This window comes from Camellia sinensis, chromosome 1, assembly GCF_055761805.1.
Source record: "Camellia sinensis isolate YWXY chromosome 1, ASM5576180v1, whole genome shotgun sequence".
Classification (NCBI taxonomy): Eukaryota; Viridiplantae; Streptophyta; class Magnoliopsida; order Ericales; family Theaceae; genus Camellia; species Camellia sinensis.
Window position 1 is genome coordinate 158,937,363 of NC_138961.1, and position 144,179 is coordinate 159,081,541.

The following is a 144,179-nucleotide window of genomic DNA, read 5'->3' on the forward strand; positions in this document are numbered from 1 at the left end:
ACATATTTTTTTTTAGTAATTTTTTGACTTTTTGATTAAAATATGATGTAAAAAAATTAGTATGTTTGGGGTAACTTTTTAACTTTTTACGAAAAGATGTGCAAAAAGTAGAGACAAAAGGGAATCTTTAACTTTTTTATATAGGTTGTTGGCTTTTTGATATTTTTAGTGACTTTTTGACTTTTTGGCTAAAAATGCCACTTGCCAAACGAGGCTTAAGTGCTTGTTTGGCATGCACTAAAAAAATGTACGTTTTTTTGCATATATACACTTATTTGGGTTATATCAATCAACATCTCCTTTTTATTTTCTACTCAATTTCTCTACTTTTCTACACATCTTTTTATAAAATGTCAAAAAGTACGCTTATTTAGAACATTCTAAACCACCGCTAAATTTACATGCACTGGTGTAATAGGATTAATTCTTAATTGATTAATGAAAAATTATATACAAACTACTTCGTAGACCCACTTGGTTAATGATTAGAAAAGATATGAGAGAGTTGTTTTAAATTTTTTAATTAATTGTCACATTAGTGAATTATAAAAGTTAATCTAATTTTTGGACTAGAATAACAATGTTCTTGATTAATTTATAAACAAATCATTTATGAAAAGAAAATGATATGTAAGTCCATTTTTTAGACCGAGTGATGTGTAAAGAAGATGATTGGTTGATAATTAAAAAATATTTAATTATTAACCAATCATTTTCTTAACCTATCATATAGTTTAAAAGTGAATTTAACTTTTGGGTCACAATAGTAATATTCTTTAAGAAATTGGAGTGACTGCTATAAAATGGCATAATAGGCATTGTTGTCTAGTCGATGAAGTTAATTTTGAAGTCTATTTTAATAATTTTAATCGTTCATTTTTTATGATATATTAGGTAGAATATACGTGTAAAAAATCAAATTGAACGGATATTAATAAATCTTTTATCAAATTACATTTGTATTAAATTTTATATTTCAAATTTCATTTATTGTTATTGTTTTTAATACAAATGCATTTCAAGATCATTAGCATAAATTTGAGATTGATCTGACACCATAAAAGTCTTAACATTTTTCATGAAAAAATAGGAGAAATATCATATCTGGGATTTTAAAAAAATAATTATAGATCAGTGAAACTTTTTATAAATATTAATAATTAAAATTGAAAATTTTTTCATGTTTAATACCACTTGGCGTGTAATTACCCAAAAAAATATACTGCATTTTTTTACTTAAAAGTAACTAAACTCCCACTTTAAGTTTGTTGACGGCAGTTGACCCATTTCAACGCGTTCACACAACGAAGTCCCCGCCAAAAAAAAAAAAAAAAAAAAAAAAACTACAGGTACAATGGTTGTAAAATACTTGAGACACTCTTTTAATTTATTATTTTGAATGATGCATCTCATAAATATCAAATTTTAATGAAAAATAGGTGGTAACTCAAAATGGGTGAGGGTCGAATGGTCCGAAATTTAAAAACCACGTCGTTTTGCGATTTTCTTTTTCTTCTTCGTTGAACTTCGTTAAACACAGGAGAACAGAGGGGAAGAGGAGGAGAGAGGGAGAAAGAGAGAGGAGAGGAAGGGCCAGTGCCTCCGCCGCGAGGAGCTCGTCGGCTCCGCCCGCCGTCCTCGTCGCAACTCGTTCGTCGCCTCCGCCCGCCGTCGCAGCTCGCAGCTCGTCGCCTCCGCCCGATCGTGCCTCCGCCTCCAATCTTAATAATTGGGCCCCCTCCAGTCCTTCTCCTCCTTCCTCCTCCTCCTTTCTTCTTCCTCCTCCTCCTCTGATTTTCTACTTCTTCTGACAAAAAAAAAAAAAAATGACACCAAAGGGAGGGGATGAACGGAGCTGTGTGTGTGTGTGTGAGTTTTCCAAAGGGAGGGGATGAACAGAGGGAGGGTGGGTGTACAAAGAAAAGGGGTGGGTGTACAAAACAATTCGGGCCTTTCGACCCACGCCATTTCGAGCTACGAAATGGGGTTGAATTTTAATTTATTAAACATTATGTAGCATCAATGTCACATCATTGGAATTATTTAGGGAGTAATAAATTAAGAGATGATACATTGTTGTAAAATTGTTAAGAGTAAAAGCAATATAATATTTAGATAAGTAAATTTTAATTATATTCTTTTATTATTATTAGATATAAAAGTAGTGGTTATATATTGTATCGATTTTTACATTCTGTTAGTGGTAAAAAAATAAAATAAAAACTATGTAATGAACTCTTTGTTAAAACCATTGACCAAATTAGAAGTTTAATAAAATACTATGTCCGAGGTCCTACTAATAATTGATTCTTGAAATGGAAGCTACTTGGTTGTTGAATCAATCTAAAGCGTTCTTACTCTCCCACCTTTCATTTTCATTTGTACGCTTTCATCAAATAAAATCATATCAAATAATATATATATTATTTTTAAATGCCATCAGGTATAAGTTGCTTCAGTCCATGTAATTGTAACCACCATTAATGACCTATTCCGACAATCATAATTAACGTCACACAACCCCCAAACCCTCTTACAAACGAAAACTACATGCATAGAAACAATACATACAGACAGCCCCACCTTTCGTATATATTTTTATTTTTTCTGCATTTCCTAATTGAGGTATCCAATTCCACTTATAATGACTTGATTAAGATTCATGTCTCATTTCTAACTCTTAATTCCACATCATTGACAATGAAATTGAGGAGAAAAAATTAAGAGGATGAATATATATATTTTTTAATTTTTTGTGCAACAGTTAAATTTAATCATTGCTTAACGCGGTTGATAATTGAATTACAGGCCACAGAGCTCGTGTGCGGAGGACTAGTGGTGGCGTGCACATTTGACCACCGGGTGGCAGACGCCTACACCGCCAACATGTTTCTGGTCTCATGGGCTGAGATGGCTCACTCCAAACCACTCACTCTGTTGCCATCGTTCCGGCGATCATTGATCAGCCCTCGACGTCCCGGGTTTTATAACCCCTCCTTAGACGACATGTACGTTCCTGTCTCAGCCTTGCCACCTCCAAAACCTCAGCATCCCAACGCCGATCACCTGATAAGCCGCATCTATTACGTCCAGGCCGATGAATTGAGTCGTCTCCAGTCATTGGCAGAGAACAGTGGCATTGGACACAAGACGACTAAGCTCGAGGCGTTTAGTGCTTTCTTGTGGAAGATGGTTGCTGCCGGAGTAGTTGAAGGCGACAAGATCTGTCGGATGGGTATCGTGGTGGACGGTAGGGTGAGGATGGGTGGTGGAGAGACTGACAGGTTGAAATTGATGAATACTTACTTTGGGAACGTTCTGTCCATTCCGTATGGTGAGAAGAGAGCTGATGAGCTCAGAGAGAGGCCGTTGAGTTGGGTGGCGGACACGGTCCACGAGTGCCTGGAAAGTGCGGTGACAAAGGATCACTTCCTGGACTTAATAGACTGGGTGGAGGCTCACCGTCCGGAGCCCGCTCTGGCCAAGATATACGCCAGCGGTGGGGAGGAGGATGCTGGACCGGCTTTTGTGGTGTCATCGGGGCAGCGGTTTCCGGGGTCGAAGGTGGACTTTGGGTGGGGGAAGCCAATGTTGGGGTCGTACCATTTCCCATGGGGGGGAGAGGCTGGGTATGTGATGCCAATGCCGAGTCCACTGGGGAATGGTGATTGGGTTGTCTACATGCACCTGTTGAAAAGCCAGATGGAGTTGATTGAAACACATGCGGCTCATGTGTTTAGGCCCTTGACTTTTGATTACCTTCTTAATCTTGTTTGAAATACACAGAAAAGGAAAGGGTATGTAAATGAAACTATATATATATATATATATATCAAGAAGAGCTTGATTGTCACACAGAATGTAACTTTGCTTGTAAAAGTATTGGAAAGTATTATTAGTATGATCACCATATTTTATTCGTCATATGGCTCTTTATGATTTGCTTAACTGTTTAATTAATATGACAATATTCTCGAACAATAATTTTCCCTACATTTATCAACTTTTTATATAATTTTCAATGTACTATCTCATGTGTTAATCCATTATTAGTGTAATGGATCTCACGACTCATGTTTATGTCAAATAATATATCAAGATATGAACTGATACATTAAAAATGTAGTAAATGTAGCATTACACATTTTCAAAAGCTCTTAAATTATGATCTTCAAGTACACGTCAGACACAAAATAATTTTATTTATTTATTTTTATATTGTTAATATTTTAAAAAAATACATTTGTCATCACATTATTGTCTCTCCCAATTTTTTTTTTTTTTTTTCCATTTATCTTGTGAATTAACAAAAAATACTAAAGACACCAAATGAATTACTAAATATTCAATTAAATACTTACATAGACGTGGGATCCACACCACATAAGTTCCAAATCCAAGTGAGTATTTGATACAATATTTAATAATTTATTTAGGATCCTTAGCATTGTTTCTGTATAAATAGCATCCATTAGTCAATTTGACAAGCTTGATGGTCTTATTGAAATTAATTTTTTTTTACAAAATATATGTAAGGTCAAAAAATAGTTTCATTTAGGACAAATTTTACAAATCATTCTTGTAATTTTATTCAAGTTTCAATTTAATCTCTATAGTTTCAGATGCAACATATTTGACAATATTTTTTCCCCTGCATATTGAATTGATCCAATTGTTAAAATTCTTAACAAAAATCAACATGTGTAGAACACATGACGTTATTTTAGGACCAAGACAGACATTTCGTGCCTTCTCTGTGTACCGCCCCCTCACTACACTCACGACCTATATCTACTGCTAGTCACGACCTATATCTACTGCTAGTCACGACCTATATCAACTGCTATTATAAAAACTATTATAAAAAGTGTGAAAAATTATCATATTTTTTACGTTTTACGTATCTCAAAAATATCATTCCAACTTATTATATATATCAGACAACAACCTACATCTACCGAGCAATTAAACCCCTTCTGGAATTCAAACACTTTTAAATATCAAATACTTTCAAACATTATAATATGATTATTTTTTTTTAATAATTTTACTACTGTGGCATGCAGAATATTTGTCTTCTCTACTACCTTCTCAAGAACGGCAAGCATTCAAATAAAAACACATTCAAACATCATAATATGATTATTTTTTTTTTAATAATTCTACTACTGTGGCCGATTCAATATTTGTCTTCTCCATTATTTTCTCATGAACGGTGAGTGAGAAATTTTGTGAGATTCAAATTAAGAAAAATCATGAAAATATATAAAGAAAATAAATATTTTTGCAATTGATCTACTTTGAATGAGTGGTAATGATTAAAAGTGATCTTGCCAGCAAACTAATAGCCCTTGGATTTGTTTTTTTACAATTGAGTTGCGTATTAATAATACACTTTGTTTCGGAGAGTTCGGAATAACCGCGGGTCATAATCCACTACAACATTTTCACAAATAATAATCGACTCTGCTCCAAAGGGTTCAGAACAACATTGTTTCGCAATCTAAAATAGATCAATATGGAATAAAAAAATAGCAATATAACAAATTCTCAAAGTTTAACAGTAAAGAGGATCAAATTACAGAATGAATGAATTTTATAAAAATGCTTTAACTTTTAATTTACTTTACTTATTTTATTTCAAAATAATAATATTACAATATTAGTTGGATATTTAATTTTTTGACCTTTAATAATAATAATAATAATAATAATAATAATAATAATAATAATAATAATAATAATAATAATGCTATGTTAGTTGGGTGTTTTATTTCTTCACATTTTAATTACCAAGTGGTTTTTATATACATACACATAACATAAGTGAAACAATATGGTGAATTATATATTTAATAGCAATAAGTCTAACCGTGTGATATGAACTATAATTATTTTATTTGATTGGTTTCGATCTATTTTCAAAATTTTAATTCTTAAACATTAATAAAAAAATATAGGATAATATGTAAAATATTTATGCTAATTTTTATTCTTTTATCATACATTCAATACCCATTTATACAGTTTGGCCAATGCAACTATTATAAAAAGGTAAAACACAAAAAGTTAAAAACTATTATAAAAGCTAATAACTAAAAAACAAAGAAGAAAAGAAATAAGAAAATTTATCACGTGCAACGAACGTGCTACGTTACTAGTGTGTGTATATATATATATATATATATATTTATTTGTGAGAAATTCTAATATACATCCTTTTAAAAAGGGTGTATCATATGTACTGTTATTTTTTTCTTTAGTTATGATCAAATTTCTTCTATTATTATGATATTATTTTAATTATGATTCATGAGTTCTTTAGTTATGTGTCATATTGTGCTTAGTTAAGACATTCTTTTTTTTGTTATAACTACAAAATTGAAATTATGCCAATTTTCTTTTTAGTTCTAAAGTTTTAGGGTTTACACACCCACCCTGTGCACTGCAGCGTTTCCCTGTATCTATGGCCTTGGTTGGTATGCCAAAGTTTGACTAAAAAAAGCTAATAAAAATAAAATGGTTGAAATAATGAATAAGACAAAATATTATATTTAAATCATAATTTTTTTTTTTCCCCATAGAATCATCAAATCAACTAGGAATATATATATATATATATATATATCATCCTAAATATAAATCTTTTATGCAAGTCAAAATAGTCAAATAGTGAAAAAGTTGACTAAATCAAATTCCCAAACGGAGCCACAAATGTATGTGTATTTATTACTTCAATCTTTGCACTTTATATAACTGATGTATGTAAATGATTTGTGCTCAACATGTTTCTTGCATTTGTGATTGAGTTGACTCTTCAAGTTTTTGATTTGTGATAATGGTTTGTGTTTGATTTCCAAATCGTAATGGAGGTGAGAATTTGGGGCCATGGAAAGATTAAATGTTTTGAGGGTCAAACAAAATGATTTCCCCCTCTCTTTTTCCCAGCAAAGAGAGATAGAAGAAGATAAGAAGAAAACAAGAATAGATAGAAGAAGATAAGAAGAAAACAAGAATAGCAGCAAAAGCAGAAGATGCAGAGGACCTGTTAAACTCCTACTGCACTGAGTTGAAAATCACATGGCCAGTAAGATTCCATCCAGAAAGCACAAAACGCAGCACAACACCAATCTAATTAACAAAGCCGAGTGCACCTCACAAAATAACCCATCAAAAACAATATACCCAAAGGAAAAAACAGAAAAAAAGAAAACAGAAAAACATAAGAGGTTTAACAATGTTTCATCCTGTTTTTTGCATCGCCTGGTTCTTCAACTTTGATTGTTTTACTCCTTCAATATCTTAAGAAAATTATTTTGGTGGGCTGGGCTGTGTTTTGGTGAAGGAAGTGAGTTGAGTGTATGATGGGTTGAATGAAAACAAATTATGATAGTGAGTTGAGTCAATAGTTGGGTTGATTGAGACTGAGTTAATGGGATAACATGGTGCATGCATATTCCTTTTGTATCCTTATAAAAGTATAGAAAAAATTGCAATTCAAGGCATGTTTTCAAAATAAATTACAAATTAGTGATAAAATTTATCAATTTTAATAATTGAAGTGATAAATTTTTTCATAACTTTACAATTTTTTATTATTATTAATTTTTATTTTTAATTTTACCACTGATTTGCAATTTGCCTAAGGGGTGTTTTGAGAGGTATATTTTTTTGGCTTATTTTCGTTTTTAATGAATTTTTTTTAAATTTTTTTTAGAAAGTTTTAGGCTTCTAAATTCAATTCAACAAGACGAACTAGAAAATTATAATTTTTTTTTTTAAAATCCAAAAAAATCAAGGTCAAATTTGTTATTATCAAAATCATAGGGATCAAATTGAATCTCAACTGAAACTATTATAATTGAAATTATAGGGATCGAATTTATTATTTTATCCTTATTGAAAGGAAGGTTAGTATAATTATATAAAAGAAATACAAAAGAAATGGTAGAATTAATTTCAATTTCGTCGTATACCTCATGGAAAGTCAGTATAATTTATCCATTTTCTTTTTTGACTTTTTCTTTTCACCAACTCATTTCAATGCAATAGACAGGATGATAATATCTTGAATGTCTATTACACAACCCACATAAAAGTGGACTACGATCCCAGCAGTACCCACCAACCCAACATTCCACAGAACTCCACTTCTTTTCATTATCAGTGAAAATAAAGACAAGTTTTTCAAGCAAGCTAGGCTTTCAGTGTGTGACTAGTTGAACTCAACTACCCGCTGATCAAGTTGCAACTATCCTCAAAACAAAAGTGGTGGAAGCAAACTATTTGAAGTTAAATGGTGTTAGTCTAAAAGTGTAACACCTTCAAAAATTTAATAGCTAAAAAAATTAGGATGAACAAAAAAATTATTTGGCGATTAGTCGTTGAAAATGTGATATTTAATTTTATGTCAATGTTTTTGGCGACTAAAAAAATAGTTGTCAATTTACTACTTTTGGCGACTAAATTTGTTTTAGTCGCCAAGTTCCTTTCGTGACAAGTCTTTAGCGACTAATTAGGTGATCAAAATTTTAGTCGCTAAAAACCTTAGGAAACTAGAACTTGACTTTTAGCGACTAAAATAGTCAAATAGCTAAAAAGTCAACTAAAATCACTACAAGAAAAATAGGATATTACCACATTTTTTTTCTAGCATTTTTGAAAAACGTCGTTAAATCTCCTATAATTTTTTCCTTTTTGAGCAAATTTAATTATCCCATCTCGTTTTGTACGCTGTTATTAAAAAAATTGTGAAATAAAATTTATTTGTGATTGAAGAGGCAGGACTTCTCTGATCAAAAGAGAGGCGTGACTTTAGAGAACAGAGCGTGACTTTTGAAAGAGAGAGAGAGAGGCAGAGAGAGAAATCACGGCCTTGGATCTTCGATCTCCATCGATTCTTTGGTTGTATGATCTGGAAATTCTTGTTCTACACTTGATTTGAGCATTTGTCTGTAACATCATTTGAATCCCTCTTATCTAAGTCGATCTAGGGCTCAAGGTTAGAGTTTGTTGATATGGATTTGTTATATTCACACAAGATCTGTAAACTTTCATGGTTAAACTAATGATTTATAGTTGATTTCTAGTTTATTTTCTTCTAGGGTTTTGAGTGCCGTGTTAATGTCTCTGATCACGTATAGGATAAGCAAGCAGTGTCAGATCTGGATCGTTAGCAACAGTGAGTAGAAGCAAGCTCAACGACATAGAGATGTAGATCTTATTCTCAGATTTGTTCTCTATCTGATCAGATCTGCTCTCTCTGTCTCTCCGATCTGCTATTATGGTAATATCAAATCTGCTTTCTCAATCTCTCCGATTGAATTTCACGTATTCTCTTCATTGCTCTATGAGATTTGGACCCCTCTCTCTCTCTCTCTCTCTCTCTCTCTCTCTCTCTGTTTTTGATTGAATCTCATTATCTTTGTCACTCTATCACATTTTCCTTATAGAAAATGTCAAAACAGTTTCTAAAATTGGTGCTGGTGACTAGTTCGTTGGTGCTCTCCTATGCATATTGATGATGACCGATTTGTAATTGAGGTTAATATTCCTAATGCTGTGATTCTTGTCTTAGTGACATAAATTTTTTTCATGGATTTTTTTTGTCGTTGTTGGAATAGCTTGTTGGTATTGTGATTCTTATTGTACCATTTTCCTTGTATGTCAAATGTTCGATAAAATGTGTCAATAGAAAAATTTTGTTTTTTTTTTTAATTTTATCTTTTAATTTTTAGCAAAACACTGGAAAATAAAAATGATGATGAAATGTTTACTGTAAAATAAACTTTTATCAGTGTAGTATTTTCTGCCAATCTGAAAGGGGTGTTATCTGTGTCTACCATGGGATCTTGTGCACCTTTAATGATAAGAATGTGAAAAATAGTTGTAGTGAATTATGTAATCATCTATCTCACGATCTTTTTGTTGTCTATAATATTAGCTCCCCTTATCTTTCCTGATATCCTCTTGATATTGTTTTCTATGAGAAATACCAAATGCTTCATTTTTGGAGATAAATGTTTTGGACATTTGAAGATTCACCCACATTTTCAGTTTGGTGTCAAACAAACTTGTCTAAATGGTTATTTTGATACTAAGAATAGTCATTATCAGGTTGGATTGTTATCAAGCATGAAAATGAAGTAACTAGGCAGCTATAGACGAAAGATTTTGATCCATAGCTTCTTATTTGTTAAGTTACTTGTTTGTCATACTATTCAGAAACAGTCCTTTACTTTTGTTTGTAAATCTTACATTTTAATATTGAAATGGTAGAGGACGCACACTTTGCTTGTGATTTTCATTAGAAAGGTCATGATGAAATAATAAAGTTATAAAGTTCTCTATTATATATTTTCTTGAATGTTGGTTTCCTGATATTGAGATGATTTGAAAGAAAAAAATTTCTACATACAATTCTTTTATGAGTTAAATCCATGAAACACTGAAACAAATTTAGGAATCATTATATATTTTGTATTTTGGGTCAGAAAGATCACACTGTAATTATTCCTATTTGGAACTTCAAGTCTATGCTTGATCACATTGTAATTATTCTTATTTGGTCGAATCCATTAGCTAGGAAGGAGTAACATCTCTGAAGTCTTAACATTTTTTTTTTGAAGTTGTTTAACTCAAGTCTTTCTTTAATATGTTCCTTCCAAGATATGATCAGAATTTTTATAACAGAAACTTGAATATGCTGGCGTTACAGCTAAAGAGTCAAATATATTTACTGTTGTTATTGTCTGCAACTAGTGATGGTTATTGAGCCTATTTGTTGTTCATACTTTTTTTTTGGGGTAAATCTCAACCATTTGCTATCAAACCACCACCGTCACTTAAAAATATGGTAAAGACAAGACCCCCCTAACCCACAAGGGAGCCATATGCTAGATTTCAAGAAGAATTCACTTTATATACATTTCAATGTTTGCCAATTTATAAAATCTCTCTTCTTCCAGATTATTGATGAAAAGTCTTTGACTAAAAAGTATCAAAGAGAAATATCAAACCTCAAACTAGAACTTGATCAGCCATGAGGAGATTATTAGCTTAAGACAATAGGCTTTTGATAGAAAACTTAGCGAAACATAAACTAAAAACCATTAAGGATTCAATTTTATACATGAAAACCTCTGTTGAGAAAGAAAAACCTTGAATAGAAGACCTTGATCTTCAAGTTTTTAATTTGTTTAAGATCTTCAAGCCACTTCAAACCACTTCAAACCACTTCTCTCTCTTTAGACGATGGGGGCCTTCTTGTGCTGACAACTTGAGTGTTGTGATGATGTGTGTGGTTTGGGACCTTACATCATTTATACTAGTATTCTTCCTGTTGGAAATTGGGCTGGGTATTTGATCCAGATTTGGGCGCCCATGTGGCATGACCCATGACCAATATCAGATCATCTAAATAATTTGATTTTTGAATTTAAATTATTATCTATCCTTAGTTTTGGATAACCCATTATCTTATATCTATATATATCATATCTTCTCAACAGATATGGATAGATGGTTATATAGCCTTTATATTAGATACGTTATATATGAGATGCGGAATGATTAGAATAACGATTGATATTTTTCCTATACTCTTTCTTTAACTCTCTCCCATTTGTAAAACAATCAAGCCTTTGCACTGTGACTGGTGTGAGTGATACTCATACTGTGGTATCACTCCATTGTTGGGTATTCGTAGTTTGTGGTTTGTGAAGCTCGTGATTTACCCATAAGGTTTATCGTTTCGGATTCCATCACCTAAGGTATGGGTTGAATCTTTTTATCCGCTGCGTTTTTGATATATCTTACATTGGCATCAGAGCTATAAATGTGTATTTTCGTGCTTGTTTTTTGTGTATTAAAATATGTATATAATTATATATATACACACATGATATATGCATGAAAAATTAATATTTTCCTGGACTTTCTTCGATTAACTTGAAATTTACATATGTTATCGTATATTTCATGTAGAATATATCTGCCAAGTTTCATAAAAATCTAACAGTTGGATTTTGAGAAAAATGGAGATTCATATTTAATTTTTCGTAACTTTGACTGCATGCTGGTTTTATATATTTTGTTTTTATGTTATGAAAATTATATATTTGGAATCCTTGTTTCGATACCTTCAAAATGGTATATTATGGGCCTGATTCCGACTTACGGTTGATGAGAACAAGCAAACCCTAATTTGGATTTGTTTTGTATTTTTGGTGGCTTAAGGAAGAAGATGAAGTGCAGAGTTTCTGCACTTCCACTCTCATTAGAGAGAGAGTATGATACACCCCTATTATTTGGCTTTGTTAAATATCATTTTTGATACCAACATTGTTTTTATTTTGGAAAATGGAGTCCGAAAATACCAAAATTAGACCAAAAAACACACCGGAAGGCGGCGTATGAGCCGCACGCGCCAGATGACGCCGTCAGCGGCGGCCACGCATCATCACGCATTAGGCGCCCTTCCCACGCGCTGCCACACGCCATCACGCGCGCATCAGCTGCGCTTTCCACCCGCGCGCTGTCCGCGTCTTCTACGCGATCACCTTGCGTTGCGTCGCGCGCCGAGCCTAGTGCCATTTTTTCGCTCCAGCTTGGATTTTGTTTTTTAAGGCTCTGTTTGTTTGTTTTAAAAATTCAGAATTACTTTAAATGGTCATAAGTAATTCGTTATAACTTTATTTTAAGCGTGGTTGGTACTGTTAGACTCATAATTAAATTTTTTATCTACTGTAAAATTTTCAAAATTTTATGAAAATAAAAAATAATTTTCTTGAAATAATAATTCATTATTTTTGCGTTAAAATGCTTCTAGGGTTGCATGACTAAGTTTCTGAGGTTGAAATTTTTACAGTAGACTACTGGAATGGTTTACTATTTACTGATATGATTGTTGCATTATTTCATATTTTGAAATATTTATTTATGATTTTATGTGCGTTTATTAATTATTTAAAATTCAAAATAATACCAGAAAATACTAGAAAATTTCAGAAAAATTCCAGAAGTGATATACTTTTGATTATGGCATAATCTAACATATTGTTATTTTTTCCCTAGAGTTTCTAATATGTTGTGATTAGAATAACATGATTAATTTTTTTTATTTAAATTTCATTATTAATTGTAACATAGCATGAGTTGATTGTGAATCTACATTATGATGCTATTGTATAGAATTAGAATATTTTATCATGCTTTAGACATGCCATAGTCAGTGGGAGGTTGTTCGGTTGAGAGAAATCTTTATAAATTTACTCTCGAAAACTAATATTTTATGCATGAATTAAATTAAATTTTAGATAATTGTCACCTGTGGCGCAAGAGATGATTATGAGCATAGCGGATTTTTGATTTTGTGACTTGTGTAATATTGTCACTATTTAATTTAGATTTTTGCTACAAAATTATATTATGCTAATCAAATTAATCCCAATGTGAATTTCTCTCTTAATTGACTTAGCTTATGGAAGTTAATTTGGTTGACCTAGACTTAGTAGAGATGTTTAAATGTGAACAATGCAATCATATTCGTTAGATGAGCAAAAAGTCTTGGAGATTTTAGGTCAGACCTTAATTGAGCCAAAGTAAGGAAACATGACTCAAAGTCGTCGTGGTTTTGTTGCTTTGTTTGGCACAATAAAAATTAATGTGTGTACTATGGTTAGCGACGTGCTACTTAGTTTTGATTGGCAAGTTTTGGAGTTGTGACATTAGTAAGCCTTCAATAGATTTCTATCTGATCTTGACAATTGAGGTACGCGGATTGACTTTGTAATTTGACTTGTAATAATGTTGCATCATTGGATAAAGTAACATTCAAGAGTCACGTCATCTAAGAAATGCGAGTTTAAATGAATTAGTCATTAAGTGTAAGATGAGTAGCCAGTATGAGCAGTGTTTTGCTCTCTATCCAACTGCTGGAAGTGGATGGAGCAAAATTTCACACACTATAATAGTGTGCATTAAAGTATCACTTCAAGTTAAAAGATTAACACTTAGTAGCAGCAAAATCTATTAACACTAAGTGAAATGATTAGCGCCAAGTGGCTGCAAAATCTATTAGCATTGCCAATTTGTCTAAGTCTGGACACTTACTGTTTCCACACTTGAGTGTGAGACATAAGGAGGTGCTTCTTTGTATGATTCCTTAGCTAGGCCAACGTTTTTGAATAACGTTTAACACCAAGCGCAAATGTTGCAGCATAGTAATGAAAAGGTCAAGGCCGACAAGGTTGTTATGACTCTAAGAATTTGAAGCATTGCTTGTGAGAGCATTGTGTTGAATTAGACTCTTTAGCCTTATTCGCGCTTAAGTTACTTCAAGAGCTGTCATAGATTGATAGCTTATTTTCTCCTTCTTGTGGATAGTAGAATTAATTGCAAGCAACTATGAAGCAAGAAACAGAGATGGCAAGAGGAGTATTGTCATCTTTTAACTAGATGCAGTAAAGTGTATGGACAATAAAATTGACTTGATGGTGTAAGGGATTAGCACTTACCAGTTAAATTTGCGACTTAGGCGTACTTGATATCTCCATGACATCCTTTTATGATCTAGTGAACATGAATTTGTAATATCCCTGTCCCGTAGTATGATAATTGGTCCTTAATACGAATATGATTATGTGTATGATATGATTTTGTGTGCTATTATGTGAAAATATGTGGTTTTGAATTTCTATCTATTCACTGTAGGAATGTCTGTTTGATTATCTGCTTTGGAAATTAAATTGAAGGCCTTATTGGTCACAGAACCCGAAATTGATTACGCCATTATGATTGGCATAATTTTAGAGCCTACGGTGAAATTTAATTTGGAAATTGATTTAATTAATCATAAAGTGCTCAATTGTCTATTATTAAATTAATGTGACTTAGTGGGGCACTATGTACTCAAACATCCTCTTTGTTATTCTACTTGGCTGATTCTAACTCAAGAAAAAAGAGAGAGGGGTCGGCTAGAGAGAGAGAAAGAAGGAGAGTTGGGTGTTTGGCTTAATTTTGTGAAGATTGGAGGATTAAACTCAAGATTTTGCCATAGATTGGGAGAATTAAGCCTCTAGGTAAGTGAGTGCATGAATTGTAATTAGTAATTTTGTGAATTGAAGGTTGAAAAATGATTAAGAACATGAATTAAATTGTTTATGAGGAGATTGAGTTGTATGTGTTGAATTTAAAGTCAATAGATGCATGCATGTAGGAAATTACTATGAATTTCCATATTTGAACACAATGTGTATAATATATGTTGAATCTTGTTTGAAATCCATGTATTTGATCACCTCTTCACCAATTAAGTTGATATGAATGAATATTTCTCACATGCAAGAGTGGATCATGGAGGTATGAGATTTGCATGTTTGAATTTTATGTGTTGGTGATGAGTTTGGGTTAATTTGAGGCATGCATGTAAGTAATTCAAGAAATTGAGCTTCATTGTGTTGTAATTTGGTGTTGGTATCATGTTAGTATATGTATATGTGAAATTTGAGCCATGGCATGGAAGAAATGTTGGTTAGAGTGTTGAATTCGAGCTCAAGAACCATTCTGGAAAACCCAGAATTTTTTATGCCCGCTCGAGCGGGGATTTCGAGCTCCCAGTATTTTCTTGCAGGCATGGTGTCCGCTCGAGTGGGGAAGTTCACGCTTGAGCGGGGAGCTATGTAGGATGAACTTTCGCTCGAGCGTTTGAGTTCACGCTTGAGTGTAAAAATGATACAACCAGCACTTTTGCAGACCTAATGGGTCCGCTCGAGCGGGGAATCCCACGCTCGAGCGGGGACCCTGTTTTCTGAAATTTTGAAAGTGTATTCTGTGTTTCGTTTTCCGTTCTCTTTCACTTGCAAGCACTCTTAGGCATGCATTAAGCATTGTAATTGAGTTAAAGAGATAAGAATGAAGCCTAAAGAGGAATATGTGAATTAAAGAATGGATTGAATCGTTTGTAACCCATATGTGCTATATGATGTGTAGGGTCAAGCTCCAGGGCAAATCCACAAGCCGATCACTGTGAGCAATATCTTAACAAGATATTTGAAATATGTTGTTGTCCAATTGTTTACTTCTATGTAAGTTTTGTAAGTTCGTTAACTTGAATGGTGGACAACGATTGACATAAATGATTTGGCCGAAGGCCGATTGACATAAATGATTGGGCCGAAGGCCGATTGACATGAATGATTGGGCCAAAGGCCGATTGACATAAATGATTGGGCCGAAGGCCGATTGACATAAATGATTGGGCCGAAGGCCGATTGATACAAGTGATTTGGCCAAAGGCCGTCTGCTGTAACTGTTTCAAAGATTGCTTATGTATCTTCCTTATTGATATTATTCACTAGGCTTTCGCTCACACTCATTCATGTACATGTAGGTGAGCCAAGGGACATCCAGAACCAGCCTCGGTGAAATTGTGAGAAGCAGTCAAAGTTTTGAGGAGTCAGCCCAAACGTCTCACGCATGAGACTGTCTTCGCCTTTGTCCTTTGTTTGTAGTTTTGTTATGTTGGCGAAAGCATTGGACTACTTTTGTATATAAGTCTTGGGTTCGACTGACTTAAAAATGTATGATCCTGTATGTACAGTGTTCTGTGTTAGTACATATTTTGATGTGAGTTATTAACATATAAATGTTTGGAATGTTATGGTGTGCATATAAGCATAGCTCTATGGACAAAGTTTTAAATTTGCTTCCATTTGGCCCCTTTACTCTGATGAATTTTGTCTTATTTGGTTTGAGGCCGTAGGTAATCTCGTGATTACTGGCTGGTCATGGCCTTAACCCATAGGGGCAGGTTCGGGTCGTGACAGAGTGGTTTCAGAGCACGAGTTAATAACTCACACACTTGTCCAAAAGAGCAATAAGCGTCTAGAAAAGATCTAGGATGCATTCATGTGATAAGTATGAATCTGAAAGCATCAAGAATACGCTTAACTGTTAAATGTGAACAACTATGTGTTATAAGTTTGTGAACTGCTTGCATTTCAAATTATTTGATTATATATGCTCTTTAGTATATTCATATATGTGTATCTTTTGTATAAAGTATAATGCAAGTTTAATTAGATGATGAGAACAAGAGGTGACGAGATAGAGGAATCTTCTACTGCCAGACTGGATAGAATGGAAAGACTGATTCAGGAAATGACAGAGACATTGAGGCAACAACAGGAATGGCAACAACAGTGGCAGCAGCCACATCCTCCACCTCCACCTCCACCTCCACCTCCAGCACCTCCACCTCCGGCACCTCCTGTGCCAGATAATCAGAATGATGACCGAATCATAGCTCTCACCAAAGAGTTCAAGAAAATGAAACCACCACAGTTCCATAGTGGATTAGATCCTTTGAAAGTTGAAGCTTGGGTCTTCGGCATCGAAAAATTGTTTGAAGTGTTCCCGTGTTCAGAGACACAGAAAGTGCTTCTAGCCACCTTTATGCTAGAAGACGAAGCAAGAAGATGGTAGATGTTAATGTGTGAGAATTAGGGCAAAATTTCTAAAAATTTTCTATGACAAGTACTTCCCGCAGTGTGTCCGGGATAGGAAGGTGGCAGAATTCATGGAACTGAGGCAAGACAGTGTGACTGTAGCTGAGTATGAGGCCAAATTCACTGAATTGGCCAGGTTTGCGCCACACGTGATTGATATAGACTATAAGAAGGCGAGACATTTTGAAAGCGGGCTTCGAAGCGACATTCTAGAGAGGGTGAATGTCTTGAAGCTGGAAACCTACATTGGGGTACTAGACAGGGCCATAATATCAGAAGCTAATATAGCTAGACAAACTAAACCGACAATTGACTGGAAGGGTAGTAAAAGGCAGGGCTTCTTTTTAAAGAAGAAGTTTTCAAAGAAGCAAAATACGGGCTCCTCGAATACTTTTAATTCTTCCCGAGATATAACCCCATTGTGTACTATTTGTAGTAATAGGCATTGTGGGGTTTGTTATCGTGTGTCAGGAGCTTGTTTTAATTGTGGTAAATAGGGGCATATGGCTAAAGATTGCAAACAGAACAACGAAAAATTTGCTGCTAGTTCGACAACATCAATCCCAAAACCAGGAAATGCTACGAGATCTACTCTCGCTGGAGATACCATGAGACAAGGGAGAGTTTTTGTGCTTGTTCCGGGCGATACCCGGAATGCCAACGCAGTTGTCTCAGGTACCATTTCTATATGTAATCAGGATGCCTTTGTGTTAATTGACTCTGGATCAGCACACTCATTTGTAACATGTGCATTTGCATCTAGACTGAGTAGACCTCTAGAATTATTGCCATATCTACTATGTGTGTCTGCTCCATCTGGGGAATCGGTATTGTGTGAATCTGTCTATCGTTTTTGTGACATGCGAATTGGAAATGCCATTCTATATGTGGACTTGTTACCCTTGAACTTTAGGCACTTTGACATAATTCTGGGCATGGGCTGGTTAACTAAATATTGTGCCACCATTGACTGTGTGACAAAACGGGTTGTGTTTAGACCACCAGAACAAGAAGAAATTGTGTTTGTGGGTAACGGGGTAGTGCCTCCACCTTATTTGATATCTGCAATGAAAGCATGTAAATTGATTAGGAAAGGGTGTCAGGGTTATTTGTACTATGTGTTGTTTGAACAATCTGTAAATGCTGAATTGAATGATATCCCTATTGTTAAAGAATTTCTAGATGTGTTTCCAAATGAACTACCAGGGGAATTGGTGGACAGGGAGATAGAATTCACTATTGAAACTGTATTAGGCACCCAGTCGATTTCTAAAACTCCCTACAGAATGGCTACAGCTGAAATGAAAGAATTGAAAGAACAGTTACAAGACCTGCTTGACAAAGGATTTATCAGACCTAGCACTTCACCATGGGGTGCATCGGCGTTGTTTGTGAAAAAGAAAGATGGAACCCTACGCTTGTGTATCGACTATCGGGAATTGAACAAGGTAACAATAAAGAATAAATATCCCTTACCCCGTATTGATGACCTGTTTGACCAGTTGCAGGGATCACAAGTGTTTTCCAAGATTGATTTGAGATCCGGGTATCATCAGTTGAATGTAAAAGCGGAAGATGTTGAGAAAACTGCATTCAGAACGAGGTATGGACATTTTGAGTTTCTTGTTATGCCATTTGGAGTGACTAATGCTCCAACAGCATTTATGGACCTAATGAACCAAATTTTTAAAACCTACCTCGACGAATTTGTTGTGGTTTTTATTGATGACATTTTGATATACTCTAAAGATAGACTTGAACATAAACAACATTTGAGAACTGTCCTGCAAATACTTAGGGAAAGGAAATTGTTTGCTAAACTAAAGAAATGTGAGTTTTGGTTAGATGAAGTTGTTTTCTTAGGGCATGTGATCAATAAGGAAGGGATTTCAGTGGACCCACAGAAAATAGAGGCAATTGTGAATTGGCCTATTCCGACCAATGTAACAGAAGTTCACAGTTTTATGGGTTTAGCTGGGTACTACAGGAGGTTTGTGAAAGATTTTTCGAAAATAGCTGTGCCTCTTACTCAACTGACACGGAAGGGGCAACCTTTTGAGTGGAACGATGAAAGAGAATCAGCCTTTCATGAATTGAAAACAAGATTGACCACTGCACCGATTTTGACACTACCATCAGGTACGGAAAATTTTGTAATTTTCAGTGATGCATCTCATAAAGGTTTGGGTTGTGTGTTAATGCAGAACGGAAGGGTTATCGCATACGCCTCTTGGCAGTTGAGGCCACATGAGAAAAATTACCCAACACATGATCTAGAATTGGCCGCAGTTGTTTTTGCTTTGAAAATCTGGCAGCATTATTTGTATGGGGCAAAGTGTGAAGTCTACACAGATCACAAGAGCCTGAAATACTTCTTTACATAGAAGGAAATGAATATGCGACAAAGGAGATGGCTTGAACTGATAAAAGACTATGATCTTGAGATTCAGTACCACCCTGGGAAAGCCAATACAGTTGCTGATGCCTTGAGCAGAAAATCAACATGGAGTATGGCTTGTTTGCTTACCGAGCAGAAAGAGATCTTGCAAGATTTTGAGAAGTCTGAAATTGAAGTGGTATTGTGTGAATAGGGCGGATTGATAGTCGCTATTACAGCCGAACCGGCAATCATTGAAGAAATTAAATAGAAACAGAAAGAGGATGGATTCCTCAAGAAAGTGATTGATGAGCTTGAGACAAGTCTGAAAGCAGAGTTTGACATTGTAAATGAAGTGTTGAGGTTTCGGAACCGAACGTGTATTCAGAATATTCCGAAACTAAAGAAGAGGGTTTTAGATGAAGCCCACAAATCAGTGTTTGCTATACATCCGGGCAATAATAAAATGTATCGGGATTTGAAACAAACCTATTCGTGGCCTAAAATGAAGAAGGAGATTGCAGAATATGTGTCCAAATGTCTTCAGTGTCAGCAAGTTAAAGCTGAACATCAAAAACCAGGCGGTCTATTACAACCTCTCCCTATTCCTGAATAGAAGTGGGAACATGTGACTATGGATTTTGTTGTTGGCCTACCTCGGACTCCTCGAGGTATGGATTCTATTTGGGTTGTAGTTGATAGACTGACTAAATCTGCACATTTTCTAGCTGTTAGAACTACGTTTAAAGCTTATAGATTAGCTACCATATATGTTGACGAGATTGTCCGTTTACACGGAGTTCCCGTATCTATTGTGTCGGATAGAGATTCGAAATTTGTATCTAGATTGTGAAAAATTTTGCAGGAAGCTATGGGGACAGAACTAAGGTTCAGTACTGCATTCCACCCACAGACAGATGGACAATCAGAACGAACAATACAGACTTTGGAAGATATGCTTCGAATATGTGCTTTAGATTTTCAGGGGAGTTGAGAAGACTATTTGCCACTTGTAGAATTTGCATACAATAACAGCTTCCACTCCAGCATCGGTATGGCACCGTACGAGGCACTCCAGCATCGGTATGGCACCGTACGAGGCTTTGTATGGTAGGCGATGTAGATCACCAATTTATTGGACAGAAGTCGGGGATAGAGCTTTACTTGGGCCTGAAATTGTGCAATACACTTCTGAAAAGATCCAAACCATTCGGCAAAGGCTCAAAACAGCTCAGAACCGATAAAAGAATTATGCAGATGTTCGAAGAAGACCTCTTGAGTATGAGGTCGGTGACCATGTGTTTATTCGTGTGTCCCCAATGAAAGGCCAAGTCAGGTTTGGAAAGAAGGGCAAGTTGTCGCCCCGTTACATTGGGCTGTTTCAAATTTTGGAAAGACTTGGTCCGGTTGTCAATAGAGTTGCCTTGCCATCGGGATTTGAGCAAATCCACAATGTATTTCATGTATCGATGTTGAGAGGTTACCTCCGAGACCCGTTTCATGTGATTGATCATCACCGGGTAGCTTTGGATGAGAATATGAAATACGCCGAATGGCCGAAACGAATTGTTGACCGGCAAGTGAAACAGTTGAGAAGCAAGTCCATCCCAATGGTGAAAGTGGAATGGAAAAAACACTATGGGACGGATGCTACGTGGAAAAAAAAGGAGGAAATGCGACTACGCTACCCACACTTGTTTCCCGACGAAGGTAAAATAAGTTTGGAGGACCAAACTTCCTAAAGGGGGGAAGACTGTAATATCCATGTCCCGTAGTATGATAATTGGTCCTTAATATGAATATGATTATGTGTTTGATATGATTTTGTGTGCCATTATGTGAAAATATGTGGTTTTGAATTTCTATCTATTCACCATAGGAATGTCTGTTTAATTATCTGCTTTGGAAATTAAATTGAAGGCCTTATCGGCCACAGAACCCGAAATTGATTACGCCATTGTGATTGACATAATTTTTAGAGCCTACGGTGAAATTTAATTTGGAAATTAATTCGGATCAAATTAAATTGATTTAATTAATCATAAAGTGCTCAATTGTCTATCATTAAATTAATGTGATTTAGTGGGGCACTATGTACTCAAACATCCTCTTTGTTATTCTACTTGGCTGATTCTAACTCAAGAAAAAAGAGAGAGGGGTCGGCTAGAGAGAGAGAGAAAGAAGGCGAGTTGGTGTTTGGCTCAATTTTGTGAAGATTGGAGGATTAAACTCAAGCTTTTGCCATAGATTGAGAGAATTAAGCCTCTAGGTAAGTGAGTGCATGAATTGTAATTAGTAATTTTGTGAATTGAAGGTTGAAAAATGATTAAGAACATGAATTAAATTGTTTATGAGGAGATTGAGTTGTACGTGTTGAATTTAAAGTCAATAGATGTATGCATGTAGGAAATTACTATGAATTTCCATATTTGAGCAGAATGTGTATAATCTATGTTGAATCTTGTTTGAAATCCATGTATTTGATCACGTCTTCACCAATTAAATTGATATGAATGAATATTTCTCACATGCAAGAGTGGATCATGGAGGTATGAGCTTTGCATGTTTGAATTTGATGTTTTGGTGTTGACGCGCCCTTAGGCCTCATGCTACAGTTCGGACTCAAATAATGTCACAGCTCTTAATCTGATCTCACAATGTGCAATGTGAGATTGATAAATCACCAAAGAGTCCAAATCCGGCAAATCGTTTTAGAAAATTGATTTTTTAGAAAGAAGTGCCAAACATGGACTACTTTGCCAGATACAGAGTCGCCACTTAAATATTTTATTTTGGGGAAATTTAGGAAACGCTGACTCGTGACTAAGGCCATATGTCCGTCATCACCAAAGTTGCCTCGGCTCGTGAACTTGGGTACGATTGGGGAAGGTCATCTATGAGCACCCCCGCTCGCCCGATCAAAGATCGGCCACTACTAAACAATATATCTAGTTTTTGAAAACACATGTGTTCTTATTCTGGTTAATTAGCTAGAATTACTATGTGATGCACACAGCAAAACAAGTATAGACTAGATCGCCTAATTTGGAACAAAGCATTGCATATCTGTTTGTTTAGAAAATGGTTTGAAGTTTGCTACTAGTAAGTAGGCTAAAATACGGATTTCAATGAATTGTTCCAATTCAAGTAATCCAACCTTCACCTGCAGGCATTCAGGCAGTTATATCAAATAAGTAAATAGCCTCATGGCAAGCATGCTTTCATGGCAACAATAACACACATGTAGGGATGCTAAAGCATAGACACTTACAATGTAATCCGAGCCAAAATAGAAACTAGTTAGTAATCAATGCATGATCCTAGTTCATGTTAAGATGGCTAATGCAATGCATGCGAAATGCAACTAGAAATAGGATCGGCTATTCTAAGATGACATATGATATGCAGCAATTGATACATGTATTCAACTTGGAATTGAAATACGATGCAGTTAGTATGATGCGCCGAGCCTGGTGCATACAAGATAGACGAATGTATGCAAACATGCAAAGCATAAGGATGCTAGACAGATGAATGGATGCAAACATGCAGAGCATAAGTATGCTAATTAAAACATGACCTAAAACTAACCAGCAAAAGCAGGTAAGTAAAAGGAAGAAAGACGTGGGGTTGGAAGACATGCACACACGCACGCACACTTATTACAAAATTGGCCCTCTCGACGGAGGGTCCGAATAAATAATACATGCCGGCTAATTAACTAACTAACAAGCTAATTAATTATTACATAACCGAATTGAATAACTAGTTACAACTAATTATTACAACACTTAATTAATTAACAAATTAACTAACTACAAATGAAAAGCAACAAATAAAGTCGCTCCAGCACTGTTCACAGAAGCAGAAGGGTATACATGCTCGCATTCGGTTTCTCGCCTTGAAACGCTCTTCGGTTGCCCTTTAGAGGCTCTGTCTGTAGGGTGTCCTCAAGGAATTCCTGCTGAACCTTACCAAAAACATGCTGGGAAGTGCATCAGTGGCTTGCCGGCCTTGGGGAGCCACTGCCAACCATCCTGCTGACCAAGAGTGGGCACTGCCGGCCAAGAATGAAGGACTGCTGGCCATCTGCAAGGCATTGCCGGCCACTGATGTGCTGGGACACCAAGCTGCAGTAGAGCACAAAATAGAGAAAAGGGAGGGTCTCCCAAGGATATGTATGCACTATGCCACCCCATATCAGCTCGAAACATTAAGGGAGAGACATAATTGGATCCACGACCATCAATCATGCATCCCGATGCATGATGGCCAAAGATCCAACTTGTGGAAATCAATGCAAAATGAATGCACAAATAAAACACGTAAGTGCCTAGAACTCTATCATGGATAATCAAGAGCGTCGGCGACTGAGAATTGAGACATGTTTTATCACTTGAAGTATGAAATGTTCCTCGTTTCTCATGCTCGGATTAACACTTAATCCAAACAACAATGCAACGCAAGGAAGGCATACACAATGCTAACTTGGACATGCAATCATGTAATATGACTAAAGCATGCAAAGTGTAATAAACATGCAAACCATGCGAAGATGGAGCAAGCATACAATAATATGCAAGGAAAGCATGAAACAACATGCAAGGGATGGACTTAAACCAAAATGGGTAGACGTGAGAAATGACCAAATCAGTGGCCAATATGTGTTGAAATGATGACACAAAATGCTAGACAAGCATGCATGCCAATGGGCCCAAGAATTAAGACGCAATGATGCAACTCTTAAGGATACTTAAAGAGTAATAAGCATGGATATGTAATAGCACCCTAAGCTCTGAAATCTCATGTAAATTGATGCCAAATCAACTTAACAATGCAAGTATGGCATGTTAGGATGCTCAAAGCTCAAAATAAGTGAAGGGACTTAAGTCATGGCCATACAAAGCAAACCCTAAAGGGCCAAGGGGACCTAAAATAGTCCCAAGGCAGGTCCAAACAAGACCAAAAACAAACTCGAAGTTAGCCAACACGAGCTAGAACACAAGTCAGAAAACATGGAACATGTAAAGCTACAAAGAGGCATTACACCATACCTATTAGAACCAAACATGGCATGACATGGACTACATAAAACAGAGTTACATCATGGTATAACAAGACCAAAAATGCACTGAAATGATGAGCCAAGGGTTTAGGCTTAATGGCATGCACAAAAGTTCATTCTTGAGGCATAAAGAGCCAAACCTCCAAGGCGTTAAAAGCATGTTAAATGCATGTGTATGACCACATTTCATGGACTGAAATAACACTTAGACTGATGGCAAAGCATGCAAACATCATATGTATGTCATGGTAGGGACCTAAAAAACCAAGACTAGCCTAAGCATTTACACTATAGCTATACAAAACAAGAGTGATATGGCCATGGCAACCCAAAACAGTCCTAGGACAGCCTAAAACAAGGACAAAATCATGCTGGAGCAAAGCCAAAACATGCTAGGATGATGAGTCAAAACATCATGCACATGAAGCTAGCAGGCAAGATTTGTTCTACAAGTATATAGAGCATGCAAAGGATGACCAAACCCACTTTAGACACATTCATGACATGGAAAAACATCATCAAAAACATGCTGAAATGGGCTCAACATAAGCTAGAATGACATGCTAAAGCAAGAAGCATACAAGACTAGTTTATGGGATTTACACTACAAGTGTAAGATGCATGCATGGGGTGACAAAACCAACCCAAAACAGATCTAAGGAATGGTAAAATATCACCAAAAGCCTACTGAAATGGAGCCAAAACATGCAAGAAGAGCATGCTACTTTGTAAGGCTATGAATGGGATTACACTACACATGTAAGATGCATGTAAAATATGACCAAACCAGCCATGGACAGACTTAAGGAAGGTCCTAAAAGTCACAAAAAATGGCCTGAACCAAGCCTCAAAAATACATAGAGGCATGCTCCTTTGGAAGGTCCAAAAATGCAAGCAAACAAGAACCAAAAGAGAGGGGGGGCCCACCCCCTCTGATTTGAGGCCTCAAAACCTCATGCCTACCACTGAAAAACCACTGGATTTCAATTGTTAGAAGGCCAAACCAAGGCTAGCTCGGAGGCCTTAAGGCATGGCTCAAAACAAGGCCAACAAGAGGGTTGAAGACCCTCAACAGCCAAAAGACCTTAAACAACCACCAAAAGTACTTAAAAACAAGACTTTTTTCAGTTGAAAGCAAGGCCTAAATCAATATGCAAGAATGGCCAAAATGAGATACAAAAAGGTGCTAAAATGGGGAAAATACTCACCCTTGAAGTCCAACTTCAAAACCAGCAACTTCAGGGGATAAAACCTCACTTTCAGAGCTCAAGAAGTCCTCCCAAGAACCTTAATCCAATGGGGATGGTGTATCTCTATGTGTCGTAGTGTAGAAGTGCAAGGAAAATGGACTTCAAGGCGCAAATATACAACAAAATATAGAGAAAGAGAGATATTTCTTCTTCAAAGAGCTGAACCTCTGCTAAGGAGAGAGGCTCTCTCCTTATATAGAAGAAAAGCAATCCAAAGCTTCTTTAAGAAGCTTGGCAAGAGCTCCATCCCTCCATACACGTGTATGGAGGGCAAATAAAAGGATTCCAGCTGGCTCAAAAGATCTGGAGTAAAACCAGCTGAGACAGGGGTTCTGCCGGCCATCAGTGATGGCCGGCAGTGGCTCATTGATGGTCGGCAGGCTCACTCAATGGCCGGCAGAAACAAATCCATGGTCGGCAGTGCCAGACCATGGCCGACAGTGCACCAGGAGAAAGATGCTGAAAGGACCAAGTCATGGTCCAAGAATGGGGCAGAAAGGATACAGGGTCTGGAAAGCTCGAACCTGTGATGTTCCGCCGCGAAAGTCGAATGCTCGACGAGGAATCGAACTTGTGTCCGGATGTACCTGCAAGCACAACCGAGTCTTGAGGACGGTCAAAAATGGGGTGTCTACAGTTGGTGATGAGTTTGGGTTAATTTGAGGCATGCATGTAAGTAATTCAAGAAATTGAGCTTCATTGTGTTGTAATTTGGTGTTGGTATCATATTAGTATATGTATATGTGAAATTTGCGCCATGGCATGCAAGAAATGTTGGTTAGAGTGTTGAATTTGAGCTCAAGAACCATTCTGGAAAACCCAGAATTTTTGATGTCCACTCGAGCGGGGGAACCGCTGCTCGAGCGGGGATTTCGAGCTCCTAGTATTTTCTTGCAGGCATGGTGTTCGCTCGAGCGGGGAAGTTCACGCTCGAGCGGGGAGCTATGTAGGATGAACTTCCGCTCAAGCGTCCGAGTTCGCGCTCGAGCATAAAAATGATACAACCAGCACTTTTGCAGACCTAATGGGTCCGCTCGAGCGGGGAATCCCACGCTCGAGCAGGGACCCTATTTTCTGAAATTTTGAAAGTGTATTCTGTGTTTCGTTTTCCGTTCTCTTTCACTTGCAAGCACTCTTAGGCATGCATTAAGCATTGTAATTGAGTTAAAGAGATAAGAATGAAGCCTAAAGAGGAATATGTGAATTAAAGAATGGATTGAATCGTTTGTGACCCATATGTGCTATATGATGTGTAGGGTCAAGCTTCATGGCAAATCCACAAGCCGATCACTGTGAGTGATATCTTACAAGATATTTGAAATATGTTGTTGTCTAATTGTTTACTTCTATGTAAGTTTTGTAAGTTTATTAACTTGAATGGTGGACAACGATTGACATAAATGATTGGGCTGAAGGGCGATTGACATAAATGATTGGGTCGAAGGCCAATTGACATGAATGATTGGGCCAAAGGCCGATTGACATAAATGATTGGGTCGAAGGCCGATTGACATAAATGATTGGGCCAAAGGTCGATTGACATAAATGATTGCGCTGAAGGCCGATTGATACAAGTGATTTGGCCAAAGGCCGTCTGCTGTAACTGTTTCAAAGATTGCTTATGTATCTTCCTTATTGATATTATTCACTGGGCTTTCGCTCACGCTCATTCATGTACATGTAGGTGAGCCAAGGGACGTCCAGAACCAACCTCGGTGAAATTGTGAGAAACAGTCAAAGTTTTGAGGAATCAGCCCAAACGTCTCACGCATGAGACTGTCTTCGCCTTTGTCCTTTGTTCATAGTTTTGTTATGTTGGCGAAAGCATTGGACTACTTTTGTATATAAGTCTTGGGTTCGATTGACTTAAACATGTATGATCTTGTATGTACAGTGTTCTGTGTTAGTACATATTTTGATGTGAGTTATTAACATATAAATGTTTGGAATGTTATGGTGTGCATATAAGCATAACTCTATGGACAAAGTTTTAAATTTGCTTCCGTTTGACCCATTTACTCTGATGAGTTTTGTCTTATTTGGTTTGAGGCCGTAGGTAATCTCGTGATTACTGGCCGGTCATGGCCTTAACCCATAAGGGCGGGTTCGGGTCGTGATAGAATTAGTCTTGAGTCATTACCTAGTTGGGCCTAAACCTTTAAAACTTGTCTTCGAGAACTCACACATTAGGATGATTGGAATTAGTTTATGACATTGGTCATGAACCGGTGGCTTATTATACTTAATCACATTAATGAGCAGATGACATGGATGGTTTGAGTAGGCCCTCTCAGGCCCACTCGCTTGTGACCTCCTGCTCTCATGTGAATGTGTAACTTTGTTCGCAATGGTTACGTACAAGTAAGTAGGAAAGCCGCAGAAGGGCATTTGTATCAGCACATTTAGTTCACTATAATATTTGTGACTAGATATGTGTGAGGGTATGATAGCTAAGCCTCAATCTTGACACATTTATAGATTACGATATGCATTTATAGATAAGACTATTTGATCTCCCACAAGTCAAAAGTTTCGAGATGATTTTTGACATTGCACATATGAGGTCGAGATCAATTAGATAACATATTTCGTGCTTTTAGTTTTGACCAAGGTAGTGAGTATCTATTTGAGTTATTTTAGAAAGATTTGTGAAGAGAAATAGATGTCTAGAAAATTGATTATTCCTAGTACTCAGCAACACAATAGTGTAGTAGAGATAAGGAATTAAGTATTGTTTATGTTAGGTGGATGATGGCGCAAAATGTTTTCCAATTGAGAATTGCACTAGTTTGTAGCCTATATCCCTAACTAAGTGCCCTCCATATTAGATTTTACACTCCATTTGAGTAATGGGTTAGCGGAGAGCCATCTATGGGCGATCTGTAACCATTAAGCAGCTTATCTTTATTTTACTTCTCATAAGGTTGCAAAATTAAGACCTAGGGTTCTATAGTGCATTATTGTATGCTGTCTTGTAAACATTTAGGGTCATGTGGCGCATTATTGTATGCTGTCGTGTAAACCCTCAGGGTCATATGCATATAGGTAAGCAGTTTTGTGGAAATGTAACTAAGTCACATAAAGTTTTCTTAGTAAAGGTGACGTGAATAGAGTTTTGGAACTCTATAAGATAGAGAATTCTAAGCATAGCGCTCTATGTAGCCTAGTTAAGAATGGAAAGAAATTTCCAATATCTTAGGAACAGTGGGAGCGATGTGCCTCTATTAGAGAAGAATACTCTACATTCTTAGTTGCATGGTAGCGAATGTGAAAATTTTCTACGTCATCACCGGGAGATTGAGAGGGAAACATTTATGATTGCTAAGTAAGATGATAAAGAGACTAGGATAATGCCAAAGGCTCTAGTCCCCTGTTTTTAAAAAGTGGATCAATATTGCACAGTTTAAGACAAAGTCTTTGAGGATTAACAATTTCTATAATTTGGTTGATTTTCCATTATGACGCGAAACTGTTTTAAAGTTATGCGCAATTTGGACAGTCATTGTTGAGGCATAAGGCTCGCTAGATACCACAAAGTCGCACCATTAAGGAAGGTTTAGACCATGAGAAGACTTCCTCCTGGGGAGTGAGGTTATTTCGACTTAGGCTATGATTGACATAAGTTTGGAACATTGATTTGTGGATGTTGTGACCCAACTTCTCATTAGAGAATTGGATAAGTAGATCTGTAAGGATTTACCTTCTGTTTTTATGGTGAAAAGTTAGGAGCGCAAAAAGGTTGCTAGTTCCAATAAATTTTTTACAACCTAAAATAGTTATCCAAATAATGGTTCTTAGATTTTGTTGAGCCATGATGGGCCAACGATGATCGATGAAGACGACTGAGGCATGATCAATGGTCCAAAAGAAGTTTTTTTTCCTACTTAGTCATTATGAGCCAGAAATTTATAAGGTTGTCGCCACCTAGGGTGGGCAGTCCTCTGTTTTAGATATGATGGACATGGGTGATGTAATTTATATGCTCGGATGTACGATCCTTAGGGATTGTTTTGGGAGAATTCCTGGTTTGTCTTTTGATGACTTACATAAAGAATATCCTAGAATGATTCTAGATGCAAAATTGCAAACCCATTGAAAGCGAGAGCCTTAGCTATTGAGTGAATCCTCGGATTGTCTATGTGCTCGTATTTGGCATGATGAGTGTTATCTTTGGTAAATGGTCAACTGACTAGTTTAGACATTGACCTTGCTCATTAGACTGTGAATAGAATGCTTTACTATTAGTATTCTAATTTGCCCCTTGTAAGATTCAATGCGCTAGTTGGGCGCATCTTGAATGAACGCAGATTGGTGACCAAAATATCTTTGGAGAGGTAATTGCGCAAGAGGTAGTGATCTTGAACCACTTCATGTGAGGCGCACATGGTGGATTCCGTTGTATATACTTATCACAGGAGGTGCTGATAAGGCTTATGCTTGGAATCTAGAATTGCGCAGACTGTGGTCATGTTTTTTTAAAATCGATCACCTATTTGTTGTGAGATGATGGGATGTTGACACTATTATGGTTTGTGTCATAATGATTAGTAGATGATGATGTCAGTAGGCAAGATTAGCTCACTCACACGAGCAATCACCCTTGGCGCTTGGGAGCAAGCAAGGATGAGACTAGTAGTTTATTTTTATTTAGAGCCAAGAGAGGCTTAAATTATCCACTATGTATGTTGCCTTGGTTACAACCAAGATAAGGTAGTGTTAAAGACCAAACATGGATGTTAGTACCTACTTTTCATGTTGTGCCTGTTATGATTAGCCAGATACGAGATCTCATTTGGCGCCTAGAAAGCGAGCAAATAGAGAATTTGGGTTAGGCGCTAGAAAGCGACAAGACTAAGATCTGTACGGTGTATCGAGTATGACAATACTCTTTGGAAGAGTTACTCCATCGTAGCATGTATTTATACTACATGTGCTTGGTGACTGAGTAATGAGGTGAGAGAATGGATCCCTATTTCCTCACCGTGTGAGTCTTACGTGTCATTATTGATATGACTTTCATTTATGTACCGTTTTGTGACCTTTGACTATGTCATAAGGTAAGGGGTTGATGTTCTGCTACTTTGGTATGCTGCCTGCGGTCATGTATGATTCGTCCTAAAGGGACATCACTGGGAAAACAGTCAATCCTAAACTAAATGGCATGAGGGCAAAGGGAAGATCATCTAGTATCACACCACTGTTGTATATTCACTATCGGCAACTCACATCGCTCTGTATAAGAGGTGGATTGATTGTGAATATATTGCAAGAATTGAGAGGGTCAAACATGCTCCTTTTTGAGCGATTAGAGATGTTTTTTGAATCGGTGTAATTAGATGGGTCTGGGATATATGAGACACTATTTCTATTCTTTTTGGGTTGATGTCTCCATGCTAGCTCATTTTGAGTTTCTAGTCTAGAGCTCCAACATTCAAGTGTTTTTCAACGGTCGCACTGTTCATTGGTTAGTATGTGATTGTTAAATATCTGGAGAGATAGAGATAAAGATGTGGCAGTGTCATGCTAACTCATGTGCGAGTCAGAGATGTTGGAAATTGGGCCGAGTATTGGACCCGGATTTCGGTGCCCATGTTGCATGACCCATGACCAATAACAGATCATCTAACTAATTTGATTTTTGAATTTAAATTATTATCTATCCTTAGTTTTGGACAACCCATTATCTTATATCTATATCTATCATATCTTATCAACAGATATGGATAGATGGTTAGATAGCCTTTATATCAGATACGTTATATATGGGATGTGGGATGATTAGAATAACGATTGATATTTTTCCTATACGCTTTCTCTAACTCTCTCTCATTTGTAAAACAATCAAGCCTTTGCACTGTGACTGGTATGAGTGATACTTATACTGTGGTATCACTCCATTATTGGGTGTTCGTAGTTTGTGGTTTGTGAAGCACGTGATTTACCCACAAGGTTCATCCTTTCAAATTCTAGCACCTAAGGTATGGCTTGAATCTTTTTACTCACTGCATTTTTGATATATCTTACACTTCCCATCAAAGAATCCATTTATTCAATGAACTTCATTAAATTAGTTAATGTATCTTTTACATTCATGATACATAATGCATCTTCTATATTAATGAACTTATTAGATAGATTAATGTATCTTCTGCATTCATAAGAGATACATAATGCTTCTCTAAGATTTATTCATAATGAATCGATCACATTCAATGCATTGACACTATTTCCATTAGTCTTCTATACATTATGTATATATAGGTATATTCATCAATAATTAGTCACCATCTAATTGATGTACATGTATCTTGCCTAATGAGATGAATCTAGTATAACCATGTATAAGCCACATTAAGCCATATTTAGGAAAAATTCTTATAGTTTCCTTCCAAATCTTTTATATTTTGCATTTTTATGGAATTGGCTTTGTCTGACTAACATTGAACCAAACCTGTTTGACATGCAATGGTGGTTTTTTCGTAGTTTTTGATTTTCCAATCTTCCAGTGAGACTGGCTATGCAGATTTATGTTTTCATATGATGTTCACCTTTTGTTATCGATATAACAGTTGGAAGATGGTATTGAAGACAGTTGAATTATTAAATTGCTCTGTGAATTGTTTTTTGGTTCTCTTTTTTGGGTTTTCAAAGATAGTGTTGAAGACAGTACATCTTTTGAAGAATGAAATTCCCTTTGAGGAAGAATCAATAGTTTTATCTGAAGATGTCAAGACTGGTTTAGTTCTCTTTGACATCATCAATGGCTTCTGCATCATTGGAGCTGGAAATCTAGTCTCTCTCCTACCCTCTCTCTTTTTATCTTTTCATTATTACCCAGTTTCAATTATTTTGTAATGGATAGATTTTTCTTTACTTCAAATTGATATGGATTAGACCATCAGTCTAACATGACCCTATTTGATAATTAACTTCTTCATCTTCTAAGTTTAAAGTTTATATGTGCAGATTAGTTATGAAAACATTAATTTGGTTTGATATTTGTAACTACATAATTTTTGGATCTTGGCTTTTCAGGTGTAGCTTGCTGCTCTTTTCAAACTAACACAAGCCAGAATGAGACGACAACCAAAAGCAAATATTGAATAAGTTGATAAAATAGATATATGACTGCTATTGATAGTGCAATATTAAATAAATGAGTATCTCCGCTAGATGGAAGAATATTCAAGCAATTTTGTCCCTATCTGCTAACCCACTTGTACAGCAGATTGTTTAAACTTGGCTTAAAAAGCTTAGGTGTCGTTTGGTAACACTTACGTTTTCAGTTTTCTGTTTATATTTACAAAAATTTTAAAAATTCAAATAAAAACTTGTTTGGTAAAATTTTTGATTTATAAATTAGTGGTCTCAGTTTATTGATTTGGAAAAAAAATGAAAACACAAAAAATGTGTTTCCGTTTTGAGTTTTTTTTTTTTTTTTTACCACCCAACACTAGCCACCACCTGCCACCATTTTCCACTACTGTCTTCTGCCACCACCAGCCACCAGCCACCACCACTCACCACCCACCAGCCACCACCCACCTGCTACCCATTCGCTACCACCAGCCACCCCTCGCCACCACCATCACCATCACTACCACCACCTACCACCCACACCCACCACCCATCTGCCATCCACCCGCCACCACCATCCACCGCCCACCACCACCACCCGCTACCTACTTGCCACCACCACTCACCACCCACCTGCCACCACCATCCACTACCTGCTGCCACCAACCACTCACTACCACCAGCCACCCACCCGCCACCACCACCACTACCATCATCACCCACCACCCACCCGCCACCCACCTGCCACCACCACCCATCACCCACCACCACCACCACCACCCACTCGTTACCATCTACCACCCACCACCGTCACCACCAGCACCCGCCACCTACCTGCCACCACCCACCGCCACCCACCACCCGCCACCGTCACCCACCCACCCACCATCACCACCCACCACCTACTCGCTACCACCCATCCGCCATTCGCCACCCACTTGCCACCACCACCACCCACCATCCGCCACCACCACAACCACTACCACCACCCGCCACCTACTCGCCACCACCACCCGCCCGCCACTACCCACCACTACTCGCCATCCGCCACCCACCAACCACCTGCAACCACCACCCACCACCCATCACCCGCCACCGCCACCACCACCACCACCACTACCACCCACTCGCTACCACCCACCACCTGCCACCGTCACCCACTCACACACCACCACCACACACCTGCCATCACCCACCTGCCATCACCCACTGTCACCAGTTTCCATACCGTCTTCCGCCGCCACTTGCCACCACTTGTCATTTCTCACTCTTTTTTATATTTTTAAAATTTTTTAAACATTTTGTCAATTACCAAACGCGTTTGTAGTTTATGTTTTTCTAAAAATAAACAAAAAATAAACAAAAACCAGTTTATAAAATTTTTGTAAATATAAACTGAAAACGTAAACGTTACCAAACACACCCTTAGTGATTTTAAAATCTATTCAAGTTTAGCTTGTTCAGAAAACTAGCTAATCTCAAATGAGCTTTTTAACACGACAGATTGTTTGGTTCTCTTTGTGGTCTGAAACTGAGTTGTTATGTTATGATGGTTCAGTTTGTGTTTGGTTGGTTGAGTGTTTTTTTTCTGGCACCCACAGAACCCAACAGTCAGATCAATGAAATGATTGATGAATCAACAAGATTGGCAAAAGTGTTTTGGAACAGGAAATGGCTAGTTCTTGCATTTGTTGATTCCTATTATCTTGGAAAACTCGAACATCCCTATCCTCCTCATTGCATCATTGGCATTGATGAATCTAATTTGGTTCCTGGTATAATTGCACTATGTTTTCTCTTTTTTTTGATCTGTTCATTCTATAATTCAATTCTCAGGTGATCTCTCTCTCTCTCTCTCTCTCATGTGCAGCTCTGAAATGGTTGGAGAAGGAACCAAATGTGACAATAAGGTGAAAAGATTGCTATGATGGATATCTAGGTTCAATGGAAGAGAATGGTTCTAATGTGTTTGTGGATTGGGTGAAAAATAGCCAGATTAAAGCTGTAAGTATATATTTGCTATTAGTAGATGGATATAGATATTCCCATCAATCCTCATTCACTTTCACTTTGCATTATATCCAAACAACTTGTTCCATTCTCATAGATGTTTTATTTTGTTTTAAGTGCAGGCATTTGGAATACCACCTTAGCAGCCATGGCAAAAAGTGAACTTAATATCATGAAGTAGTAGTGTGTCATGATCTGCTCATGTCTGTAAATATTTTTAATTTTTTTTGCTATGTCATAAATTTCCATTGGTCAAATTTGTATTTTTCTCAAAATATTTATGGCTTAATTGGTTCCAATTTATTTTGAATGTTAAAGGTGACCAATTGTTTGAGTTATTGTGAATTGTGTATTTAAAAAATAAATTCTGTTTGTGTACTTAATAACAAACGGAATACAGAAGAAATAGAGGAAATGAGAGAGAGTTTGATTACAAAAATCAAACCAGAAAATAAAATAAAATAAATAAAACATATTTTTATTTTGTTACAAAAACAAAATCAAAATCTGAAACAGGAAAAATAATAAAACAGAAAAGCAAATTAATTACTTACCAAATTAATTTGTTGAACAAATTTTCTGATCAAGTCCAGTGTTTAACACTGTATCCTTAAGACAGATTCGTCCTCTCCACGGTACTTTCAGATGGTGGACGTCTTTCTCCCAGGATAAAATGATCAATAGCAAACAATAGCAGCACAACAATTTGTTTGCATAACGAACACACTAAGTGTTTATGCTCTTTCTCACAAGAAAAAAAATGTAGCAAAAAATGTAGAGAGCAAAAGTAGAATTTTGGACGAAAATTGGAGTAAAAATCCAAATGAAGGACTGCCTATTTATATAGGTGGAGTGGTGGCTGTTTGGTTTGAATTAAACAGGTACAGTACCTGTTCAATTTAAATTAAACAGATACAAATCTATTTGAACAGGTAAGGCACTGTTTAGTTTGAATTTCAAATAGTTAAAAACCTGTTTTGGGTGGATTTGAATTTGAACATATTCAGTTTGAACAGATACGAAACTGTAAAGAATTTCTGAAGAGGTGCAAACCAAAATATGAATTTTATTTCCAACTAGAATTTGAAATAAAAAATGGACATATTTTATTTCTAAATAAATAAAATAAATTCAAATGTTTTGGGCTAAAAAAGATAAGTATTGGGCCGAACAAGCCCAACCTAACCTCACACGACGAGCCTAGGCCCAGGAAAGCCTGCCCAGACAGATGACGATGGCGGCGCGCGCGTATGTGTTTATTTTGGATCAATGGGTAGAGTCCATAACTTCCCTTTCTACAAAACTTGGGTGTCCCTTAGGGCCTACCCCAAGTTCCAAACTCAAGTCTTATAAACCCACTCAAAGTATGCCCACCAAATCAATGTGAGACAAGCATTAAACCACACATTTAAGAAATTTCCATGGAACTCATTTTGGTTTCAATTTTCTATTCATTCGATAATGGTTTTGAGCAACCAAATATACTACGTGAATTACAACGCGGCATAGAACGTGTTACCACTTAGACCCGCCAATTTTGGAGCATGGGTCCTACTTAAAAATTAGACCAAAGTTGAGGAAAAATTATATTTTTCCAAAACTTTCAAAACCCATTTCTAACCATGAGAATTTGGGGCCATGGAAAGATTAAATGTTTTGAGGGTCAAACGAAATGATTTTTTTTCCCCTCATTTCCCCCAGCAAAGAGACATAGAAGAAGATAAGAAGAAAACAAGAATAGTTGCAAAAGCAGAAGATGTAGAGGACCTGTTAAACTCCTACTGCATTGAGTTGAAAATCACATGGACAGTAAGATTCCATCCAGAAAGCACAAAATGCAGCACAACACCAATCTAATCCTAACAAGGCCAAGTGCACCTCACAAAATAACTCATCAAAAATAAAATACCCAAAGGAAAAAAAAAATACAAAGCATAAAAGAAAAAAGAAAAGCATAAGAGGATTAACAATGTTTCATCCCGTCTTTTGCATCGCCTGGTTCTTCAAACTGTTTTACTCCTTCAATGTTGTAAGAAAATTATTTTGGTGGGTTGGGCTGTGTTTCGGTGAAGGTAGTGAGTTGAGTGTTTGATGGGTTGAATGAAAATAGATTATGAAAGTGAGTTGAGTCAATAGTTGGGTTGATTCAGATTGGGTGAGTTAATGGGATGGCATGGTGTATGCATATTCCTTTTGTATCCTTAAAAGTTTAGAAAAAAATTGAAATTTAGTGTAATTTTTCAAAATAATTTGCAAATTAGTGATAAAATTTATCAATTTTAATAATTGAAGTGATAAATTTTTTCGTGGAAGAGATAGGGGATGTACTCCATTGATACAACAAATATGCGTATCTATTGAAGTATTGATACGGCGAATATGTGTATCTATTGTGAAGTATGAAAGTGTTTTGTTTAATATTGATACAACGAATATGTGTATCTATTGTGATGTATGGCAGTATTGTTGATATGAGATGTAATCTCACCTAAATAGTTTGGCCAAGTTCTGAGCCACAATTATGAATTGAGAATCGGTTAAGTAACGGACAGAGAAATGAAACATGGACATATTTGTCATGTAATTGAAACGAATTATGAATTGATTTATGTGAGTTAAACATTTATCAAATGCTAATGTTGTAGTTTTTTCTCATATTATGTTTAGCATATCTCAACTGGGCGTTGGCTCACCCTATATGGGACATCATTTCCAGGTACAAGTGTTGTGCCACCTCTAAGGCCGTAGCTTAGGAGGCTTGAGGCTGTTGGACTCTTTTTGTTGTTTTTGTTGTATTACATGTATATCAAGCCAAGGACTTATTTTGTGTAGAGTTAGTACTCTCCTTCTTGTAACCAAGTGTTGACTTGGAAAGTTGTAAGCCCGTGGGGCATTTACTTTTGATGCCAACACGTAATATTTTTGTAATGAATACTCTGATGAATGAAATTATGCTTTATTCTCTTATGTCTAAGCATGTCAGGATTGTACGATTCATGGTTTTATTTTGAGGGCGCTACCACTTGATATCAGAGCGTACCGGGTTCGAATACTTTGGGTACGCGGGAAGTGGTTAGTACCACAATGGGTTCGTCTCGCTTATTAAAGACTTAGATGTAGTGTTATATGCTTATGTGATAACATGTTTACGTGACTATTTGGGTATGGGATTTAGTTTCTAAGATGTTGATTGGAACCTTGGGTTTCTGTGAGTCTTGTTAGAAAAGTACTTGATCAATGCTGTTTCTAACCGGAACTCTAGTAACGCCTCGATACTATCATTATCCAGAAATAAAATTTGTAGGTGCTTATGTGATTATGTGTTTACGTGGAATGAATTACAGTTGTCCAATGTTTTAGGACGCGAGTGTTATAGCTTCGGCACATTTGTGAATGTGCCAATGTCTTCGTTACCTTCATTAGGATGTCAGGACGAGGATGAGGTGGTAAATATGGTAAGCGTGGTAGGCAGGAGATACTTATACCGGATGAGGTTCCGACGCAGCAGGAGGGTGTTGGTTAGGCCAATGTGGCCGAGCCAGTAGGTTAGCAAGCCATGGGCGCCTTAGCTCGCGAGATGGTGTAGACGCGTGTAGACACCCCATTTTTGACCGTCCTCAAGACTTGGACGTCACCGTTTGAACACCCGGTGATCATCCATGATTGTGTTCGTTTGGAGTTCCCGGAGGTCTCGGCTCGCGTGCCCTGCCTCAGAATCTCCGAACTCAACCGTTTAGTGTCTGGTTTTGCACCAAACACTTGCATCTTGCCTTTGAGAGGCAGGGAATGCCATGTAAGGCATCCCCACACACCACCGGCAGTGGCTGGAGGCCACCGGCTGGTCTTTTTTCTGCCATCGGCACTTTTGTTTGCCGGTCGGCACATTTTAATGCCGGTCGGCATAGTTTTTTGCCGGTCGGCACTGTTTTTTGCCGAAATAGCATTTTTGGGCAGCCGACCACTGTTCATCCACTTTTTGGAGATATTTTGTGCCAGCTGTGATAGCTGGCACCAACTCTTCTCCCCTCCATACACGTGTATGGAGGGATTTCCCTCTAGCCAAGCTTGTTGTATAAGCTTTGCAAGAGGGAGTCCTATAAGAGAGGGGCTTTCCTCTTGGTTCTAGGTTAGAAAAACAGAAGCAAAAACCAGCCCTTAGAGATATAGATACATATTATCTCTATACCTCTCTCCCTCTCCCTTCTTGTGTGTGTTTCTTGGCTTAAAAGGTGGTTTTTACCTTACTTTTGCACCATTACACACACTATTACACCTTATTCCGAGATTGAAGGACTTGGAGGAGTTGTTTCTTGAGTTTTGGACTGGTTTTGATCCAAAGAAGGAGGCTAGACCATTTGTTCTTCAAGGGTTTTTCAAGGGTGAGCACCTTTCTTTTTATTTCCCAAACTTGCATTGGTTTTCTACCTATTTTGTTTACTGTTTTAGTTCTTGTGTATAACATGAAAAAGGCTTAAATTTTCCTGCTCTAGCACTTTCATTAAGGTCATTTTGTGGTTTGAGTGCAAACTCACCCTCATAGGCTTTGTTTGGTCTATTTTGGTGCCTCTTTGATAAGGTTTTGTTCACTTCAGCATTTTGATCTTTTCATCACTAAAAACCAGTTCATTTTTGGTGTTTAAAAAGTTGGTTTGAAGTCTTGCATAGGGGAGGGACACCCCTCTCCCTTTATGGTTTTGTTTCCTTGCTTTTTGGGCTCAAAAGGATAGCATGTGTGCTTGTTGTTTTTTGGCTTCATTTCAGCATTTTTTTAGGCATCTTAGGTCATATATAACCTCTATTTTTGGTCGGATTTGGGCCTCCTTGTATGCTTGTAATACCTGCTTTGTATTGCTCCATTTTGCTTAGAAATACATCTCATGATTAGGCCATGATCCTTGTGTAAGTTGGCTTAGTTCCATGAAGTTTTTGGTGTTGTTTTTCCATGCTTAAGGTTTGTTGGTTATCCATTTAGTCATATTTGACATGTGTGTTAAGGTTGCTTTGTATTTTGGCTTAAAAGCTTTGAGCATGTTGACCTCTAACATGCATGTTTGTGATTATCCCTCATGATTTAACATCATCTAAGGACCACATTTTAGTCCAAGAATCATGCTTGTATGTGTGCATGCATGGCCCCTTTCATACCTTGAAGGTGTGTCCTCTTATGCCTAGGAGTGAGCCTTAGCGCATTTGTTTCATAGGGGATACTTTAGCTGCCATATTAGGAGTTTTTGGGGTCCTATTTTGCATGCAAAAACTCTGTTTTTACTTGTTTTGATCATGCCATGAGAGGTCATGTTGGTGGGGGTAAGTTGTCTCCTTTTGTGCCTTAACTTTGGGACCATAAGTTTGCTTGTTAACATGAGTTGATTGTCTATCATTTTGAGCACTTTTGGCCACTGTTTTGAGAAGGGTGAGGGCCTGCCTCTTTGCCATTTTAAGCCCTCTTGCATGCTTGCTCCATGTTTGTTGCATAGTTGTTCCATTAAGCTTTGTAGCACATCAATCCCATGGTCAATTTGGTCCATGTTTGCATCATGTTTGTACCTTGTATGCTTGGTATTATACATTTGTCATGTTGGTTGCATAATCCTTGTTGTGCTTTATATCTTGGTGGCATGATACATTTGAGCCTTGTTGAGCATTACATGCATTGCATTTACTTGGTTTGGGATGTCAAACTAAGTGTGGGAATCAAGGACCATTCATACTTCAAGTGATGTAATGTGCCTCGATCCCCGGTCATCGGGACCTTTGACTCTAACTTGATAAGGCCTCGGTTTTCATTTTGTTTGTTGCATGCATCTTCATATCAAATGGCAAATTCGATCCTTTGACCCGCCATGTACCATTGATGGTTCAAGGATCGAAGGTCATGCTTCTTTGAGTTCAAAATATGATAAGAAGTAGGACCATGCTTACATGTGTCCAAGAACTCCATACCATGCACTGTCTGTTCTCTGTTTGTTGTCAAATTGTCTTCTGCAGGAAGTTTCTGCCGACCGGCAGAATTTAGTGCCGACCGGCACTATCTGGAGTGCCGATGAATCCAATAAAGTGCCGATGGGAACTGTGAAGTGCCGGTGGTAATTCTGTCCGGCCGGTGGTGCTCTGCAGGACGCAAGGAACTTGCTCCAGTATTTTGGCAATTTTCAGAAAGACAAGGCAGTACAAACAGAGGCGACAGGAGTACAGTACGGGTTTTCCGGGCAGGACGGATTCGAACATGCATCATTCGCGCATCCCGAGGCAGAGGCTGCGGCTACCCCTTTCTTTCCTTCGCCACCTTTCCTTTAAATTAAATTAGAATTTTTTGTAATAATTTTATTCGTTTATTATTTGGGATTGTAATATTAATTCGGATCCTCTGAGTGAGGGTAAGCATGTAATAAGTGTGGGTGAGTGTGTGTATGTCTTCCAATCCCCATTTCTTTCTTCCCTTTTATTTACCTGCTTATGATGGTAGGTTAGGGCATTTTTGAGATTAGCATACCTTATGCTATGCATGCGTGCATTCATGCATTTGTTGGCATGCACCGGGCTCGGCACATCATACAAACTACATTGTACTTTCCAATTCCAAGTTGAATACATGTTACTTGTAGCATTTCATATGCCATTTTAGGGTTAGCCGAGCCTACTCTAAATTGCATCCTTGCCTGTGTTGCATTAGCCACTTAACATGAACTAGGGACATGCATGTTTGCTAACTAGTTTACTGTTTTGGCACGGAGTACAATGTAAGTATTTATGCTTTAGCATCTCGCATGCGTGTGAATGTTAACATGACAGTATACTTACCATGCGGCTGAGTGCTTATATGAGATAAACTGTTTGAATGCCTGTGGGTGGAGGTTGGATTGCTTGAGTTGGAAAAACTCGTTGAAATCCGTGTTTTAGCCTACTTACGTGTAGCCAATCCCGAAACATTTTCAAAACAAACGGATATGCAATGCTTATTTCCAAATTAGGTAATCTAGTCTATACTTGTTTGCTGCACGCATAACATAGTAATTTTAGGCTAACAATTGGTTTAAGAATACATAACATTTTCAAAACTGGATATCACGGTTAGTAGAGGCCAGTCTTCGGACCGGGCGAGAGGGGGTGCTCATAACTGACCTTCCCCGATCGTACCCAAGCTCCCGAGCCAAGACAACTCCGGTGATGACGGACATGTGGCCTTCGGCACCGAGTCAGGGTTTCCTAAATTTCCCCATTTTAAAATATTTAGGTGGCGACTCTGTATCTGGCAAAGCAGTCCATGTTTGGCACTACTTTTTCAAAAATCTGTTTCTCAAAACGATTTGCCAGATTTGGACTCTTTGGTTCAGATTAAGAACCGTGACGCAAATCGAGTCCGAACTGTAGCATCGAGGCCCACGCGGGCGCCGTCTATAGTTTCTGGCGACTCTGCTGGGGAGTTTTAGAGAGCTTGACTCGAACTCGTGATATCCTGTTTTGATCTCATTTATATGTTTCTTTGCATTGCATGTGCATTGGTGCGCCTAGGAACACAGTGTTTGCCATCTGCCATTCCTGAACGGTTTGCCGGAGGCTTGTCTTGTCAAGGCATGTCCATAAGGCTGACCGGCTATGGGCTCTGACAGTATGGGAACACAAACCCCGGTTTTACCGGGGCACCCTTTTTGACCATTCGACCTAGTGCATATTCGGAACCATAGTGACCATTCCAAAGCTAGGACAGGTTGCTTACCCGATGCTAAGTTGTTTGAAACCGCTGCGTGCGTAGTGAAACCCTAGCTCCTGACAAAATAGGACAGGGAAACCCTACCCCAACATAGGGGTGTTTTGGCTCTCTTTACTTGCTATGTGCTTTTAGAATGTATTTCTGCAGGGAAACGAACACATCAGTTTGTAAGTTTGGGCATCCGGCCTGAGGGCATCAGTATCAGCTTTAAGAGAATCAGTTATCTGCGGGTATCAGGGTTCAGTATTGGGAATAGAGATTTTGAGAACAGTGATCAGTATCGAGGAACAGTGTGTTCGGCTCATCGACTATGTGTTTTGAATATCCAACTGTATATTATTTGTTTATTTTATGCCGTTGTGCTGTCCAGTTGTTGGTTTATTTATTGCTTTATTTATCTTTTTGCTAGGTAGTTTAGCATCATTGCGTCTAACCCAGTAGACATTCCCCAAGCACTCTGGATCAGAGGTCGTCGGCTCCATCGATCTGAGGATCTGATAGAAGGACAACCAGTGTACCATTCTCTACCCCCGGTTACTAAACGGAAAGCAACTAGGCAGAGGATATCGGTTCAACAGTCAGTACAGAGGGCTTCGTCTACCCCACCTGTGTACAGTAGGGATCAGGATCCCGTTTCACCCACAGAGAGGGAACGCATACCAGCAATTCAACCAGAGCAGAACAGTATGGCTAGCTTAGAGGAGATGGTGCGCCAACTTCAGGAAAGCATGAAAATGATGCAGCAAGATGCTGCCCGACAGGCAGAATTTGCCAGGCAACAGGCTACAATTATGAGTGAGCAAGCGGATTTAATTGGGAGATTGCAACAACAAACTGGGGCATCACCTTCGCAGCAAACCCCTCCTCCATTAAGGGTTCCAATACCCGAAGAGACACCAAACGCCCGGAATGTCCAAGAAGATACAGACATCCCAACGGGGCCGGCTCCACCCCCGATTCCGCCTCAACAATCCAAGGCACCCACTCCCATTAATGTATCGGATTCTCCCTTTGAGTCTGAGGTAGACCCCATGACGTTAAAAATGCACAAGCTTGAAAAGCTGTTCAAGAAATCTCAAGGTGCGAAGTCCATTCCGGACATTGGAGATGGGTACATCGACACAGCTGTGATGCTGCCAGATCGGTTTAAGATGCCCCAAATTGATCGTTTTGACGGGTCTGAGGATCCCATGGTACACCTGCGACTGTTTTCAGACGTCCTAAGGCCAATGGGCCTCACCAGATTACAGAAGCTGTCTTTATTTGGCCGTACCCTATCGGGTGTGGCGTCCGCATGGTATGCCAAGTTGGAGGATGACGTCAAGAGAAATTGGGACGAGATGGCTGAGGCCTTCATCCTGCAGTATTCGTATAACACACAAATCGAGATCACGACCCGCGATCTCGAGACAACGAGGCAAGAACCCAAGGAAAGCTTCTCAGAGTTTGTAACTAGATGGCGGGCTAAGGCTTCAATGATGACCTTGAGACCCACAGACAAAGACCAGATTCGGATGATTGTGCGCAATCTTCAGCCGAAGCTAATGCAAAAGATGATTGTAGTCCCCTTTCCCACCTTTGCTGATCTGCATGAAATGGGGGTGCAGATCGACGACGCCTTGAGACAAGGTTGGATTGATAATGACCGGGAGCAACCCTGCAGAAATTTCAACCGTAATGCTAACGCAAGCCCGAGCGGCGCTGCGACTACAAGGACCTCCGAAGTGAGTATGGTCACCACTAACCCTTCCCCAAGAAATACGGCAGCCACACCATTCTCCGGTGCGTCCGGAAGCAACTCACAAACAGCCAAATACCCTCCTAGAAACACCAGAACCTTCGCTCCACTTTATATGCCCCTGTCCAAAGCTTTGGGGGTTTTGATCAGAAAAGGGCATCTGAAGCCCCTAGAGCCGCGGCCCTTACCTGAAAGACTACCCGCCACCCACAATCCAGCCAAGTATTGTGCGTTCCACCAGCAGCACGGTCATGACACCGACCTATGCTTTCGATTACGTCATGAAATTCAAGATCTCATTGATAATGGGGTGATTTTACCCCCTGAGAAACCCAATGTCACCACAAATCCTCTCCCCACACATAACCAAGTTCCACCACCCAAAAGAATCAACTTCATCTACACTGGGGTCGCATCCTACGATCCCAGTATCTATATCACACCCTCCTACCTGCCTAAGCCTAAAGTTTTCCTCCCTGATTGCACCGATTTGTGCATGATGGATGTCTCTATAACCCAACCCAAGCCAGTGGTAGTGACCATCAAGGACGGGAAAGAGATTGTCGAACCAGAGTCTGCGGAGTCTGAGAATGATGTTGGGAATGCTTACAGTCCAAGTGACTACATTTCACCAGTGGGCCAGAATAGACCAGATGTCGAATTTCCAGCCGGAAGAGAGCTGTGTGTAATCCGAGGGGACAATTCAGGACAGGGAACGGATGATTTGACAGCCGTGAAAGAGGATTTTGTCAAGTTCCAATTCCACGATGACCAAGACTCGGCCGTCAACTGGTACGATAATGAAGAATCAGCAGAGGCCACGGGGTGGTTAGATGATCAACCGGATGTAATAGGGGAGTTCCAGTCAGAACAAGACCCGGCAGGGGCAGGAATGTCAACAACAGCCGGGACGGTGGAAAAGCAGAATACATCGCCGGAGAGCGCCGGTGTCGAGAGTTTCGCTCGGGAATGGAGCATTTTGAGTACAGGGATTAGTGAGCAATTTACTGCATTGACACAGTCAGAACAAGAGAGATTCGAGGATTCTGAGAGGATCAGGAAAGCAAAAGGCCACGTGGGGGTTGAAACCGCCACGGAAACGAAGGATGCTGCGAGCATAGGGACAAAAGGTACTGCAAGTATCGGGATAGTTGTGCCAGAACCAGACAGATGCTTGTCAGTCGCAGATGGTATGTGGTGGGAAGACGACGATCTATGTCTTGCCCACACGGACGAGGATTGGAAAGGTAACCAACCAGATGATACCTGGTATATCGGCGAAGTCGATCACATGACTAGGAGTGGACGGTACTTCAAACCTCCACACCTAGATCAACCGGAGGCGTCTGGGAAAGATAATGAAGCAGAGAAACAAAAGGAGAAGCAACTCGAAGATGAGGCCGTATTGAGACAATTGAAAAAGATACAAGCAGACATCTCCATCTGGGGACTGCTTATGGCTTCTCGAGTACATAGACAAGCCGTCCTGTCAGCCATGGATAAGGCCAAACTTTCCATAGATACCACGCCCGAACAGCTGGTGGGCTTAGTCTTTTCAGGAGGAAGTTCCCCAGCATTGAGTTTTTCTGACAAAGAGCTGCCACCCGAGGGTACGAACCATAACAAACCGCTCTACATCTCTGTCGAGTGCAGAGATAAATGGATACCTGTGGTACTTGTCAACACGGGGTCCGCCATCAACGTCTGCCCGGCAAGGACAGCTTATGCGATTGGTTTGAAAGTCGCGGATTTTGTGCCAACGGCCCAGGTGATTCGGGCGTATGACAACACAAGCCGGGAAGTAATGCGGACAGTTAAGATTCAAACAAAGGTTGGGCCAGGACAGCATGAGATAGATTTCCACGTCTTGGAGGTTCCTATAACGTTCAACTTGCTTTTGGGGCGGCCGTGGCTGCATCAGGTAAAGGCGGTCTCCTCTACCTTACATCAAGTGGTGAAATACCCCTATGGGAAGGGAGTAGCCATTGTTTTTGGAAACTCATCAATTCATCCACCACCAGAGGTATCTACGCCCATTCTAGAAATTGAGCACGATATAGAAGATGTGTTCATATCAGGTTTTACCTTGGCCGAGGCTTGGGTTGTACAGAACATCATGGCAGCTAACGAAGGGGTGTATGTCAGCGCCCAAGCAGTTTATCTCATGAACAAACTCCAGCACATCCCCGGGATGGGATTAGGCAAGAGCGGTAGGAAAGGTGCCGCAGCATCGACCGAAGTGCCACATAACCCCCATACCTTTGGTTTGGGCTACCTACCCACCAAAGAGGATTAGATAAGGAAAGGAAAGGAAATGGCCGGAAGGGCCAAGGCGAAACAGATGGGAAAGCCCTTTGACTTAATGCACCAGCCCATTCGGGGGACCCTGAACGGACGTTTCGTCCGGGAGGGGGAGGACTTTCCGTTCTGCGGCTTCCCAGAGCCGTGGCTCAACGCGGAGAAGAAGCGCGTACCGGGATTTGAGATTTTCTTTGATTTACAGTTACCTGAGGATGACATCGCCGAAGGGCAGGCAGATCTGTCGGCTGAGGCTGAGCAAAGTAAGGAAGTGCAGTCTGAGGATGCCGAAAATGAAATGGGGGCAGCGCTGGCGTGTCTGCTTTCAGATCCTCCGATCGAACAGAGTTGCTTGGGGGATAGCTCCTCGGTATGTGTGGTTGGGAATGAAGCGGCTGCGGGCCTACCGTCAGCTATTTTGGATGCATCCATCGCACCTTCTCTCATCTGGCAATATGAAGAAGGCTTTTTATCAAGCAGCACCGGGTCAGGTAGTGAGCCGGAATCTAATTCTACCGAATCTTATATGTTGGAATCAGATTCCAGCTCAACTGAGTCTGAGTCCGGTATTCCCGGGGGTGATAACCCAGATACCACAGTCCTGTCTAGGTCGTCTTTTTCATTTTCTTTTGAGTCTGTTGTAACAGAGGAATCCGACGGCTCGGAAGTATTTAATGAGAACGACGTGGATGTGGTTTCGGAGTATTTTTCTGTGCCTTTGATTTATTGCTTAAATCCGAATTTTCAAAATTTTGATGAAAACGACGAGGAAGAGATTCCTCCGGTTTTGCAACGGTTAATTGACCAAGAGCAGGAAAGATTTGTTAAACCTTTAATGGATGAAATCACTACTGTGAATGTTGGTACTGAGAAGGACCCGCGGCTGGTCCAGATCGGGTCCACGTTGTCTTCTGAGGAACGCGAGTGCCTAGTCGCTTTGTTAAAAAATTTCAAAGATGTTTTCGCGTGGTCCTACGAAGACATGCCTGGAATCGATCCTGAGATTGTACAGCACCGGATCCCTCTTGATCCCGAGGCCCGACCTGTCAAACAAAAGCTCAGAAGGATCCGCCCTGATTGGGCCATTAAGATCAAGGAAGAGGTCACCAAGCAAATTGATGCAGGCTTCCTACTGGTGTCTGAGTACCCGACTTGGTTGGCCAACATTGTTCCGGTGCCGAAGAAGGACGGCAGAATTCGGGTCTGTGTAGACTTCAGAGATTTGAATAGGGCCGGTCCGAAAGACGACTTTCCCTTGCCACACATTGATGAACTGATAGATTTCACGGCAGGACACGCCTTGCTTTCGTTTATGGATGGTTTCTCAGGCTATAATCAGATAGTAATGGCGCCCGAGGACCGGGAGAAGACTGCATTCACTACCCCGTGGGGTACATATTGTTATCGAGTGATGCCATTTGGGCTGAAAAACGCTGGAGCTACCTATCAACGGGCAGCAACTACAATATTGCATGATATGATCCATAAAGAGGTCGAGGTGTATGTGGACGACATGATTGTCAAGTCCAAAGAAAGAGAGGGCCACTACACCGCCTTACAAAAGTTTTTTCAAAGGATCAGAGAATTTCGGCTGCGGCTGAATCCCCAGAAGTGTACTTTTGGTGTTACAGTAGGGAAGATGCTAGGGTTTCTGATAACGCAAAGGGGCATCGAGGTCGACCCTTCCAAAATCAAGGCCATCTTGGAAATGCCACCACCAAGGACTGAAAAGGAGGTGCGAGGCTTTCTAGGTAAAGTGCAATTCATAAGGCGGTTTATCTCTAAATTAACCTTGACTTGTGAACCACTTTTTGGCCTCCTGAAGAAAGGAAAGAAATTCCAATGGGACGGCCGATGTCAAGCAGCTTTTGAGCAGATCAAAGAGTATCTACAGAACCCGCCTGTATTGTCACCGCCAGAACCGGGAAGACCGTTGATATTGTATCTTTCGGTAACTGAGACCACCATGGGCTGCATACTCGCATAGGAGTCAGAAGACAAAGTGGAAAGGGCTATCTACTATCTGAGCAAGAAGATGCTGGATTACGAGACCCGCTATACACCACTGGAGAAGGCTTGTTTGGCCTTGGTATGGGCTACTAGGAAGCTGCGGCACTACCTGTTAGCTCACTCTGTAATGTTGGTTTCACGTTTGGATCCCATCAAATATCTTTTCGAGAAACCAGCACTTACGGGTAGGCTAGCTCGTTGGTTGCTATTGCTTTCCGAATTTGACTTGAAGTATGTAACACGCAAGTCGGTGAAAGGGAGAGCGGTAGCGAAGTTCCTTGCCAACCACCCGGTTGAGGGGGATGAAGCGGTTGAGTACCTATTCCCAGATGAAACCATTCTGCATATCGAGGATGAAACTTGGACGATGTACTTTGACGGAGCGTCAAACCAGTATGGGTATGGGATAGGAGTGTTGCTGATAGCGCCTGACGATTCCCGTATCCCTTTAGCATTCAAACTCCAGTTTAGAGTCTCGAACAATGAGGCAGAGTATGAGGCATGTATTGCTGGTCTGGAAGCAGCCCTAGAGCTAGGGGTAAGACGGTTGGACGTCATTGGGGACTCGAATCTTGTTGTATCTCAAGCAAAAGGAGACTGGAAGGTCAAGGAGGAAAGGATGATAATTTACCACCAAACCTTGGATTTGTTAATTCCTCGGTTCGAGAAACTAAATTTCACCCACCTCGTAAGAGAGAACAACCGGTTCGCAGATTCACTAGCAACTCTATCTTCCATGATAGACATCCCGTCGGGAGTCTGGATGCGTCCAGTCATCATTGATCAGAAGTTTGCGCCAGCATACGAGTCAATTTCCGCCATAGATGAGGCCCAAGACGACAACCCCTGGTATTACGATATTTGGAACTTCTTGGAAAAGGAGACGTATCCACTAGGGGCAAGTGCCAAGGATAAGAGGGCCATTAGAAGAATGGCTATTCAGTTCATCATCTGCGGAGGTAAGCTGTACAAAAGAGGTCACCTGGGAATGCATAAGCTCTGTGTAGAGGCTGAAGAGTCGAAGCGCCTAATGGAGGCCATCCACGGAGGAGAGTGTGGTGCACACATGAATGGAGTAATGTTGGCCAGAAAGATCCTCAGACAGGGCTATTACTGGTCAACCATGGAAGAGGATTGTATCGGCTTTGTTCGGCGGTGCCACAAATGCCAGATCCATGCAAACCGTATGAATATCCCACCATCCAAGTTGTACAACATGACTTCCCCGTGGCCGTTTTCCGTATGGGGGATCGATGTGATCGGAGCTGTTACCCCGAAGGGGTCGAACGGACATGAGTATATCCTGGTAGCGATAGATTATTTCACAAAGTGGGTCGAGGCCCAATCATACGCGGTGCTGAAAGCGTCGCACGTCGCAAAGTTCATCAGAAACAACATTATTTGTCGCTACGGGGTGCCAAATGAGATCATCTCGGATAATGGATCCCACTTTAAGAAAGAAGTGGTCGACTTGTTGGAAAAGTATAACGTGGCTTTTCATAAGTCATCTACGTATCGGCCGCAAACCAATGGAGCAGTTGAGGCCGCCAACAAGAACATCAAGCATATACTGCAGAAAATGGTGGAGACCTATCGAGATTGGCCAGATAAGTTGCCGTTTGCTCTGTGGGGCTATAGAACTTCGATTAGAACTTCTACCGGAGCAACTCCGTATTCATTAGTTTATGGAATGGAGGCTGTTCTACCTATTGAAATTGAAGTTCCGTCTTTACGGGTATTGGCCGAGTGTCAGATAGCTGAGGCAGATTGGCAGCAGAGCAGGTTCGAGGAACTTATGCTCTTTGACGAAAGAAGACTAAAAGCACTGTACCACGTTCAGAGTTATCAGCGCAGGATTGCTCGGGCTTTTAACAAGAAGGTTAAGTCCAGAAATCTAAAGGAAGGGGATATGGTACTGAAAGACAACCGAGCTCCCATCCACGATCCGAGGGTCAAGTTCAGACCCAATTGGACTGGTCCCTACATCATCAAAGCTATCTGGTCAGGCGGAGCTGTGGTTCTGATGGACTTAGATGGCTTAGAATTCTCCCAACCGATCAATATGGACAAGTTGAAGAAATACTATCCTTGAGAGGCTCGCTAGGCCGAAAACCAGAAAGGGCGACCTAGGCAAAAGTTAGAGCACAAAAAATTAGAAAATATAAAAACTGAGCTCGCAAGGCTGAAAACCCGCAAAGAGCGGCCTTGGCAAAAGTTAGAGCGCAAAAGGAGAGTGAAAATACTCGAACGAACCTAAGCCGGAACTACGTAAGGCTTGATTCCCATGTTTGGGATACGTAGGCAGCTTCATCCTGAAGTTCAGCCATAACACTTCCCCGATCAACTTTGTCCATTTGATCATCTCAGCCATCTTTGTCCATCAGTATTCGTTGGAATCTCCGGTACAGTGCCACTCAGACTAGGGGCAACTTTCCGTTGCTATGCAGTGCTGCGGCGCTCTTCAGACTAGGGGCAACTTTTCAGTTGCAGGGATTTGGGGTTGTGCATCTCAAGTGACAGATCTCAGGCGTGTCCAGTTCTGATCCACATCAAAAATGTTTTTGAAAAGTTTTAATGAAAGCTGACTTTGTTCAAATAAATCTTTTTACAACATTGACCATTTTTGGACCAAAGTAGAAAATTTTTAGTACCAGAACTTTCAATTTCATTGATTTCAAAACAGAGTTCTCCTGCTCTTACAGACAATTGAAGCTGCTTTTTATTACACTCAGGAAAGAAAACTTGAAAGTACTAATAAAGCAATAAATCTAGGGCATGGTCAAGTCAGGTGTTCCTGCGCCCCCACCCAGAGCTGGTCGAAGCCTCTGATGACAAGCTGGGCCCGATCTGTGCTTCTTCATTGAGCCAATCTATGCACTCGTCAGACAAAGTGCAACTAAAAGTAGGAGCGGGGGCCAGGAGTTCTCTCATCCTCCACGCAGTGGCCTGCCAAGCAAGCTGTGCGCCTCGGGTTGGAAATGCAGCAGGATACTCTATCCCCTCTGGCGGGCAGATCTGATCATGGCCAAATTGGCGTCGAATCCGAAATGGGAAATAGAATACACAATGAGTGAGACCAATCAGTTGAATCCCAGTCTGCCGAGGCATATTGTAACTCATTGCCGGAAGGTTCAACCAAGGGCACCGCCAAGCAATACGGTCTGCGGACAAGTGGCACATCCAAGCGAACCACCATTCCCCATCCAAGGCATCGACTAGACGATGCCGGAAGAAGTAGCCGCGAGCTGAATATGCTGGGCAGGAGTCCACAACCTGCAATTTATCCATCAGCCACACTTGGGGAGGGATCGAAAAAAATGAGAGATTAAAGAATAGAGAGATGTACGAGGAGAGAAGAGTGAGAATGGGGTTTTGTGAGAAAAGACTGAGCTCGAGGGCCGAGTGATGTGAGCAATACAGAAATGCGAGATTGGGTGGGAAACATTACCTGTAGTAGTAGTGGACTCCCCGCCAATCTGCACGTCTCATGACGGTAAAAGGCGTCTAAGCCCATTAGCGTCTCGGCCAGAGTCATCGCAATGCAGCTCTTGCCCTCTCTCAAGCCTTGGGCAACCTCAATCAGCCGGACACTAGCCCCTCCAGAGCCCGAGACAAATAGAAAACGGGATAGCATGCATAAACAGAGGGCATGCCGTCGGAAGCCTTGCCAGTGATGGTTGCTGCGATCACCAGCATCAGAAAATTGATTGGCCAAACTCGGAATGTCTAACATCCCGTCGCCCATCAGAGACCGAGCATCGCGCATGCTGAGTCCGCACATGCACCCTAAGGATTGGGCATGACCAAAATTAAGTTGGGGCAGGAGCTCCTCGTCGCGCTCGGACTCCATTAAAGCTCGGAAATCTTCGAAGGTAGGACATATCTCTTGCCCGGCGAAGCTAAAGACATGTGTCACCGGATTCCAAAACCTTGCTGCGGCATGAAGAAATGGGAAGTGCAAGGGGGTACGACCCAAAGCGAATAGTGCATTTATGCCGAAACCCCGGAAATTCACTTTTTCCGAGCCATCCAAGCTAGCAATCCAAGCTGTGAGATTTTGAGCAAGAAACTCTTCCATTGGAGCAAATCAGTGTGAAAATGAGAAAAACCACGAAGCTGGGATCTTTTGTAGGAGATAAGGTTGAGTGGGGGACAGGTGTCAACATTCTGGTGGTCCCCCTCGTTTAGTGCCGGCCGGCCAAAAAAATCTGCCGACCGGCCATTTTAGTTTGCCGACAAAACAGGCATATGGCCGGTAGCCACTCCTTACAGCCGGTGGTCCCTACACCATGCCGGTGGGCTTCCTTCTGATTTCCTGAGCTGTTTATGCTAAGAATTGGGGAACTTCACCACCTCCAACCCTCTCCCCGGCGATAGACTCTTGCGGAGCCTCGCCTGCCTGCTTGTCGAGTTTTTAAACATTTGCTTATCGAGTTGTATTTTGCTCTCTTTGAGCTCTTGATTTGTTTATCGAGTTGTATTCACACTTGTTTGGTTGTGTCATGTCCTTGTTTTGCTTATCGAGTTGTAAGTCGGTTCACTACCTGATTATTACGATGGCAAATTTCCAAAATGAGTTCAATTTCGTTCACATTGTGGTGTGAAACCCTGCGATGCGATACATAAAAGATCCCCAAATGCAACATCTTTTGAATAAAATGATTCGTTTCATTTCCATCACATGTTTTGCAAAGCGTGTGAATTTTGAGAAAGAAAATAAACCTGCCTGAGGCAGTGCAATGTGCTTAAACTACTAGTAAAAAAGGGAAATAAAACGTAGAATGGCAGGGTAGCCAAGTATCAGAATTGATACCGGTGAAACTCCACTTGCGGTTAACGTACCTTCCGCATCTTTGTTCGGGTCAGCCGCGTCGTTGGACGCCCTCACAATACGGGAAAGCACACCTTTGAAACGTGAACCTTTGAGTTGACCTCAGGGCACAACTTCTGCGAGCAACGCTCGATGCGTGCGAAGAATGTCCCGCCCTGTATCCTTTTCATGCTTCGTGAACTCCGCAAATTGTTTCAATTATGCTATGTAATGATACATCTTTTCTTTGATTGCGTAGACCGCATGTTTAATTTCAATACCTGCGTAGACCGCATGTTTAAATTTCATTACCTGCGTAGACCGCATGTTTTGATTGCGTAGACCGCATGCTTAATTTCTTTACCTGCGTAGACCGCATGTTTTGATTGCGTAGACCGCATGTTTAATTTCAATACCTGCGTAGACCGCATGTTTAAATTTCATTACCTGCGTAGACCGCATGTTTTGATTGTATAGACCGCATGCTTAATTTCTTTACCTGCGTAGACCGCATGTTTTGATTGCGTAGACCGCATGTTTAATTTCATTACCTGCGTAGACCGCATGTTTTGATTGCGTAGACCGCATGCTTAATTCCATTACCTACGTAGACCGCATGTTTTGATTGCGTAGACCGCATGCTTAATTCCATTACCTACGTAGACCGCATGTTTTGATTGCGTAGACCGCATGTTTAATTCCATTACCTGCGTAGACCGCATGTTTTGATTGCGTAGACCGCATGTTTAATTCCATTACCTGCGTAGACCGCATGTCTTGATCGCGTAGACCGCATGCTTAATTTCATTACTTGCGTAGACCGCATGTTTAATTTCAATATCTGCGTAGACCGCATGTTTTGATTGCGTAGACCGCATGCTTAATTTCATCACCTGCGTAGACCGCATGTTTTAATTGCGTAGACCGCTTGTTTGTTTCGTTACCTGCGTAGACCGCGTGCTTATGATCAATTTCGTCGCCAGCGTAGACCGCATGCTCCACTTACATGTTTGTATTTCCACAGCATTGTTATGCTCCCCACTGGCTTTGCGCTGTCACGCATTTCGAGTATACCACTTTCCTTGCATTGTCATGCTTGTGGCTAACCACATTGTACCTGTTAAGTTTGTTTTCTCTTCAGGCACGATATTGTATGTACGGTTCATTTGACGCTGGTGCAACCAAACGAGCCGCACAGGTATTGTATCCTCCGAGTGAGACATATTGAGGATTACATAATTCTCTTACATCCTTTCTGCATTGTAGTGTAGTTTGGTGTATGTTAGCTTAAAACTCTCGCATGTATGCTTCATTACAGCTTTCTTTGCATGATCATAAGTTATGCTCGGCTTCGTGCATTGTCTTGCATCTTGCCCCTGCCTCCGGGCGCGTATCTTATTTGTCTTGTATGTTTGTCTAAGTCTTCGGCCTTGTCAAAAATGGGTCGTCTCTGGGCTTTGACATTCACTCCCGTCATTGTTATGACTTTCGAGTTCTGTCAAAGAGGGGCAACTGTAGACACCCCATTTTTGACCGTCCTCAAGACTTGGACGTCACCGTTTGAACACCCGGTGATCATCCATGATTGTTTTCGTTTGGAGTTCCCGGAGGTCTCGGCTCGCGTGCCCTGCCTCAGAATCTCCGAACTCAACCGTTTAGTGTCTGGTTTTGCACCAAACACTTGCATCTTGCCTTTGAGAGGCAGGGAATGCCATGTAAGGCATCCCCACACACCACCGGCAGTGGCTGGAGGCCACCGGCTGGTCTTTTTTCTGCCATCGGCACTTTTGTTTGCCGGTCGGCACATTTTAATGCCGGTCGGCATAGTTTTTTGCCGGTCGGCACTGTTTTTTGCCGAAATAGCATTTTTGGGCAGCCGACCACTGTTCATCCACTTTTTGGAGATATTTTGTGCCAGCTGTGATAGCTGGCACCAACTCTTCTCCTCTCCATACACGTGTATGGAGGGATTTCCCTCTAGCCAAGCTTGTTGTATAAGCTTTGCAAGAGGGAGTCCTATAAGAGAGGGGCTTTCCTCTTGGTTCTAGGTTAGAAAAACAGAAGCAAAAACCAACCCTTAGAGATATAGATACATATTATCTCTATACCTCTCTCCCTCTCCCTTCTTGTGTGTGTTTCTTGGCTCAAAAGGTGGTTTTTACCTTACTTTTGCACCATTACACACACTATTACACCTTATTCTGAGATTGAAGGACTTGGAGGAGTTGTTTCTTGAGTTTTGGACTGGTTTTGATCCAAAGAAGGAGGCTAGACCATTTGTTCTTCAAGGGTTCTTCAAGGGTGAGCATCTTTCTTTTTATTCCCCAAACTTGCATTGGTTTTCTACCTATTTTGTTTACTGTTTTAGTTCTTGTGTATAACATGAAAAAGGCTTAAATTTTCCTGCTCTAGCACTTTCATTAAGGTCATTTTGTGGTTTGAGTGCAAACTCACCCTCATAGGCCTTGTTTGGTCTATTTTGGTGCCTCTTTGATAAGGTTTTGTTCACTTCAGCATTTTGATCTTTTCATCACTAAAAACCAGTTCATTTTTGGTGTTTAAAAAGTTGGTTTGAAGTCTTGCATAGGGGAGGGACACCCCTCTCCCTTTATGGTTTTGTTTCCTTGCTTTTTGGGCTCAAAAGGATAGCATGTGTGCTTGTTGTTTCTTGGCTTCATTTCAGCATTTTTTTAGGCATCTTAGGTCATATATAACCTCTGTTTTTGGTCGGATTTGGGCCTCCTTGTATGCTTGTAATACCTGCTTTGTATTGCTCCATTTTGCTTAAAAATACATCTCATGATTAGGCCATGATCCTTGTGTAAGTTGGCTTAGTTCCATGAAGTTTTTGGTGTTGTTTTTCCATGCTTAAGGTTTGTTGGTTATCCATTTAGTCATATTTGACATGTGTGTTAAGGTTGCTTTGTATTTTGGCTTAAAAGCTTTGAGCATGTTGACCTCTAACATGCATGTTTGTGATTATCCCTCATGATTTAACATCATCTAAGGACCACATTTTAGTCCAAGAATCATGCTTGTATGTGTGCATGCATGGCCCCTTTCATACCTTGAAGGTGTGTCCTCTTATGCCTAGGAGTAAGCCTTAGCGCATTTGTTTCATAGGGGATACTTTAGCTGCCATATTAGGAGTTTTTGGGGTCCTATTTTGCATGCAAAAACTATGTTTTTACTTGTTTTGATCATGCCATGAGAGGTCATGTTGGTGGGGGTAAGTTGTCTCCTTTTGTGCCTTAACTTTGGGACCATAAGTTTGCTTGTTAACATGAGTTGATTGTCTATCATTTTGAGCACTTTTGGCCACTGTTTTGAGAAGGGTGAGGGCCTGCCTCTTTGCCATTTTAAGCCCTCTTGCATGCTTGCTCCATGTTTGTTGCATAGTTGTTCCATTAAGCTTTGTAGCACATCAATCCCATGATCAATTTGGTCCATGTTTGCATCATGTTTGTACCTTGTATGCTTGGTATTATACATTTGTCATGTTGGTTGCATAATCCTTGTTGTGCTTTACATCTTGGTGGCATGATACATTTGAGCCTTGTTGAACATTACATGCATTGCATTTACTTGGTTTGGGGTGTCAAACTAAGTGTGGGAATCAAGGACCATTCATACTTCAAGTGATGTAATGTGCCTCGATCCCCGGTCATCGGGACCTTTGACTCTAACTTGATAAGGCCTCGGTTTTCATTTTGTTTGTTGCATGCATCTTCATATCAAATGGCAAATTCGATCCTTTGACCCGCCATGTACCATTGATGGTTCAAGGATCGAAGGTCATGCTTCTTTGAGTTCAAAATATGATAAGAAGTAGGACCATGCTTACATGTGTCCAAGAACTCCATACCATGCACTGTCTGTTCTCTGTTTGCTGTCAAATTGTCTTCTGCAGGAAGTTTCTGCCGACCGGCAGAATTTAGTGCCGACCGGCACTATCTGGAGTGCCGATGAATCCAATAAAGTGCCGATGGGAACTGTGAAGTGCCGGTGGTAATTCTGTCCGGCCGGTGGTGCTCTGCAGGACGCAAGGAACTTGCTCCAGTATTTTGGCAATTTTCAGAAAGACAAGGCAGTACAAACAGAGGCGACAGGAGTACAGTACGGGTTTTCCAGGCAGGACGGATTCGAACATGCATCATTCGCGCATCCCGAGGCAGAGGCTGCGGCTACCCCTTTCTTTCCTTCGCCACCTTTCCTTTAAATTAAATTAGAATTTTTTGTAATAATTTTATTCGTTTATTATTTGGGACTGTAATATTAATTCGGATCCTCTGAGAGAGGGTAAGCATGTAATAAGTGTGGGTGAGTGTGTGTATGTCTTCCAATCCCCATTTCTTTCTTCCCTTTTATTTACCTGCTTATGATGGTAGGTTAGGGCATTTTTGAGATTAGCATACCTTATGCTATGCATGCGTGCATTCATGCATTTGTTGGCATGCACCGGGCTCGGCACATCATACAAACTACATTGTACTTTCCAATTCCAAGTTGAATACATGTTACTTGTAGCATTTCATATGCCATTTTAGGGTTAGCCGAGCCTACTCTAAATTGCATCCTTGCCTGTGTTGCATTAGCCACTTAACATGAACTAGGGACATGCATGTTTGCTAACTAGTTTACTGTTTTGGCACGGAGTACAATGTAAGTATTTATGCTTTAGCATCTCGCATGCGTGTGAATGTTAACATGATAGTATACTTACCATGCGGCAGAGTGCTTATATGAGATAAACTGTTTGAATGCCTGTGGGTGGAGGTTGGATTGCTTGAGTTGGAAAAACTCGTTGAAATCCGTGTTTTAGCCTACTTACGAGTAGCAAATCCCGAAACATTTTCAAAACAAACGGATATGCAATGCTTATTTCCAAATTAGGCAATCTAGTCTATACTTGTTTGCTGCACGCATAACATAGTAATTTTAGGCTAACAATTGGTTTAAGAATACATAACGTTTTCAAAACTGGATATCACGGTTAGTAGAGGCCGGTCTTCAGACCGGGCGAGAGGGGGTGCTCATAACTGACCTTCCCCGATCGTACCCAAGCTCCCGAGCCGAGATAACTCCGGTGATGACGGACATGTGGCCTTCGACACCGAGTCAGGGTTTCCTAAATTTCCCCATTTTAAAATATTTAGGTGGCGACTCTGTATCTGGCAAAGCAGTCCATGTTTGGCACTACTTTTTCAAAAATCTGTTTCTCAAAACGATTTGCCAGATTTGGACTCTTTGGTTCAGATTAAGAACCGTGACGCAAATCGAGTCCGAACTGTAGCATCGAGGCCCACGCGGGCGCCGTCTACAACGCGCCTACGTCGGGGGGGGCCTTATGCTACTACAGTTCGGACTCGCGATTTTTGTTGTCACGGTTCTTAATCTGAACCAAAGAGTCCAAATCTGGCAAATCGTTTTGAGAAACAGATTTTTGAAAAAGTAGTGCCAAACATGGACTGCTTTGCCAGATACAGAGTCGCCACCTAAATATTTTAAAATGGGGAAATTTAGGAAACCCTGACTCGGTGCCGAAGGCCACATGTCCGTCATCACCGGAGTTGTCTCGGCTCGGGAGCTTGGGTACGATCGGGGAAGGTCAGCTATGAGCACCCCCTTTCGCCCGGTCCGAAGACCGGCCTCTACTAACCATGATATCCGATTTTGAAAACGTTATGTGTTCTTATTCCATTTATTAGCCTAGAATTACTATGTTATGCGCGCAGCAAACAAGTATAGACTAGATTGCCTAATTTGGAAATAAGCATTGCATGTCCGTTTGTTTTGAAAAGTGCTTTGGAATTTGCTACTCGCAAGTAGGCTAAAATACGGATTTCAACAAGTTTTTCCAACTCAAACACTCCAACCTCCACCCACAGGCATTCAAAACAGTTTATCTCATATAAGCACTTAGCCGCATGGCAGGCATACTGTCATGGCAACACTCACACGCATGCGGGATGCTAAAGCGTAAATACTTACATCGTACTCCGTGCCAAAACAGTAAACTAGTTAGCAAACATGCATGTCCTAGTTCATGTTAAAAATGGCTAATGCATCACATGCAAAAAATGCAATCTAGGCAGGCTCGGCTAACCCTAAACATGGCATGTGAAATGCGATCAACTACCACATATTCAATTTGTGAATTGAAGTACAGATGCAGTTAGTGTGATGTACCGAGCCTAATGCATGTGATACAAATGTATGGATGCATGCATGCATAGCATGAAGTATGCTAAATTAAACATGCCCTAATCTACCATCATAAGCAGGTAAATAAAAGGGAAGAAAGAAGTGGGGATTGGAAGACATACACACCACCCACACACACTTATTACAGATTTGCCCTCACTCGGAGGGACCAAATAAATATTACAAATTAATTAACCACGCAAGCTAATTAATATTACAAATTGCCTAATTAATTAAACAAATTAACTTAAGCTAAGAAAACAGTAAATCGCCTCGGGAAATGCGCCACCATGCATGGGCTGCCTCTGTTTTCCTTCCTTCACTCCTCTGGAGGTTGTCAAAACCTCAGGACTGCTTCTCTGGACATTGAGGAGTACCACCGGCTGAATATAATTGCCACCGGTAGTGTGGTGTAGTCACCGGCACAAGATGAATCCATCGGCTGCTCGTTTACTGCCGGTCGGCAATATATACTGCCGGTCGGCAAGGAATGCCTGCAGAACCTGCAATTGACAGCAACAGAGGGTAAGGCAAAGCATGGCAGCATAATTCAAGGCATATATGCACCAACCATGTCCCTTATCATGGTAATGACTCAAAGGGGCATGTGTCTCGATTCTCGGACCACCAATCACACATTTCCATGTATGATGGCCCAAGTAATCAAGTATGCAACTTTGATTTCAAATGCATGCAAACCAAATCAAACAACTAGGGCCCAATTCCTATCATCAAGTCAAGGAACAAGGCATGCATGCAAGATGCAATGCAACCTAGGCATGCAAGCTAAGGATGCAACATGGCATGGCAACAAGCTTATGCAAGCATACAAGCAAACATGGGACCATGCAAATGGATGTAAAGATGGACTTATGCATGAATTAGGCAGCTCTAATAAGGCCCAAAACAGTAGCCAAAATACCCAAAACAAGGGACCAAAACACACATACATGCATGCACATGTTAAGGCCAGCACTTAGACACAAAAGAGGGATTCTCGAGCACACTTGAAAAAGGATAGCATGGACTAATTAGCATACATTATAAGCCTTGAAAACATGTAGGAAATGATGCCAAATTAACCTACTCATGCAAGCTATACATACAATGAGGCCCAAGGACCTAAAGCATGATCATATGACTTATGAAGCAAATGACCGAATTGGGTCAAAACAGTCCCAAATCATGCAAAAACAAGCCTCAAAAATCACTTAGATGGCATCTAAGCAACCTAATCCTAGAGGTATACATCATGGCACAAATATGAAGCATGGAGCACCAAAACCAAGTTAAAATCATGTTATATTATGGATATATAAGCATGAAAAACAGCCTATACATGCTCAACACACACTCAAACATAGGCTCCCTTAAGAGGCCAAAACATGCCCTTTTCAAGGACAACAAGGAGAGGGGGTGGCCCTCTCCTTCTTAGGACTTCAAGGCACCATCTCCACCACTGAAATCCCTCAAGATTTCAGTGGTGAAGAGGCCCAAACACCAAAGTCCCGAAACTAGCACAAAATAGCACGAAATGGGGCCTTTCAAGGCCTAAGAGGGGTCAAACACCTCCAAACCAAAAAACACTCTTAATAAACAATAAAGAGGGTCTAAAAATAGAACTTTTTTATATTATACACCAAGCTCAAAAATGAATTTAAGACAGGTAGAAATAAGGTGCAAAAATGGGGAATAAAGGGGTGAGATTCTTACCCTTGAAGCCTTCTTCAACAATGATGCTCCAATGACCCTCCTTGGCTTGAATCCAACACCAAAACTTCAAAATCAGTCCTTTAGAACCTCAGTTCCAAGAGGAAGGTGAAACACTAGGTGCTTGTGTGCAATAGTATGGATTAAAACACACACAAGAGCACAAAAGAGAGGGAAAGAGAGATAGGATGTGTATCTAACCCTAACCCTAGAACTCAAACCCTAACAATGGCTGTCTAAGCTCTCAAAATATCTCAAGTGTCTAACCCCTCAAGCCAAAAGACCAACCCCTCTCTATATAGAAGCTTTTTGTCTTGTAAAGCTTACAAGACAAGCTTCCAAGAGAGAGATCCCTCCATACACGTGTATGGAGGGGGGCCAAAAGCAAGACAGCTGTCTTAAAAAATCTGCAAAAGAAGATGCACAGTAGTCGGCCGGCCAAAAATGCCATCTTGGCCAAAAAGAGTGCCGACCGGCACTAAATAGTGCTGACCGGCAACAAATAGTGCCGGCCGGCAATATACATTGCCGGTGGCAGCAAAAACTAGCCGGTGGCCTCTAGCCACTGCCGGTGGTGGGTGGGGATGGTCTATAAGCCCTACCCGGCCTTTCAAAGGCAAAACACAAGTGTTTGGTGTGAAACCAGACACCAAACAGTCAAGTTCGGAGATCCTGAGGCAAGGCGCGCGAGCCGAGACCTCCGGAAACTCCAAACGAACACAAACATGGATAATCACCGAGTGTTCAAACGTTGACGTCCAAGTCTTGAGGACGGTCAAAAATGGGGTGTCTACAGTTGCCCCTCTTTGACAGAACTCGAAAGTCATAACAATGACGGGAGTGAATGTCAAAGCCCAGAGACGACCCATTTTTGACAAGGCCGAAGACTTAGACAAACATGCAAGACAAATAAGGTATGCGCCCGAAGGCAAGGGCAAAATGCAAGACAATGCATAGAGCCGGACATAACTTATGATCATGCAAAGAAAGCTGTAACGAAGCATACATGCGACAGCTTTAAGCTAGCATACACCAAACTACACTACAATGCAGAAAGGATGTAAGAGAATTATGCAATTCTCAATACGTCTCACTCGGGAGATACAATACCTGTGCGGCTCGTCTGGTTGCACCAGCCTCAAATGAACCGTACATACAATATCGTGCCTGACAAGAAAACAAACTTAATAGGTACAATATCGCTAGCAACATGTATAGTAGTATACTCGAAATGCGTGACAGCGCAAAGCAAGTGGGGAGCATAACAATGCTGTGGAGATACAAACATGTAAGTGGAGCATGCGGTCTACGCAGGTAATGAAATCAACAAATTATGCGGTCTACGCAAGTAATGAAATTAATATGCGGTCTACGCAAACGAAACATGCGGTCTACGCAGGTAATGATATTAAACAATCATGCGGTCTACGCAAGCAAAACATGCGGTCTACGCAAGTAATGAAATTGAACAATGATGCGGTCTACGCAATCAAAGCATGCGGTCTACGCAGGTAAAGAAATAATGCGGTCTACGCAATCAAAATATGCGGTCTACGCAGGTAATGAAAATAACAATGCGGTCTACGCAAGCAATACATGCGGTCTACGCAGGTAAAGAAATTGGACAATAAATATGCGGTCTACGCAAGGAAAGAAATTGAACAATTATGCAGTCTACGCAAGCAATACATGCGGTCTACGCAGATAAAGAAATTGAACAATAAATATGCGGTCTACACAAGAAAAGAAATTGAACAATTATGCGGTCTACGCAAGCAATACATGCGGTCTACGCAGGTAAAGAAATTGAACAATGATGCGGTCTACGCAATCAAAGCATGCGGTCTACGCAAGTAATGAAATTGAACAATTATGCGGTCTACGCAAGCAATACATGCGGTCTACGCAGGTAAAGAAATTGAACAATGATGCGGTCTACGCAATCAAAGCATGCGGTCTACGCAGGTAATGAAAATAACAATGCGGTCTACGCAAGCAATACATGCGGTCTACGCAGGTAAAGAAATTGGACAATAAATATGCAGTCTACGCAAGGAAAGAAATTGAACAATTATGCGGTCTACGCAAGCAATACATGCGGTCTACGCAGGTAAAGAAATTAAACAATGATGCGGTCTACGCAATCAAAGCATGCGGTCTACGCAAGTAAAGAAATGATTACAAACATGCGGTCTACGCAGGTAATGTAATGAACATGCGGTCTACGCAAGTAAAGAAATGATTACAAACATGCGGTCTACGCAGGTAATGTAATGAACATGCGGTCTACGCAAGTAAAGAAATGATTACAAACATGCGGTCTACGCAGGTAATGTAATGAACATGCGGTCTACGCAAGTAAAGAAATGATTACAAACATGCGGTCTACGCAGGTAATGTAATGAGATGCGCAAAACCGCGCAACGGAATGCAATGCACAAAACAGCGCGACGGTTTGAAATGCACAAAACAGTGCGATGATTCGAAATGCACAAAACAGTGCGACGGTTTGAAATGCACAAAACAGTGCGACGATTTGAAATGCACAAAACAGTGCGACGGTTCGAAATGCACAAAACAGTGCGACGATTTGAAATGCACAAGACAGTGCGACGGTTCGAAATGCACAAAACAGTGCGACGATTTGAAATGCACAAAACAGTGCGACGATTTGAAATGCACAAAACAGTGCGACGATTTGAAATGCACAAAACAGTGCGATGATTTGAAATGCACAAAACAGTGCGATTGATATGAAATGCACAAAACAGTGCGATGATTCGAATTGCACAAAACAGTGCGACGATTTGAAATGCACAAAACAGTGCGATGATTTGAAATACACAAAACAGTGCGATTGATATGCGATACACATGAGGCAACTTTTGGATCTTGTAAAAGTCAAAAGGATACGAAAAGGATACACCATGTATGAATTGGAGTGCCATGCACGGAAGCCGCAGTCCGAGGTCAAAACGGAGGCCGGTTGAGCATCGGAGATGCACTTTCTTGCACTTTTTTTGAGCTATGAAGATCAAAAACTTCTCACATGGCCTAAACAAGGCTGTGGGAACACCACTGGCCGGAAGGGGAGGCCATCGGTTGTCCACCGGCTGCAGAATAAGTCCATCGGTACAAAATATTGCCGGCCGGCACAAAATATTGCCGACCGGCAAACAGTTGCTGATTCGGCGCAGTTTCGACTTTTCACTTCGGGTGTTTTAAAATAGGGCTTCAAACCCTATTTCCTCACTTCTCCACTGCCGAAAACTCTCACCCTCTCTCTTTAGAGTGTTTTTCTCTCATTTTTCGCCCGTTTCTTCGCGTTCTATGCCCATTTCGTCGTCGGATTCGCGATTTCCTTCGCGTTTCGGACATTTTCAACCGATCACATTTTTGTTTCGGTGCCTCGTTTGGCGTTCCCGCCTTTTCGGGGTTTATTCCCCTTGTTTTCCTCTTCATCCCCGTGCCTTTTCACATTCCGGCCTTCCCGGCCATTTCCGACCCTCTCGGGAGTTGACTTTCCGGTTGACTTTTCGTATTCCGGCCCGGTTTTCCTTCCTCCGGCCATTTTCTCATCATTTTCGATATGGCAGACGACATTCCACGTGGCGGGACTCCCCCGGACCACGAGATGGATCCCGGGGTCGAGCTCTTACCGTTGAGCGAGTGCCCGTTCGACCCGGCGACGTACCGACCGGCGATCCATGTTCTGCCCCCCGACGGCCTGTGTCAGTTCCGGAGCTTCGAGAGGCACGTGGCACCTGAGCTACTACTGCGCGAGCCTACCGCCCACCTTTCATTCGGCACTTCCGAGGTAACTCTCTTTCTTCTGCTTTACTTCCCGCAATGTAGGATACAAAACTGTCATAGTTAGTTGTACTCTTTAACTGCTTGAATCTGATATACCGTAGACTGTAGTTGACTGTAAACATACATACAACTAATATCTGCTTGAGACTGACACATGCACACACACTGCACTAGCCCTGAATCACTCAAACACACTGCACTCACTGTATTTCACTGCATACACACTGGCACCCAGTATTTGTCTGAATCTGACAAACCTGCACACATGCTTCATCTGCTTTTTCAAAACTGCATTTTGAATGTTGTCTTGCAATTGTTATTTTCTGTTTACAGGAGGGTTCCCATACCATTCGCGGGTATGGGAATACTGGCGCTCGGGAGTGGTACGATGAGCTCCCTAACGCGGTCCGACGCATCGTGGATCGAGCGGGTTTCGGCGCCTTCTGCCGAGGACTCTCCAGGCTCTCCACATACAGACCTCTCCTTGCCGCTCTGGCGGAGAGATGGTGGGACACCACGGATTCTTTTCACTTTTCCACTGCAGGGGACATGACGATGACCCCTTATGATTTCTCGATGCTCACTGGCATCGGGGTATGGGGTGATCCGATCCCATTCGATATCGACATGGATGAGTGGACCGCCGCTCAGGTCCATCTACTGGGGGAGGCCCCACCTCTTGCTCGTCCAGGCTTCGTGCGGTACTCCTGGTTCGAGGTACAGTTTCGGGTTCAGCCCGTGTTGGAGGAGGAGGCGCAGATGACCCAGGAGGACGTGGAGAGGTATGCTCGCGGCTTCCTCATGTTCCTGTTCGGGACTACCATCTTCACCGATTGGGCGAACACCGTGCCTCTCTATCTTCTCAGCACATTGGTGGATGTGCGGGACATCCTGCATTATGATTGGGGTGGCGCTGCTCTGGCCACTCTCTACGGGTACATGAGCTCGGCTTCGCGCAGCAGCGGCCAGTTGCTCGGAGGCTACTGGCGGGCTTGGGAGGTACACTTCTTCTCCGCTTTTCACTTCTGTCCGATATTTTCTGTACTCTGTACACTGCACACACTGTAGTCTGCTTTATACTTGCTGTATACTGTACACACGGCACACACATACATTCTGTTTCACACTAACTATACACTGCTCACACTGTACACTCTGCACAATACACTGCACAACACACGGCTCTGGCATTTTTGCTTTATTCTGTATATTCTGCTTTTTTCTGATAAATGCACTGGTATTTACCTTGCAGCTGTGGGTTTACGCCTACTTTCCTAGGCTTGCCCCTGTACCAGTCACAGAGACTCCCCCGGTCGTCCCCTTCTCACGGCGCTTTGACGGGAGATGCACTCGGCGGCTGCGAGAGACTTTCGGCTTTTTCCGCCGATACTTCGACACCATTACCCCGACCGAGGTATGTTTTACTTGCAGTTCATTTAAGCTTCGCTTTCCCACTGCATATTTCAATAATAGTAGATAACAAACTGTCTGTCACTTTCAGATCACTTGGCGGCCGTGGGCTCCGTTGCCAGCTGTGACTCGAGATCGGTTTGCCGGTGCCGATGAGACCTCTCGTTTCCGGATCTTGCTGGAGGGCCCGGTCTGTCGGGCTTGGTACCTGGGTGAGCGTTTCCTACGCCAGACCCTGGGGTTACCTGAGCAGATAGTCCCGGTTCACCCTCCTGCGGATATGAGGGAGACCGATAGGCTCACCAGCGAGCAGATGGACGACCACACCATTGGCTGGGAGGAGGTCGGCTTCAGAGGCACCGGCGACTATCGGGAGTACGTGCAGACGTACTTGATGCGACCCTGAGCGGCCGTCGAGCAGAGGGGGCCAGGCCTGTGGCATCGGCGGCTGGGGTCGGAGCGGGAGTTGGAGTAGGGGCTGCGAGGAGGGCCCGAGTCCGTGGCAGGGGCGGAGCTCAGGGAGGACGGGGGACTGGCTGGCCCGCCCTGCCTGCTGTACTGACTTTCCAGGGGCAGGGTGGGGCGACCTATCAGATCCCCTTCGCTCCCCCGTCAGCTGATCACGAGTTCGTCGGTGTCCCCGACTTACCTCCGGTATGTATTACTGCACTTTTGTATAGTCATTCATTTTCAGTTTATTTGATATTCCACAGAATATTGATGCATCTGATACTTTTGCAGGCTTCTTCTGAGTACACCCGTCAGTCGTTGGCAATGAATACCTCGATGATGGGGATGCTTCAGCGGACATTTGACCTCCTAGCCCTCTACAGCATACCGGTATGTTCTTCTGACACTGGCTTCAACCATTCATACACTGCTTCACATAATCTGATGCATGACACAACACCTGATACACTGATCTCACAGCATCTGACACACTGCATACACTGCATTCTGCACTGTACTCTACACTGATAAACTGCTCACGGCATTCTCATACTGTACTCATATGCTGCATTCTGCACGGATAGACTGCTCACGGCATTCTCATACTGTACTCATACACTGCATTCTGTACTGATAAACTGTCTACAGTATACTGATGCATTTCCCTTTTATGTGCTTTTTCAGCCTCCTTTCCAGGTTCCCATGGCAGGAGGTGCTCCAGCTGGACCTTCTGTCCCGGCTCAAGGGAGAGATGAGGAGGGCCGAGTATTCCCCCGCTCCAAGGCAGGGCGTACTCATGTCGAGAGTAGCTCACGAGCTCCAGTCCCGGATGATGATGATGACGGGGAGTCAGAGGCGGAGTCCGAGTCATCGGAGGAGGAGTCCGGAGGTGGTTCTAGCTCGGGCTCTGACGACGATGCTGATGATGCTCCTGGACCTTCGTCCAGGAAGAGGACCAGGACAGACTGACGGCCCTTGGAGTGCTCGACACAAATACGGATTTTTGTTATTTTTCTTCTTTCTTGTACTTTTCCTTTTCCTTGGTAGTCAGATTACCTTGTACTGCCGCAGGCAGATTTTGTTTTCTTCGAAACTTTGTACCTAAAAAAGATTATGAAATGAACAGATTTTTGCTTAAAAAGTGTTACATTTACATATCTCATGCGTTGCGTCGCATTCCATCATGTTACACCTCAATGTAAATGAAATTGATTGGTTGTCTGAAAATTGAACACTTGCACTTGTAATAATCAGATAACTAAACAGCCAACAGCAAAATAACCCAAGCAGCCCACTGCCTGATTCTGGACACACAGCCCTTGCTCTGTTGGGGATTAATCTGCATACAGCCCATAACGCAGCATTCGGTTCATCCTGCATACAGCAAATTCTGAACAAACGGCCCAATCTGACAAGACGGACCGCAGCGGTGAAACTAGCCGGAGTTGAAATACAATCGGATTTAGAGAATGGCACAACATTCTGAGCATAAACGATTAACTTTCAGAAAAGGGGTTTTCTTAACCGGGGTATCGAGCCTACAACTGAACACAGCGGGGAGGACTCAAACAAAGAGGTACACAACCTAAACACAACGAGACACGCTCGGGAAAGACTAAAAACAAAAGACGAGACCGTCAAATGAAAGAGACACGACACACAGACGCATTAGCGAAGATGGGGGACCTCGGACCACGAGGAGCCAGTTCAATCTGGGTATTGTTTCCCACCTCCTTCTGATTTGTGATTCTCACATCGCTCGACTCTCGAGCTCGGATTTTCTCTCAAAACCCTTTTCCTCACTTTTCTCTCAGCTTACACCTCTCTATTCTTCATTCTCTCATTTTTCATCCCTCCCCAGGGTGATTGATGGATAAATAGAAAGATGTGGGTTCATGCTCAATACCGTTAGCTTACAGCTATTTCTTCTGACGGATAGAGCGCTCTTCTGGCAAGTACGTTGATGACGGGGGAAACAGAGCGCCTGACTCAACTGTGCCCCTAATTCATCATTTTAACCATTTTTTGTTTTTTCTTTCTACTAAAACAAGTTTGATCAGAATGAGAGTCGTATTAACGTACTCGTTCGATTTTTGATTTAAAAAAATCATGCGAGTCAGGCTGCAAGCACTGAAAATTTTCCTTTTTGGGTCCAAGACAATGGTCCAGTTTTGGAAAATGGAATAGTTTTCGAGAAAATAGTCAGCCTCAGTAAAAACTTTCAAAAACTATTTTTCAAACAGTTAATGCTCAACGGGCATGGAACTTACTCTTTGAGATGCGCAACCTTGGATCGGAGGCAATGGAAAATTGCCCCTGGTTTGAAGGGGGTGGGAGGCAACGGAAAGTTGCCCCTGGTTTGAATGGCGGCTCACGGCGGCTCGCGGCAATGGAAAGTTGCCCCTTGTTTGGGATGATGCCGCAGCAATCCGCAGACAGTCTTCATTGGCGGTGGTCGAACTCTCGGACACAGGGATGACGAAGACGGTCACAACACATATATGGACACAATCACCTTGAAGGGTGTTGGCAACTAGACTTTGGGATGAAATCAAAACCATTGCATAGACTGAGACGCTATGAAAGCGTTGGCGGCTGGACTTCATGATGAAGTTGCCTATGTATCCCAAGCATGGGAATCAAGCCTCACGTAGTTCCGGTTAAGGTACACTCGGGTATTTTAACCTTCACTTTTTTTTTTTTTTTTGCTCTCACTTTTGCCAAGGCGCCCAATGCGGGTTTTCGACCTTGCGAGCTTCTTTTCATTTTCTTTTGTTCATTTCTTTTTTGTTTTTCGCATTTTTCTTTTTCTTTTCTTTTCTTCTTTTTTTTTTGTATTTTTTTTTGCTTTTTTGTATTTTTCTCTTGCTCTAACTTTTGCCTGGGTCTCCCTTCCGGGTTTTCGGCCCAGCGAGCCTCTCAAAGGGTAAAAGTGTAACAAGTCCATGCTGAATGGTTTTTGAAGTTGAAGCTCCTCTGTGTCTAGGAGAACGACTGTTGCAATGATTTGCGGAGAATTCATCATGGCTGCTCCACGAGCTTCTTCCGGCGAGATCTACTCCTTCCGATTCGGCTTTGGTGCCTCTTGCTCGAGGGCTGTTTCGAAACTGGCCATACGGGCCTTCTCTGACAGTCGGCCGTTTGAATGTTCTGAACGGGTTCAAGGTTCGAAGCGGGCGGGTTGAATCTTGAGGCTGAGAGCGATCTTAGGCTGCGCAATCTCAAGAGCGATTCCACACAGGTCTTCGCAGGGCCGCGTAACACATTTGTTTTTGAGAGTTTTTAAGAAAGCGACAAATCGCTCGCGCCGAAGATAGTGTGGAACCAATCTGGATCAGGCCAGGATCCTTCTCAGTACTCACGCCGACAAGCATGGTTTCATTCATAAAAAGGCATAGCACGCCTCTCTTTCTCTCACAATGATCAAAATTTTGCAAAACCCGAGGAATTCTTTCCTCTTCGTTTTTATCACCGCAGTGTTCAAAAGGTTTGTTTTTTGAAAAACTTAGGTTAATGCAATGAGTTTGGCGCGTAGGAGAGCAGGCGAGATGTACTGTCAGCCCAATCAAATTCTCTGGCACTTATGCTGAAAGCAAGCATGAAGTTGAGATAGCAACAGCTGTTTCATTCGGATTTGTTGGTGCAACTGGCCCCTCGGCAGAAACAGACTCAAAACATAAACAAATAATTACAAAACAAAACGGTGTTCGGGACAACAACCCCAGAATCACCTGGTATTATATACAAAGGGGACTGACTCGATACAACAAGACACAAAAAGACTGACTCAAGACAAAGAGACAGACTCAAAACAAAAGACTGACTCGATACCCGAGCCAGGATTTACAAAACTCAGTTTCACCGATGCTCAAAAATGCGTGCCAGACGCTACATCCAAAATATACCAAATGTCGCCCGCAGGCGGTTCACTTTACATACTCGCTGTATCTGAGCCCTCGAAATCCAACAACTGGGTGGTAACGGACTTGGCTGAGGTGGGTGGGAGGATAACCTTGTTGTCGATCAAATCTTGCACTTCATGACGAAGGCGGGAACAACCATCGGTACTGTGGCCGGACTGTTGGTGGTACGCGCAGTACAAGGTAGCATCGTGTGTGGCGGGGAGATTCTTAGGGAGTGGCCGAGGCTCCAAAGGTTTAAGATGCCCATTCTTCGCCAATATTAGTAATGCCCTAGACAAAGGCATGTAAAGGTCGTGAAAGACCCTGCGCCCTCGGGGCAGGTACTTTGAAGTTTGAGGATTCTTGCCAGAAGCGCTAGCGAAAGGGTCGGCTGGCACTGCCTTGGCCTTTTGACCCTTTCCCGGTGCAGGGTTGGGAATGACAGGAATTGTCTGGGCATGACGGGGCCCATCCTGATTTTCTGCCTGGCTTGAACTGCCTTTGATTGGAGTGGGGAAAGCATCATCCACAGCTTTGGTCACGATCGCAGATGTTTGTTGCTTGTTCATCCCTCTGACTTTCAGAGCCTCGACTGCCCACAGCAGTTGTTCAATAGGATCGGCATCTACCTTTGCCTTGTCTTTTCCTCTAGCCTCAGCCTGATCAAGGGTCTGGGTTGGTGCTGGCATGTTGAGGCTGTAGCTGGAAGCCACCTCTGGCTGGCTGAGCTCTATCACAATCCGCCCCAGTAGCGGGGGCTCCTGTGGTATGAAATTCTCGGCATATGGCGCCGCTGGCGGTGAAGCCGACATTCCATAGGCCAGATCGGCCACGGACCTCTGGAGGTCACCTATCATCCCCATCAATTCAAAGGTGGTGGGCTCACGAGCCTGGTATAACTGGGGAGCCCAGACCGGGTGCACAACGGGCGACCTGGGTGGATGTGACATATTGATGCTGGCCTCACTCTGCGGAGCGGTCCCCTGCTCCAATGCAGCCGTCATAACCATAACTTCTTCTGAATTCTGTGCCGCCATAAATCCTGCCTCAGTAAGGGGAGACACTGGCTATTCTGTATCAACTCTGCAACTCTCTGAACTGAAAGGAAAAACAGACAGCATTTCAGCCCAAACTGATCAAACACGGGTGTAGCCAAACAACTGTACCCTACTGCTGATCACTGTTCCCAGAAATCACTGTTTTCGAAAACTGAACCCTGATACCCGCGGATAACTGATTCTCATAACTGATACTGATACTGGTGTCCTCAGGTCTGATACTCAAACTTGCAAACTGACATGTACTTTCCCTGTAGAAATACATTCTAGAAGCACATAGCAAGTAAAGAGAACAAAAACACCCCTATGTTGGGGTAGGGTTTCCCTGTCCTATTTTGTCAGGAGCTAGGGTTTCACTACGCACACAACGGTTCTCAAACAACCTAACATCGGGTAAGCAACCTGTCCTAGTTTGGAATGGTCACTATGGATTCCGAATATGCACTAGGTCGAATGGTCAAAAGGGTGCCCCGGTAAACCGGGGTTTGTGTTCCCATATTGTCAGAGCCCATAGCCGGTCAGCCTTATGGACATGCCTTGACAAGACAAGCCTCCGGCAAACCGTTCAGGAATGGCAGATGGCAAACACTGTGTTCCTAGGCGCACCAATGCACATGCAATGCAAAGAAACACATAAATGAAATCAAAACAGGATATCATGAGTTCGAGTCAAGCTCTCTAAAATTCCTCAGCAGAGTCGCCAGAAACTGTAGACGCACCTGCGTCGGGGGGGGGCCTTATGCTACTACAGTTCGGACTCGCGATTTTTGTTGGCGCGGTTCTTAATCTGAACCAAAGAGTCCAAATCTGGCAAATCGTTTTGAGAAACAGATTTTTGAAAAAGTAGTGCCAAACATGGACTGCTTTGCCAGATACAGAGTCGCCACCTAAATATTTTAAAATGGGGAAATTTAGGAAACCCTGACTCGGTGCCAAAGGCCACATGTCCGTCATCACCGGAGTTGTCTCGGCTCGGGAGCTTGGGTACGATCGGGGAAGGTCAGCTATGAGCACCCCCTTTCGCCCGGTCCGAAGACCGGCCTCTACTAACCATGATATCCGATTTTGAAACGTTATGTGTTCTTATTCCATTTATTAGCCTAGAATTAAAAATAGTGGTTTAAGGCCTTGTTGGGGTTAGGGGTGTCCCCCCCTCTCTTTTGTGGCTTGTTTGCTATGCTTTGTGCTTTCTCTTGAGGCCTTTGAAACAATTCTTTTTTGGCCTTAAAACCACTGAATTCCAGAGGAATTTCAGTGGTGAAAAACTTGTTTTGAGGTCCCAAATAGGAGGGGGTGGTCCCTCCCCTCTTGTCTTGTTAGCATATGCTGTTGGCCTACCAAATGAGCATGTGTTTCTCCCTTCTTGAGGCATAGTTTGAGCATGTTTTTTTGTGACTTTTTGGACCTACTATAACTCTATTTTTGGCTGGTTTGGTCACCTCTTGCATGCTTCATACACTTGTAGTGTAATCCTACTTGTTAGCCTTGCATGCTTGCTACTCTAGCCCATCATTCAAGCTTATTTTGGCTATACAGCAGCATGCTTTTACTCATGTTTTAGTCTGCTTTACCTCTGTCTAGAGTGGTCTTGGCCCTTTGAGGTTTGCTTTGTATTGCTATAACATGATAGGCTTTGATAGCTTTGTGTTTTGAGTCCCCTAGCATGCTTTGCTTGGGTTGTTTGTATGATATGGCATCATTTGATATGTGATTTTAGAGCATGTTTCACTGTCATACTCTCATATGTATCGCTCTTTCAATACTTTAGAGAAGTTAAGCATCATGTCTTGTTTATGAGCCAATACTTAAGCATATTTTTCTAGCCATCTATACTGCAGGTCTAGCACGTTTTGCTACTATTTCGACCTGCCTTAGGTTTGTTTTGAGTGGTTAAAGTCATTTGAGTATTGCTTGGTATGGTTGTAGTGTAAATGGCCTTAACTAGCTTTGAGTTTTGGGGCCTTTAACATGTTGTGCATGTGATGTTTGCATGATATGGCACCATTTGACATGTAATTTTAGTGCATATAGTGTAGTCACACTCTCATATACTTCACTTCTTTATAGCTTTTGAGGGTTGTGTATTATGCCTTGTTTGTGGCCTAACATGTATGCATGTTTGTCTAGTCCTTTGAGCTTCAATTTCAGCATGTTGTAGCCTCTGATTTGGCATGTTTGAGCTCTGTCTAGAGCTAGTGTGGTTGTTTAGGCTATGTATTTCATGCCTCTTGCATGATGTTCTTCACTAGCCTTAGTGTTTTGGTCCCTTAACATGTCATGCATGTGTTGTTTACATGATTAGAGTCTTGTGTTTCATGCCAAGCATAGCATGTTGTTTGCCTTGCATGGTGTTCAATCGGACGTCATATTGAACACAAGGTGAATTGGTCCATTTCATACTCAAAGTGAAGAAAATGGGCCAATTCCCTTTGTCTCCATTGCCTTTGATCCTCTAATGATAAGGTCGTGGTCTTAGAGTCTTGTTTGTATTGCATTTATTGAATTTGTGCAAGATTGGATCTTTGGCCATCATGCATTGCATGCTTGATTCATGGTTTTGGATCCAATAGTGCCTCTCCCTTGATGCTTTGAGGTGATAAGGAGAGGCAGGGTACACACATACCCTCGAGAGACCCTCTATTTCCTCTGTTTTGTGCTCTGTTGCAGTTTGGTCTGCAGTGGTCCATCCTTGGCCAGCAAGTGGCCGATAGAAGCTTCTCATGGCCGGTAGGCCACTGGTGCACTCCCCAGCTTTGTTTTGGTGAGATCCAGCAGCAAGTTCTTGAAGACACCCTACAAACAGAGCCTAGCAAACCAGAGAGCTTTTCGGGGCGAGAAACCGAATGCGAGCATGCATGTTCAACTTCTTCAACTTGCTGAGGCAACTTAGTTTAAAGCTTTACTTGTTAGTTAGCTTGGTTTCGTAATTTATTTAATTAATTTGTTAATTAGTTAAAGTGTTGTAATAATTAGTCTAATTAGCTTAATTAGATTAGTTGTTTAGCTTAGCGCGAATTCATTTGGACCCTCCGTCGAGAGGGCAAATGTTGTAATAAGGGTGCGTGTGTGTGTGCATGCCTTCCAAACCCCACTTCTTTCTCCCTTTTACTTATCAGCTTTTGATAGTTAGCTTAGGGCATATTTCAATTAGCATACATTATGCTTACATGCATGCATTATCCATTTGTCTTGCATGAACTGCGCTCGGCTCATCATTCAAACTACATTGTATTTCAATTCCTATTTGAATACATGTATCAAGTGTTGCATTCATATGCCATGATTAGATAGTCGAGCCTATTTAGTTGCATTTTGCATGTGTTGCATTAGGCATCTTGTATAGTTATGATCATGCATTGATTTCTGACTAGCGTTTGTTTTGGCTCGGAGTACACTATAAGTGTTTATCCTTTAGCATCCTTTCATGAGTGTGAGTGTTGCCATGATAGCATGCTTGCCATGAGGATATGTGCTTATTTGATAAACTGCATGAATGCCTGTGGGTGAAGGCTTGATTGCCTGAATTGGAACAACTCGATGATTGTGAGTTTTAAGCCTACTTTGCGGAGTGGCAAAATCATGTTATTTTAAGCCCACTTGAGGGTGGCAAATCCGTGCTTTAGCCTACTTGCGAGTAGCACTTTCAAACCATTTTCAAAAACAAACATGAGTTGTTTTGTTCCAAACTGCGTGATTGAGTCTATACTTGTATGCTGAGCGAATCATGTAGTAAGTTAGCTAATAATCAGAACAAGAAAACATGTGTTTTTAAAACAGCATATCATTCTAGTAGAGGCCGATCTTTGATCGGGCGAGCGGAGGTGCTCATTTCAGGACTTTCCCCTCTCGTACCCAAGTTCCCGAGCCGAGACAACTTTGGTGATGACGGACACGTGGCCTTTGGCACGAGTCAGGGTTTTCTAAATTTTTCAAAATTAAAATATTTAGGTGGTGTCACGACCCAAACCCGCCCCTATGGGTTTAGCATCGTAATCGGCCAGTAATCCGAGATTACCAAAAGCCTACTTAACAGTAAAACATTAATACAGAGTACAAGGGCTGGCGGAAGCCAAAACAATAATTAAAAGATGTCCAATGAGCTGTGACAGTCTGTATGCCAAAAAGACTTCTCATACATATTCACATTAAAAACAAAACAGTATGTGCATACATCATATATAGGTATTCAGGTTAGGGACCAAATCCCTACCATAACAATACAGTATAGATACACATGTCATTCAGTCTATACAATGTTACAAAACCAGATACAAAAAGAGGGGAAAACTCAAACACCCCCAAAAGCCCTAGCTTGAAGGACTTGGAACCTTGAGGTGAGGCACAGTGGTTGGCTTTGACAAAACGGGAGCTTAGCCCGATGCTCCTAGCAACGGTCTGGCACCTATACACCTACATATATATATATATATATAAGCAGTGAGTTAAAGCCCAGTGAATAACATATGCGTAAAGAGGTTAAGAATGAATGTCCTTTCAGTATTTAAAACAGTCATTTAAACAGTATATCAGTTATTCAATCATAGCAGTCATAAGTGGTACATCCAATAGCAAACAATACAGTAGGTCTTATCAGACCAAACAGTCAATTGATGGCCATCATATCAGTAAACAGTAGTGGTTCCAACATGGGAACTGACAGAGATCTCTGCAACAGTAGTAGTAACAGTAAATTACTATGGATGCCACGAATACAGTTCACAAATAGGACAAACATTCATTCAGTAAGAAATGTCATTTCAGAAAGCAGTACAGTTGTTCATTCAGAAAATATTCATGATTGAACATATCTTTACAACATTGTTACTCACAGAGTTCTGGGCTACAGATGAGCTAGTACGCGTCCTCGGATGCCAACCCTACACAGTTACAGGATGAACATACAATAAGCTACACAATTGGGAAGTAATAACTTAATCCCTAATTTGCTTCAGTGTGGTTCTACATCAATATCCTCATTAAGATGCCTTAAACTAGGCCTAGGAATGCCTAGGATGGAATGAGGATGCAAAGATGCACTTAAAAACACTTTTCAAAATTTTCAGAAAATAGGGGTCTCACTCGAGTGTGGCTTTCTACGCTCGAGCGGACATGCAGACAAAGGAGCTCCGCTCGAGCGTGACTTCCGTCGCTCGAGTGGACTGTAAGCTACAGTAAAAATACTGGATGCACAAAAATCACGCTTGACGGGCGCTCAATCCACGCTCGAGCGTGAGACACAAGTTCTCGCTCGAGCGTGAACTCTCTTGCTCGAGCGGACTGTAAACACATGCAAAGTACTGGATACACGCATTTCGCACTCGAGCGCCACTTTCCTCGCTCGAGTGGACTGCATGAACACAAGGCGTACGCTCGAGCGTGGAGTTCCTCGCTCGAGCGTGAGTCCAAAATCTAGAATTTCCAGATTTGAATCTCAAGCTCAAAACTCAACTTTAATGCATCAAATTCGGTCCTTTTGGGCCAATTTTCTGGAAGACACTTGTAAATTCATAGTATAACATGATTCAAAGCTCAATTTGTAAAATCAAGGCCCAAAGGTGAGTCAATTAAACCCATTTTCAAACAAAACTTCAAGAACATGAAGTGTATGCAACATGTAAGAAATTAAACAACTTTAAAGCTTTAAATACTTGTTCAAAAGAGTCCATTTCCTTAAGAACATGATGAATTCATGAACTATACTCAAGATATGAACATGAATGTAACAATCTCTCTTGAAAACAGCCTCAAAATGCTAGAGCATGTACATGCATGCATGGATTAAGCTTCAATTCAACATTTTTAGACCAAAACTTGACTTAGATCACTAAACTCCCATGAACCATGCATGACAATACATAAATACATCAATGGGAGGTTGAATTCTCTACCTTAAACCTTGTATTTCAAGTGTAGAAGCTCAACTATGCAATTTACCTTCAAATCTCTTAATCTCCAAGCCAAAACAAGATGAAATCACTCTATCTCCTATCTCTCCCTCTCTAGTCGGCTAGCTCTAGATGCAAAAGGGTGAGATGGTGTTTGTAATGCAACAATTGAGTCCATGTCAAAGTTGTAGGAAATGGTCACTTAATGACAAAAGGGTAAATAAGCCAACTAATGTAATTTATCAATAATTAATCTAATTCACTCACACCAAATCACATTTCAATTAAACATGCCATAAAATCACATAAATTCTAATTAGCACAAAACACTAATCAATTTCTGGTTCGGCCGCCGATAAGGCCTTCAATTTGCAGTTTAAAACATAAAACATGAGCAGATCATTTAACAGTCAAACAGATAAAAATGCATTTCAACTAATACCCTCAATCAATCAGTTCAGAATTTCAGTCTAATCAGTCACTTAACATGTTCAGTCACAGTTTAGCAGTAATCAGTGGTGAGGGTTGTCACAGGTGGGGACTCTGTAATCTGGCAAAGCAGTCCAATTTTGGCATAATTTGATTTAAAATCCGATTTTCCAAAACTATTTTCCGGATTTGACTCTTTGGCGATTTATCAGTCTTACATTGCACTTTGTGAGATTAGATTCAAAACCGTGACAGGAGTTCGAACTGTAGTAGCTAGAACCCAATTCGCGCCCTCTCCGAAAAGGGCGGTGCGTGGAGAGAGTTTGGGGCGGTCTACACAAGGGTTGTCCCACATTGGAAACTTAAGAGAGCTTATGTGTGTATATAAGTTCTAGGTGGCAACACTTAGGTTGGGCCCCAAGCGGCACTCCAAGTTTGTAGAAGGAAGGAGTTATGGATAAAGTGAACCTTAGTTCAAACCACCACACACACGCGCACTGCCGCCGTCTATTCGGCCGGGTAGTGCCGTGCCGGGTGCTTGTGGTGGGTCAGGTCTGTCCTAACTTTAATTTTTTGAACAAAATTTATTTGAATTTTTTCAAAAATTCTTACAGGAAAAATTTGAATTTTGCACCAGTTTTTGAATTCAAATTTTTTGCTTCCAACCAGTATGTCTTTCCCAAAACCAGGCCAAGCAGTTTTCAACCTGTTTTTGCACCGGACAAATTCAGTTCTTCCTATAATAGATTTAAAACTATCAACAATTTCCAACAGGTCAAAACTACCCAGCAGTTATTTGTTCAAATTTGGACTGCACCTGTTCATTTCAAAAATAGATCTGTTCATTTGAAATTCTTACCTATTCGGACAGATCTGTTTGGTCACCAATCTATCTTCAAAAGCAGACCATTTCTAGCATTTTTAACATCTAGAAAAATTATCTTGCTTCCCGTTTTTGCTTTTGTGCATTGATTTTCTTCATATTAGTTTTAGGGAAAATTCAGAGAGTATAAAACACAGGTTTTGTTCGCCGTACAGATTGTTTGCTGTGTTACTACAATTTGTGTAAAGATCATTATTTCCTGAAAGATAGACCCCATTTATCCGTCATTTATTCGTAAGCACCAAAGCAGGCGAATTGTCTTAAGGACAGCGTGTCACACACTCGATTTGATCTATTTTTGTACTTATATATTTTGGTAAATAAATTCTGTAAGCAATTTATTTTATTTGTTTGATTTGGTTTCAAGTTATTTACTTTACATAGAAGATTGTTCCAACAGTAATAGTTTGATGCGCTTAGTAATTCCCCTCAATAGGGGGATTAGCTTAACTAGATTTTAGATGGGATTAGAAAAATAGTGAGTGGATTAAATCTATTTTATATAATTTTTTTGATTAAGTGCACCTATTCGTTTTAGTTTTTCTAATATAAAAATAAAATTTTTATTTATTTTATATAAAAATAATTTAACAATCTCATTACTAATCATCTCCAACACTATCAACATAACAAACACATTTTTATTTAATCCTCCCACTAACAATTCCAACATTAACAATCTCTTCATTAACTATCCTTTCATTAATAATCTCATCCAACCTAATTCGCCAAGCAAACGTGGTCTTAAAGTATTGCTTCATACTTTATTACAGCGATGAAAATGTGATTTTTATATTTAAAAGGTAATAAAAAATTAAATCAATTTAATTTAAATTAATATTAAAAAAATAAAATTGTTAAACGATAGTGGAAGGAGCAACATTACATGAAATAAAATTTTAAAAAACCTGCATTACATTTATACAAAAATTGATACAAATTCAAGTTTCGGACTATGATTGTGATGCATTGGAATATCTTATTGGAATTAGATAACATTTGGAGTATTTACATAGAAATTTCTTAAAGTATTGAGAATTATTATTTTGATCCCATTAATTATAAAAACATACAAATAGACATCATAAACTATTGACATGTTTCAGTTTGATTCCTTCTGTTACTGCATTGACGTTTTTGAGACGAAAATACCCTTCAACACTCTATATAACACACCAAACAACACTTTTTCTCAATTTTCCTCAGTTTTCTATTTTATTATTGTTTTTCTAAATATTCTTTTTGCAAAAATATATTTACAAAGAATATTTAAAAAAAATAATGAAAAACAATAATAATGGATAAATTCTTATATTTAAAAAAAATTAAAAAGCAATGATAATGAAACAGTAAATATGTAGAGTGTTGAAGGGTATTTTCATATAAAAAAAATGTTTAAAAATTTGGTTTAACTTACAGGGTAATAATAGAAGGGATCAAAGCGAAAAATGTCAATATTTAGGGGTCTATTTGTATTCTTTTATAGTACAGAGGGTCAAAATGATACTTCTCAATAGTTTAGGGGGTCTATTTGTACACTTTAATAGTTTATGGGGTTAAAGTGATATTTCTTAATAATTTATGGAGTCTCTGTGTAAATAACCCTAATATTTGCAAGGGAAAAAAATTCATAAATTCATGATAATGAATTTTCAATTTAGTACAACAAACATATCTTATTGTGATGAATATTAGAGATAAAATCCCATTTTGTTGCTAATTACAATGAGTTTGCAACAAAAATCTTAAATTCAAATGAAGTTTCGATGTAGTACAGCAAAAATATCTTATTGCGGTGAATATTAGAGATATAATCCCATTTTGTTGCTAATTATAATGATTTTGCAAGAAAAAAAATACTAAATTTATGATAATAAATTTTCAATGTAGTACAATAAGAATATTTTATTGCGATGAATATTAAAGATAAAATCCCATTTTGTCACTAATTATAATGATTTTGCAAGAAAAATATAATTTTGTTGCTTATTTGACGAATGAAAATAAATTATACATGACAATTTCATCAGTAATTATAAATATTTGGCAACTAACTCTGCTAGCTCGGCCACCACTATGCTCTTCATTTGGGAGGTCAGGAATCAATCATTACTAATCTAAGATTGATAATTTCTCTCATTTTATGCTATTGTGTGTGTGTGTGTTTTTAATTTTTTTTATTGTGGATAATGATATATAAGTTCATTTTTCAGACTCATTTTTAGACTCAATTATGTGTAAATGAGATGATTGGTTGATGATTAATGAAGATATGGGAAAAAAATTACCTTAAATATTTTAATTGATTGTCACATTATTAGATTTGAAAAGTGAGTTTAACTTTTGAATTTGAATAAAAATGTCTATTTCGTATTAAAAGTCTCTATACATCAGCTTATATATCATTTATTACTCATGAAGAAAAGGGGAATTTAGTGAAAAGTTTGCTTCCATGTACATGTATCCCAAATTCTTATATTCTAATAAGTCTTATGTTTGGAGATTTAATTCACCAAATCTTAATTTCTATATTTGAGATCTTTTGTGAACAATTTTATGCTTATAGATATTTTATGGACAATGATATATAATGAAAAATCTAGAAATCCGCTAGATATTGATTTGTAATTATCTATCAATTTAAAACAATAAAACAATCGCAATCAAACAATCAAGACAAATCGACACAACGATTTTAACGTGGAAAAACCACAATTGGAGCACCTCCAATTGTTATAAAAAATCATGGGCAACAGCCACAAAACAATCCACTAAGAAGATATAAAAGAATTACACAGGTATACTCTTAATTACCTAGCGAATCCACGCCTGAATTGAACCAACCTATATGTGCCTCTTCCAACCCCATCTTCACCTCGGAATTGTCTTGACGATAAGCCACTACAGAATCGATCAAAGCTTCAGGCTCGAATTCTTCAGAATCCACCGAAGAACAACTCTCTCTTTTGTGTAGAACAAACAAATAATCCTTTGATGTATACTCTTTAAATCATGAGTTGAATACTCAATCAAAATATCAAAGAAAACTAGCAAAATATCCCCAGATATAAACCCTAGAACCCAAGAAGAAGATCTGGAGAAGTAATCCTAGATTTGGAGCAACTTGCGAATTTATATAATTTGAAATCGCGGGGTCCGCTCGAGCGTGGGAATGGACGCTCGAGTGGGGACACTATATGACGTGTTCCAAACCAGGATGTACGCTCGAGCGTAAAAACACGGATCACAGTATTTTTGCAGACTCACCAAACTTCTGGAACTCAGCATTCTTTGCTCGAGCGGACAGACAACTTTGAATGCATTTTTGCATTTTGCTTCGAGGGTGCTGCCCCTCGACCCCGCCGTGGCGCTGCCCCAGACCCGCCAAGGGGCACTGCCCCCTCGACCCCCACGAGCTGACCAGGCAGCTCGATCCCCGTCATAATTAGCGAAGTGGCAATCTTGAAAGAATTAAATGCCACAAACCACAAACTTATCTGCAAGGCATGATTCGGGTTGGATTCACATCTAAACACTCATATGGTCACTGAAATAAAAAATTCGAAAACAAATACAACTTAAAGGAGTTTTGTCAAATAGGGTTGCCAAGAATAAAAACCTAACATATAAGTTAAATTTTCAAACTCATTTTCTAGACTCAATTATGTATAAATGAGATGATTGGTTGATGATTAGTGAATAGATGAGAAAAAAAGTTGCCTTAGATATTTTAATTGATTTCCACATTATTAGATTTGAAAACTAAGTTTAATTTTTGAATTTGAATAAAATGCCTATTTTGTATTAAAAGTCTCTATATATTTGTTTATATATAATTTATTACTCATGAAAAACAGAAGAGGAATTTAGTGAAAAGTTTGCTTCCATGTATTTGTAATCCAATTTTTTGTATTCTATTAAGTCTTATTTTTGGAGATTTAATTCACCAAATCTTAATTTCTATATTTGTGGTCTTTGTGAACAATTTTGTCCTCATAGATATTTTCTCACACTTTATCCCACAATGTATACAATATATTCATATATTTATCGTGTATTCCATTTTGGAAACGATCCATTTTTTAGGACAGATTATAATATATAATGATGTCAATTTGAACTTTGTAGATGCAGGAGCAGGAGATTCAACAAAGTGAAGATTATGATTATTACAAGGTGAAATAATTAATTCAGTCATACTCCAAAAATACAAATTCAAAGTGAAAAACTAAAACGGTAAGCACAAAAACTAAGTCAAGAAAGGAAAACCTCTTATATATTACCCAGCAAGCTTTCTAGAAAGATACAAGAAAGGTATCTCAAAATTGTAGTTATTTTTCAGAAATCTTGTAGATTTCTTATTATGAATATTCACAAAATCATATAATGTGAAGTTTAGTATTGTAAATTTAAAGAGAGGATCGGAAGATGGGGAAAAATAGTTGGACATAAAAAATTGTGTGAATATTCACTTGATTGCAAATATTCAAACAAAGCTGTGGCTAATGCAGCGAAAATATATGATTCCTCAAAGTAAATAAATCGATGGGAATAAAACTAATGCGGAAAAATTAAATCAAAAGCAATATAAGAATTTTTACGTGATTCCCTCAATGTGAGGTACGTCCACGGGATCAAAATCCGATTCCACTGTCAACCTTTTCCACACGATTACAAACGAGACATGAATGGTCTCACAAACCACCCTTAGGTAAATTCTAAATAATCATAAATAAATAAGAGGAAAGATCTCACCAAATAGATGAACAAAAATCTTCCAAAACAGAATTGTAGAAGACCCAAAATAACAAACCAAATTAACATCGAACACAATACCAAATCAATACTCCAAAGTAACCAATAAAACGAAGCAACTCAGCAGCCAAAAAGTAGCCTCTTTGACCCAAAACTTTTTCACTCCACCGAATTGATTTCAATCAATATTAATCTTAAGCCACTGTTGCCGCACCACTGTGAAACACACAAAACAATATATATATATATATATTGTTAAATCTTGGGTTTGTTTTATCAAAAATCCTAGTTGTTATCAAACTGAATTAGGTCTCCACAAATTAGATATAATTTATAAAAATATATATTATAACTAATACGAAACCAAATTAAACTCTTTTTTCAAAACCAATTGGGTCTCATACTCCACTAAGGAGATATACCCCAAAAATTCTCCCCCTACCGACTTAGGTGGAGACATCAGCCATACCCGCCAAAGTTCGACACTTCAAATGTTTGTCCATCGACAAGATCTTAGTCAACATATCAGAAATATTGTCATATATGTAAACCTTTTCAAGTTACAACAATTTCGAATCTAACACATCACGAATCCAATGATACCTTACATCAATGTGTTTCGATCTCAAATGAAAAGTAGAATTTTTATTCAAGTGAATGGCACTTTGACTATCACAATAAAGCACATATTTTCTTGCTTTAAACCCAACTCTTGCAAAAATTTCTTCAATCATAACTCTTCTTTACAAGCTTTTGTAATGGCAATAAATTCAGCTTTGGTAGTTGAGAGAGCAACACATTTTTATAATTTAGATTGTCATACCACAGCTCCCCCTGCAAATGTCATTAAATACCCCGAAGTAGATTTCCTAGAATCAACATCACCGGCCATGTCAGAATCCGTGAACCTATCAAGCATCGGCTTACCATCCCTAAAACACAAACACACCTTCGAAGTCCCTCAAAGACACCTTAGAATCCATTTTACCGCTGCCCAATGTTCTTTACCGGGATTAGAGAGAAACCGACTCACCACACCAACGGTGTGAGCAATATCCGGCCTTGTACAAACCATGGCGTACATTAAAGAACCAACTGCTGAAGCATAAGGAACTTTCAACATCTCTTCTTTGTCTTTCTCACTTGTAGGACATTGATTCGAACTAAGCTTGAAGTGACCCCCAAGTAGATAACTAAACAGTTTTGCTTTATTCATGTTGAACCTCTCAAGAACTTTCTCAATGTAGCTTTTTTGAGACAACCAAATCAGCCCCTCTTTGCGATCACGAACAATTTTCATACCAAGTATTTGCTTTGCCGGTCCCAAATCTTTCATAACAAAAGACTTGCTCAACTCCAATTTCAACCTGCTTATCATGGTAGAATCTTGACCCACAATTAACATGTCATTAACATAAAGTAAAAGAATAATAAATTTGCTATTCGAAATTTTTTTCACAAACAAACAATGGTCCGAGGTGGTTTTAGAAAAAACATTATTCATCATGAAAGAGTCAAATTTTTTGTACCATTGCCATGGGGCTTGCTTGAGGCCGTACAAACTTTTCTTCAATTTGCAAACAAATTTCTCTTTCCCTTTTTTCACAAAACCTTTCGGTTGCTCCATGTAAATTTCTTCTTCAAGGTCACCATGAAGAAATGCGGTCTTCACATCAAGTTGTTCAACTTCAAGGTTCATACTTGCAGCCATACCAAGTACAACCCGAATAGAAGGCATCTTCACAACTAGCAAGAAAATTTCATCAAAATCAATACCTTTTTTTGCCCAAAGCCTTTTACAACAAGATGTGCCTTATACCTCAGATTCTTGCTATCATTCTTCAATTTGAAAACCCACTTATTTTTTAGAATTTTCCTCTCTTTAGGTAACTTCACTAAATCATAAGTGTGATTTTCTAGTAAGGAATTCATCTCTTCTTCCATGGCCTTTTTCAAATCATCTTTCTTTGCATGCTCAATTGCTTCTTGGTAGCTCTCAGGCTCCCCTTGATCGGATATCAATACAAATTTATTGGGAGGACACTTTCTTGAAGGTTGTCAGTCCATTATAGATTTTCTCAACTCAAGTTGTGGTGGCGGTTCTTGAGTTGGATGCTCTTCCTCAATTTCTGGCTCAAGTTTATTAGGATTAGTATCATCCTCTGTATCTTCAGTAGGTGGCTACACATCTCCCCCATTTTCATTATCAACTGAAGATGAAAGAGATGGATCCATGTCAATGAGATCACTAGGTTTTGGCTCAGGTTGATCACCTTTGCCAAAGTCTTCAATTGTTTGGTCTTCAAGAAACACAACATCACGGCTTTGAATAACTGTCTTGTCGATCGGATCCCACAATCTGTAACCAAACTCATCACGCCCATAGCCAAGAAAAATACATTGTCTTGGTTTACTATCAAGCTTGGACCTCTCATCCTTTGGAATATGAACAAAAGCTCGGCAACTAAACACTCTCAAGTGCTCATAAGACACATCTTTGCCAGTCCAAACTCTTTCAGGAACATTACCATTCAAAGGATAGGAAGGAGACAAATTGATCATGTCAACCGATGTCCTCATTGCCTTACCCCAAAAGGATCTTCGCAATTTAGCTTGTGAAAGCAAACATCTTGTCCTTTCCACAATGGTGCGGTTCATCCTCTCAACAATGCCATTTTGTTGAGGAGTCTTCTTAACTGTCTTTTGGTGTCGAATACCTTGGCTGTGACAATAATCATCAAATGGCCCAATGTATTCTTCACCATTGTTTGATCAGATACACTTCAATTTCTGCCCTGTTTCTCTTTCAACCATGGCCTGAAAATGCTTAAATACTTCTAGAATTTGATCTCTAGTTTTTAGTAGAAAAGCCCAAACTTTCGTTGAATAATCATTAATGAAAGTAACAAAATAAAGTACACCACTATGTGTTCTAACTTTTAAAGGACCACAAACATCCGAATGAATCAACTCCAAAACATTTTCTTTTCTAAAAGCAACATTTTTATGATAAGAAACTCTATGTTGTTTACCCGCCAAACAATGAATACAAGTTTTAAGATGTGTACTTTTCAAACCGGGTAGAAGCTCTTTTTTGAACAAAACTTGTAGCCCCTTTTCACTCATGTGCCCAAGTCGCTTGTGCCACAATTCAGTAGAAGTATCATCTTCAAGTGCATTGACAACACCTTTACAAATTTTTCCTTGCATCGAATAATGTGTATGAGTCTTCTTGCACTTAGCCACCACCAAAGAACCCTTTGTGAGCTTCCATATTCCATTACCAAATTTGTTGTTAAAGCCTTCATCATCTAGCTTCCCAATAGAGATCAAATTGAGGCGAATGTCAGGAACATGCCTGACATCTTTAAGCAACAATTTGCAGTCTAAATTTGTTTCCAAGCAAACATCACCCATGCAAATAATCTTGGACAAACCTTCCTTACCCATTCTAACAGAACCATAATCTCCTTTAGTGTAGGTAGTGAAGAAATCAACTCGAGAAGTCACATGAAAAGAAGCACTAGAATTAATCACCCAATTGCTCTCTTGGCCCATTAAATTGATACAATCATCTTCACAAATGACCATGAGATCACCATTGGTAGTAATTGCTGTTGTGTCTTCTTGCTTCTTATCCACACTTTTGTCACGCCTTTTCTCCTTGTTCTTGAGCTTTCGGCATTCTCGTTTCATGTGCCATTTCTCATGGCAAGAATAGCACTCAATGTCTTTTTTAAAAAAAGCACCATCTTTTGATTTGTCACGGCTTCGATCATGATCATGAGGAGTCTTACTCCTCCCCCTTGTTTTGCTTCGGCCTCTCACAACAAATGCTTCTGAATGAGAGGAACCTACTAATTTTCTTCTAGTTTCTTCATTCAACATGCTACTAGTGACTTGGCCCATTGTGACAACTCCATCAGGTGCCGAATTACTAACCGTCACTACCAAAGTCTCCCAACTTTCGGGCAAAGAACTAAGTAGCATCAAATCCTTCAACTCATCATCAAAAATAATTTTCATAGAAGCATGTTGGTTAACAATACTCTTTATTTCATTCAAATGTTCTGGAATGGGGCTGCCATCTTTATATTTTAAATTAACCAACTTACGAAACAGAAAGGCTTTATTTGTGGCTAATTTTCTGTCATAAAGGCTCTCTAATTTTTTTCATAAATCATGTGCCAAAGTTTCAGTAGCAACATGATGAAACACACTGTCATCAATCTATTGACGAATAACACCAACGACTTTTCGATTAAGCCTATTCCATTCATCATCTTTCATACCCACAGGTTTACCACTATCACCCTCAATAGGCCCATACAAATCTGTACAAAATAATAGGTCCTCCATTTTAGTTTTCCAAGTTACCCAATTATTTCCATTGAAGCTAGACATACGACCCACATTCCTCTCCATTGATTTACACAAATAAATAAACTCAAATAAATTGTAAGCTCTGATACCAGTTGTTAGGGAAAATATATGATTCCCTATAAGTAAATCAATCGATGGGAATAAAAATTAATGTTGAAAAATTAAATAAAAAACAACATAAGAATTTTTACGTGGTTCCCTCAATGTGAGGTACGTCTACGGGATCGAAAACCGATTCCACTGTTAATCAAAAAGTTTCCAAACGATTACAAACAAGACACGAATGGTCTCACAAACCACCCTTAGGTGAATTCTAAATAATCATAAATAAACAAGAGGAAAGCCCTCACCAAATAGATGAACAAAAATATTCCAAAACAGAATTGTAGAAGACCCAAAATAACAAACCAAATTAACATCGAACACAATACCAAATCAATACTCCAAAGTAACCAATAAAACGAAGCAACTCAGCAGCCAAAAAGTAGCCTCTTTGACCCAAAACTTTTTCACTCCACCGAATTGATTTCAATCAATATTAATCTTAAGCCACTGCTGCCGCACCACTCCGAAACACACAAAACAATATATATATATATATATATATTGTTAAATCTTGGGTTTGTTTTATCAAAAATCCTAGTTGTTATCAAACTGAATTAGGTCTCCACAAATTAGATATAACATATAAAAATATATTGTAACTAATACCAAACCAAATTAAACTTTTTTTCCAAAACCAATTGGGTCTCATACTCCACTAAGGAAATATACCCCAACAGCTAATAGGAACATTCACATAGGTCATGATCACATCACTGCATTTGATTTCAAAGTATAGAACACTGAAACAAAACATTGACACGAATATTCACATACATATTTGACCAAACTCATGTCAAAATTTTTTAAGCAAATGAATATATGGTTAAATTTTCTTGGTATGAACATTCACACGAGATATATTGAGAATAAGATGAAATGATTTGAATGTAACATACAAAATCTTACTTGCCATGACAATTAGCATAATGTGAATTTTCACATTAATGTGATTATTCAAACTAAGACACAATTACAGTTAAGGTTACATTGTCCACAATTCACATAAATATAATTATAGAATAAATTATGGAGATAACAGAATATGAACATTCACATAATATAAACAGTAACAAAAAACATCATCAAAAAACAATCCAATACATGGTATAAACATTTGCATAACTTCATTTTGTCAAACAAATCTACGAAGATAGCCAAAATGTGGACATTCACATTATACCATACAAGTGAACAATAAAATTTTCATGCCGTGAATATTCTCATATACCATATTAAGAACAAAATGATATAATGTGAACACATACACAGACCAGGATGTGCAAAATAAAAAAGGCTTTCATAATATGAAATGTGAACAAAACCCACAATCAAAATCCATACGATGTGAATATTAATAAACTAAAGTAGTTTTATAAAACAAACTTGATGTGTATTTCACATCCCCGGATTATTAAGCAACCCATAAAATTAAATTCAAATGTTTATCCAGAAACAAAAGTAGAGATTTCTAAAATAAAAATAATATATACATATATATATATATATATATGAATAATATGATATTTTACATCATAATTTGTCATTCAAAAATGAAAATGAGGATTTCTAAAATAAAAATCATATGTACATGGCGTGAACATTCACATGGCTCCATTTTGTCAAACAAATCTATGAGGATAGTCAAATATCTTATTTAAATGGTTGTGAAACTCTTTGAAAGTTAGTGTGAGAATTAAAATAATATTAATTCAGAAAGAAGAATACCTTCTGGCATGATGTTCAAGCCTCTGAACCTTGTTCTTGGATGGCCAAATCTTGAATGTATAAACAAAACACTCTCAAAACACTTCCACAGAACCATATGAGAAAAGAGTTTCAAGCCTATTCTATTTACCAAAAACGTCTGTATTTGATGGCAATCACAGGCATATATATAGATAAGCTTGGACCCATAATCCATTATAACTCCTAATAACTGCCCACGGGAAGTTGTAACTCCCATGACTCCACCATATTGGGTAGTGGGTATTAGTTACCCAAATAATACTGATTAAATATATATATATAAATAAATAATATTTCTATAATAATACTAAATAAAACTAATGTGGAATGTGGGCTACTTTATGGAGACATACTTACATTCTCCCACTTGGCACATGTGCCACATTTTGCTAACTTTTGGGCAACCGACAAACTAATTATTCCCATTAAACAAAAATACCCAAACCTTATAAGAGTTATAATACACGAATCAGGGCGGTTATACTCTATCAATTGAGTATTTCCTTCCATGTATTACATTGTATCACACCCTCAACTTGATGCGGTGTCATTCTTTATGAATAACTTCTAATAAGTTATTTTGGGTCCAATGATCCTTATGGACCAATAGTCCCAATGGACTGCATAGCATCACAAATACTTTAGGTGCACAAAATGATATTTTTCACTAATAATAATCAAAAAAAAAAAAAAAATCAACGACTAGAAAAATTATTGAGCTAACCAATCAATCCTATGCCCTCAATATGTTTTGAAAACACCTTTACAGAAAGACCTTTAGTCATGGGATCTACAACTATCATATCGGTACTAATATGCTCAATGCTGACTTCTTGCTTCTTAACACGGTCTCAAACAACAAGATACTTTATGTCAATATGCTTGCTTCGGCTGCCACTTTTGTTGTTGTTAGAGAAGAAAACTACAGCCGAATTATCACAATAAACCTTTAATGGCCTAGAAATTGAATCCACAATTCGAAGCCCTGTGATAAAATTCCTTAACCAAATAGCCTGTGATATTGCTTCAAAGCATGCTATAAACTCTGTTTCCATTGTTGACGATGCAATTATCGTCTTTTTGGCGCTCTTCCATGAAACAGTACCGTCTGCTAGCAGATAGGCATATCCTAAAGTGGATTTTCTGGAATCTTGACAACTCGCAAAATTCGAGTCTGAATATCCAACCACCTCAAGACAATCAACATGCTTATAAGTAAGCATGTAGTCTTTGGTTTCCTTTAAGTACCTCATAATTTTCTTTGCAGCCTTCCAATGTTTTATTCCTGGATTGCTTTGGTATCTTCCAAGCATCCCAACTGCTGGTTGTGTACAAACCAGAGCATGCATTAAACTACCTACGGCAGACGCATAAGGAATGCTAACCATTTGTTCCTTTTCCAAATCATTCTTTAGACATTGACTTAAACCGAATTTGTCACCCTTTAAAATGGGCGCTGCATTAGGAGTGCAATCACTCATCTTGAATTTCTCCAAAACTCTTTCAATGTAGGCTTTATGAGACAGTCCTAATGTTGTGAATCTCTATGCCAATGGCATCAGAAGCTTCACTCATATCCTTCATTTCAAAATTTTGAGAAAGAAATTGTTTAGTATCATGCAATAATCCCAAATCATTAGATGCAAGTAAAATGTCATCCACATATAGAGTTAGAAAAATGTATTTGCTCCCACTAACCTTAAGGTATATACAGTTGTCCACAACATTCTCTGTAAAACCATATGAAGTAATAACATTATGAAACTTTAAATACCACTGTTGGGAAGCTTGTTTTAGTCCATATATGGGTTTCTTGAGCTTGCAAACTAAGTGACTATCTTTATCAAAACAAAAACCTTGGGTTGCTTCATGTATACTTCTTTCTCAAGATCCCCATTCAGAAATGCCATTTTCACATCTATTTGATGTAGCTCTAAATCAAAATGAGCTACTAATGCCGTGATAATTCGAAATGAATCCTTCTTAGAAACCGAAGAGAATGCATTATGATAATCGATGCCTTCTCTTTGAGTAAAACCCTTGGCTACAAGTTTGGCCTTATATCATTCGACATTACCATTTGAGTCTTTCTTGGTCTTATAGACCCATTTACAGCCAACATCTTTAACTCCTTTAGGCAACTCGACAATTTCCCAAACTTGATTCTTAGCCATAGATTCCAATTCTTCGTTCATGGTATCATACCATGATTTAGAATCATCCCTATTCATGGCATTACAAAACGAAATAGGATCATCTTTAGGTCTGATGTCAAAACCAGGCTCCATTAAGAATACAAAATAATCACCAGAAATTGCTGACTTTCTAGCTCGCGAGGATCTTCTTAATTCTATAGTCTCAATTGGGACTTGAGCTACAGGCTCTATGTTAACTTGTTCCTCTTGTGGTGGAAGTTCTTGAATTTGTTGGTTTTCAAGGATATCAGGTTGATTATCTTGAAAGACAACCAATTCACCTATATTCACGGGTGTTGTATCTGGATCCCGTGACTTCTTCCACTCTATCTTTCGAGGGTAACTCCCACTAGGGTCAACTTCTTCAATAAACTTAGCATATCTGGCTTCAACAATTCTAAGTGAATTTGAAGGACAATAAAATCTGTAGCCCTTGGAGTTTTCCGCATAGCATATGAAAAAACTACTAACTGTTTTGGGGTCTAATTTCTTTAAATGTGGGTTATACACCCTCACTTCAACTGGACAACCCCAAACGTGTAAGTGTCTTAAACTTGGCTTCCATCCTTTCCATAACTCAAATGGTGTTTTGGGAAGAACCTTGGATGGAGCCTTGTTTAAGATATACACAGCAGTTTTCAAAGCTCCACTCCACAAATTTATAGGCACATTAGAATAACTAAGCATGCTCCTTACCATATCCATAAGTGTTTGGTTCCTTCTTTCAACAACACCATTTTGTTGTGGTGTACCAGGCATTGAGGGTTGTGCAATAATGCCTTCTTCCTTAAGGAACTTAGCAAATGGACCTACTGATTGTCCTAATTCTGTGTACCTCCCATAATATTCTCCACCCCTGTCTGACCTCACAATTTTAATTTTCTTTTTTGTTTGTTTCTCTACCTCTGCTTTATAAACTTTAAAGGCATCTAGTGCCTCGGTTTTATCAAACAAGAGGTAAAGATACATATATCGTGTAAAGTCATCAATAAATGAGATAAAATATCTCTGACCATTCAGACAAGGTGGAGTAAATGGTCCACAAATATTAGTGAGAATGATTCCAAGAATTTCCTCACTCATTTTGGCACATATACTGGTCTTGTTGGTCTACTTTCCCTTTATGCAATCCACACAAATACCAAAGTTGGTAAAATCAAGAGTCAGAAGGACTTCATCATTAACCAATCTCTTTATTCTCTCAATGGAGATATGTCCCAATCTCCTATGCCAAAGAATAGAGGAGGACTCATCAACAATATTATACTTAATGCCAATATCACCATGCAAGGTTAAAAGTTTTGATCGAAAACAGGATCCAAATTTAATTTGTACAAACCATTAATTAAAGTACCAAATCCTACAAAAACAGAGTCTTTAAACAAACTAAAATTTGCACCAACAAACTGAAATTCAAATCCAAACGGTACTAGTCTAGAAACAGAAATTAAATTTTTAGAAAAAGATGGAATGTAAAAGGTGTTTTCAAGATCCAGAACAAAACCATTTTTTAAAACAAGTTTGAAAGTTCTAACACCTTCGATGTGCGAACGCATCCCATTGCCCGAATAGATGCCTTGTTCACTTCCTGTCGATTTCCTTAGGCTGAGAAAGCCCTGCATGGTATTAGCAATGTGAATTGTAGAACCCGAATCAATCCACCAATCATATTGATGAGTATTAACAAAATTAGATTCATAACACACAAGAGATATGAGATTACCTTTCTTCTCAAGCCATTTCTTATACTTGGGGCAGTCTTTTTTCATGTGATCCTTTTTCTTGCAGAAGAAGCATGCATCCTTATTGCCATGATTTTTAAATGGCACTTTATCAAGCTTCTTCCATTTCTGATCACCTTTGCCATTTTTCCATTGCCCTCCTTTATGTGTTACTAAATGAGCACTTTCCACTTTTCCATTCTTCAATCCCTCCTCCTCTTGAACACACATGGTCAAAAGTTCATTGATAGACTATTTTTTCTTCTGTGTGTCGTAAGAAATTTGGAATGCTCCATATTCCATAAGAAGAGAATTGAGTATGAAATTGATAAGGAATGACTCAGAAATCTCAATCTCTAAGGACTTAAGACGAGCTGCAATGTCCCTCATTTCCATAATGTGCTCACGCACACTCCTAGAATTATTATGCTTCATTCCTGATAGTTTGTTCATTAGGGTGCTTGCCAATGCTTTGTTAGAACTAACAAATTGCTCTTCAATAGCTCTCATGTAGTTCTTGACCTTATCAGATGGTGGGATTGAGCCCTTAATGCTCTGGCTGATATGTGACTTTATGAGCATTAGGCTTAAGCGATTAGATCGCTCCCACTTATTATAAGAACTCTTTTCTGCAGCGGAACTCTCGATCGTGGGTTCAGGAGGTTCATCCACACGGAGTGCCAGATCGAGGTCCATGCACCCTAGTGTTAGAAGGATTTTGTCATTCCAGTCCGAAAAATTATCACCGTTCAAGAATGGAATACGAAAAGACTCATTAGACAATATAGAGGTAGAAATCACTGCAATTACCAAGAACATCATTAATGCTTTGAAACAGTAACTATAGTCTGAATCAACCAATGTCAAATTCAGTAACAAATCTAAACCTTTCTGTGGGTAGAGGTTACTAAACTGTATTAGATTTGTTATTACTTTATAATAAGACTAATGAGTTCTGAAATATTTAAGGAAAAGAAAACTTATACCTGTGGGTTTAGAGTATTCAATCCCTTTAATACCCAATCCATTATCTTATTCCAATTAAATTTCATAAATAATTACTTTCCTGTGGGACCAAGAAATTATTTATAAGGCATAATTGCAATGTAAAAATGCCAAATTAATTTTTAACTTCATGTGATCAAAAAACTGAGGATCACATCTTTATGCCTTAAGATGCTGTGGCTACTCTTAAAACAGAATACAATTTTTAAATATGGCATAATTTATTAATGTGAGCAAATCCTTATAGTCACAACAAATACATAATCTTTTAATGCACATAATGTATAATACATATAATCAGAGTAATATCACATGAAAGATCCTAAGACCAAACACATGTAATTCAACCTTATACTAGATTTTGCTTAAAAATTGGACCAAAATAAATTCCATAAGCCCAACACATAGTGTATACATGTTCTTATTTCACATAAATTTTCAATGCATAAATAATTACCTTAATGCATGCAATATAATATTACATTATTCTAGAGAGCATACCAATGAATATAAAAATTTACAAGACTTTAAAGGATGTGTTAAAATAGTTCGCTGTATAAAATTCAAATGAATTTACTTACTATTTAAATATGCAACTTCAATAAACAAATATTCGTAATAGCATGTTAAAATTTCTTCATAAAAATTCTAGAAATAAATTCAAGTCTTTTATGGTTTTTAAAATTAACTGAATAAACTCAAATAAAAGTATGAGAATTTCTAGATTTTATATAGATTCAATATTTTGCCTTTTAATGTGTGTGTCAATAAATAAAAATAATATTTAATGACATACAACAAGTCTCCAAAATAAAATAGATTCAGAGTAGGAGAAAATTCTAAATGAATGTAAATACCACTAGCACAAATCAAGATAGATTCTACTGTTGCAATAGTCATTCATTTTCTTTAATAGTGATATTCAAAAATTATGCAATATAAATTACTCATTCTGATCCTACAAAGATCCTCCTGAATTGTTAAATTTTACGGGGTGAATTAATATACGAATATCACAAGTATAAATTATTAATTCACATAAAATATGAAAAATAGTTAATTTGTTGTCAAATATGGACCACAACTTTTAATTGATTTCTTTACAGGAGTAAAATAAGCTTCAAGAAATCTGGGAAGGTATTTGACATTCAAGAGTTTATTGGAGACACCAATTGTTGTGTTTTATCTGACACCATTATCAAAGTTTCAATATACAACTGTACGCATCAAAACATTCATTAAATTGTTGAATAAAACGTTCTACACTGTAAGATGCAGAAGTTTGATTTCATGAAGATGAAACAAATCCTAAACAACATAACAGAAGGTTGGCTCTGATACCAATTGTGAGAATTAAAATAATATTAATTCAGAAAGAAGAATACCTTCTGATATGATGTTCAAACCTTTGAATCTTGTTCTTGGATGACCAAATCTTGAATGTATAAACAAAACACTCTCAGAACACTTTCACAAAACCATATGGGAAAAAAGTTTCAAGCCTATTCTATTTACCAAAAATGTCTGTATTTGATGGTAATCACAAGCATATATATATAGATAGGCTTGGACCTATAATCCATTATAACTCCTAATAACTTTCAACCATCAAGGAAGTTGTAACTCTTATGGAGACATGCTTACAATTATAATATATTATTTAAAAGGTTAAATTTTCTTAATTTGAAGAATTAATTGGGTTTATGTCTATTACGATAATTCAAATTATTTATTTTATAACGTTTATAATTCATCATTCATAAGGCTTTATTATTATTATTTTATTATCGTTGAATTAGTATTAATAATTTAATAGTGATGGAGACTAGTGGTGAAACCAGCGGGTTGGGTGGCTCAGGGACATGATTGGACTGGGTTTGCTGGGAAGACTTGGACTTCATTCAGATATATTGTATTTTTAATATGTGATTTTAAATTAAAATTGTAAAATATAATTTTTAATTTAAATTTATATTTTTAAAATGTGATTTCAAAAAGTAAGTTAATTTTCATAGTTTGAAAAGTGAGTCAATTCTCTAAATTATTATTTTTATTATAGAATATTTAACAAAAAAGCTCTATGTTAGTTGGGTGTTTTATTTCTTCACCTTTTAATTACCAAGTGGTTTATATATATATATATATATACACACACACATAACAAAAATGAAACAATATGGCAAATTATATATTTAATAGCAATAAGTCCAATCATGTGATATGAACTACAATTATTTTATGTGATTGGTTTTGATCTACTTTCAAAATTTTAATACTTGAACATTAATATAAAAATATAGGATAATATGTAAAATATTTATGTTAATTTTTATTCTTTTATCATTCATTTAATACCTACTTATACAGTCTCGCCAATGCAACTATTATAAAAAGGTAAAACACAAAAAATTAAAAATTATTATAAAAGCTAATAATGAAAATAAATAAATAAATAAAATAATAAATAAGAAAATTTATCACGTGCAACGAATGTCCCACGTTACCAGTATATATATATATATATATTTATGGCAAATTCTAATATACATTATTTCAAAAAGGGTATATCATATACACCTCTAGTAATGTCATTTTTTTCTTTAGTTATGATCAATTTTTTTTTAATTATGATATTATTTTAATTATGACTCATGAGTTATTTAGTTATGTCTCATGTTGTGTTTAGTTATGACATCTTTTTTTAATTATAACTAGAAAATTGAAATTATGCCGGTTTTCTTTTTAGTTTTGAAGTTTTAGGGTTTACACCATGTGTGTTTAGTTATGACATTTTTTTTAATTATAACTAAAAAATTGAAATTATGCCGGTTTTCTTTTTAGTTTTGAAGTTTTAGGGTTTACACCATGTGCACCATCGTGTTTCCTTGTATCTATGGCCTTGTTTGGAATGCAAAAGTTCGACTAAAATAGCTTATAATAATAAAAGGTTAAAAATAGTTAACAAGATAAAATATCATATTTAAATTATAATCATATTATTTTTTATTTTTTATAATTATCAAATCAATTACAAAAAAAAATAAAAAAAATCATCCTAAGCACAAATTTTTATGCAAGTTAAAATAGTTAAATAATTAAAAAGTCAATTAAAATAGTTAAATTCCCAAACAGAGTTTGTTACTTTAATCTTTACACTTTATATAACTGATGTATGTAAATGATTTGTGCTCGACACGTTTCTTGAATTTGTGATTGAGTTGGCTTTTCAAGTTTTTGATTTGTGATAATGGTTTGTGTTTGATTTCCGACTCGTAATGGAGGTGAGAATTTGGGGCCATGGAAAATGTTTTGTGGGTCAAACAAAATAATTTTTATGTTTATTTTTATTCCCTTTTTTCCCATCAAAGAGAGAGAGAAGAGGATAAGAAGAAAACAAGAACAGTTGCAAAAGCAGAAGATGGAGGGGACCTGTTAAAATCCTACTGCACTGAGTTGAAAATCACACGGCCAATAAAATTCCATCCAGAAAGCACAAAACGCAGCACAACGCCAATCTAATCCTAGCAAGGCCGAGTGCACCTCACAAAATAACCCATAAAAAAACGAATCAGTGTGTTTGGTTTGAATTTTTTGAATTAAATTTTTTAAAAATTGAATTTTTTTCGCATTTTTTTGTTTTTAGTAAATATTTTTAAATTTTTAAATATTTTTTTTATGTTTTTAGATGCATCTTACTTAGATGTACTAAAAAGTAAAAAAATTGTGAAAAAATATTTTTAAAAATTATAAATACATAAAAATACAAAAAATATACTGAATTCTTGTATTTTTTTTTTGTATTTTTGGTATTTAGTGAATTTTTAAAAGGTTTTTTTCAATTTTTTTTTTTTTTTACTTTTTAGGTATATTTATGTTAAGTATGTTTAAAAATTAAAAAATTTGCTCAAAATATTAAAAAAATTCAGTGAAAACAAAAAAAATACAAAAAATAAGAAAGTAGAATTTTCTGAAAAGTGTTTTTGAAAAATGATAACCAAGCATAGTGATTGATTTTTTTTTATTATTATTTTTGAAAGTTAATAATGTAATTTTAAGTGTGCTAGTAAGGATCAATAAATTTTTACAGAAATTTTAATTATCAATTAATTATCAAAAAATTGTGTTAAAGTTCTTTCAGGCTAATGAAAAAGGCTTTTACTAGTGGCTTTGCTTAGGAGAAAATTAAAGATATTGACAATGACAATGGATAAAAATAGTTTCATGAACTGAATTTCATTAATTAATATGAACTTACAATGATACTTTTTGCACTTTTACAGCCTCGAAGGATTTTACAACTACAGACTACTTGGAACTACTCTTAGGAATTGATGTTGAGTACAGAATTTGAAGAACATGAAATGTAAAAACTAGAAAATAAAGGTAAATAATTGGTTTCTGAATTTGAGTTAGGGCCTTTTCCCTGCTAGCCTTCTCTTCTATTTATACCCTCTAATGGCAACGGTCAAAGTGGTATTTTAACCGTCGAATGCCCTTCCACGATCATTGGTCATGGCCTTGAACAATTTGCTTCCACTACGCCATTCTTGCAGTTGGACTTCCCCATTGATTTTGAATTTGAATTGTGAGTGACTGTTGGGCCACTTCACCTCGCACCTTCTAACTGCTCCAATGCTGCACAGATCCACTATTACCAATATAAGTTGCCACGTGTCTATTGCTGACTGGAGACTTGCATTAACTTCCCAAATTACTCTTGACGAGCCACGCGCTAAGCTGCGATTGGCTTATATAAAATATGTAGCCAGCAATACCCCCCGCACTAATATAGCCGATACTTGGTAATATTAGTGGATTAGTGTGCTTCGCCCATGTCCTAGGACGTGCATGGACTTTTTATTTATCTTGGAAGTGCAACCGTCTCCAAGCAATAAAACACTAAACTTTATTAAATTCTCCCTTGCGTTTGAACACTACCTCCACTACTTGTGTATACGAAGGGACTGATACATCTTCAATGGCTAATCAAGCTCTCTCCTACATTGATCAAGCATACGAGGAGGTTTTGAACAATGATGATCAATCTCGAAAGAACCTACATGCATTTATCAGCCACATTTATCCCCCTTTATTTATACAAGTTATGGAAGCTTTTATAAAATATGAGCCTTTAGACCAAACATTTGCCAACATGGAGCTTGGAAGCTCTTCATCTGCTCTAAAACCCTCTGCATAGGATGAAAGCTGCCTCTTCTTCTACTGAAAATACAGGTTGGGGTGCCTGGCCAACACCAACTCAACCTCAAACAAGGGAGCGAATTCTTCACAGATTTGTTGAATTCGATGACCATATTATGATTCCTCCCTCTTCGCGCAGCCCTGTGGTGTATCCATATACCCCATTCGACCGTCTTCGTTGCCTTGAAGACAACTTGCTTTCAGCATGGTATACCTCCAGCTTGCAAACCAAAATAGTGCGAAAGACACCTCATCCTATTGAAGCTTTGGGAATGAGCCCCACACTTTTGGCCAAAAAAGAAAAACTTTGCTCTTTTGACTGCCTAGAGTGTGTGAATGAGCCTCAGTTTCCATCCTCTTTTTGAGGGGACCCAACTGCTCATTCCCTACCTCAATTGAAGCTCACCTTCTTTGAAAGCCAGCATTTTGCTCCCTACCAGGCTCCCATTCCTCAAACTACTTACCAACAATATAAACGCAGACTTTGCTTGCTACTTTTTTCCATTTACCTTTCGAAGTACTTCGGGATGACACCCCTCACAAGAACTTTTTATGGGCTTGTGATATTGTCTCTCGAAGTCATACTCTCAACCCTGTGGCCTAAGTAGAGCTTCACACTTTCCTGGATTAGCTCCCCTTGCTGCTCAATTGGCACAAAAGTGCTTTGACCACCAGAGAATCATTGAAGGAGGCCCTTGCCGCTCACACCAAAACCCAATATGAAACAGAAAATCTTCTTGAAGGATATGAAGACTTCAAGCGACCTGACTCAGAGTATGGGGAAGATGTTGATATGGATGATGCGTGTGGGATTGATGAAGTAGAAAAAGCTTTTAAGAAGACAGAATTTGAGATGAGAGCCCAGCAACTCTTCCAAATAAGGGCTCATTAATTACATAAACCAAATTTAGATAGGATAGAAGAGAGGTTAGAAAAAGAACCTGTATTTATTGAATTTTGCTAGTTAAAGTTTCATGACCTTGTAACTTTGTCCATTCTTTATTTTTACGAAATTAAGAATGTAACCAAATAGGTTCTCCTAATGTAAGTGTTTTATATCAATAAACTTGGATTTGCATATTACAATTGCATGGTTAATATGACTTCATCCTTCAGCTTTATCCATATCACCTTCAAAGTACCCAACCTTGCTTCGAAGCTCTATTTAAGTGTTTCGAAGCACAAGCTCCTCTTGCAAAATGACAAGATTTTCTCTTTGAAGGGTTCCGTCTTAATAGAAAGTCCAAAAATACTTTCATATTGTTGAAGTTTAAAGGCATGGGTTTCATTTTGTCAATTTCCAGACTATTTCAACCAATAATGGCCTAATGATAACTATTTATTTCCAAGTTACAGGCAACGCTTAAAAAGCACACTCTCTTGCCTTAAAAGGCCACCAAATATTCCTTCGAAAGAACTTTTCTTTGTCAGAAGGCCTAGGATTATACTTTGAAGACCTTCGAATTGGAGAAGTCCTAGCTCTGCTTGAGTTTAAGACATAAGCTTTGAAGATTCTAGGAAAACATTGGCTACGAAGCCAATCACTTGTTTTGAAGCCAAGCTGAGCATTTGAAATATATTTCCCTCTCAAAATGTTGTTTCTGAAGGAAACTCTCATTGTTGTGCTTCCAGGACCCATCTTGTTTTAAAATAAAGGCCTTGAATCCCACATGGGTCCAAAATAACCAATTTAATTAACTTGGGTTTATTTGACCCGCCAGGCTGAATGGGTAATTTTGGACAGAAAGGTTTAAAACCCCCATTTCTCGTGATCTTACCTATTCCCTTATCCAATATTTCCTTTTCAATCCTATTGTTATCGACTTCAACTTCTTACCCTTCTCATACTCACTCTCTTCACCCTCCCTTCAGCCTTTCGCTAATGGCTTCCTTTTCCTCGAAAGTACCAGTTGTTGAGTGTATGAGCCCGCCTTTGGCTTTGAGGAGATGTCTTACTGATGAGATGGACAAATACAAGTCCGGTGAACCAAGAACCATTGACGGGAGCATACATTCTTAGACCTATCTTCAGAGACGCTCCTACTCTGCTCAAGGAGAATACATTCTTGGACCTATCTTTAGAGAAGCTCCTGCTCCGCTTCCTGCTTTGTATCCTCGCTTGGAGGATCACCAACTCCTTTGTGAAGGAGAGCTTAATTGGGGAAGCTAGAGGATGAACCGACTTCATCGTTGCTGGCCCACATTGAGGCCATAATGAGAGGAATAGTATGACCGAGTCGTTTCTGCCAAAACATGGGATCTCTAACAACTCTATCTCCTTGACACCCTTCGACTATCCAGGTTCACTATTCCTGAAGATCCTTTCCTAATACTTGTTGCACTTCACTTTTGGAATCCAGCTTTCAATGTTTTCCAATTTCAGTGTGGCATGATGGCCTCTACTGTTCTTGTTATGTGCCATCTCTTAGGGTTATCACCTGTTGGTACCCTTTTCGGTCCAGACTACCCTGACCTTAAGGTCTCCTTTTCCATTCCCCCTTCGAACTCTTCCTTTAGTGATTTTGTAAGTTCTGAGAATAAGAAGAAAGGCCCTGTGACCGACTGAGAATTCTTTTCTTTTATCTTTTATTGGATATGCAAATTTCTTTTCTGTACCTCTTCTCAGAGGATTATGCCTAAATTTGCCACTCTTGCCAAGGCTCTTGCTTCGAAGAAGAAGATAGCCTTGGCTCCTTATGTCTTAGGGCATGTCTATAGAGCTTGCTCCCAATTTTATGCAAAGCCCCTAGATGTTAACCAAGGTGGCCCATTTTGGGTACTTCAACTTCGGCTTTTTGCATATTTCACAAACTTGCACTCTAGGTGCTTGAAATTCTTGGCGCAAGACCCTACCACTTATGGACTGAAATATGCCAGAGTTTCCCTCTATCCTTCTAGTTTTGCCTCATACTTTTCTTTCTTCCACTAACTCCCAACTTCTCTCCGCTCTACCTTTTTCTCTCCCTTTGAAGCCAATAGAGGCCCAACATGGTTAAGAACAGTTCTGGCTGACACCAACTACTCTAGGCCCATTCATAAAGACATGTGGGCCTCACTCCTTATTCCAAGGGAGATCTTTATTGGCACTTTTGCCCCTCAAGCTTACAAGTGTATTTCTGAGGCCTATTGTCCTGCTCAATTTGCCAAACAGTTTGGGCTTACTCAGGGAATCCTTGTACCCTTCTGTAAACATTCGAATTCAGACCTTGTAACCAGAGAGTTGAAGGTGCCAAAATCCAGGTTGGATGAAGTAGTCCTCAATTTGGTAAAAGACTTGACTGATTTTGAATTTACACCCTTCATCCATTATCACAGAGCTCTGAAAAGGTTCCAGGATTGGTAGACAGCCAATATGGAAGTGCACTTAGCCATTTCTCCCAAGGATCTGCTAAAAGGGCTGGATGTGCTATCTCAAGTCAAGCCTAAGGAGACTGAAGTCACCATTGCTTCTATTCCTTCTTCTGCTCCTACTGATCTATCCCATGCCCTGGCTATATCATCTCCTCCTCTCAGAATCACCAGGGCCACTTGGAAGAAAGGTATGTACTTTTGCATTCTCTTTTCCCCCTCCTTTTAGAATCCCTTATTTATACATTTTTTTCCCTCAAACTTAGTTGCAAGGACTTCTCGTGAGGAATCACCCAAGAGGACTCAGGCCTTGGATACTCTTAAGGGAAAACAACAACGGCCAAGAAAAAGAAAGCATTTGCTTGAGCCTGTAGAGGAAGTTCATTCAGAGGAGGAAGAAGAAGGAAAAGAAGCAGCACCATTGAAGAGAAAAAAGAAGACATTCTCTCCTACTGAGCTGATTATAGACTCCACTCACGAGGCAGTTGTCAAAACAGTGGAAAAAGAGTAGACCAAAGAGATCATTGTCTTCCAAAGAGGAGATAAGAGAAGACAACAAAAGCTCTCATAGGAGGAGGCTGTTGTTGCTGAGGCAACACGAAAGGAAGATGCAAGGAAGAGTAATACTGCTGTTCACTATTCTCTTCGCAGTTCTCCAACCCTCACACCTGCTACCACTGATGCAGGTACTTCTCTTTATTACCTTTCTTATTTTTAGTTTGTTCCTGTCTCAAGGTTGATACTAGCCTAACTTTTCTTTTGTTCTTGGAATGCAGCAGCAACTAGTCCAATCCTTTCTCCTTCGGCACTGGCCTCTCCTCTCCTGGCTGGCCATGAAAGGCCAATTTTGACTCCATCAGAGCTAAGGGCAGCCTTGATGGGAAAAAGGAAGGTTAGCCCTGAGCTGTCATTGAGTGTAGAACCTCTTCAGAGAATAATTCCACTCCCCTCCTCTACACTTCCTATACATTCTTTCATTTTCTCCTTGAGGCAAAGCATTCCTTCGTCCTTATCTCCTGGCTTGTCTTTATATGTACGCTTGATGTCCATTGCTTTATTCTACCATATTCACTCTAGAGTCTTGGCTATCCCTCCATCTATTGGAAGTACTCCAATTGTCACTCTTTCTCCAGTGGTAATTGGCTTTTCCAGGGATGATATTGGCAGCTCACCAACTCCTTTCCTACCATTTAGCTCAAGTCCCTCATCTCTTGATTTATTAGTAGCCAAGACAATGGATTCCACTAAGGAAGCTTCCACTCCTCTGGCTGTACCAATGCTTCCAGCTCTTCCCTCAACTAATGATTCCTCTGCAATTCAACATTCTGAGGAAGAGATGAATATCTTCAAGGCTCAGTTGGCCAGCCTATTTGGCATAGCCATACCAGTGCTTCCATTTGGCAGTGAGGCTAAGCCCTTGGATCGAGCCGCCTCTTTCCTGAAGATTATTAGAGGCTCTACTATTACTGAATCCTCCACTCCCTTCCTCAGGTGGACTTGAAGGTCTGTGTGGAGTTGATTAGGACTTTCTCAAGGGTCCCATTCGAAGCTTTCGCAAAACTAACTATTAAGAATGGGTTCCTCCAATGTTGCCAATTCTTTGAATAGACCATTGCCTTTTTCAGAGGTCCCTTGTCTCAAGCAACAATAGCCATCGAATTGTATGTCAACATCCATCAATTGGCCAAGGTTGCAGAGAAGGAATTCCTGAAAGACAAGGAGTTTGTCTCCCAAGTCCATTCTGTGGTTTCAATGCTGAAGGGACAACACTCCTCTATCAAACAACTCCAGGCTCAGTTACTACACAGAAAAGCAGAACTGGAGAAGGAGCTAGCAGCAGTCAACCTAGCCTTGGAGCATAATGAACAGACACTATATTCCTCTCACCAGGGGCTATCCAATCATAGGTAGGCGATGAACACTACCATCCAATTGTTCCCAACTCTTAGAAGTAGGGAACTCATTGTAAGGAAATAGTTCAAACATTGTAATGAATTCTGGGCCAAATTGTGGCAGAATGCACTTGATTCCTTATAAAAATGAAATATTTTTTTATTATAATCCTATACTTCTTGTGTTTCCTACATAGTTGGGTAATAATTTTTCAAGTATTTACGATTAATTTTCCTGGGACGCACATACCCATTTAGGTTCTTCAAATGGTAGGCGCCTCTAGCCAGGACTCTATGGAGTTGGTATGGTCTCTCCCAATTGGGTGACCATCTGCCAAACTTACAGCTTTTAATGCCCAGTAGCAATATTGTTTTCCAAACTAAATCCCCCTCATCAAAACTAACGTGTTTGACCTTTTTATTATAGCTTTTGATTGCCTTTTTATTTTGGAAAAGAATACTATTTAATTCTAATATTCTAGCCTCATCCACATTCTCTAATTCTAAGAACATGCTTTGATGATATTCCTCAGTAGTTAACAGGTCTTGGCATTTTACCCTTAAGGATTTGATATTAATTTCCACATGCAACACTACATCATGCCCATATACTAAGGCATAAGGGGTGATTCCTGTACTTGACCTTAGAGAAGTCCTATAAGCCCATAGTACATTTAACAACAAATTATGCCAATCCCTAGGTTTGTCTTCCACAACTCTTTGTTCTCCTTTTTTAGAGATTTGTTAGATGATTCAGCTTGACCATTTGCTTGTGCATAATAAGGGGTGAAATTAATAAGACTAATTCCAAATTCTGTTACAAAAGATTTTGCCATCTTTCCATCAAACGTAGTCTCATTATCCATAGTTATGGTCAATGGGAAGCCAAACCTGTGGATCAACTCTTAGATAAAGTCAACCACTTCAGTCTAATCTACAACCTTATAAAGCTTAGTTTCAACCCACTTAGTGAAGTAATCTGTAGCCACCAGAATGAAACAATGTTGCTTCGAAGAAGGTGGATTCATTTTCCTTATCATATCCATTGCCCATCCTCTAAATGGCCAGGGCTTCACTAATGCATGTAGATCAGTTACTGGCACATGCCTTATCATGCCACGCTTCTGGCATGCCTGACAATCCTTTGCATACTCTATACAATCCTTAAGGATGGTTGGCCAAGGGTAGTACATTTAACTCATTGAAGAGCTACGTATCGAAGACATGAGTTGAAACTTTCGTAGAAAGATTTTGAGCTGAAAAGCGGGTTCTTCTTGCACTTTCTTGATTATACTTCCAAACCGCAGTTACTACCTTCCCTTCCTAGCCATGTTCACAACTTTCCCTATTCTCCAATGGGGAGACAGACTAGGTTGGTTCAGTATTCAGAATTGAGGCGCATACCCGCTACCTCAACCTATGGGGCTTCCATACAGATTTCAAGCCGGGGATACACCCCTGGGTATTTAAACCAGACTTTAGTCTTGAAAATCCCGGACCTTTGCGTTCAAGGCAACAGCCATTCGAACTCTAGTTTCCACCATTGCAGTTGGTCTCCTAGGAACTCATTGCAAACGCAGCCAAGATGACTCTGGCAGGGACTGGTACTCAGGGAGAGCACTTCTGATCGCCATTCTGGCTTTAAAGTAGGCTTGAACTTAAGCTTGAGGTAGAGACACACTCATTCTTTGGAGCATTGACAAGGCCTGAAGAGGTACATCCGGAGTAAAATCACGGAATTTTTTGAAGTTGAAACACACTCAGATGCTCCAAATTTTCCCTATTTTCTTTTGCTTCGCAGTCCGGAACCTATGTAGCTTCAGATAGGTCCTTGTTCTACTGTTCTCACATGACCTGGGTTGAACCTTGCAGTTTTATGAAAGAATAAATCCTATTTTGTACATATGTGGAGAACGACACAACACTTTGAGCACAAAATGATTTATTTTTGAAATTGGAAATGAGAATGAGTTTGTGATCGGGTATTGAGCCTATGACTAACCACAACAAAAGCGACTCAACAACAGAAAACAAAGGTAAAACAACCTAAACACATCTATTGACGCCCGAAACGACTCAAAACAAGAATCGAGACAAACAAAAACACAACAAAACACAAGACTCAAATGTGTTCCAAAGGCGAGAGACCTCTCGGTTGACGGGGAGCCCACCGCTTCTTCGGGTACTATTTCCCACCCTTTCTCATTTGTGATTTTCTCATCACTCTGGCACTTAATCTCTATTTTTCTGAAAAATCTTGTTCTCACTTTTTCTCTCAACGCACATCTCTCTATTCTTTAATCTCTTTTCTTTTTTATCCCTCCCCTGGGTGGTTGATAGATAAACAGGAAGTTGCGGGCTCTTACCCCTAGCATTTCGCTAGATTCTTCTTTTTCTGCTCACAACAGTGAACTTTCCCACAGAGGGGTTGTGCTACAACTGGGTGTGTAGCAAATCTGCAGCTGACATCAGTTGATGACGCCCTTGGCTAGTTCAAATGTGACCAGACCTTTTTGAATAAGGGAGTGGAATATCCTGCTCCCTTTCCAATTCGTGCTTCGCACTTGACTTGATACCTCGCTGCTCGGAGGATGAGAGAGCTTTCGACATTTTGCTGTTAGCTTCAGTTGTGCCCTTTTTTGGCAGGTAGAGTGCCCTTTCTGGAAAGTATGTTGACAATGGGAAAAAGACAGAACACCTGACTCAACTGTGCCTCTAGTTCATCATTTTGACCATTTTTTGTTTTGGCTTTCTACTACAACAATTTTGACCAATTTGAGAGTTAGATTAACATACTTGTTCAAATTTTTGATTTGAAATCATGCAATTCAGGCTATGAGCACTGAAAATTTTCCTTTTTCGGGTCCAAGAAATGGTCCAGTTTTGGAAAAATAGAATAATTTTCGAGAGAAAATTAGTCAACCTCCTTAAAAATTCTCAAAAACTGTTTTTACAAATGGCCACTGCTCGACCAACACATAATTTACTCTTGAGATGCACAACCTCAGATCCAAAACCATGGAAAATTGCCCCTTGTCTAAATGGCACTGCATGGCAACGGAAAGTTGCCCCTTGTCTGAATGGCACCACAGCGCACTGTAATCAGTCCTCAAAGTGACGATCACAACCGAACTCTCGGATACAGAGAAGACAAAGATGATCAGAACCATTACATGGACACAATCGATTTGGAAGTATTTATGGCTAGACTTCAGAATGAAGTTGCCTACGTATCCCAAAGATGGGAATCAAGCCTGACGTAGTTCTGGGTTAAGGTACACTCGGGTATTTAACCTCTCATTTTGCACTCTAACTTTTTCCAAGGCCGCCCTTCTAGGTTTTCAACCTTGCGAGTTATGTTTCTTTTCTTTTAATTCTTTTCTTTTCATCTTTTCTTTTTCTTTTTCTGCATTTTTTATTCTTTGCATTTTTCTTCTTTTTTTCTTGCTCTAACTTTTGCCTGGGTCGCCCTTCCTAGTTTTCGGCCCAGCGAGGCTCTCAAGGGTAAAAGTGTAGCTTTGTCCATGTTGATTGGTTTGAGATCTCGAAGCCATCTGAATCCAGGAGAATAGCTGTTGTTTGCTGATAATGTAGAAGTCTATCCAATAGGGGCTGAAGTTGCCCCTAGTGTTACGGATAGGAACTCGATTGTCCTTCAACAAAATCTTTCTTCTTTCCTCCCTTCTGGGACTTGGCTTTCTTGCCAATCTTCGTTGGTTTGCAGAATGACCCAGCTTTTGAATCTTTGAGCACATTTGACATTTTTGACCCTAGTTCAAGGGCTACTTCTGATCGAGCTTTGCAAGCTTCCTTTTGATCATATCTGATCTTCTTGATCTGACTTTTTTTTGCCGCTGGTTCATGGGCTGCTTCAAATCTGGCCATACAAGCCTCACATTATGGTCGACCGTTGAACATTTTGAATTAAGGTTCAAGGTTTGAAAGCAAAGGGGGTTGAGTCTCGAGGCCGAGAGCGATTCCACACAGGTCTTCGCAGGACCACGCAAAACAATTTTTGAAACCTTTTAAGAAAGCGACTAGTCGCTTGTGAAGACAGTGTAGAACCAATCTAGATCAAGCCAGGATCCTTCTCAGTACTCACATTAACAAGCATGATCTCATTCATTAAGGGCTTAGCATGCCTCTCTTTCTCTCAATTGATCAAATTTTTGCAAATCCTGAGGAATTTCTTCCTCTTTGTTTTCATCACAATGTTCAAAAAGTTTTGAAAAACTAGGTCAATGCAATGATTTAAAGGCACAAAAAAGTAGGTGAAAAGCACTGCCGTTTCATTCAAATCTTCTGGCATAACTGGCTTCAAGGCAGAAACAAACTCAAAAGTGTGAAAATCACTACTGTTTCATTCAAATCTTTTGGCACAACTGGCTCCAAGGCAGAAATAGACTCAAAAGAAAGAGAAAAGACAAACACAAAGTAGGCAAGTGATGTCCGAGGTAACACCCTCGGAATCACCCGACTCCAACACAACAAGACTGACTTGACTGACTCAGTACAAAAAGACTGACTCAATACAACACAACAAGACTGACCCAATACCCAAGTCAGGAAGTAAAATAAATAGCATTCGCAAAATGCTTAAAACAGTGCGTGCTATACGCCACATCTAGAGTAAACTGAGCGCCATCAACAAGCGGTTCATCCCCCAATCACATCACATTATCCCCCTAGTTCATTGATCTGGTGCCGATAGACTTTGCAGAGCCTGGTGTGACGATGACCCTGTTATCAATCAAATCTTGTACTTCGTGGCGAAGACGAAACCAACTGTCACTGTCATGACCGGTTTGTTGATGGAAGGCACAGTACTTAGCCGAGTCATGTGAGAGAGGGAGATTATTCGGGAGAGGCCGAGGCTCAAGGGGTTTGAGATGGCCTTTTTCGATCAACACACTCATGGCTTTAGATAAGGACATATAAAGAAGGGCAAAGAACCTCTGGCCTCGGGGTGGGTACTTCGAGGTTTGTGTGGTTGTGTTGGATGTACCGGCGAAAGGGTTGACAGGTATTGACTGGGTTTGCTGATCTCCAATAGATGTAGGACCGAAGTTGAGAGGGGTGTTTTTAGTACGACAACCCTTCTTCCGGCTTGCCCCTTGCTTCAAAATACTCTCATCCTCAGTAGCGAAAGTGTCATCCACAGTCTTTGCAACAACTGCAAGCACTTGATGTTTGTTCAATCCTTCAACTTTCAAAGCCTCAACAGTCCACTGAAGGTGTTCATGGGGACCAATACCTACCCCTACCTTGTTCTTGTCATTTGCCTCCACTTTGCCAAGGGATTGGCCTTCTTCCAATGTAGCTCGTCCTGAGATTGGGGAGCCTTTTGGCGTGAAATTTCTAGCATGCGATGTGGTCGATGACGAAGCCAATATTCCAAAGGCCAGATCTGCCACAGTTCTCTGAAGATCTTCAATCATTCTCATTAGCTTGGAAATAGTGGGTTCATGGGTTTGAGATGATTGGGGTTCAGGTGCATTTATCATGCATAAGTCCATGCTGTCTTGGAATGAACACCTCAGGCTTAGGTAAATGGGCTGGGGTGATCTATATACTGGGGTCATAGGTGGATAGTAGTATATGGATTAGATTAAGATGGAAAGGTGACAGGTCAGTACTAGCCCGAGGTCTTTTTGGTGGAGTTATGGTCTCTTCATCAATAAAATCCTGAATCTTATGACGGAGGCAGATGCAACGGTTCGTATCATGACCGTGTTATTGATGATAGGCATAGTATTTAGCTGGGTCATATCTTGGTGGAAAAGGATTTGGAAGGGGTTGAGGTTCTAGGAGCTTTAGGTGCCCTTCCTCTCACAGCATTTTCAAAGCTTGAGAGAGACTCATGTAAAGAGGATGAAAATTTTGGGCTTGGGGCCGATTTGAAGTGGTTGGTTTTTGGCCATTGAGGGAAGTGGTGATAGTGTCTACTTCTGAGCATTTCGTAGTTGTGCTACCTTCAGTAGTAGCATTGGAACTGTGAGCAACATTTCTCTTCAAAGGCTCATTATCTTCGACAAAGATCCCTTATCGGATGGCATCCTCGGTTTGAACCCCTATTCCATGACGGTCTAGAAAGGTAAACAGTGGTAGAACGATCATCTTCTGCAGTAACTTGTCATGCAGATTCTGAATAATCATCCTGATTTGATCTTTGTCGGAAGGCCTTGTAGTTACCATCGAGGCCTTTGCTCTCCATCTTGTCACGAACTCTGAGAAACCCTCATTTAGCCCTTGGCGGGTGATTTCGAGATCACGAGTTGTGACCTCGATCTGTGTGTTATATTGAGCAATGAAGGCCTCAGCCAGTTCTTCCCAGTTCTGTTTCACAGAGTCCTCCAATTTCGCATACCAGATTATGGCTATCCTAGACATGGTTCGGCTGAAGAGTGACAACTTCTAGGCCAGGGTCAAACCTATTGGCTTCAGGGTATTAGAAAACAAGCGGAGATGTACCATTGGGTCTCCAAAGCCGTCGAAGCGGTCAATACATGGCATTTTAAACCGTTCCAGTAAGGTAACTGTAGATTCAGTATACCCGTCCTCTAAATCCGGGATGGAGTTCACTCCTGGTGTTCGTTTGAATAACTTCTCCAGTTTATTGACCTTAAGTGCAGTTGAGTCAACTTCAAATTCAAATAGAGCTTTGCTTTGATAGATAGGGTCTTTAGAGGCCTATGCTGGAATTGGCTTCGCCGGATTGCCCTGAGTCTCTCGGACATTGGCAGTATGGGCCGTGGCTCCGGGTGTCGGGTTACCCGTGGGAATTGCATGAGATGTAGAAGCCACAGCCTGCTGTGGCTGTTGTTGTTGTAGCTGGGTTATCACTTCGGCCTGACGAGCCGTGAGTTCAGCCTGACAGACTGCATCCTATTGTAGTGCCTCGATTGTTTGTTGCAAGTACCGCATATGTTCTTCCATACTGGCTGGGGGATACTGAGCCATGGGAATGGGTGATTGATCTCGTGCTGAGCTGAATGTAGACAACTGTTCCCAGACCAGACTAGACCCGGGTGAACTGAGGTGTGACTGCTGTAGAAACTGGACTGGTGAATTCTGCCTGAGCCTCCTTCGTCTTGTAACCGGCGAGGGAGAGGCAAACATAGGTTGCTTCTGAATCAATTCTGACCTGACAAAGTCTATCAATACAAGTCCAGTATACCTGGGGGATATTGGAGCCTTTCTGAAGCTATGGTTCCAAGACTACCTTGCAAAAGAGAAAACAAACAGCATCTCAACCTGATTTCACTAGAACAAATATGAGCGTAGCTGAATGATTGTGCTCTCTATTGAATTCTACCCCAAAATTTTTCCTGAAAACTGATACCCTCAGGCCGATACTCAGACTTGCAACTAATACATATATTCCTGCAGAGTTTCTCTCTAACAGCACATATCCAGCAAGTGAGAGCCAAAACACCCCTATGTTAGGGTAGGGTTTCCTTGTTCTATTTTGTCAAGAACTAGGGTTTCACTACACACGTAGCGGTTTTCAAATAACCTACAATCGGGTAAGCAATATGTCTTAGTTTGGAATGGTCACTATAGATTCCGATATGCACTAGGTCGAATGGTCAAAAAGGGTGCCTCGGTAACAACTGAGGTTTGTGTTCCCATCATGGCAGAGCCTGCAATCGGTCAGCCTTATGGCACGCTTTTCCAAGCAGGCCTCCGGCAAACCGTTCAGGAATAGCAGATGGCAAACACTGTGACTTAAGCGCACCAATACAAATGCAATGTAAAGAAACACATAAGTGTAGACAAAACAAGCTATCATAGCGTTCGAGTCAAATTCTCTAAATCCCCAGCAGAATCGCTAGAAACTGTAGACTGCCCGAACTCTGCTCCACGCGCGAGGGCGCGAATTGTGGTTCTAGTTATTATAGTTCGGACTCCTGTCACGGTTCTGAATCTAATCTCACAAAGTGCAATGTAAGACTGATAAATCACCATAGAGTCCAAATCCGACAAATTGCTTTGGAAAATTGATTTTAATCAAAAAGCGCCAAACATGGACTGCTTTGCTAGATTTCAGAGTCGCCACCTAAATATTTTATTTTGGGAAATTTAGGAAACCCTGACTCGTACCTAAGGCCGCGTGTCCGTCATCACCAAAGTTTCCTTGGCTCGAGAACTTGGGTACGAAAGGGAAAGGTCCTGAAATGAGCAACCGCGCTCGCTCGATCAAAGGATCGGCCTCTACTAACATCATATGTTGTTTTCGAAAACACATGTGTTCTTATTCCAATTATTAATCTAGAATTACTATGTGATGCGCACAGCATACAAGTATAGACTCAATCGCTCAAGTTGGAACAAAACATCTGATGTTTGTTTTTCAAAAATGGTTTGAAAGTGCTACTCACAAGTAGGCTAAGTCACGGATTTGCCACCCTCAAGTGGGCTTAGCAAAACATGATTTTGCCACTTCAAGTGGGCTTAAAACTCACATTTTGATGAATTGTTCCAATTCAAGCAATGAAGCCTTCATCCACAGGCATTCATGCAGTTTAAACAATTAAGCAGTTAGCCTCATGGCAAGCATGCTATCATGGCAATATGCAATCACACTCATGCAATATGCTAAAGCGTAAGCACTTACGGTGTACTTCGAGCTAAAACAAAAGCTAGTTAGTAATCAATGCATGATCCTAGCTAAGTTAAGATGCCTAATGCAACACAGGCAAAATGCAACTAAGACAGGCTCGGCTATTCTAAGTTGTCATGTGAATACGATACTTGATAACATGCTTCGAAACATGTATTCAAGAAAGTGTATTGAAATACAATGCAGTTTGAATGATGCGCTGAGCCCGGGACATGCAAGACAGATGAATGATGCATGCATGCGAAGCATAAGGATGCTAATCGAAAATGACCCTCGACTAACCATTGAAAGCGATTAAGTAAAAGAGAGAAAGAAATGGGGTTAGAAGACATGCATCACACACACGCACACTTATTACAAAATTTTCCCTCTCGACGGAGGGTCTGAATGAATACACTAAGCTAGCTATGCTAAGCTTATCTAACTAATCTAATAATCTAATTAGACTAATTATTACACAACCAAATTGAATATCTAGCTAACACTAAGCTAATTATTACAAAACTTTAACTAAATGAATTAATTAAATTACAAATTCATGCTAAGCATTAAAATATGTAAACTAGGCCGCCTCAGCTCTGCCTTGAAGAAGTTGAAGATGCATGCTCGATTCCCGTCCTGAAAGCTCTCCAAATGCTCTTTAGAGGCTCTGTCTGCAGGGTATCCTTGAGAACTAGCTGCTGGATCTCACCAAAACAGTGTTGAGGAGTGCACCAATGGCCTGCCGGCCATGAGAGGTGGCTGCTGACCCCCCTGCCGACCAAGGGTGTACACTACCAGTCATAAATGAAGATCTGCCGGCCAACAATAAGAAGGTGCCGGCCACTGGTGTGCTGTGACACGAAGCTGCAGCAGAGCACGAAATAGAGAAAATGGAGGGTCTCCCAAGGGTGTGTACGCACTATGCCATTCCATATCACTTCAAAACATCAATGGTATGGGCATCATTGGATCCAAGACCATCAATCACGCATCTCGATGCATGATGGCCAAAGATCCAACATGTGCAAATTCAATAAATGCATGACAAACAAGACACCAAGATCATCTCCTTATCATGAGAAATAAAAGGCAATGGAGACCAAGGGAGATTGGCTCATTTCATCACTTCAAGTATGAAATGAGCTAATCCACCTTGTGTTCAAAAACAGCACCGGGTTGAACATAATGCAATGCACACAAACAACATGACATGCAAAACTCTCATGCTAATCTTGATATGTTAAGATGGCATACAAGACTTTAACATGCAAGTATTCATGCACAACATGTTAAGGGACCAAGAACACCAAGGCTAGTGAAGAGGATAACACTATAAGCATGCATCACAATGCTCAAACATCCAAACCAGCTCAAAACAAAGTTACATCATACCCAAAATAGTGGCAAAACATGCTGAAATGGAGACTCAAAGGACTAGACAAACATGCATATATGTTAGTGCAAGATTAAGGCACAAGACACAACTCTCCAAAGGCATCGAAAGAGTGAAACATGGAGTACAATGGCATATGTTCCAGCACTGAAATGTCATGCTAAATGATTTAAAATCATGCAAATAACCCATGTGATGCATGTTGCAAGGCTTAAGCATCGAAGCTAGTGAAGTGTATTACACTAGAGGCATGAAAAACAATGCTCAAATGTCCAAATCAGCCTCAAACAGACCTTATGCAGGCCAAAACAGTAGCCAAAATGGACTACGATGATGGCTTGAAAGGCAAGAAAATGAGGCTCATGCAATGACTCACCAACAAGGCATAAAGGTACAACTCTCAAGAGCAGTTAAAGAGTAAAAAATATGGAAGTGTAGCAACACTATATGCTCTGAAATATCATTCCAAATGATGCCAAAACATATAAGTACCTCAAGTCAAGCATGCAAGATACCCCAAAACTCAAAGCTAATCAAAGCTATTGCACTATAAGCATGCATAACAAGCATCATTCGACCAAGAAGCCTCAAAACATAGCTAAAGCATGTTAAAACATGAGTGAAAACTTGCTGGAATGGGGCCAAAATATGCTAGAATAATGGGCCAAAACACCAAGTATACTAGGCTAGTGAGCAAGGTTTATGGCCGGCAGGCTTCATCAATGGCAAGCAGGGATAAATGCATGGCCGGCAGTGCCAAAAAGTGGCCGGCAGTGCACTACAATAAGCATGCTGAAAGGACCAACACATGGTCCAAAAATGGGGCAGAAAGGATACAGGGTTTGGAAAGCTCAAACCTGTGACGTTCCGTCGTGAAATTCGAGTACTCGACGAGCAATCGAACTTGTCCCTGGATGCACCTGCAAGCATATCCAAGTCTTGAGGATGGTCAAAAATGGGGTGTCTACAGTAATAAACTGCTTGCTCCTTGCCTTCTTCATTGTCCCGAGCTAGAAAAACTCCCAATGAAGCTTCTGATGCAACAATGTATAGCTTCAGAGGTCTATCCTTTCTTAGTGACATCAATACTGGAGGCTTAGCCAAGTAGGCTTTGATTTCTTCGAAAGTAGCTTGATGCTTTGCTGTCCACCCAAATTCTTCTTCATTTTTTTTAACTTCAATAAGGAAGAAAACACTTTAGTTTTTCTAGCAGTGTTGGAAATGAACCTTCGAAGGAAATTAACCTGACCGAGGAATACTTGTAATTTTGTCTTACTTGATAGAGGTTTGGCCTCAATGATGGCTTTGGCTTTGTTCTAATCAATCTGTATTCCCTTTTTGTGTACTTCATGACCCAAGAAGCTTCCAGCTGATACACCAAAAGCACATTTGAGAGGATTGAGTTTCAGCTTGAACTCTCTCATTCTTTCGAAGGCTACTGTCAAGTGAACTAGATGCTCCTACATGGACTGTGATTTTACAACAATATCATCAATATAACATTCTAAGTATCCTCCAATGAGAACATGAAAGATAGTGTTCATTTCCCTCTAATATGTTGCTTCAGCATTCTTCAATCCAAATGGCATCTTAACCAATTCGAAGGTGCCATGTTTCCAGGACACTTGAAAGCTGTCTTGTGAACATCATCCTCTGCTATGCAGTTCTGGTTGTAACCATTATGTCCATCCATCATAGACAAAATCATGTGTCCTGCTGAACTATCCACTAATAAATCAACTATAGGAATGGGGTACTCATCTTTTGGAATTGCCAAATTCAGGTTTCTAAAATTAATGCATACCCTAAACTTGCCATTCTTTTTAACCACAGGCACAATATTAGGCAACCATTCAACAGACCTAGTTGTTCTGATGAAACCTTCTTTAAGGAGCCTAACAATCTCCTCTTTCACCTTTTGAACCACTTCAGGGCTCATCCGTCTTGGTTTCTGCTTGTGTGGCTTGAAATTAGGCTTCATTGGGAGCCTATGTTCCACTAATGACTTGTCCAAACCAGGCAACTCATTATAAGACTAAGCAAAACAATCTTTATATTGTTTCAGGACAACCAACAACTGGTTCTTGTCAATAGGATCCAACCAAGTACTGATGTAGGTGGGTTGTTGTACTGAACCCTCACCTAGGTTGACTTCTTCTAAGGGATCTTGCATTTGAGCACTCATTGATGCTCCCTCTTTGACTTCTTATACCTTTGAAGCAACCCTTTCATCTTGTTCTGCTCCTACCCTTTCTGGTTTAACATCCTTATTCTCTTCTTCATAGAGAAAGTTTGTCCATAGAGCCTCTTCTTCCTGTATTTCATGGACTTTAGTTTCAACGTCCAATGCACAGTACTTACCAAGAGCCAAAGGTCTGGCCTCTTGTTGCCCCTGACTACAACTAATCACTATGGCTTCTTTCTCTTCTTTCGTACCTTCTGGAGTATTGTCTTTATGTCCAATCTTGAAAATTTAATTAAAGCCAAAGGTTTGGTGTCTTGACCTTGATCCTTTTGCTTATAACCAGGTATCATTAGCATCTTTGATGATGAACTCCTCATCATCACTCTCCTGTACCAGATGCTTCAAGTGTGCCACTACCTCATTAGTCGTCATTTCGGCTGTTATATCAGACTTCCTTAGTACACTAAGTGGAACCACCCCTTCAATTATAGTTTCGCTTCTGCAAAATCTACACTAAGCAATAAAGGGCTGTGGATCTACATCAATCTCCTTTGTTTCACCATTACCTATTGCTATTACTATCTTCTGATGCAAAGAAGAAGGCACACATTTGTTTGTGTGGATCCAATCCCTATCAAGCAAAGTATTATATTTGGCATTGCTATTTATGACAAAAAATGTTGTCATGTAGTCTTTGGTTCCCACACTCAGGTTGATGGGCAGAATGCCTTGAACCATTTGTTTATCTCCAGTAAAACTAGCAATGGTAGTGCTTGTTGGGATCAACTTAGGATTTCTTTTCCCTAACTTCTACAAGGAGGATCGTGGAAGTAGGTTCATTACTACCCCATTGTCCACCAGTACTCTGCCCATTTCTAGTCCATTGAAATAACCCTTAATGTATAGGGGCTTAACATGTTGGGTCATAGATATTGTAGGGTATTCGAAGGGATATGAGTGGTTAATGCTTACCTCTTCACTCTTTTCATTAGTTTCCATGGGCCTAGCTACCTTAGATATATCTTGGACCATGCTAGTTTATGAATCCCCACTGGAAACTGGAATGGGATCACCCTCTTGGCATTCTTGGTTCTCCTCCTTAGCTTGAAACTCCTAAGGTAGCACATAAACCATGTTAACTGGAATTTAAGGGAATAGGCTAAATTGTACTACTGGTTGTGTTTGCTCTCCTTCCATATTGGTTTGCTCTGATGCTTGGGAAGCATCCTCCATACTACATTCTGGTACCTCAGTATTAGCAGGTTCCTTCGAAATAGTTGTTTGGTGGTCTACCTCTGTTGGCTTTTCAACCATGAAGGTCTACTCAGCCATAAAAACTTCAAACATTTCCTCTTCAGCTAATACCTTTTCTTGGCCTGGTTCAATTTCTTCATCAGACCCGTCATCACTTTCCATCAAGGCCTTTTTGAGGCTTGTTAGGGTGGATTTCTCTTTGGCTCTTAGTTTAGCATGAACCTTGGCCATTTGTTCTTTCCTGGCACTCCTTTTGATCTTAAGAACAGGTTTCGAACCTTCTCCTTCCCTTATCTGACCTTTTGACTGAGCCAAGGAAGTATTTTCTCTGTTCTCCTTTAAATCTCTTTGGTACTGGGTGTGCATTCACTAGATCTTCCTTCTCTGAGACCTGGAGATTACAGGAACCATATTTGGTTCCCTTATCTTTGGGTTTTTCATAAGTACTTGATTATTTAGGGCTACTAAAGGGGGTTTGGTCATTTTTTCTTTTCCTCCAAAAACCCTTTCCTGGGTAGGCATCACTTTTGGTTTGTTTTTCATGACAAACTAATCAAGTACCTCTGGTACCCATGGTTCTACTGCTCCGGTTGGTGGGCTTGTTACCCTTGTCTTTGAAATTGTTTTCGAAGCTGTCTTAGAGGACCAATCATTGGCTCTGGTGCCTTGTCTGGAGCCAAATTCAGGCTTTCTTTCAGGTTGGCTGATTGTCTTGTAGCAGTCATGTGGCCTGAGCTCATGTAGAGGTCTCTTACCTCTTCACAGATTCCTGGTGTCTGGAAGTCCAACCAAGGGTGGCTGCTGCCCGGAACCAGTTGGAAATGGCCTCCTACCATAATTGTTGGATGGCTTACAGTCTTTTTGCACATCTTTGTAGTATTGCTTCCCATCAATTGGGAGCCCCCTCAGCCATTTTTAACTCAACCTGCATCTGGGACATATTCTCTGCATTACAGCTGCTTTAAGAGAGTCATCATTCAATGCTTCTTCGCTAGAGCCATCCCTTTGGCCTACAAAGTGATGGGTCGTTGCACACACAAAATATCAACACTAAGCTATACCAAATTTCTTATAATAATGGTAGCTCCAGGTATCGATCCACAGGGACAAACGGGAAATTAAATTAATTTAATTGTTAAATTCCTAAATTAATTTTGATAAAAAAAATTGATTGTTCATAACCTAATAATAATTAAATCAAACAAGCGAATAAACTAGCAATTATAAATAAAGATGAATTTACTGATATGGGGAAAACCTAGGGTAATGAGTTCACCACTAGTTACGTAAATAAGGTTTCACTTTGAAATCAATTATGCTACGATTCGAACTAAATAATACTTCACAACTACAAGTTCGAAGCATTTATCAAGAGAGTTATCACGTTGAATGTATAGGCACGAACCATCTCAAGTAGGTTGAGTTGTTCGCTCTAAACTACAGTAGCAAAACGACTCATCCCTCATACTATGGCTTGTCTCATACCTTGAATATAAAAGAAAAGAAAACCATTGTATGGAAAGAATTCAACAATCACAGAAAGCCGAATACTCGAAGAAATAGTGGAAAATATATATTTGAAACTTCTAAAACACCATACAATTGTTCAAACCTTTACATAATCAAAAACCAAAAAGAAAACCTAATTACATAGCTAGGGTTTCATCAAAACCCTAGAAAAGAAGAGCCTAGCCACTCGTAGAGGAGTGGGAAGAAGTGGAAGAAAAAGAACCCTCCATGGGAATTGGCTTTGAAGATTGAGAATCATTTTTCCAAACCCTAGCCTCCTCTTTCTCTTTAGAATATTGTTGTACCCTAGGTTAGCCTATTTTTCTTTCTTTTATTCTCAGAAGAACAAACCCAAAATTCTGCGCATGCATCCTTAGGTGGGCCGCTCGAGTGGTGGTAGGCTGCACGTATGGTGGAGCTTGGTCGCACGTGCGATGAGGTGGCTAGCTCGAATTTTTCGTTTCTCGCACGGAGAATCTACTTCTGCACCCTTTTTGATTGATTTGCATATTTCTTGCCAAATCTGTATAAATGCACAAAACACATCATTTTCACCAAATAAACAAATTGAATGACTATAAATATAACTTAAGCGACCTCAATATGGTACCTTTCGGCCCATATCACATCCCTCAACTTACATTTTGCTGGTCCTCAAGCAAAACAAAAGAAATAAGAGAAATAAAATAACTCTAAGCCACTTTCGTAGGAATCATGATTGCATTTAGCATATGTAATAAGCCTTTTAACCACAAGGTTACCCCAAGTGGACGAGTATAGTCTCATGAGGGTTTCCAGAAACGATACCCATAAACATTAACATATTCATATCTGCTCAACAACAATTAACCACACTATGCCACCTAACAATCAACTTATGTGCCACTATAGTGTGATATAGATATGATGAGTCATTGAAGGCACAGTGGACAAGCATAAAGGAATCTATTGAGCAAACCACAATTCAATTAATACAAAAGGTAAGCCCCCCTGTACTTGTGAATGCTAGTAAACCCATCATTAGTGCCCTTTGTGTAAAGTGCATTCCCCATAACTAGTTAGCTGCATACTATAATAGCCCAATGTAACTCACAATAACACCTAACATATACAGAAAAACTAAACTTTTGCAACCAAGATTCTCATCAAATATATATATATATATATTTTGAAAGACTGTGTAATGTCCTGATCCATTAAGCTTTCTAATCAACCCATGTAACAAGCATTGGGCCAATGACTCCCAAACCAGATGGTTTTAGGGCACTAGGTGTGAAGACACCCCTTACGGGCATAATTACTCGAGCTGAAAAGGCTACGAACCCAAACAAGTCTTTATTTTTCCTCAACTATGTAATGTCTTGGTCCCTTAAGTTTTCTAATTAACCCATGTAGTAAGTATTGGGCCAATGACTCCCAAACCAAACGGTTTTAGGGCACTAGGTGTAGAGACACCCCTACGAGCTTATTTTTTTTTTAATTAATTAATTAATTTATTTATTTATTGACAGAATCAAAGGTACTCATTTATTCTTTTCTGCAACACTAGCAATTATTAATGATGTACCCTAGGGACTAGAATAAAGAGGTCACCGCTATGAAAGTGTGTTCATGTTAATCAAGCCATACTCATGATAAGTGTACTAATACCACAACCACAAGCAACTATCCTAGTGCAAACGTCACATGCGAATATTTACCCAATAAATCCTTTTCATACAAGCCTACTATGTTCCTCAATTAACATATGCTTATATCACCACCTTACTAGCAACAAGTCAACATCAAATGAAGTAGTGCAATCAAGTGAAGCATGTACAAACATGAATTATGAATTAGGAGCCAAGTAGAAGTACACAAAAGAAAATACCCTCATCCCCCAACTTGATATGACATTGCCCGCAATGGAAGCAAATGCGAAGTAAATTAGAAAGAGAGAGAGAGAGAGAGAGAAAGAATATTACCAGACATTGTAGGCGCACCTCTAGCTACGTAGATATGAAAACAAATATATATACATTTTTTTGAGTAATAATAAAAGAAATAAAATAAATAACATACATTAAAAATAAATAAATTAATAAAACATTAACGAACAAAGGGACCAGGATTTGTGTCGCACGTGCGGTGAGTTGTGTCGCATGTGTGGATATATATATATTTTAAACCCAATTACAACCTAAAAACTTCAAGCCATTTTTACCTTCATTGCACATATGAGATAAATATAGCATTTCGAAAACATCTAAATGATCAACAAAGGTATAATCTTCACGTGAAAACCACGGGTACTACTTTTCTCCCTAATAATGTTTGTAACTTTCCCTATTCTCCAACAGGGTGACAGACTAGGTTGAATTGAGGCGCATAAAGCTAACTCGACCTATGGGGTTGCCATACAGAATTCAAGTCAAGGTGGTTTTGAAGCAATCTCCACACCCCTGAGTATTTAAACCAGACTTTAGTCTCAGAAATTCCAAAACTTCGCGTTCTAGGCTTTGCCATTCGAACTCTAGTTTCCATCGTCTAAGTTGGTCTCCTAGGAACTCACTATCAACACAGTTAGGTGGCTATACCAGACCGTCTGATGTTATTTGGGCACGGCTAACACCAAAGGAATTACACCTTTAGCGGATTTTAAGTTTCCTAGACATGAAACGCAATCACGCAAACTGCACAAAACATTATTTTTGTCTTTTGTTGTTGTTTTTTTAATTTATTTTTATTATTTTCTTTTTTGTGTTTTTTTTTTTATATATTTTTTTTATACAAAAACAATAGCACACAATATATCTAAATATTTGTTAAGCCAAAAACAAAAGCCTTTCCCCTTAACTTAAATGACAACGGCCTTAATGGCAAATATCAAAAAGGACTGACAAGAACAATATAAGGAAATGGAATAAAAACACAATAAAATATGCATCCCTGAAATGCAAAGAAAAATGCCTCCCAACTAGAAGGAAACCATACTGGCAAAAGGGTTAGAGAATAAACACAACAATTCTTTCATTTTTTATTTTTATTTATTTATTTTTGGAATCCAAGGCTTCATGTTGATCTTTCTTTAATTAATCTACCTAAAACCAAATTTGTTAGGTCGTACTCAGCAGTTCCATTCAAAGGTGTACTCATCTATTTGGCCCTGACACACCACACTGAAAACGTACAAAATAATAAATAAAGAATTAAAACTAAAATGCTCAGCTTTCCTCCTAAAAAGAGCTAAATATATTGTCTTCAGCCAAATATCAACACAAACTTATTTTTTCATTTTCTTCCAATTTATGAGATATGGGTCCCTGTAATGAAAATAAATTAACCCATCCAATAGTGTGGAACTAGCTTGTAAATGACTTGTGGGAGGATGATTAACGGCGTGGAGAAATTTGTGTGTGAAAAGTATAGTGTGTAAAGAAATCTCATGGGTGGAAACAATAAGAGCAAAACTAAAAATAAAATCCCATCCATGCTAATTTACTTAATCACTATAATTTTCTACGATTAAATCCCTATCAATTTCATCCACATGAGAGGCCAAAACTATAGGGAGAGTTTTTGCCATATCTCTGGGTGCAACGGTAGGTTCAAGTGACAAAATTACTAACTCCATATCAGTTGTTGGATCACTGGAGAGTTGTGTTGTGGCTTCACTAGGTTCAATTTGCAACTCTTTTTCGAAAATCTCACAGCATGCACTCTTATGAAAGTCTTGAACGAGTTGGTTAAAAGAAATCCACACCTTAGCTGGGAGCATCACAAAATTTTCAGTTGACCACATTGTGTCTACAAATTGACTTGTTTGAGAGTTCAACCCATTGTAAAAGAAAGCAATAAGTTGAGTCATTTTGTAGCCATGTTATGGACAAGCATCTACATAGCTCTTGTATCATTCCCAACAATGACAAAATAACTCATTCGCTTCCTGAGTAAAATTTAATATTTTTCTTTTGAGAAGTGTGAGGTCAGATGGAGGTTGTGATTCTTTCCATTTAAAATAAGCCAACATATTTATCCAATTTAGGGCGGCAAGAACGGCGCCCGTGCCTACCCCCCTCCCCACACACACACACTAGGTTCTGACTCTTGTGTGCTAAGTTATGAAAGTAAAATACCAAAGGAGAAAATACCGACAACGATTTAACAAAAATGTTTTGCTCGTCTTGCGGGTGCTTGACGTGTAGATTGTTGCCTCCAATCTCTACTTGAGCTCTCTATGTTTAGCACTTTGGTGCTTTGCTTGCGAGTATTTGTTTTGTTTTGTTTTGTTTTGTTTTGTTTTGTTTTTTTTTTTTTTAACACTTTAGTGCTGTGGTTTGTTTTTGAAACTTGGTTATGCTCCGTTGCACTTTAATGATAGCTTCACTTGCGAAAACTCTGCACACTTAGCAACCCGAAAGCATAAAATCCTAAACTAAAAATTAAAATAAGAATGTAACTTTAAATTAATTAATTTCGTCAGAAGTTCCCAGCAACGACACCAAAATTTGATGGGTCGTTTCACACACCAAATATAAACACTAAACTATACCAAATTTCTTAGAATAATAGTAAGTCCAGGTATTGATCCACAGGGACAAATGGAAAATTAAACTAATTTAATTGTTAAATTCCTAAATTAATTTTAATAAAAAGATTGATTGTTAATAACCTAATAATAATTAAATTAAACAAGCGAATAAACTAGCAATTATAAATAAAGATGAATTTACTGATATGGGGAAAACCTAGGGCAATGAGTTCACCACTAGTTACGTAAATAAGGTTTCACTTTGAAATCAGTTATGCTACGATTCGAACTAAATAATACTTCACAACTACAAGTTCGAAGCATTTATCAAGAGAGTTATCACGTTCAATGTATAGGCACGAACCATCTCAAGTAGGTTGAGTTGTTCGCTCTAAACTACTGTAGCAAAATGACTCATCCCTTATACTATGGCTTGTCTCATACCTTGAATATGAAAGAAAAGAAAACCATTGTATGGAAGGAATTCAACAATCACAGAAAGCCGAATACTCGAAGAAATAGTGGAAAATATATATTTGAAACTTCTAAAACACCATACAATTGTTCAAACCTTTACATAATCAAAAACCAAAAACAAAACCTAATTACATAGCTAAGGTTTCATCAAAGCCCTAGAAAAGAAGAGCCTAGCCACTCATAGAGGAGTGGGAAGAGGTGGAAGAAGAAGAACCCTCCATGGAAATTGGCTTTGAAGATTGAGAATCATTTTTCCAAACCCTAGCCTCCTCTTTCTCTTCAGAATATTTTCGAACCCTAGGTTAGCCTATTTTTCTTCCTTTTATTCTTAGAAGAACAAACTCAAAATTCTATGCACGCATCCCTAGGTGGGCAACTCGAGCGCCCATGTGGGCCGCGCGAGCGGTGGTGGGCTGCACGTGCGGTGGAGCTTGGCCGCACATGCGGTGAGGTGGCTGCCACGGATTTTTCACTTCTCACACGGAGAATTTGCTTTCACTCCCTTTTTGATTGATTTGCATATTTCCTGCCAAATCTGTACAAATGCACAAAACACATTATCTTCACCAAACAAACAAAATTGAAAGACTATAAATGTAACTTAAGCGACCTTAATGTGGTACCTTTCGGCCCACATCACAAAGCTTTGTCCACTGGCTAGTGAACCTTTTGTGTTCTTCTTGAAGATAGCCTGGCTAGTAACATGCATTTGCACACTGACTTCTTCCAATTCCTTCAAAGAGAGATTCTGGAAATCCGGCATTGTAACAGTAGTTGCTACCTCTCTAATTTTTGGAAATGGGTTGGTGTTAATTCCCATAGCCTTTTCAGTCTTGGTTAGAAATTTCAACCTCCCTTTTCAAATTTGTTGTTGGATCGTGTCTCAAAAAACAATGCAGTTTTTAGTTGAGTGAGACCAAGAGTTATGCCATTTACAATACAATTTTCCTTTAAGTTCTTCAGAATTTGAGATCTTAACTCCCTTAGGAAACTTTATGAAATGTGCTGCTAGCAAATGATCAAATATGTCATCTGTCTTTGTTATGTCAAAAGAATATTTCTTATGAAGGTCTTTCCTTTTGAATTGTTGGTCAATTGTAGTATCTTTCTAAATCAATGCCTCATAGGTCATTGGTTCATTTCTTATGATCTCTACTGCATCAATTTCAAAGTTAGGGTCCCTATAATAGGTCCTATAGGATGCATTACTTCCGTCTTGTTCTTCTTCAAGTAAGGCTTCATATCTAGAAACTTTATAAGTAAGTTCCATTAGATCTTACAACTCTATTGAGTCAAACTTCTTTCGAAGCCTGAATTCTAGCCCATTTTGGGCCAATCTAACAAATTCAGGTTTGGGTAAAACAACCCTACATTTGTTACATGCTCTTTTGGATCTGGAAATGAATTGAGCAGCCTTCTTATCAGGCCTTTGGTTCAATTTTTCCAAGTTTGCCATGGAAACCTCAGGTTCTGTTTGGAAAAACTAGGCAAGAAAGACTTCCTCCATTTGTTGCCAAGTTTGAATAGAACCAGGTGTAAGGCTAGTGTACCAAACAAAAACTGCCCCAGTTAGAGAATTTGGAAAAAGTTGTAGTTTCATATAATCATTATTAGGAAACTCACCACATTGGCCTGTAAATTTGGCAATGTGTTCAATGGTTGACTAGTTTCCATTCCCAAAAAAAGGGGGCAAAATCTGGTATTTTATATCCCCTTGGGTACTCTTGCAGCCTATCTACCCATTCTAGGTAAGGCTTTCTATAAACAAGAGTCTGAACCCCCAAGCCATGGGTCCACAAATTTCTCTTACTATATCAACAATGCGGTCTCTAGGCACCATGTTTGGTGCTAATTGAGCCGCTATTGGGGGAGCAAACACTGGGTTCGGAGGAACCACTTGTGCTTTGGATCCCCTTGGTCCAAGCACAGGCATATTTGGGACTAGTTGTCCCTGTTGTGCCTGGTAAGCTTGAGGATATGGATAACCCCTTTGGGCAGGTGCCTGGCCTACAAAAGGCACTGCAAAAGGAACTACTGGAGGGGGAACAAGCATTGTTTCTCTTCCAATTGCAGGAATCCCATCCAACCCCTGGTATAGCTTCGAACATGGGATTAGTAAATGTTTCGCTATTTCCTTGTGTTGATTCTACTCCACTAATATTTATCACTTCCCTGGTAGGTATAGACATGTTTTGGCCTATTGGCATTCTAGGAAGGGGCTCATACCATGATTGAGGCACTGGTAATGGTCTTTCAGGTGTTTGATTACTAGTTTGACCATTATTTTGCCCATTATTTTGTGTAGGTTTTCTATTTCGAGCCAATTGCTGCTGAAGCAAATTTATTTTTTCTTCAGCTTGTTTAATGATGGGTGGTTGATATGTATGCATTCGATCCAAAAAAGATACTGCACACCTCTCCATTATGCACATTAACTGTTGTCCTATAATATCTACTAAACCTCCCTATTGATTAACTGGTTGTGTGGATGAGACAGTTGAAGGGCCGGCTTCTTGGCCTTGTCCAATATTCTGGACTTGGGTTGTATACCCTGAAGTAATGGTTTCTTTAACCAACTATGGAGGATTGTTTGAAGCAGGCACATTTTCGGGATGTGGCTCAACAGTTTCCTCTATATTTGTTCCTTTTACACCTTCTTCGAGGTGGTCATTTTCTCCTCTTGCTCGATGTCTAGCCATTTTCTAGGTCCCACTGGGCGTGCCAAAAATATATGTTGGCTTTTTTGGCTTTCGATGGTTAATAATGTAATTTGAAGCGTGCCAGCAAGGATCAATAAGTCCTTACAGAAATTTTAATTGCCGACCAATTATCAGACGATTGTGTTAAAGTTCTTTCAGCCTCAATGGAAAGGACTTTTACTGGTGGCTTTGCTTAGGAGAAAATTAAAGACACTTGACAATGACAATGGACAAAAATAGTTTCATGAACTAAATTTCATTAATTAATAAGAACTTACAATGATACCTTCACACTTTCACAACCTCGAAGGGTTTTATAGCAACAAACTACTTGGAACTTCTCTTAGGAATTGAAGTGCAGTACATGAATTGAAGAACAGGAAATGTAAAAACTATAAAATAAAAGTAAATAACTGTGTAACGGGCCAACTTCTGAGCCGTTAATAAATCAAATCAACCTCAAATTTAAAATTTTAACTGATTAATAACTTGAAAAATAATGGATTTTACAATCTATCCCCCTTAAACAAATTTCATCCTCGAAATTCATAATTTCTAATACTCCAAAGTTTAATAACTACTAACTCCTCAAATAACACGCTTTCGCTACGCACTTTGATATAAACAACTTTTTTTTATATTTTTTTTATTGAATCCAAATATTAATCACCCAACGGATCCCATGTATGACCTAATTCCCACACTTTGATGCCATTCTGTAATGCCCCAACTTCCAAACCGTTAATATATCAAATCAATCTCAAATTTAAAATCCTAACTAATTAATAACATCAAAAATACGAGATTTCACAAACTTGTTTCTAGATCTGAGTCGGGGCCTTTTCCCTGATGGCCTTCTCTTCTATTTATATTCTCTAATGGCAACCGTCAAAGTGGTCTTTAGCTGTCGAAATGCCCTTCTACGATCACTGGTCATGGCCTTGAACAGTTTGCTTCCACTACGCCATTCTTGCAGTTGGACTTCCCTCTTGATTTTGAATTTGAATTGTGAGTAACCGTTGGGCCACGTCCCCTCATGCCTTCTAACTGCTCCAATGCTGCGTAAATCCACTATTACCAATATAAATAAGTTGCCACGTGTCTGTCCCTGACTGGAAATTTGCACTAACTTCCCAAATTACCTTTGACGAGCCACATGCTAAGTTGCGCTTTGCTTATACAAAATATGTAGCCAACAAAAACAAAATACCCAAAGGAAAAAAGAAAAAAAAAAGCATAAAAGAAAAAAGAAAAACGTAAAAGGATTAACAATGTTTCATTCTGTCTTTTGCATTGCCTGGTTCTTCAACTATTTTACTCCTTCAATAATGCAAGAAAATTATTTTGGTGGGTTGGGCTGTGTTTTGGTGAAGGTAGTGAGTTAAGTGTATGATGGGTTAAATGAAAACAGATTATGAATGTGAGTTGAGTCAATAGTTGGGTTGATTCAAACTGAGTGAGTTAATGGGATGACATGGGGTATTTCGACCTCATTTTTGTTCTTCAATCTTAAGATGACATGGTGTATGCATATTCCTTTTGTATCCTCCTAAAAGCTTGCAAAAAATTACAATTCAGTGTAAGTTTTCAAAATAAATTGCAAATTGGTGATAAAATTTATCAATTTTAATAATTGAAGTGATAAATTTTTTTCATAAATTTACATTTTATTTTACATATTTTTTTTTGTGTGTTTAATTTTACCGCTGATTTGCAATTTTCCTAAGGGGTGTTTTGAAAAGTACATATTTTTGGCTTTTTTTCGTTTTTAGTGAATTTTTTTGAAATTTTTTCAAAAAATTTTAAGTTTCTAGGTTCAACTCGACAAGACAAACAAGAAAATTATAATTTTTTTTTTAAAAAAAAAAATCTAGAAAAGACAAAAATAAGCCAAAATAAATATTCTGGTTTATTTTCGTCTTCAGTGACTTTTTGTCTTCAGCGATTTTTTTTTTTGGAATTTTTTTAAAAAAAATTATTTAGATTCATCTCGACAAGACGCACCTATAATTTTATAAAAGAGCTCTTTTGGAATTAGAAATTCAAAGCTTAAGTGGCTCAAGAAGGTGAAATTAACGAGTTGTTAATTTTGAGTATTAGACCATATGGGAGTTTAACTATATATTAGATCTAGTTTAGTAAAATTGAGATTTTATTAATTGGGTCTAAATTGGAGTTGATTAAGTCATGAGTATTGAGAATTGTGGTTATTATGAATTAAATTTAGGTCTAGTTTGTGTGGCTCAACTTTTTCGTGCCCCTTTTCAGAAGGTTTGAAAGAAAGCCCTACAGTTCAAACTCTCGCAGTTCTGAATCTAATCTCACAAGTGCAATGTGAAAATGATAATTACCAAAGAGTCCAAATCCAGCAAATCGTTTTGGAAAATTGATTTTGAATAAAAAATGTCAAAACTGGATTGCTTTGCCAGATACAAAATCGCCACGTAAATATTTTATTTTTGGGGAAATTTAGAAAACCCATGACTCGTGCCAAAGGCCACGTGTCCCTCATCACCAAAGTTGCCTCGGCTCGGGAACTTAGGTACGAGAGGGGAAGGTTATGAATTCAGCACCCCCGCTCGCCTAATTAAAGATCGGCCTCTACTAATCATGATATGATTTTTTTATAAACATTTTGTGTCCTTATTCCGGTTATTAAGCTAGCTTTACAATGTGATGCGCACAATCAAATATAGACTAGTTTGCTCAATTTGGAACAATTCAACTCATGTTTGTTTGCGAAAATGGTTTGAATTTACCACCTTAAGTGGGTTTAAAGTTTGCGGATTTTCCACCAAACAAAGTGGGCTTAAAACTTACATTCGTTGAATCGTTCCAATTCAAACAACAAGCCTTCATCCATAGGCATTCAAGCAGTTTAGCATTTAAGCACATAGCCTCGTGGCAAGCATGCTAATCATGGCAACATTCACATTCATGCGAGTATGCTTAAACATAAAAACTCACCTAATACTCCAAACTAAGAAGATATGAGTTAGTAAAATATGCATGATTCCTAACTACACAAGATGCCTAATGCAACGCATGCGATATGCAATTTAATAAGCTCGACTACTAATATGACATATGGATCAATTTGAACAACATGCGATTAAACACGTATTCAAAGAAATTGAAATGGCAATGTAGTTTGAATGATGTGCCAAGCCTCGATGAATGCAATACGAATGAATGGATGTAAGTATAAGGTATGCTAATTTGAAATATGTTCCTAATCTAACCATCAAAAGAGATTAAATAAAAGGGAGAAACACGTGGGGTTGGAAAACATACACACACGCATGCACACTTATTATAACATTACACCCTTGCAAATAAGGGTCCGAATGAATAAGCTAACCAGCTAGCTATGCTAATTAAGCTAACTAATTATTACAAAACTCAAATTAATTAACTATTCTAGTTGGCTAATTACAAAATGAAATCGAATAACATGTTAAACTAACTAATTATTTACAACACTTAATTAGCTACAACTAATTAATTACAACACATATTTAAGCTAGATATTTAAATGAATTAGCTAATCTCGGGAGGCGAGGAAGGCCTACGCATGCTCAATTTTCACCCGAAAAGCCATCGCTTTGCTGCTGAATGCCTCTGTTTGCGCATTGAACACTGAAAATGCTACCCACTTCCAGAACACCTCTGATCCACCTTACCAACACACTGTGCAAATTTTATTGATGGCCAACAAGGGGCCGGTCGGCTACTGATGGTGGTTGTTAGCCACTGATAGCCTAGATTTCCTCGCTTCATTAGGGAGCAAACAGAGCAAAACAATGTATTTTTCAAGGGTTGTTTGCACACTTTGCCTCTCATTTTCATGGGGAAATCAAAGGGGGGACAAAAGTTGGTTCATAAACCATCAATCAAGTAAATCATTGCATGATGGCTTGTGAAACCAATTGTGCAAGTTTAATAAATGCAAGAACAAGACTCAAATGACCATCATCCTATCATGCATGATCAAGGGCAATGGAGACCTAGGAAAATGACACATTTCATCACTTTTGAGTATGAAATGTCTCATTTTCTTTGTGTTCAAACTAACGTCTGATTTGAACACATGCAATGCAACACAAAGAATGCTTATCTTGCCTCTTTTAGTCCCATGTTTTAGTTACTCCCTTTTAAATTACCTTTCCATGCTTTAATCCATTAAGTCCAAACGGTGAATTACATCCTCTAAATGGAAAGAAGACTCAAATCAAAGGTTGTTTTAGGCATGAAAGTGACCTTATGCTGTTGGTAATGAACCCCCAAAGGGATTAAACCATCAAGCACAAATACCTCAATTTCATTCTTTAAATAAGCAAATGGTTTGAACCACTTTTAAAGAAAAAATAAAACCAAGAAATGAGGGAGGTTGCAGAGATGATTAAGTGCTGAAAATGAGTGATAAAAGCATAAACAAATGCTATCAATTCAAACGATATAGCGATCCCGGGTTTACCCTTGTTGTACAGTGATCCGGACATGTGTCTGTGGATGTTGGTAGTTGTTTATTATCTTGTTCGCATCCTTTTACTTTGTATATTGAATTATGGGATGTGTTGGGCAGGTTTGTTTAAGGTTGGTTATGTTTGGGAGCCTAGTGTTGCTGCCCAGATTTTTGGACCTTCGCTCGAGCGAGGAGTTTGTCGCTCGAGCGAGAGTTGAGTTTGTCTGGTGGGTCGAGCCAGAGTGGCTTCGCTCGAGCGAGCGATGGCGTCTGGTTCTGGACCTGAGAGTGGTGTTTCTTGGCTCGAGCGGGTTTTTCTTGGCTCGAGCGGTCTGGTTTGTTCTTCGCTCGAGCGAGAGTTCTTCGCTCGAGCGAGAGCGTGCTTGTGGTTGCAGACCTGAGGGTTCGAGTTGTTGGCTCGAGCGAGCTTTCCTTCGCTCGAGCGCACTTTTGAGTTTTTGGCTCGAGCAAGAGCTTCTTGGCTCGAGCGAGAGTTTTCTGTGTCTGGTCGCCCGAGCGACGAAGGCTTCGCTCGAGCGAGCGTGTTTTATATCAGCGGACAGTAGCGATTTTGAACTTCACTTTTTCACTTTCTTTTTGATCCAAACCCTAAATCCGAGACCCTCTCTCTCTAAACTTACACACTCTCTAAGATTTGATCTCCCTAGGGTGTGAATCTAGCCTAGAGCCTTTGTTAAAAAGATAGAGGGCGTTGAGAGCTTTGATTTAATCTGAAAAAGTTTGGATTTGGAGCAAGTTGATCTTCGAGTCTTCATCTCCTTTGTGGCTCAAACTTCGAGGTAGGGATATCCTACTCCTCTCTATGGATTTTGTCTTTAAATTTTGGTATTTTGGTATTTTGAGATGTTGGGGCTTTTGTGTAATTTTACAAAAGTTGGGGTTTTGTTCATAATAAACCTAGATGCATGTTTGGAACAGAGAAATGGAATAAATGTTAAATCATTGATGAGAATGGGACCTAAGGGTTGAAATGTTAATTATGGAATTGACCTAATTACATTGTTTGATTAATTGGGATAATTAATTGTGAGAAATGAGGAAATGGAATGTTGATTGATTATCCATTGTGCATTTATTTTCTGTTTAGAAATAACTGCTTTGGGCTATCGGTGGAAGATAGTCGTGATTGTTGTAAACAATGCATGATGATTAGGCAAATTGAAATTAATCAATGAAGTGTGTCAAGGAACTTGACAGTTGATAGAATACATTAAATAATATGTATTGAATGATTGTATATAGAACCATTGTGTTTGTATACGTTATGTGTAGAGGAGGAGATGGGGGATGTACTCCGCGGTTTAGGGGAAGATAGGGGATGTACCTCTAAACCGGATAGTGTTGGGAGAAGATAGGGGATGAACTCCGTAGATACAGCTCATATGCTTGTCTAGAGAAGTGAAGATAGAGCTTATATGCTTATCTTTGTGAAATGTGGATATAGCTTATTCGCTTATCTGAGAATGTGGATATTGTTGTTATACATATCTGTTGAGAATGTGGGTAGTGCTTATATGCCTATCTGTTGAAAAAGGGAAAATGAAAAGTAAATTGGACTCATAAGTCGTATGGCATAAATGTGTAATTTATGTGAATGTATCAGTGTTGGCCATCTATCAATTGCTAATGTTTTAGTCAATGTTCATGGTTGGTTTAGTATATTTCTACTGGGCTGTGGCTCACCCTATATGGGAATATCATTTTCAGGTGCAGGAAGCATGCCACCTCCAAGGACATAGCTCAGGAGGCTAGAGGCAGACATTATGTTCTCGTTTTACTTTTTGATGTATTACATGTAAATACAAGCCAAGGGCTTAATGTGTATGAGTTAGTACTCTTTTGTTGTAACCAAGTGTTAACTTGGAAAGCTATAAGCCCGTAGGGCATTTCGTTTTGATGTTAACATGTAATACATATGTATATGGAACTCTAATGAATAAAAGAATGTGGTTGGTTTATATGTAAATGCATGTCTTATCTGATGGGTTAGTGTTGTTATTTTGAGGGCGTTACAAACGAGAAGGTGTCTATGACCTAGAACACCAACCTTGTGAGGACAATTACACTATAACCATGTAAAACAAGACTCAAAAGGCACCAAATAGCCAAAACAGTGGCAAAACAGTTCAAGACAGAGTGTAAAACATGCTGGACTTGAGCCACAAAAAGATAAAACATTAAGCTAATATATGGGGCTAACTAGGCATGCAAACAAGACACAAGGAAGGAAGGCTAACCCCTTCAATTTTGGACTTCAAAATGAGTTTTTTACCACTGAAAAACCTCTGAATTTCAGTGGTTAAAAGGCCCAAAAAAGTTGGTTTGAAAGTGATGAACAAAGGCACAAAAACTTTACAAGCAAAGAAGCGAGAAGGGTGAACAACCCCTTAAATCAAAATGGCCTCAAACTAACTCTTTTAAGCCATAAATTAGAGCTTTTTACAGTTCAAAATCAACCTCAAAATAGTTGAAAAAGATGGCAAAGCAAAGGTACAAAACAAGTATAAAGAGAGAGTGTTATACCTCTTGAAGAGAAGACACAATTTAGCCAACAAATTCAAGTCACACACACCTTCTAGAGCTCAAAGGAGGTCTGAAGCTACCTCAGCCCAAAGACTAAAAACTTCTATAAAGGGTGTATAGGCAAAAGTGTAGGATTTGTGAGCAAATGTGTATAAAATTACAAGAGAGAGAGAGAGAGAGAGAGAGAGAGAGAGAGAGAGAGAGAGAGAGAGAGTTTTTGGTTCCAAATTTTCTAACAGTCCAGAATGGGGGAGGAACCCCCATATATATAGAAAAACAAGCCTTGAGCTTTGAAACATCCCACCATACACGTGTAGGCAGATGCAGTTCATTGTGCCAACAACTATCACAGTCGTCAACAAATATCTGGAAAAAGACATTGGCGGCCGACCGGCCACACCACTGGTCGACAAGCATGATCCATGGCCGGCAGCCTATGGTGGTGGCCGGCAGGTCCCCAAAAAAAATTCCAAGCTTGAAACAATAGGGTTTTGGAGCAAAACAAAGCACAAAAAGGACAAGCTTCAAAGGCTTAAAGACAGGGCGTTCCACCTAGGACTTCGGGCAATCAAAGCGAACAAATGCAATCATAATCATCGAGTGCACAAGCGATGACGTCTAAGTTTTGAGGTCGGTCAAAAATAGGGTGCCTACAGTTTGACAAGTAGCTGTTTTAGCCTAAAACTCAAAAAGTTACTAAACAAACTAAAAAGCCAACAACGTATACTAAAAATTCAAAGATTCCCTTTTCTTTCTGCTTTTTGTACATCTTTTCGTAAAAATTCAAAAAATCATCCCAAACATAGTAGTTTTTTTTACCTCATATTTTAGCCAAAAAGCCAAAAAGTTACTAAAGTAGCCTATTCCCAAACAAGGCCTTAATTATGAGTTGTCCAATTTGAATATGTAATTTATTGACGGAAATTTTGAGTTTGATCTGAAATTGAAGGCCTTAATAATTTGTGAAACCAAAATTGAGAATGGTAATAAGTCTAATTGGACATTTGGAGCTTCTTGGAAGTTTGATTAAAAATCTAATTCAGCCTGATCAACTTAATTATGATTTGATTGGACATTTATTGAAGTCAATTAAACTAATTAAAATTATGTGGGATTTGTAATTAGTTATGATTCATTGGATTAGAATTTTAAATAACTAATTAAAATTAAGAGATGGTTAATCAAGCTAATTGTAATCAAAGATTAGTCTCAATTAAGTATCCTAAGCAAGATTAATTAGTTAATGAAAGAATTAATACACCACCACATGGGTTCATGTAGTAAGAACAAGTGTCCCACTAAATAAATAAAAAATAAAGAAAAGAAAAGATGAATGAATGAAGTCAAATGAGGCCTTTAATCTGCTAGAAAAAAAATTTAGAAAAAGAAAGAGAGTGCACGGGCTGAGGGAGAGAGTGACCGAGAGGAAGAGAGAAAAGGGATTGAAGAAGAGAGTCTTGCGGGATACCAAAATTCAAGCTTAAAATTGTGGAAAATTCATCATAAGGTAATAAATTCCATCCTCTTTCTAGTGTTGTTTAATTAATCTAGACAAAAATTGATTGAAGGTAGATTTGAGAAAATTAAAATAGAGATTTGAGGATTAATTATATAAATTCATAGAAATTGGGTCTTGCATGTTCAATCAAGTTAGGTTGAAAAATATGAGTTCTGATTCTTTAAATTTGTTAAGTCTGAGTTTAATTTTAAGAATTATTCTTAAATTGAGTCCCATAAATTACATGCAACAAGACTTATTTGAAGATTTGACCCATGCAATGGAGTTAGGTTCAAATTTATGGAAATTAGTTTAGAGATTAATCACTTTGGGTTTGAATTTAGTTGTCTTAATATGAAATTGAGTTTCAATTGTACATGCATCGTGAATTTTCAAGAGCCTTGGAAGTTCAATTCATGATTTAAAGTTTGTGGGTTTGAAACTGGACTTGATGTAAAGAAAATGAATTAAATTTAAATTTGGACAAATTTATAAATAAATTATAATTTATGTTTGAGAATCAAAATTAATTTGATTTTGATTAACATTCCATACATGCAAATATTTGTGAAAGGGCTTTATAGATTCAATTTTATGTTTTATAAAACAAAAAAAGAAGTGAAAGATGAGTTTTACAACATAAAATCCAAGGTTTACATTTAATTGAAATCATGGAATTTTGAAATATAAGTGGAATTAACTTTAAATATATGTAATTGGGAACATTTTTGCACATTTGAGTGACTCATGCATGAATTTGGAGCCTTAATGAGATGTTTTGAAGTTTAAACAACATTCTAGAAAACCCAGAATTCGCCATCATTGCTCGAGCGAAGAAGTTGTTGCTTGAGAATAAAATGCAAGCAACTAGTATTTTTTTGTAGACCAAGGGGTCCGCTCAAGTGACCAATATTGCGCTCGAGCGAAGAACCCTGTGTCGAAAAATTTTGAAAAACTATTTCATATGTCGATTTCCATTCTCTTTCACTCTTAAGAACTCTTAGGCATGTGCTAAGCATTATAAATGAATTATAGAGTTAGAAAGAGAATTAAACAAATTAAAGAATGGAATGAATTGTATTGTAACCTGATTTCTATGTGTATTATGAATTGTGTAGGGTCACCTACAAGGGTGAACCAGACATCTGAACACTGTGAGTAGTAACTTAATAAAGATATGTTCAAGTAGTATTTACTTTCAAAATCATACTGCTTACAAAGTTGATATATGAATGATTGAATGGTTTGATGAAGAGTTATTTCTATTGGTGAATGAAGTTCACTTTTGAAATTGTATTGTGGTATCCATTGAACATAGACCCTTGCCTGGGGGAAACAATACCATGGCTAGACCCTTACCTGGGGGTAACAATACCACGACTAGGCCCTTGTGTTGGGGAAACAATACCATGGCTAGGCCCTTGCCTGGGGGGAAACAATATCACGGCTAGGCCCTTTCCTAGGGGTAACAATACCATGGCTAGGCCCTTGCCTAGGGGAAATAATACCATCGCTAGGCCCTTGCCTTAGGGAAACAATGCCATCGCTTTTGACACACAAAGATCTCTAGTGTTAGACCCATCGTAGTCTATTGGATTAACCCATCGTGGTCCATTGTATGACCATCGTGGTCCATTGTTATTGAAATATTGTTACTCTATTGGATGTACCACGCAAATTGTCATTGAATGAGTATTGTTATTGGGAGAACATATATTATTGAGAATTGAATTGAAACCGGATTTGTATTGAAAATGCGATCGAACAATGGTTTTTATTATTGCAAGGGATTGATATGATGGCTAATCGAATTGATTTGCCTATTGAAATGGATTGTTTCAGAAAAAGGAAATATATGTTTTGATAAGGGATTTGATATGGAAAATGTTTTGTTAATAATATCGCAAATGCCTTATTTTGAAAATTGTACGGGGAGGAAATAATTCTCCTCGTATAATCCTGTTGACCAAGTCCACGCTCCTCCGTACGACGTCGCTTTATCACCTGAAAACACAAACGTGAGCTAGCCGGCGGGTGTGTGCCGGAAACCTCTCCGATGCCTAAGTCAGAAAACTTGACAAATAGACAAAGCTCTAAGTTCTCAGAAAGATTGTGTTCAATTACCTCCTCCAAGGTGATGTTTGTGAGCTTTTATAAGTTTCCCGTTGGCACAATCCTAGTAGGATTTGTGTTTCTCCATGCAGAGTCCTCCTAGGATTCATACTCCTAAGGATAATGCTTATCCTTTTACACCCTCCCCCACTGCTTAAACCAAGTGGGATGGTTCTCTCCATGGCTGAACTACCATTTGACCGAAGTAAAGTAGGCCGAACTATCCTTAGTTCAGTCCTTCCATTTACTCTTCCTTATATCGGTTTCTCATCTGTTCAACCCATGGTGTGTTTGGACCGAACCAACGACTCTCGACCGGTATAACTCCCAAACCGGTATACCTCTAAGGTTGATATAACTTCAAGGCCGGTCTAACTTCAAGTTGCTCCCAGACCGAAGTACATTCACAATCCTCTGACCGAAGTAACTTAATCATTTGTGAACCGAAGTAATTTCACCTCCTTGAGCCAGAGTAACTTTGTCTCTTCAAGGCCGGAGTAACCTTGCTCTCCTGGGCCGGAGTAACCTTGCGGCTTTTTCACCAAGTCATTGGCACTTTGGGCCACGAAGCCTATCACATAGCTCGGCCCAATTTTTACCAAAAATTACCCTCTCAATTGCCCCTTAATTCCATCTGCATAGCATGATTGGGATTACCAGTCCACCAGCCGAGCTGGCGTTGTTTCAAGCTTTTCCAGCTGAACTAAAAAATTCCTAAGCTTCTCCAGCCGAGCTAAAAACTCTCGAACTTTTAAGCTAAGCTAATTTTACTCCGGGCTCCGTTTTGTCCGGCCAAAAACGTCTCTTCAATCATAGCGTCTGTAACGCTTCCTTTTCCAGTGACACGTGGCAAGTTTTGATAAGCCGTGGCCAACTGTCACGCCGCCCTACGGAAATTTTGTACAGTTCCCGCCACTTTTTGCCGCTCGTCCTTTTCACAAAACATCCCTTCATCTTGAATCATTCACTTACACTTTTCACATTTTTCATCTCCTCCCTCTGTGTTCTTGCCGTTCGTGTTCTTCCTTTACTGCAACAGCTTTCACCTTCTGCCCCTTCTTCTTTAATCTGGTAAGCAAATCTACTTTCCTTCTTGCTCTGTTTTGCTTTCGTATCTGGTCTACATATTTGGTGTAATGTGTTTTTGCAAAATATGTTCTTCGTTTTTTGTTTCGCTTCTGTATTTTTATGAAAAAACTAGTAGAACTTCATGCGTGTATGAACTTTTACGTAGAAAAACCAGTCTTAGATCTAAAATCACACAGCAACCGAACTAGGATCCTGTTTGTCCCAAATAGGTAGATCTCTGTAGTCCATAACCGAACTAGAACTTGAAAGTTTCAAAGGGTTACCAGAACCCAACTCACTTTAGCCGAAATAAGATCACCAAGTTTTGAATATAGCAAACTAGGAACCTTGGTTATCAACCGAACTAAGCTTTTGGGGCCAAGCCGGCTTTCTTGGTTCCTAACCCGAACTCAGAAAGCCGCCCCTAGAGGCTTAACCGAAGTAACTCTATTCATACTGCAACCGATTTAGGACTTGGGGCTAAACCAGCTTTCTTAGTTTTTTAGACCGAACTCAGAAAGCTGCCCCTAGACATTAAACCGGTCTACCGCGCAAACTGCTCAAACCGAGCTACCAAACCTCTTGTTGAACCGAGATAGAACCAGTTTTTTGAGGCCGAAGTAGGGCTTTTATACCTTGCTTTTAAATTGTAGCACGGTCCGTTGATCAGTGCTTTAACCCCCTCTGTTTTCTACTTTGCAGACTTAGGTTACCCAGGCACTCCTGCGTGCGCTCAACCGAGCTACTGAGTACGATTTTTGCACTGAAATAATTTATTCGTAATTATACAACAAATGGGTAAGTATAGGTATTTAGTTGAGACCCCTGGTGGGATGGCCGAATTCAGGAAGGACTATAACATACCGGATGACGTCCACTTGACTTTGGCAAAAAAGAACGTCATTCCATGGGACAACGAAGGTTTTGTCCCCTTTACCCTTCAATCCATAATAGAAACCGGACTACGGTTTCCTGTCCAACCATTGATCTGTGAGTTCCTTAGGCAAACTAGGTTGTGCCCCACCCAACTGTCCACCAATACATACCGTATTATTATGGGAATAGCCGCACTAAACCACCAAACCGGATTAAACCTTGGCCTTGCCGAAATATTCCAGCAATATTCCATTGGCTCGAAAGATGCTGGGTGGGTCTATTACCTTAGGATCCGCCGCCGCCGAGAGAAGATAGTTAAACACACACCGGACAAAGATCTTAATGATGATGATTTCTTCTGGGTCTCTGGGAACTTTGAGGATTTTCAAGCCCAAATTCCTGGCCGACCTATAAATTGGAAAATGGGAGAGCCTGGTAATTTAACTTCGGTCTTGTTCCTTGTATGTTATCTCGGTTTTTTAGTCCATTGACCGAACTAACACTTCTCTTTTTTGCAGATTTCGCCCACCTCCGTTCCCTGTATAGCTATCCCAACCTTGCGGTTTTGCGAGCCGCACTACGGATTAAAGAAAGAGGTTGGGCCAAGCTTCTAAATTTTGAACCGACCTACCGATATAGCAGTCGCCGAAAAGCAAGAGTAACCGATTTCCTACTTGAGGAAGCACCAGAACCGGACCCAACTTTGCCCGAAATAAGACTTGTTCCACTAACTGCTGAGGAAGAAATGGCAAAGAAGAGCAGAGTCAGGGCCCTTCTAACTGCATCAACCAGAGCCGAAGTACAGCCATCCATCGAGGCGCAGCCTACCGTTGTGGCCCTCCCTTCTCAGCAGCCTTCTTCATCTCGCCCTTCCAAACGCGCCCGAAATACATTGACCGAACAGCAACTTGTTGATGAGGTTGAATCCATCCCCCAGAGTCCTCAACCTTCCCCCCAACCGGAGCAAACTGACCGAACTGAATCTCCGAAGTGGGCTCCGCCGCTGACCTTCAACGACCGAGATATCAAAGCTACTGACTCGGTCGTGGCTGAAAAAGACCACCAATTGGCCTTTAACCTGGCCAAAAGTGTGTGCCTCCCCAAGGACATGGAGCACCACTTGAAGCAACTGAACACCGAAATGAAGTCAATTCGGTCTGCCTCCAAGTCCATGATCTTGGTAAGTAGCTCTGTCTGTTTTTTCTGCCTAAATTTTCCAACTTTTACTTCGGCTGAAAAGAAATCTTCGTTTTTGCCAGGCCTTACAAAAGAACAATATTACATACAAGAAAGTCCAAGAACTAAGAAAAACTACAAGGCAAGCAATGGCGGAAGCCGAGGCAAAGGCGGCCGAACTAGAAGAAGCGGAAAAGAAAATGGCCGAGATGCAAGCTGAGAACGGCCGGCTTGCCGATCTGGTTAACTCGGCTGAAGCGGAGAAGCAGAAAGCCGCCATCGTTATGAAGGACAAGTATCTGCGGGAGTTGTTGAAGCTTGAGAAGAGAAAAAGACACCGAAATAAGCGAACTAAAAAAGGACATGGAGGCGGCCGAAAAGGAGGGGTACAAGCGAGGTTACAAGGAGGCAGAGGAGGCCTATGTCAAACAATGCGACGCCGCCAAGGAGCTTTTCTTCAAGTGTGGCTGGAGGGCGGCTGTGGAGAAGCTCGGTCATGATCAACAGACCGAGGTCTTCGACCCTCCAGCTTATTTTATACCGAAGTCCCTTGCGGCGTATGCAGACGCCTTGCAACAAGAGTTTCTGGAGGACTCAGACACTGATGACTCCTCTGCTCCTGAAGACATTCCGGTTGTTGGTGCCGACCCATCACTTCGGTTGGAACCCATGGTAGAGGACCTTTCTATCGAGCAGCCGAATGAAAACGTGGTTCCAACCGAAGGAATCCTGGCAGCCGAGAGTGAGCTTCCTCATGAAACCGGTCTTCGAGTTGGTGATGATGCGGCTTTTGATGCTGAAATTGATGAACTGTTCTCTTAATTTTTTCTTCTCTTTGTAACCGAACTATGCCCCTTTGTATTGACTTTTCTTTGAATGAAAATTTTACGCAACTCTTATTCCGGTTTTGATGTGTATGCTTGCACTTGTAATGTCTTTTATTTTCTTCAAGTGTTATTTCGGTTTTGGCTGGTTGAACTATGCTTACTAGCCAACCACTCCTTAGCTGATATAATCACTTCGGCTGAGGAGTACAAAGTGTTGGTTTATTCCAGCCAACCACTCTTCAGCCATGCACTTACTTCGGCTGAAGAGTAACAAGAGTTGGTTTATTCCAGCCAACCACTCTTCGGCCATGCACTTACTTCGGCTGAAGAGTAACAAGAGTTGGTTTATTCCAGCCAACCACTCTTCAGCCATGCACTTACTTCGGCTGAAGAGTAACAAGAGTTGGTTTATTCCAGCCAACCACTCTTCAGCCATGCACTTACTTCGGCTGAAGAGTAACAAGTGTTGGTTTATTCCAGCCAACCACTCTTCAGCCTTGCACTTACTTCGGCTGAAGAGTAACAAGAGTTGGTTTATTCCAGCCAACCACTCTTCAGCCATGCACTTACTTCGGCTGAAGAGTAACAAGTGTTGGTTTATTCCAGCCAACCACTCTTCAGCCTTGCAATTACTTCGGCTGAAGAGTAACAAGAGTTGGTTTATTCTAGCCAACCACTCTTCAGCCATGCACTTACTTCGGCTGAAGAGTAACAAGTGTTGGTTTATTCCAGCCAACCACTCTTCAGCCATGCACTTACTTCGGCTGAAGAGTAACAAGTGTTGGTTTATTCCAGCCAACCACTCTTCAGCCTTGCACTTACTTCGGCTGAAGAGTAACAAGTGTTGGTTTATTCCAGCCAACCTCTAAGTTGGTTTTTCCAGCTAACTTAGAATAGAACGCTTGCAATATACTTTAATCTATACTGAGGCTAACTCTTTACAAAAAATAACTTGTGCTGAAAAAGAATTGCTCGTTTTATTGAAGGAAAAAGAAATTACATATGTTTGAAGAAGGAAAGCTAAAAGTAAAATAA

General features: G+C 39.4%; 1 protein-coding gene and 2 pseudogenes across 1 annotated transcript in view; 2 read left to right on the forward strand and 1 right to left on the reverse strand.

Moving 5' to 3' along the window:
* Positions 1-3,924, forward strand: part of LOC114300375 (coniferyl alcohol acyltransferase) — a 5,015-nt gene extending 1,091 nt beyond the window's left edge. The window contains exon 2 of the mRNA XM_082887896.1: positions 2,809-3,924. Coding sequence (XP_082744022.1) covers positions 2,809-3,777 — 969 coding nt within the window. The 3' untranslated portion in view covers positions 3,778-3,924. The remainder of the gene's footprint in view (positions 1-2,808) is intronic.
* A 28,851-nt stretch (positions 3,925-32,775) lies between these two features.
* Positions 32,776-83,782, forward strand: LOC145820485 (nicotinamidase 1-like; annotated as a pseudogene).
* Positions 83,783-91,437: 7,655 nt separating this feature from the next.
* On the reverse strand, positions 91,438-92,067 carry LOC145820488 (secreted RxLR effector protein 161 pseudogene; annotated as a pseudogene).
* Positions 92,068-144,179: the final 52,112 nt, after the last annotated feature.